Source organism: Mercurialis annua, linkage group LG2 (genome assembly GCF_937616625.2).
Source record: "Mercurialis annua linkage group LG2, ddMerAnnu1.2, whole genome shotgun sequence".
NCBI classification, from domain to species: domain Eukaryota; kingdom Viridiplantae; phylum Streptophyta; class Magnoliopsida; order Malpighiales; family Euphorbiaceae; genus Mercurialis; species Mercurialis annua.
This window is the reverse complement of record NC_065571.1, coordinates 14,513,724-14,657,902: the sequence shown is the minus strand read 5'-3', so window position 1 is coordinate 14,657,902 and position 144,179 is coordinate 14,513,724. Positions and strand designations below refer to the sequence as shown.

At 33.7% G+C, this 144,179-nt stretch overlaps 6 protein-coding genes and 1 long non-coding RNA gene across 18 annotated transcripts; 3 read left to right on the top strand and 4 right to left on the bottom strand.

Annotated features, from left to right (window-relative positions):
- Positions 1-832: 832 nt before the first annotated feature.
- LOC126666741 (PRA1 family protein H) lies at positions 833-3,758 on the top strand. Of its 2 annotated transcripts, none has more exons than XM_056104843.1 (4): positions 833-1,398; positions 2,146-2,282; positions 3,173-3,283; positions 3,372-3,758. In XM_056104843.1, the coding sequence occupies exons 1-4, from the start codon at positions 953-955 to the stop codon at positions 3,434-3,436; spliced, it is 759 nt and encodes a 252-aa protein (XP_055960818.1). In that variant the 5' UTR covers positions 833-952; the 3' UTR covers positions 3,437-3,758. The 2 variants fall into 2 exon arrangements, with proteins under 2 accessions (XP_055960818.1, XP_050215558.1); XM_050359601.2 differs by having other exon boundaries at positions 837-1,398; positions 3,212-3,283.
- Positions 3,759-5,423: 1,665 nt separating this feature from the next.
- LOC126668930 (uncharacterized) lies at positions 5,424-19,389 on the bottom strand. Of its 9 annotated transcripts, none has more exons than XM_056104604.1 (22): positions 19,191-19,387; positions 18,684-18,909; positions 17,857-17,913; positions 16,937-16,964; positions 16,725-16,847; positions 16,348-16,459; positions 16,098-16,135; positions 15,911-15,964; positions 14,335-14,403; positions 14,092-14,208; positions 13,911-13,979; positions 11,001-11,080; positions 10,074-10,199; positions 9,882-9,975; positions 9,705-9,782; positions 9,171-9,263; positions 8,894-9,061; positions 8,425-8,555; positions 8,202-8,334; positions 6,302-6,426; positions 6,007-6,207; positions 5,424-5,737 (listed from the first exon to the last, which is right to left on the bottom strand). In XM_056104604.1, the coding sequence occupies exons 2-22, from the start codon at positions 18,776-18,778 to the stop codon at positions 5,698-5,700; spliced, it is 2,031 nt and encodes a 676-aa protein (XP_055960579.1). In that variant the 5' UTR covers positions 18,779-18,909; positions 19,191-19,387; the 3' UTR covers positions 5,424-5,697. The 9 variants fall into 9 exon arrangements, with proteins under 9 accessions (XP_055960579.1, XP_050218128.1, XP_050218123.1 ...); XM_050362171.2 differs by having other exon boundaries at positions 9,882-9,978; positions 19,191-19,386; XM_050362166.2 differs by having other exon boundaries at positions 8,202-8,331; positions 9,705-9,978; positions 19,191-19,389.
- A 43,894-nt stretch (positions 19,390-63,283) lies between these two features.
- Positions 63,284-66,361, top strand: LOC126670596 (protein RICE SALT SENSITIVE 3). 3 transcript variants are annotated; one of them, XM_050364366.2, is made up of 8 exons: positions 63,287-63,378; positions 63,498-63,647; positions 63,726-63,776; positions 64,194-64,322; positions 64,567-64,672; positions 64,856-64,897; positions 64,978-65,034; positions 65,518-66,361. In XM_050364366.2, the coding sequence occupies exons 2-8, from the start codon at positions 63,517-63,519 to the stop codon at positions 66,175-66,177; spliced, it is 1,176 nt and encodes a 391-aa protein (XP_050220323.1). In that variant the 5' UTR covers positions 63,287-63,378; positions 63,498-63,516; the 3' UTR covers positions 66,178-66,361. The 3 variants fall into 3 exon arrangements, with proteins under 3 accessions (XP_050220321.1, XP_050220323.1, XP_050220324.1); XM_050364364.2 differs by having other exon boundaries at positions 63,284-63,647; XM_050364367.2 differs by lacking the exons at positions 63,287-63,378; positions 63,498-63,647; positions 63,726-63,776 and having other exon boundaries at positions 64,244-64,333.
- Positions 66,362-84,088: 17,727 nt separating this feature from the next.
- Positions 84,089-85,517, bottom strand: LOC126670103 (uncharacterized). Its single transcript, XR_007638655.2, has 3 exons — positions 85,376-85,517; positions 85,209-85,285; positions 84,089-84,279 (listed from the first exon to the last, which is right to left on the bottom strand). It is a non-coding gene; the product is annotated as an uncharacterized LOC126670103 (long non-coding RNA).
- Positions 85,518-90,091: 4,574 nt separating this feature from the next.
- Positions 90,092-94,063, bottom strand: LOC126668248 (uncharacterized mitochondrial protein AtMg00810-like). The gene is made up of 2 exons (XM_050361454.1): positions 92,953-94,063; positions 90,092-90,174 (listed from the first exon to the last, which is right to left on the bottom strand). The coding sequence occupies exons 1-2, from the start codon at positions 94,061-94,063 to the stop codon at positions 90,092-90,094; spliced, it is 1,194 nt and encodes a 397-aa protein (XP_050217411.1).
- Positions 94,064-117,567: 23,504 nt separating this feature from the next.
- On the bottom strand, positions 117,568-118,452 carry LOC126667971 (uncharacterized). The gene has a single exon (XM_050361127.1). The coding sequence runs from the start codon at positions 118,404-118,406 to the stop codon at positions 117,726-117,728; it is 681 nt and encodes a 226-aa protein (XP_050217084.1). The 5' UTR covers positions 118,407-118,452; the 3' UTR covers positions 117,568-117,725.
- Positions 118,453-126,452: 8,000 nt separating this feature from the next.
- LOC126667967 (uncharacterized) lies at positions 126,453-139,687 on the top strand. The gene is made up of 14 exons (XM_050361123.2): positions 126,453-126,598; positions 126,711-127,872; positions 127,986-128,718; positions 128,851-129,343; positions 130,097-130,248; positions 130,323-133,685; positions 133,760-133,972; positions 134,406-134,609; positions 134,717-134,920; positions 137,037-137,195; positions 137,316-137,654; positions 138,134-138,572; positions 138,701-138,785; positions 139,425-139,687. Exons 1-14 carry the CDS (start codon positions 126,553-126,555, stop codon positions 139,633-139,635), a joined length of 7,803 nt encoding a protein of 2,600 aa, XP_050217080.1. The 5' UTR covers positions 126,453-126,552; the 3' UTR covers positions 139,636-139,687.
- Positions 139,688-144,179: the final 4,492 nt, after the last annotated feature.

Genomic DNA, 144,179 nt, shown 5'->3' with positions numbered 1-144,179 from the left:
ACATATGTCCAGATCCACCGTTTAACAGGCTAAATAAGATAACCACGCTAATTAGCTCTAAATGCAGCAAATCACGTAAAAATCTTAGGACTGCCATGAAAAATTAATTAGAGGTTGTATATGCATTCAAAATGACTAATAAAATCAATCTCACATATATATCCGGTTTAGGTTTTGTGCATGCAAAAATGTACAAATTCCACCTCTGTCTGCTACATGATACAAAAATGTATAAAATCCACTTTTGTCTGCTACATGATAAAAACTCCAGGGTTAGACGCTTGTTTAGGAGTATTTGTTATATGTTCACATGTTAGTTTATGTCGAGTCATATGCGCGTCTCACATGTTTTACAGCTTTCCATTAATCAGCTTTCCAAATTTGTTTATTTTCTAACACCATTATCCTGTGAACTGTTTGTATGATTGATATGAGATATCTAGATATGCGCAGTAAATGCATAATTTAATCGATAATCCAAGTACAAGAGCTTTAATAGTGTCCATCAAACCCGATATTTTAGTTTGATGCACGATGATCTCAAAAAGTGACGAGAATCCATAAATTATCACACCACACCATCCTCCAAAATCCTTCATTTAATTTACCAATTAGGATATGGAAAAATTGAAATCCACCATTTATTATATATTGATGGATTGCCAAAATATTTTATTATTTTAAAATTATCCTTTTAAATTATCCGAATGATGAAATTTATAATCAATTTCATATTCCATTAATTTTAAATTTATTATTCCTTCCGGTCCATAAAATTTTATTAAATCTACGGATTTTAAATTTTCTCAATTCAAACGGTGTCCGGGAGAATTGAACCATTCATTATTTTCAAAGCAACAAAGGACAATCAACCTTCATTTGAAAACTTCAAAAACAAACATTTCAAAGCCAACAGAAACAAGGCTGCATTTTACCAAATCCCAATACTCTAATGGTATTCTCCACAAATCCACTCTCTTTAAGCGTCCCAGACCCCGCTTTCGAGTCATGGCTCCGAGAATCCGGCTACCTAGAACTTCTCGACCAACGCTCCTCCTCCTCCACCACCACCACCCCCGCCACAACCGCCGCCGCCACATCAAGCACCACCACAACCAACCCCACCATCACCTCCGCATTAACGGGCGGACTCTTTGTCTCTCTACTCTCCCATTTGATAACCCTTCTCTCTCTGCTGACTCTAAACCCGTTATCGAAGCTGACAACCCATGATTTCTCGGGTCAAACCCCGTCTTGGACCCGCGTGTTTATCGGGGATTTTGGGTGTTATTCTTTTCCTTCAACAGCTGACCAGGCTAGGCTCAGAGTTCATGAGAATGTTAAGCGCTATGCCAGAAATTATGCCTCTCTTTTTATTCTCTTTTTCGCCTGTGCTCTGTGAGTTCTCATGGCTTTTCTAATTCAGTTTTGTATTTTTATTTGCTGTTTAATGTGAATTACTAGGTAGTACGAACACTTCATTCAATCAATTTGTCCCGTTTTGTTGACCTTTTGGATACGAAAATTCATTTTTTTACATAGAAAACCTTAAAATAACAACGTTTTCGCCCTATCCGTGTCTATTGTTCCCGTGTCTGTGTCTGTGCTACCTAGGTGAATTGATTGCTCTTTGAGGTTATTGGTGAAAATTTGATATGTGGGTACTCTTGTTTCCCATGTTTTTTTTATATATAATTAGGAAAGGGGAGTGGTGAATGAGCTATAAATTTGAGCTATAGCTCGTTGGTTTGTTTTAAATATTAGGAAGAGTATGTTTAGCAATTCGAGTAGAGAAGGTGTTGCGAAAGATTAGAAATGGTGGATTGAATTGTATTTACTGTTAATTTTAGTGTTTGAAAATGTAATTGTGCTAGAATTTCAATGCCTGTTGCTAGACAATTTGGAAGAAATCAAATCATGTATCATCAAACATGATTTTGTAAGAGTTTCGTTCATACCAAACGGTTTCTTGGGTTTGATTAGCGGAGAAAGTAACACTTAAACGAGCATGTTTTTCTTTAAATGAGCTCAAGAAAAATTTAGAGCTCTTAATATGCTGGTGAAATGGATAATAATGAGAAATTCTGTTCATCTATTTCAATAACTCTTACTGGTATTAATAATGTACCCTGTGGATTTTTGCAGGTATCAAATGCCTCTTACTCTAATTGGATTAATATCAAGTTTGGCACTTTGGGATATTTTCAAGTTCAGTAGTGATAAATGGGGCTGGGAACGATACCCCGTAATTCAGCAAGTCTTGATCCGTACAGCCCAATGTGGTGAGTGAACATCTTCTTTATCAATTTGATCTTTTGTGGCTTCCTTTTGAACAAGCAGCATGCTCAAAATTAATTTGGATATATGTTTAAGTTATACTTATGCTTACAACAAAATTAAGCCGATAGATGGCCGGAGATTATGTTGCAAAAAAAAAATGCTGAAATGATAAACGGAGAATATAACATCTTTTACAAGAATAACATTGTAAATAATTAAAAAAAATTAATTTTGAGAACTGTTTCTAGAAAAGGAAATGAAATGTCCAAAAGTTGGATTCAACAAATTTCCATGCAACATAGGTTGTAGATATGTTGTGCAAACACAATGAAACTCGTCACTGAAAGGAAAGAAAAGGAAAGAAATAAAGAAAGAAACACGCACTTGAACAGAGTCAAAGTGAAGTTCATCTCATCTCATATTGAATTGTAAGAAGTGAATTCAAATTAATGGTGATTCTCGGCTGTGTTTACAGAATGTACTGAAACATATCATTCTAAAATAAGTCCAGCTATTTAGTTATTAGTTAGGAAAAAGTATAATTACTTATGGAACTCCTGTAAGATTACCTGGCATCCATCAAATAAGAAATGTTTTGTTCTAACTGAAAATCGAGAAGTCCAGTCCAATTTTGCATTTTATATTTTCATTGGCTGGTGGATTTTCTTGTCACAACCTGTGAAAGGATGATTTTGGTATAAAATCGTATTATTGAAGTGGTGAAATTAGGTATTAGATAGACAACGTTTTACTTCCCCGCATTCATTTTATTGAGATTGACCCTGACTTGTGTGCACGCACATGTGTATGAATTTTGTTGTTTCCTTGGTAAAATTGCCATATTTTTAGTATATTGAATGTTTTTGTTTCTTATTTGACCCTCAATGGCAAGACAATTGTTTGATGGTGGAAAATGATAACTTTGTTGCAGCAACTGCAGTCATTCTCGTATGGTTAAATGTTCAAATGGCTCTCTTCTGTGCACTTTGTGTCAGCTACACAGGTAATTATACGATTTCTCGTCTCACTTGGTCATCTAGTATATTTCCTTTTCCTCCATTTAAGTTGTTATTTTCTGTATTTCTTTGTAGTCATGATCTTGCATGCTGCATTTCGGAAGCTAACACCGGCAAAGCAACCTTCTCGGCAAAGATAATGTATATGGAAACTGTGTAGTGAGATGATTGGCTTTACTTTGGGATTCTTCACTGCAAGTGATCGGCAGGTTATGTGCACTCAGGCGTCAAAGTTTTACTTATCTAAATTACAATGCGAAAGTAAAGCGAAGTAGCGTGAAAACTGGATTAGAGTTCATAGCTCACTTGCATTGAGATTTAGCTTTTGTAGTGTTTAGCTGAGTCATTAAAAAAGGAGGTATTGTTTAGGTGATAGATGCATCAAGTACATAACAATTTGTAGATAATCACATCATTTTAAGACGGCTTATAGCAAATTCAATTTCTGATACCATGTTTTCACTTTGGAGTTGCTTTTGGTATATGATTTACAAGGCTTTCCAATTCAAGGCTTTACTTACTTTAAAACTCGCAAGTTTGGCTCAATAGTTGTGTAAGAATTGGGAAAAATTTTAAAAAATTCTGAACACTTTTCAAAAAGGCAAAGTGTTTAAATTCTTTTCATCAACTGAATTTTTAGCTTTTTTTTAGTTTTTTTTTTTCTAGTATTATCTTAGTTTATCTCAAGTTTTCTTGATCTTTTTGGTCTATTTTTAAAATTTATTTTCTATTTTTGTGTGATTCGGTTAGATATACTCTTCGACGACTTTCCGACATCTTTGTTTTCTGTTTGACATATCTGGCTTTATTATTAAAGTATTTGGGTAACCCTTGATGGTTATTGTAGCCCTATTCGATGACTGTATTTTTACAGCTCTCATCATCTTCTCTAGAATAGTTTACTGATGCGTTGAGAAACCGTTCATGTAATTTTTATTATTATTAATGAAAATTTTAGCCTTTGATAAAAAAAACATTTCTTTTTACATTCTTACCTTCCCACCTAAAAAGCAACACATGTTCCTTGCGTCAGGCGCGTCAGATCGTCAGATGTATCAGCACGCCAACTTTTCAGTGGTAGTACCTCAATACTCTTGAGATACATCTTTGACGCATTTTGTGACGTATGCTGATGTGTTGCGTTTTCATTGAAAAAGTACAAAATGTAAACTTTTATAAAATTTAGGTGTTAGTTTAATAAATAATTCTAATATGTATTTTTATACACTTAATTGGTTGGTTTTGATATTTACTCGATAAAATTTCAATATGAACCAAAATTGAGGGATCGACAGCAACAGTTCGTTAACATTAAAGGTATTATTTTGAGCGGTAGCTCATAGCTCGTCCTCTTCAAGAAAAATTATTGCACGTAACCGTTGCGCCATGTCATCCGTGCAACAACTAAATGGAAAATTTAATGATAAAAAAATTGAGTAGATTTTCTATCGCAAATGTTCATTGACTTGTTGTAAATATGACATAGCATAACCAATGGGATAAACACTCTCTTAAAGGATGCCGCTACTATGATAAATGGAAATCAATTTACTTACTTATGATGCAAATTACAATATTACTCCAACCAAATAATTTCATTTAATTCAATTTAAAATATTTCACATTGTTATACAAATTAATTTAGTTCGATTTAAAAAAACTACCAAGTTTTTATTTTATTTGTATTGGTCCGAACATCCCCCAATTGATATATGTCGGTGTAACCTTGGCCATGGATCATGAACTAGAGGTTCTGGTCTAGAACCGCCAGATCAAGATTCCAAGTTCATCGGAACTGGTCCAAAACAGGCTGGCCCCAGATTTTCAGGCCAGTTTCGACCCGGTTTTGAAATTGAGTGATTCCAAGCTGATTTTGACCGGGCCGGTTTCAGGCCTAAATCAACCCGTGGCCAGGCATTATCTCAGTGAATCCTTACAGAAGCAAGAGCTGAAAAGCTGAAACATTAGGAAGAATCTGATTGAAAAGCTTTAGCATTAATTGCAAAACTACAACATCTAGCAACAACTGTTTCCAGGTTAATTTCAGTATTTGATCAACCTACGGCTTTCTTGTTACCTAAAGTTCAATTGCAAAAAACGGCTATAAAAGAACCATTAAAGATATCATTAATCGCAAAATTGCCGTTACTCCAATATATTAATAAATACAATTAATGTCAGACTTAGTTACATTTATCAATATAACAATAATAAAACCACCTAATTATACAGGTATTCACCACTGCAAATGGAACTATGAAAGGAAAATAGTCATAGTATATAGTAAGTAAAATGTTTTTTGAATGCACATTTCTTACAATGATATGTACATCAAAATCTGAAAGAATGCATCAATTAACACACTACCAAACAAAGGTGTAATCAAGCTCCAATCTTTCTTTTAAGTTGGATTGACGTCTCGTGAAACTTGGCTTTGCCATCTGCATGATTCAAGTGTCCGGTTCACATATCAACACATTTTATGTTAAAACAAACGCATTCGTAATTGGAAGAAAGATGTATGAATGATTGAGCCAACATAGACGAAAAGTCTTATTTTTTTATATTTCAGCGACGATTCATTTTTCATCTCAGAAGCATAAGAAACTATTTATCGACGCGCTCAGCCAGAAACAAGAATTCCCAATTTAAGTAAATAAGATGACGAAAGAAAATGTATTGGTGGAGAAGAAATAATTCATTAACCAACCTTGAAAGCAAAAACCTTGCAAGCGGGTTTAAATTAGGATTTGAATTGAAGTCTTTGTTCTGTTGTTTCCTCTTGTTTTCAGCTTCTGTATTTGCATTTTGCGTTTCTTCAAGAGCTGACTTGCCCTTGTTAAACAAACGGGCTGCTAGCTCCTGTAGATCTTTCATCGACGATTCTTTGGAACTGCATAAACCACTAGAACTAAGATCGCAATTATTTTATGCAAGAGGGAGGATTGATATGTAAAATGTAGAACATATAATATTTTAAGGCTTTTAAGAGAAATGTATTAAACCTTGACAGGCGCCGAATCAAACTTCTAACGAAGACATCAGTAGATCCAGGCTTCGTTCGCTCCATATGTATAAGTGAATTTGTGAAAGAATGCACAAATGATCCTTCTGGATCATCAGCATACGCCTAAAGTGTAGAGACCAAGCAGTTAGAAATGACATATCAAACTGCAAGCTTTTGAAAGTAATGTAGAACTCCTACGGCTAACCACTTAAAAAAAGGATAAGTACTATCATCCCCGAGAATAGGTCAAAATTATCTATTTCCTTCATAAATTTTAAAAACTCATTGTTTTCCCTCAGAGTTTTAGGTATTATATAATCAAGAGGTAAATTTTGAGTTTTTAAACTTCAAGAGGAAAACAGTAATTTTGACTTAAACCTCAAGGTGGGTAGTAATTATCCGTTAAAAGATGGTGGTTTCTTAGTCTACAATTGTTGGATGTTCAAGATTTTTACATAAATTATTTTACTCGTAAGACCTTCAAGTCTTGAATGAAAGATACAAACTAGTTTTGAGCAATTTCCGCTTTAAGTTAGATCGATAGAGTTCTAGTATGTAGGAGTCTTTGATACCTGCTTAAATAATTATGCATACATAAGGAGAGAACTATACAAAGTCCACGTGAGCATAAGATCTTGAAACTGATCAGATAGTGGTGCAACGTGCATCTATTCTTTTTAGTAGAGAAATTCTTATGTAGACTCAGTCTACCACGTCATTTGTGGACTAAGCCTGTCACAAAATGACACGTCATTAAAATAATGGTAATCTTGTAATTGTTTGTTATTTATTTACACATTTGAATAGTAATATTACAAGATTGCCATCATTTTAATCACGTGTCATTTTGTGATAGGCTTAGTCCACGAATGACGTGGTGGACTGAGTCTACCTCAGAGTTTCTCCTTTTTAGTAACTAGTTAGCAATACAAGTACTATAGAACTCTTTTTAAACAAGGGAATGTATTAGAAATTTAAAATCCATGAAAGTGTATGATCATTCTTGAACACCATTCCGGCAAAAAACAATTCTTGAACACCAGATATTCTACATTTGACACTGGAGAATAAGATCCAAACGAGAAAAAATGGAGCAAAGTTCCTCCAGTTAACGAGGAAAATGGTTCCACATATGCACAGAGAGACAGACATAAAACCATTTGGACCTAATGTATTCCTTTTCTGCTGGATTCAGATAAAGGTTAGGTAAGCATTGCGGACATTGATCGGAAGAATTTAATTTACAGTTATTTTTTTAAGTTAATAACAGATTTCTCTAGTAAATTTCTGTTTTCAACAGTTTATTTCAGAAAAATGTCCACAAGATAATTAATTTTAGTCACGCCTTTCTTGTACAGAGTAACTTGAGACACATCATATAAAATCCCATGTTTCCTAATGGCTAGCAAGAAAAGAAATATTGTGTTTATATTCTCTCTAATCTATATTAGATGAAAAAGACATTTAGGTTGTTTGTATTGCTAAGCTATGTTGCACGGGAAATTCTCAAATCATATGTTTCAGCGTTTTATTCCATTTCCAAAAACACTTCTAAAACTCTGAACTCTATATTTATAGCCTATTTTGTATAAAAACAAATATAGTGTTGCCATTTTTTGTTTTGATATCCCGTTTCAGCGTTTCTGTTTCAATATTACATAGCTGCCAAATATCACTGTGTTGAGAAATTATTTACTGACCAACTTAAAGACATGCTTACTATAGGTGAAATGATCACATTGCAACAAACTTGAATTTCATGGCAACAACTATTAAAAGAGCCAAAAAACATTCTTGACATGGACATAGTTCAGAATCTAACCAAGCAGCTTTTGATGGCCTAACAAATTAAAATTTAATCAGCAAAAAGAGAGAAGTAATATCATCTGGTGGCTAACCTCTTTCAAGGATGGAATAAGCAAAAGTGATAATGGTGCTGATGATGACACTACTTTTGCATTTTCTTCGGCATCACTTTCTAGGCGTGATCTTGGAAATGCTCGTTGTGCATCAAAGTACTCGCGAGAACTTCTAGAGTAGCAGCATTATCCATTAGAAGCTTAAAAAAAAATAACTTTTTGGTTCCAGCAGAAAATCAGCTTCAAGTTGATTAATAGGTACCTGGAAGAATCCGAGCTGTTTGTCATTTGCTCTCTTCTTCTAATTTCATATGCATCATTGTTGATCTTGTGCAAAGCAGGCCTTTCTCTAGCATTTCCTTTCCGGATCCCTGATTCCATTGCAGCCTTTGCCTGCAAAAACACATCCGCCAAAGAAGCTTCTCAAGAAAAGCACATCATAAGATTTCAGATCAGTAGGAGACTCTCGTGAATCAACAGCACAAACATTATTAGTCAAAACTTTCAGGAAATTCCATGGATAAACCCCTTGAAAACGAGCACAGGTGAGCAATTAAATTTTATAGAATAAATTCCTATCACATCGTCGCAACATCTAATATTGATCAAGGAACAGAAGAATGTTCCATTGCGAAACAGCAAATAAAAAAGTTATTTTGACATAGAGGTTCAGGCAATTAAATGGAAAAACAAAAATGCAAGATAACAAAATTACATGCAATAAAAATAACCTCAGAAAGATTTAATGCACTATCTTCCAGTGAGGCACTTGAAGTTCTCTCTTGTATTCCCAGTCTAGATTTTGGAGTCTGCGGAGAATCGGATTCATCATATTGGCCACGTATGACGACAGTTCCACTGCTAGAAGCATCTTCAAAAGAAGTAAGTGTGCTGCTAGACTACACAGCACATTATAACCTTATCAAATAAATGTAAGAGAAAATAAAAAATGAAAGGACATACATATATTCTAGATAACATCTCATAACAACTGGATACAAGTCATACCAGATTTCTTTGATCTCGAAACACGTTCGACGATTGAGAAACCCTAGGAGTTCGTATGACAACAGTTCCTGACCCACTTACAGACAAATCATCCTGGAATTGAACACACAAATGATGTCAGAAGAGGTGATCACACATAGGTTAGCTGAGTTGTTTTGTATGAATATTTGGCTTAACAAATTTGAGGCTTGATTAAATTTCTTTCTAATCAGTAGCTACAGAAACAACTACTAGATAAGGCATAAGATTTTTCTTCTAGCATAAAATTATATAAAGATGTCAAGAAAGAATCTCGGCTTGAGCTATAATCATCTCAGTTTTTCAGCCAATTCAATCATTCAGAAAGAATAGCATCTCAACTTTGATTTTCTTTTCCCTTTGTTGAACTCCACTTAGCCTATAGATTCAGGATAAATTGCATCAATGCTGCAACCCATGCAAAGAAAATACAAATACATTCACTTACACACAAAGTTACACATGCATGCAAACACATAGACACGGATACAGACAGAGTGAGAGCGGCAGGCTTACATAGTCATGAGAATTATCTAGATATCCATCATATTGGGAATCCCTAGCATCTTTACTGAGCAATGGTCCGGGTGATCCCTGAAGGGCATTTCCAGATGCAGATAACAAATGGTTACCACTCTCAGAACTTCTTTGGGTAACCTTATTGTATGAAATTTCTGTTTTCTTTTCTCTAACCTGAGGTGGTCTTAGAACACTTCTCACAGTTCCACTACTCAGTGATCCACCAATACTGAAGTCCCACCCAGCATTTTTCAAGGGCTTTCCCTGACTACTGCAAAATATAATGTCCAATCAGAATAATAGCACTTTCATAAGAAGATTGCAAAAAACATTAACACGCAATAATAATAAGCAAACTCAATGCACCTGGCTTTAACAGTTCCTTCATCTCTCGTATCTCTTGAAACTTTCACCGTACCAGATGCCTCTCCCATTGGTTTTGGACTACCTCTAGGAGTTTCTGAATCCCTTACTTGATATTTTGGACGCTCTCTATCAAGATAACAAACGAATCATTAAAACTAATGTCACAAATAACAAAAATGTCTCTAGCTTAACAGTTGGAAGTCATGGAAAACACAGTTATATACATCTGGAAGCTTTCAGGACATAATACCAAGAGAAAATACTTTCATAAGTTCCCTTACGACAACTCATGTGCACAATTGTCAAAGGCACAGATGAAATAGGTGTACTGAAGCCCTAGGTTCAGCTCTTGGGTATTCTAAGGCAAGGCGCCACGGCAGGGGGTCAATGACGTTAAATTCTAAGCCCAGTAACTATTTTTGGCTGGAAGTGTCAACTTAAATGCTTTGGGAACAGGCATCTGTGCCTAATTGGAATAGGAATTCTTAATGGGATCAAACCTTAAAAGGGTGACTATGAATTACTATTTCACCTAATTGAAGCTGCTACTCTCCTTTCCAGAATAAATTGACTTTTGGATCAATATTATAACTATATTTTAGGCCTTAGAGTGAAATTTATAAATGAATGGACTGATACAATAAATCTCTTATCTCAATCTAGAGATAAGAGATTGAGATTCTTATAGTAATGAAGGCAAAGAGGAAGAAAAAGGACGAAGAGCCGGAGAAGGTTTGTTAGTGGTTATGGAGGTGTTAAATTCAACATGCCTCATTTCTAAGACCCAAAACTTTTGACAAAAATGCTCCAAATTGGATGAACAGGGGCAGTCCCTGAAATGCTCACTAAAATCAAAATAAAGATAATAAAAGACGTTTGAAAATCAATTTAAAATTAAGAATAATCGGCTACATCAAGATAGCACACCTTATTTTCTCCACAAGTCTTGGACTCTTCCTAGCATTTCTAATAAAACGGTGCTTCAAAAGTTCCTTCGCGCTTGCCCTCTGAAATTAAATAGGAACTGAAACTAAAATTCAGATAAGCGAATAGAAAAAAAAATGCATTCACATTACCATATCAGTTGATCACTATTAGAAATTCAAAACACAAAATACTTCTATAAGACTGAAAAAACAGAGAGAGACCAAAGAACAAAAATGTCATATCGTGTCTCGTATGTAATCAATAAAGTTGTTAACATAAAATCATTGCAAGAATCAAGAACAAAGTGCCAACTTCATATCATTCTTTAAAGCAACTTTTAACACCTAGGAGGGGGTTTGCATCAATCTGCAATTACCCTGACCTCGAGTGAATGCTATAAATTAGTTAAATGCATGACGCGTTTAAAGTCATAAATTATGTTCAAATGTTTGTTTTAATAGTATATTATGGAAATCAAAGTGGAATCGGAAAACATTATTGCTATACATTATGGTTTGTATCGAGACAATAGAAACTAGCCATAAAGTTCAACATTTTCTTTACAGGTCCGCAGATCATTGATAATTTAAATTACCTATTTTTTCTTTTGAAATTAAATTTAGACTAACTTTTGCACAGGCCTCTAGATAAACCATATCTTTTTGTTTCTTCCCATATAATGAAAATCATAGAATTTTTAAGCCAAGATTTCCAGAATAAACCCTAAAGATATTGCCTTCCTACAAAATATCCCACACTTGACCATTAACATATACTTTAACTATTATGTTAACGTAATAAAACTATTGTTGGAGTCTCACCCAACATTTTGATATTTTGGGTGAATTGGTTATTTGACAAGGTATCGGAGCCTGTATGATAAAAGATTCAAAGTTCGATTCTTGACAGTCCCATTTGGTTAATTAAAATATTTGAGCACAAGATGATGTGGACTTGTATGCTTGTTTTCAAGGCCAATGAGCATTTGCATGCGGGAAAAGTTAATATAATAAAACTGTTGTTGAAGCCTCACCAAACAGCTTGAACAACTTTTGTGTGAATTGGTTATTAGACATATCCCAGTGATGAATCAATTCTGTTTATAAATTTGATTGCACAGGAGAACTGGTGAACAACTATTCTACCATGGTCAAACTATTTAATGGTTCTGTCGTACTTTCCAGGCATGCAAAGACTAAAAAAGTTAACACGCATATGCACAATTAATTTGAGCCATTTCTTATAATTCACTTCCAAGTATGCTACCTCAAAAAACCTGCCAGTATAAAGTCAAATGCTTGTCAAACACAAACTCAGTTTCCTTCATATACATGGATTTTTAAGTTCTCAAATTTCACCAACCAAAAATATTCTTCTCTTTTCCCATTCCGACATTATGTCAACAATATATATCATAGTGCTTTCATTAGTCAGCCTGAATAGCAGGTTCAGCACTCTTCATTCATACAACACCAGAGTAGTACAAAATTACATTAAAAGAAACCCGCTCTCCAAAACCATTATCCTAGATTCAAAACAGATTCCCCATGAAACAGGGGTCCACCAAAAGAAGACCAGACATGTTCAAATTAAAAGTTCTAGTAATTCTTGGGAAAAATAAACTTATTGTCATTATCTTTATATCTATTTAGTAAGGTAAGACATACTTAATTAGTAGGATTACAAAAATCGCTGGGTAGATAAATAACTTCGGCTCCTTCTGTTTGTTTGTGACATTGATATGTGATTCTCACACTGGCTGAAATGCATATCCATCTCAATCTCCCTAGGTCCATGAATTCTTTGGTGGAAATTCTGGCAACATGTAGAACTCGGTTTCATGCCCATGCATGTCATTTTTTATATTATTGACCAGTGAGGTTATGAGCGCTCGTCTTGTGCACTCAAGCACAGGCGAGGAACAACTGGGAGCCAGGGATTTTGCAAGTTAATGCACGCACCTGTTTTGGTGTACGTGCAATTTTGCAAACAAAGAGCAAAGCTATGCACGTATATGTATATATGAGCGTATGTATGGAAACATATGTTAAAATTTAACCGGTTACTTTATATGAAAGGATAAAGTAGTATCGTAAAATACTAGTTAAGTCGAATTAGGTCTTTATTATTTTTTGAAAAAGCAGGGTAAAGTTTAAGGACGCTTGATGTTTCTTTTTGTCTTCTTCTCTTACTTTTTTTATTTACTTTGGTAAGAGATACGTTAGATGCATTTCTCTTTTTTAAGAATTAGGGACAGACTCTACAACCAAATAGAATCACAAGAAATTAAACAGAACTAGGAAAGTCAACTGCAAATTCGAAGGGCTTTACTTCACGAAAGATCTTGAGGGTAACTTGGTTGATTATGAGATTGAAATTGAAGGATATGATCTAATCATGATGATCTATGTGTTGAGGACTTGGAGTTAGGTTCTGATAATGAGTTTTAGTTTGAGAATATTAATTATTTTTAGCTTTAAATTTTGGATGTTTAGACATGATCTTGATTCCTAGTTACATAAAGATTTTCACTTAAAAGTTTTTAAGTTTCTATTATCATGTGAACTGATTTTTCACAAGGTTAACAGCTATTGGAATTTGGATTTGCTAAATGATTATATTTAGCACATTATATTAGACTAGTAGTAATGTTTTTTTTAATATCTTATGCCTTGATTATTTCAGGCAAGTGCTTTTTTGTGCTTTACACTTCAGGAATCGGGAAGGTCTATTGCCTTAAGTGCGCCTTTCGCTTTTTAATTTCACTGCTATTGACATAGGTATTGAGGTATATAGTGTCAACGTTACATATGTAAACCTTCACAGTCCAACCATTGCATCTCCTATATGAACACAGTACACAATTTTCTAAAGACAGTAAACAGCAACGCAGAAGCGAGAAATACTTGCCTCAGCAGGGACTTTCTTCAGACATAATGAAACAAATTCTTTCATAGGCCTAGAAAAATGATCATCCAGCTGCACAAGAAACAAAAGATATTGTTCATCCTCTAAACTTGTGAAAAAAAGTTTATCCTTCCACCCAGTAAAAATCATTCTAAAACAGTTAAAAGATGTTAGCAGCCAAAACCTGAGGGGGATTTTCTCGAGGTATGATAAAAAGAACCCTCATTGGATGAAGATCTGCCAGTGGTGGCTCCCCTTTTGCCATCTCAATAGTAGTTATCCCTAGAGACCATATATCTGCCTGTGAGGGGGGGAAAAGATGATGTGATTTTACTGATCATCAAAGCTGATCAAGGGAGACACCTTTCTAACAGCAGAAGAAGGAAGACAGATAAAAAAGGAAAAAAACTTATTTTAACCAATGTACCTTCTCATTGTATCCCTCCGAATTCTGAATCACCTCTGGGGCCATCCAGAATGGTGTTCCTACAAAAGTCTGTAATAATTAACCAAATTAGTAAATGGCTTAAAAGTTTCCGGATCATAAAATCCAATGCCGTTGAAGTGATATACTCTGAAAGATGATAATCTCATATATAGTTAATCATTTGATGCCGCCTGAGGTTGTCCTTCAAATATGCTTTGGTCCTTTACTATTTCAAAATTAGAGATTATATACTACCATCTAGAATGTTTTGATGCACTGAAGCATTTTATATTACTAGTGTCGCTTTACGTGTTTCACACGTGGCTCGTAGTGTGACTCGTCAAATAGTGATAATTATATTTATTATGAATTAGGATAATTATATTTATATTTATTTAATAATTCATTATTTCTATAATTATAAATTGTATGTAAGTATAAAATATTAGATAAAAATTAAAATAGGTATTTAGGAATAATTTATCGTATTTATATAGAATATAAATCAAAAATATTAAATAATAATTAAAATAGTAATATATTAGAAGTAGGTTATCTTAGTTAGAATTTTAAATGATTATATAATAATTAAATATTTAAAGTGGTTTATTTTAGTTAGTACTTTAAACTATTATCTTAGCATAATATTATAAGTGATTTATTTTAATTAGTACTCTAACTCTAATAATTAGCTTTATAGTTTTTAGATTGATAATTATATATTATAAAATATAAAGGGCATAACAATCATATAATCGGCATATATATAAAAATAAATTCTTTATATATGACTATTGATTTAGTATATTTATTATAATTTATATATAAAATTGTACCATACAAACCAACCAATAAATCAAAATTGATTCAAATTCTTACCTTACCATATTAAGAAATCTTAGTTGGGTTCAAACTATCACTACATGGTTCGTATAACCGTAAATCTATTCTAAGTCAACTATAATTATAATATTAGGAGTAGTTTAACTTTCATTAAAATTCTAAATAAATCAGGATTAGTTAATATTAATATTTTATTAGTATAATTAATTAATAAATTACCATAAAACCATTATTTAATTGATCAATTAGTAATAATTTATAAAGGGCTACTTAGTCACCATTATCAAATTCAATTCATAATGAAAAAAATAATCTTTTGATAGATCCATATTATTTGAATTGATAATAGTTAACGAGAATGGAAAAAGGCACATCTCTCAATAAGGAAAATTAGCAATGCGTCTATCATCCAAATAGTTATTTCACAATATCCGCAAGTAAATAGATAACAATTAATGGAGATAAGTTTGTAACAATATAATAACACCACTGTAAATTTTATAAACCCTTTATTTTATGTCACAAACAAAAAAGCAACATGCATGAAAAATTATCCACTTGCCAGCATGAACAAATGCAATCACACACAAACGAGAAGCCTGACTGTACACAAGGAAAGACCTAGTGAGAATACTAGGAAAAAAATTAACATTATTGTATTTACTAGCATTATGCCATTTATGTTTTACTTTTACTGCATCAAAATGAACTTTAGCTGAACAAGATGTAGTACCTTTCTTCTAGATATTGTTCTTGTTAATTGAGCAGAAACACCAAAATCTGCAACCTGTAACAAAGTCGCAAAAATAATTCGGACTGCTGACAGAAAAGCGCATTACTTCACTTAAATATCCATGGCCATTGCTCTTCATAAATAATGGCAAAATACCTTTAGAAACTGAATTGGAAAAAGAACATACCTTAACATCGCCATTTTCGCTCAACAAAATGTTTGCCGCTGCCAATTATTTAGCATAAAGGTTAGCACCAGGCTAAGATATTTAGGCAAATCACAAAATTAACAGAAAACGTAAACTAAAATCAAAAGAAATAAACATTTATTCAGGCTAGGACAAGTATTCCAACTTTATGTTAAACAAAATGTTCAAATTCCATTGAGAATGTTTACATGACAGCCACATCCAAGTACGATTGAAAGAAAAAGAGAACCTTTGATGTCTCTGTGTATTTTTCCCTCATTGTGCAAATATTCAATTGCATGCAACAAGTCACGCAAGATACAGCCAATTGACATTTCGTCAAGTGGCTGACCTGATTGGAGCTGCAAAACAATATCTGCATTAGCTTTTCACGGCAAGAATTGCTATTTCATAAAACTGTAAAGCACTGACTTGCAAAACTCTAAATGATAACACGTCAATTTTAAGATTAAGACATAAGATGGCGGGTGTAATAACACACAAAAATGCAAGAGGAAACAGAAAAACGGAAAGGATTTGATTTGTTAAGATTTCAAAATCCACTACTCAAATAAAAGAAAAAAAAATGATATACCACAAAGAATTGATTTAAATGAAGTAACCTACTAGATCAGCAACTGAGCCACCAGCCATGTACTCCATAATTATCCATAATTTCGTCTGGTTAAGATAAGAACCATAGTACTCTGTAATATATGGGCATCGGCATTGTGACAAAACAGATATCTCCTGGCATAAGAATTCAAGATGTGAGCAATTCGACCAGCTCATTTGGTTGTTCCACGCATAGCAAACTAGAGAGAAATGAGAAGTAGTACCTTCTGAATGTCCTCAATTTCATCCTCACTGAAAATGACAGTCAAAACTAAGCTTTAGAACATCAAATAATAAATATGATACATGAACCACATAAGTATAAATTGTTAGAAGCAATAAAGATAGGAGATAATTATGTTTTACAAAATAAAAGACTTATAACTAATGTCTTCTTTTCCATATAGACCAAAAAAAACAACTAAAACTACAAAGCTCCCCATTTCCAATATTTCCCATAAACACAGCAAGGCCCATCAGAGTGGGAGTGGCAAACTGCAAATACTAGATCATGCACCCAAATGGTTACTTTACAAAACAAAAGCAGGTGGTGATGCCACACGCAAAAAGAAAGCAACCCGTAGAATGGCAAAAGCAAATAAAGCTTTTGCACCTTTTCATGATGAACAGTTTTAAATTCCAAATTTCCTCTGAAAATAGAAGTTACTACTAGTATTGTTTCACCTTCTTGCTGCATGAGAAAATATGACAATAATTTCACGTATTCTCGTAGCTATTATTAGTAATTCTATCCAATATCACCAACCACTATATGACCTATACAACGAAGTCAGTAACATCAGCAAGAGATTCTAAAGTAGAATATCATTTGCATAGTATCACACAATATTTGCACCTTGAAGCAGCTTGTAACTTCTGCCAATTCAAAGTATTCTCTTTAACACCTATACGCCTAGAACAAACTCTAAAGTGTACTAGTTTACATTAAACTGCAGAAATTTTTGACTGGAGATAAATGAAGTAACCCATATACTGTCTGAATCAATTTTTCTCGGTTCAGGGATTATCAAATACATGAGAGGCAGAGATTATGAAAATTTATGTCATGCATAAGTAACAAATTAACATTGATCAGAGTGTGTAAAACACACAAAAAAAAAATTAAAAAACTCTACAAACTTACGATTCTTCCAAATCAATGACTTTGATTGCAACATCTTTGTTAAGCTCCTTATCGAACCTGCACAAAGGAGAATGTGTCAAGGACTTCTAGCTAATGATGCAAACAACACGTAGAATATCATAATAACAACTTACTTTAGGAACAACAACAGCCAGACAAGAAAATATGATGTAAGAAAATCGAAAAAGCGATATGAAACACAACAGATTTATGGATCTCAAAAGCAGCAATACAAGTGTCAATGGTTCGAGTTAGGAAACATGTTCAACATCTAACTCGACCATCATAACAGCAGTTAGAATAAAAATGACCGATCAGGAAAACAAAAATAATATTGCCACTGCCACAAAAAAAAAACTAAATTAAACTTCTTCAATATCCAAGGATCCTTCTGGCACTAATTCCTCACGTATCTCTTAGTTACCTACCATTGACAAGTGCTAAGCAGTTTAATCAACTCCATTTGGAAAACACGGACAATATTTGAACTAAACTAATTTCTTTCTCTCAATGGAAAACCATTCAAGGAATGTACTTACCTTAGACTTCAATATCTAACAAATAACTACGTGTATTTTCAACGTAATATTCTCTTTCTGGCTTTTTGAGCCCAGAAGTCGCCGGTAATTAGCAATTAAATATGCATTCAATAATTGAATTTCTGAATACTTATTACATTAGATTCAAAAAAAGTCACCCGCATTCTGAATTCTACATACAAAACTTGCTTTACAATGCTACTAAAGAGCAAACTATGAGACATTAAGGTTCAGCAACAAAACAAAGCATGAGAACCAACATTACACAATCAAGAAGTAGAAACTTACGCTTTATAAACGTCGCCAAACGATCCTTTCCCAATCAACTCCAACGAGGTAAATCTAGACCCGGCGGCCTCCATTAATCCCGCTGCATCACCCATTTCCACACTATCGTGCACACCAATCCAATCCCAAAAATTATCACCACACTGCCCACATTACTCTCCAGTTCCAACAAAACCCCCCGAAAACGGGTCTTATTCAGTCTATAATAAATCTTCAAAAGCCAGCTCTACAACACACCATTCAAAAAACCAACAACAACCCATCAAAGAGTAAGGAAATGTACATAGAGGGGATCTAAATAAAATGAAATTAACACATAAAAGATGGATAATTTACACTCAAAGCAAAGATAGTGATAGAGAAATATCCTAAAGCTGTGAACTTTTTTCTATCTACAACTAAAAATGACAGCCCAACAGAATTAAAATTCCAATAATTTCATAAAATCAATTGACAGCGAAACTGCAACATACATAGATGATTGAAATAAAAGAAAAATCTGTTTACCTGTTGAGATCCAACACAAAACAAAATTCGATTTTTTTGGGTTTAAATATTATAATTTGTGCGTCTTGTTCGAGGCTACGAGGGATCGAAAAGAGAATGGGAGACACTGTTGGTCGAGTCTTTAATGGTAATCAAGTAGTAATAATATTGCTAATTATTATGCTTTCCCCTTATTATTAAGCCTTTTCTTTTCTTATTTCTTAATTCTTTTTTGAAAAGATTAAACCTTTTATAAGTGTAATACTCCCTTCAAACATAAAAAAAATTGGGATTATTTTACAAATATCTATTTTGGATAGAGTATTTATACCATTTTGCGCCATCTTTTTCTCTTATCCTGCATTACCTAATAAGCTAACTTATTTATCAAAAATATCCACTATATTTATCTTATTTTTAGTTAAACATTTATATAGTCATCTTTTTTTTCTCTCTCTTCTCTCTTTTCTTCTCTCTTCTTTTCTTTTTCTTTTCTTCTTCTTTTACATTTGATTTTCAGTTTATCTCCTCCGATTATTTTTTCGTTCGTCTTTTCCGTTCGTCTTTCCAGTCCCGCTTTCGTTCGTCTACTTCCGATGGTTTTCTCGTCGTTTCCGGTCGTTTTTCTGTTCGTCTTTTCCGTTCACGCTAGTCCGTTTCGCGCTATGAATTTCTCGACTCGTTTTTAGATTTGTGTAGTTTTTTAGGTTTTTTTGTAATGATTTAAATATTTTGTAAATAAATTATTGTAGATCTATAATTTTCTATTTATAAAATTGTTCTATTATTCATATAATTATTTATTTTGTCTTCTCTTATTTATATATTTGTTTATTGCTACTGATTTTGTAAAGAAAAAATCGATTTATGGTGCATTTGTAGTAATTTTATAATAAATTTACGTTTTAGTGTATTTTTGATGTATTTATAGTGTATTTCTGTCGTTTTTGAGTATATTTATGGTGCATTTACAGTGTTTATGGTGTATTTGCAGTGTTTATGGTGTATTTGCAGTGTTTCATGGTGTAAACCACAAAAAAGACTACAAAATGCCATAAATACACTACTTATACACTACTTATACAATAATTTTACACTATATAAACACCATAAAAACACTATATATACACTACTGTTACACTATAAAAAATAAAAAAAATTCCAGAAAAAAATCTATAAAAAATAAAAATTAACACTATATATACACTAATCTTACACTATATAAAAAACATGTCGGTCGATTCGGTCGGTTTGGTTGATCGAACCGAAAAAACCGAAAACCGAAATTGAAAACAAAAAAAAAGTATTTTTGAAATTAAAAACACAAAAAGGTATTTTTCGTAAATAAAAAAGGGTAAAAAAAATCAAAACTTGGCAGATAAAAGTGTAAATAAGTTAGCAAAACATGTATTTCAGGAAATTACCACTAAAAAATATGCTTATTTCTATTTTTTTTAAGAAAGATTTGTTTATGCCTCTAATGTTTTATCCAAAGTCAGGATTTGCCCCTACGTTTAATTTTGGCTGAGTAAAATTGGACTATTGATGCCCTTACTTTTGACAGAGTTAAATATTTCAAATTTGTCTTCATCTCTTTCCTACGTGGCTGATATGGCTGGACATCTAAGTGCAGGTTTGTTTATGCCCCTAATGTTTATCCTAAGGCCCAGATTTCCCCTTAGTTTAAACATTAATTTAAATTAAGTTTTCTATAAAAATTAAAGAACTTTTATTAGAATTTTTACACTCCATAACTCCGGCGAATTCATCGAAATAAAAATTGGTACGAAATATCAAAATAATTTTAATTTAATCTCAAATTAACTTAATTAATCATAATTATTCTAATTTAATTCAAAATTATAATGTATAGATTAAATTTAGTCTCAAATTAACTTCGGCTGAACACTGTTCATCCTCAAAAAGAGGATGAACTGGTCGTTCATCGTATATATTAAATTTTTTTGAAGGAATGTGAGGGTGCGGTGGTGGCGGGATAAAATAATCTTTTTAATTAATTAGGATTTCAAAAATAGATTAAATTTAAATAATTATGATTAATTAAGTTAATTATTAGATTAAAATTAGTTATAATATTTTGTACTGATTTTTGTTCCGACATACTCGCCGGAATTACGTAGTGTAAATTTTTTTAAAAGAATTCTTCAATTTTATTTAAAAAATAATTTAAATTAATGTTTAAACTAAGGACAAATCTGGGCATTGGAGTAAATATTAGGGGCATAAACAAACCTGTGCTTAGCTGACCATCCATGTCATCAGCCACGTAGAAAATAGATGACGGAAAATTTAAAATATTTAACCCCTTAAAAGTAAGGGCATGAATAGGCCAGTTTTAAAATATCAGGGTTTATTTCAGTCAAAATCAAACGTAGGGGAAAATCCTAGCCTTTGGGTAAACATTAGGGACATCACTTCTATTTTTAGACTTTTTCATTTTTAAAAAGTAGTTAATTACATGAATATCTAAAATATTCTTAATTAAATTAGCTTTCGTTAACTAAATTAAGTTGATAATGATTTTGATAACAACAATAATAAATATATTTTGATAGTTTTAATATTAGAAGTAATTTTATATATATTTTATAAATGGATTTGAATTATTAATTAATAAAAATACATTAAAAAATTGTATTATAATTAATCAGGGTGTTATAGAGAGTTAGTATTATTTTAATTAAATAAACTAAATTTCTTAATATGTGTGTAAATGAAACAAGCCTATTTTTTATTGATGGATGGAGTATTATATACTCCATCTGTCCCGTTTTAGAAGGGACAAATGAGCTTTACGCATAGATTAAAAAACAATTAATTATTATGATAGTCTTTTCTTATTTTACCACTATGAATGATGGTTTTATAATTTATGCATAGAGTAATAGTCATTAATTATAAAAAGAGAAAAAAATGGCAACAAAAACACGATGTGGCCTTCTTAAATGGAGAAATTAAAATGAGATATGTCCCTTTTTAAACAGGACGGAGGGAGTACTATTAATTAATTATGTTATAAAAATTGGTTTAATACATTATTTGACTCTTAAACTATACTTTTTTATTCACTGAGACTATTAAACTAATTTTATATTCTATTGGACCTTTTAATTTTTTTTTTTTGGTTCGATTTAACTTCTCAATTATAACTTGTTTGCCAATATGACTTTTTTTATCCCGCGTGGCAAAAGCGCGTATTTTCAAACGATTTGAAGCGCGTGAAAGATAATTAAAATGCATAAATTGTTCTATTTAATTCTTGAACTATACTATTTTGTTCTATTAGACCCTTAAACTATTTTATTTTCCTACTAAACCTTCAAACTTTTAATATTTACCGATTTAACCTCCTCGAAAATATAATTATTTAATTTTCAACAATTTTATGTCTAGCATGAATGATTAGAAACACATAAATTAATTTATGTACGATGACGTATAATTTTTTAAAACTAATTTATTTAAAATTTTAATAATATTTTTATAAATTGTTAACAACAATAAAAATAAAAAAAACTAGAAAAATAAAAAAAATATTAAAATTTAGTCAAATAATTACATGATATAACTTCTTGTACATTTAAATATTTGTTTACATTTCAATAATGATAAAGAGAGTTTGTCTGTTTTTAGTAGACCTGCTCATGGGTTTGGGTATCCGGCCCGTCCGCCCAGGCCCGTCCTCTTAGGGCCGGGCTTGGATACAAATTTTTGGTTCCAAGCCCGGCCCGAACCCGAAAAAAGGTTCGGGCTTCTAATATTGTAAACAAACAATGTAAGCCTGCATAAGCCCGACCCGAACCCGTAAAAATAGTGCATTAGGGCCAGGTTTGGATAGTATATTTAAAGTCCGAACCGGGCTTGAGCAGGCTTGGACGGGCTTGGGCTTGCCTTTAAAAAAATCAAGTCCACCTAAACCTGGCCCGAGCCCGCCCAAGCCCGGCTTATGAACAGGTCTAATTTTTAGCAATATTATAAAGTATATAGATTTACTATAGTATGATGATATTAAATAAAAAATTTTGTTTAAAAAATTATAATTTTTAGTGTGTTTCACGAATTTTCAATTTTAAAATTTTTAATATATCAGCTTTTAATTTTTTGTAATTTTAAACTTTTCAAATCAATTTTTAATTTTTCAAATTTGTGTAAAAAATAGAATACACACTAAATTTTATGATTTTTAAAGTAATTAAGCCGTAAATGATTTTTTTAAATGATATATAAAATACATTACTTTTTATTTTAAATAAAAAAATATTTATAGGCTTAGTATATCTTTTGACCGTTAAACTTTACCCTTTTATTTATTATGACATCTAAACTATTTTAATGTTCCATTGGACCTCTTAACTATTTTTTTTCTATTTAACCCCATGTCAGCAGTTTTATCCACGTCAACGCGCGTTGTGTGCACGTTTCGAATGGGGTTAAATAGAACAAAAAAAAGGAGTTAAAAGGTCCAATAGAATACAAAAATAGATTAGATGTCCCATGTCACGACCCATTTTCATGAAACGTGACCGGCGCTAGGGTATGGGTATGGTTGTACCAAAACCCGTAGCTAGTCTTGCGGAAAACCAATTTATAACATTTAAAACAATGTACCTGCAGAAAACCACATGCTCGGGGGCAACCGAGACTTCAGCCTAATCTAGCAGTACAGAATAACAGCATATATTTAAAGTACGCTTGTCTCAAAATAATCTCCAACAGTATGGTAATATAATATAATACCATAAACAATGTAATCATGCCAAAGTTGATAAAATACTAGTTGGTCCAATCCAACAAACAATTGTCTAAAATATAAAGGTAAGACTATAACATGAATACTTTGATAATACTACTGCGGTCTAAGAGATTAAAACAGTTCGACTCTTTTATTCTGAAAATAAAATAAAAACCTCCGAGAATGAAGAAACAGAGATCGACCAAAGCTCAAATCATAAACCTGGAAAATTTGGGAAAACAACGGGGTCAGATTTACTGAGTAGAGTTTATATAACCATTTACATTTATTAAGTTAAAAACCTTTAAAAACGTTTAATAAAACATTTTCATTATGGATTATCAATGAAATCCTAATCCACAATTCTAAAATCCATTGTCGTGTCGGTGAGACGTATCTCAACAACCGATCCCCGACTATCACTTAATAAATAGTGAGTCCAGGAGACGTATCTTCCACCGGTGCCCTCACTAAGGTGAGACGTATCTCAAATCTACCTCAATACCATAATCATTACCGGTGCGCACGCAGTCCCGATGATGCCCATCGAGTAGCACGTTCCAAATCAAATCCACAATGCCGAAAACAGTTCAAAAGCTGTTTATACATATATATATGCAAAATATAACTTTTGCTTAATAAAGAGGTAAATAGAGATATAAACTCACTGCTTGCTAAATCCACGTGATTCTGACAAGCACCTAACTCTGGTTCGCCTCTGAAGTACGAACAGTCGACAGGTCTAAATAAAATATTAAAATCATAATTAAAATCAGACTCTAACTCTAAAGAGTACTAGACACCACATAGGACTAGCACAACACAATATCAAGCCACATTTAATAAACACTTATACTAAATGCATTCTAAATATAACCCCAGTTATAGAGTACAAATCATATAAACATATTTAAATAGATTCGTAAAATAATTTAAATTAACCCCCAAGTTAAAATCCATATCAGTGAGTCAGCCGAGTTATTTAAAACTACCAAACTTCTTCCCACTTGTCGGGCGATCTCAATCTAACCCAAAACAAAACTTTATTAAATTTATAAACCCGAGTTTACAAATTAAATATTTGATATAAATAATTATCTATTTTAAAATAGAATTCAATCTCTTAATTTTTCAAGTAACCCAAGTTACAAATCAAAAACTTAACTTAAGCAAGTTTAGAAAACATTTAAGAGCTAAACTGTAATTTAGCCAAATCGGCACGCCAAATTAATATTTAAAATTAAATATAATTACCCGAGTAATTATACGAATTTAAGTTATAAAATATTTATGGTTTCATATTATAATAACCAAAAACAAATTAACTCTAATTAATACGAACCTTATTTTCATATTTGAATACAATTTAGAAGTCGAAATGATGATCACAAGTCCGATTTCAAAAGAAAAGATAAGAATCAAATAACCAAATAACTTCCTAACCTTAAGCCATTTAACAATAAAATCCAACAATCAAATATAACAGTATGTGTATAAAACAAGAATAGAAACCAAGCTTAAGGATGAGATGGCGGGAAAAATAACCATGAGTGAATTTGAAACTAAAAAACTCATTCATCAGCAAATATAAGACATGTAAATTAACAATAAACCATGCCCAACTAGCTATCCACCGAACCAAGAGAAACTCAAAGGAAATATGTTACAGTGGCCACGCATGGAGACCGATAATCTTAGTCCAGAAACGATTGAGCTCGACGACGCACAATAATGACGGGGTAAACACAAATCTAACAAATGGGTTTACTACATCATTCCTAATAGGTAACAGAGAAGGGCAAAGGCAACAAGGAAATCAATAAAAACGGTAGCAGTAACATATACCATAAACGGCGAAACGGAACGGCATAAGAACAAAAAAAATTTACGTACCGTATTCGATTTTGAAGCGTAAAGATTATAGAGGATGGGATATACTGATGTAACGAAGCAACAAATCTCACAATTTCGCTATAACGAATAAGATATTTATTAGAACGATAACACGGCGTCGAATGATTAAAGAAAGCAAAGGTGTGAATTACTTACCGGATTGAAAGCAAAGAGAGGGATGGATGAATGTTGTGATATTAAGAGAAAGTTTTTCCTCTGAAACGTCGGCTAGGGTTTGTTAAATGTGAGAAATAAAATTACGGTTTAATATCGAAGTTTTAAAAGGTTATATATATTAGGGAAAAAAAAGAAACACAGTACGCAAATGTTGCCCAGAAAGTAATTCAAGAGCATGTCTAATTGAATACCAACGTGGGCCTTGCATGGCCAAAGCAAGACAATTTCATGGGTCAAAAGTTTGAATTTCACATGCTTTCTATGGCTATGCATATACATGGCTTTGTATAAATTAATTAATTAATTCATAGCCCAAACCTACTCAACATGAATCGAATCACGGCCGAATCAACGAGCGATTCAAATAAAATGGTATATTACATCGCACAAAAATTATAATTATAATTTAAAAATAAATAAATTAAAAATACGGGATATTACATCGCACAAAATAAAATGGTATAATTTAGGGGGTCAAATATTAAACTTATAGAAATTTATAAGTTGAATTTGAATTTTAATGGTAATTTTAGTTTTATAATAAAAGTTATTAGTTTTAATATTGTCATAATATTTTTAAGTTAGTATTTTTTTTTGTAAAGCTAAGAATTATATAGATAGAGGTAAGTCTTGCATGTGCATATGCAGATTACAAAACTTTAAGAAGCTAGTCTTAGCCTGCTGAGTTAATTCATGTGCCTCTCTATTTCTATCCCGACTATAAAATGCACATTGATGAATTCAAAAGACGATTTAGAACGCCAAATATCCTGACAAATGCCTAAACACTTTACTGCCGGACACACTCCTGTAGTGAAAGCCTGAGACACTTGATTGGCATCACCATTGAAACAAACTTCTTGCCAACCCCTATAAAGGCCCCATTACATAGCATCCCTAAGAGCAATGAACTCGAAAATTCTTGGATCCCATATATGACGGTAAATCGCCGAGAATTTGCAAAGCACAATTCCTTGATAATTCCTTGCCACACAAGATATTGACCCAAATTTATGATCTTTCTGAGATCTTACATCAACACAAATAGAGATAACGTCGTTATGAGTCTCCTCTCTTCTTGCATTTGGGATTGAACGACCGTGGTTTGTTTTTGGCACTACTTTTATTGGGAGTCTTGGCATCACTTTATTAGCGTTGGACACTGTTTGTTCTTCCGACCAGTTATGAGATTTAAATATCCTCGAGTTTCTGACTTTCCATATTGCCCAAATGGAAAAATAAAAAGGCTAATACTATTATCAGCTTGATCTTGAGAAGAAAGATCTGCAAGGATAGATGTCCAAGTAGCAGCCAAGTTATCACAAGGGAGCCTATGAGATAAAAGAGGCACATGGGAGATGAACCAAACTCTACAAGTAAAAGGACGATGAAAAAGAATATGCATAACTGTTTCGGTGTTCTTGCAGAAGATGCAGGCACTGCCATTCTTGACTCTGAGGTGAAGGGCAAATGTTGTTGGCAGACCATTAAAAAGGGCTCTCCAAATAAAGATCTTAATTTTGTTTGGTATATTCAAACTCCATAGAAATTTCCATCGTTTTCTATCCATAAGCATTGAATCATTCATTCCTTCAAAACCATCTTTAATTAAGGCTTGGTAGTAACCTGACTTCATTGAGTAACTTCCATGGAGGTTATGGTGCCAGATCAAAGAGTCCTAATGCTTAAATAGAGGGATAGGGATTGAGAGGATAGCTTCCCCATCTTCCTTTAAGAACAGGCAATGAATCAGAGATTCATTCCAGCTATTTAGGTCAGAGTTCATGAGTTTGTCAATAGTAGAAGGCACTAAATGCTAATGGATTCTTGACTTAAGATAGGGAATGAACTTAGAGTCTCATAGAATACAAAGATCCTTTAAGTTGTAAACATTCCTCCCAGAGCTAATTTTCCATCTACAACCAGCTTTCAACATATTAATTTCATGGTAAAGACTTTTGCCAGCCTCATGAGGGGTTGTTAGCCCTGCTAGCTTGAAACATATGTCTAAAGTTGAAGTATGCCCTCAAGGAGCTTATAGAGCAAGGAGTCTTAGTTGTCAACGATTCTCCATGTTTGTTTTATTAGAAGAGCTTGATTAAAGGTCTCAAAATCTCTGAACGCCAAACCCCCATCCTACCTGCTTCTACACATTTTTGCCCAAGCCACCCAACAAATTTTCCTTTTCTCACCTTTTCGACCCCACCAGAATTTAGACATCATATTGTTAATGCTGGAACAAAGATTTTTTGAGAGTTTGAAATACATCATTGAGTACACTGGGATTGCTGATATTGCAGCTTTCATTAGCACTTCTTTCCCTGCCATAGAGAGGAACTTCTACTTCCAATTCTGAAGCTTCTGTTGGATTTTTGCAATGACAAATTTTAAGGAGTTTTGTTTGGAACACAAGAGATAGTGAGGGTAGACCAAGGTAGGAGCTTTCGTCCCCTATGGACTGGACACCCAAATTTTGTAAGATTGTATTTCTAGAATTTTATATGAAATTACAAAAAGTTTGCCCAACAAATCGAATGTTATTCGCTATATTGTTTTATGAAAATATTAACAAACATAATCAAGATACAAAAAGAGTTCAACCTACTGTCAACGTATAAAACATATAGCTTGAACAAAAAAAACATGAAATCGAATCTCAATCAACAAATTGAAGTTGATTACGAAATTGAATTTGAAAACTGAAGCAAGAAATTCAAGCTGGATACAAGATCAATTCTCAATTTTCAAGATAAAAATCTGAGCAACAATAAGTTTGGGTTTCGATAAAGAAAACAATAAGCTTGGATTAAATTTTGCTAAGAAATCCCAATAAAATAGATTAATTTTAGCGAAAGAAGAATAAAAAAACAATAATTTTAAGGTAACTAATAATTATCACTCTTAATTAAAATAGTGATAACGATTTAACTAAAATTAATTTTGTTACAAAATGTATGAAGAGCTCATCAATATTAATTTTTATTCAAATAGTTAGTGGAACCATAAAATAGGATTTTATGATCAAATGTGTATTGGTCTAGAGAAAATATAATTTCTTAATATTGTTGCAATTACTTAAAAACAACTACAAATGAACAACAACGAGGAAAAAAATTGAAAATACGATCCCAAGTAACTAAACTTGTAATTATTGCTAATTTAATGTATATTTTGGTATATTTGCAATGTCATTACATCAGATCTATTACAATGTTTTAGTCTATTTATAATGTATTTTTAGTCTATGTAATTGTGAGCGAAGCAGGGTTCGGAGCCGCTCGCTAAGGCTTATGACAGACCTCTATTTTGGAGAGATTTGAAAAATATGGAGTCGCCACCTAGCTAAGCTAGGAAATGCCTTTTCTACCGAGCTGATAACCTCACTCGCTTGTGGGTGAGATTATCATACGCCCGACCGAAAGACTGGGTTTGTGGACATTCTACCGAAACTCGTGTCCTTGGCTTACCAATTACGTTTTATCTACGGGACATGTTCGATTATATCTCATCTCGACATTCATATGTCACGGATCCATTGGTTTAAACCTAATTTGATTCTGAATTCAAATATACCTGGAATGGCCTCTAGAAGTTGCTGGTTTCGTCGGATGTGGGCTTCGAGGCCCGGTTGGCTTGGCATATTACAATTGTAAGCTTCGAGGCCCAAAATAAATTGGGTTTGACCTATTTCAGCAGATATTATAATTCTATAACTAAATACAAATCTATGGGCTCCAACAGGGCCCAATTCCGAGTTCAAACGAATAGGGAAACATGAAAAAAAAAAAAGAATTAGATCGAAGTCTGGATAATCTGGAAAGCATTCTGGATTGAAGAACTGGAGGCCACCGTGGAGCCAATCCACACTACCGGTGGCGGCTGTGTCAGGCGGTAGAGGCGGTTCAAGAGCAAGGCGGCAGTCTGTCGTTTGGCTCGGGATTTCATAAAAAAGCACTCCGGAACATATAAAATTGAATATGAAAGCATCTACACATGCACTAGAAGCAATATACAAGTTCTAAAACATCCGAAATCAGCTAAAGGACATGTTTTTGATGATTAATTAAAGAATTTAGACAACGAGCATGTTTATGGCAAAAGAAGCTGCAATAACCCTGAAAAGTCTTTGGCAAGTTTGAGCGTACTTCGTATCTAAATTGAGCAATTTAGGTCAAGTAGGTCATAAATAAGAGTTTAATTAATAAATATGTTAGATTTAATAATAGTCAAGGTAAGGGCTATTATTAATTAAAATAAGTACGGGCCTCGAAAATAAGATTTTTTGATAAAAGTTTAAGAGTTAAGTATGAAGGTTTTGTGATTGAGTTAAATTGAATATTTAACCCAATTAGAGTGGTGATGTGGCATAAGGACAAGGGCATAAGAGTAATGTTTTCAATATTAACTCATTAGTTAAGATAGCAAAAAGAAAACATAAAGAAATAGGAAAGAAAGAAAAACAAAAACTTACCTTTTCTTCTCCTTGTTGCCGTGAAGACCATCATCACCATCACTCAAGGAATTGATCACCAAACTTCTTCTTTTTTAAAGATAAATAGTCACAAGGCAAAGATAAAGTAATTACCTCTATCAATTTTAAGTTTGCTTAAGTTTCTACGGAGTTGTGATGATAGTAAGAAGTTAGGTTTTGATTGAGTTTTGAGGTTTTGATGTGCTATGGATTGTTTGGTGTTTAGGTTGAATCTATATCTTGTTTTATGAGTTATTTTGTGATCAATTGTAGGTGGAGTTGAGCCTAAGCTCTAGGCAGCCATGTCCTTGCTTGGCGAGCAAGGAATTCTGGTCTCCATGGCAAAATTGCTGCCACGGCGATTCAGATTTCTGCTTCACCGTAGCAGAATTCTGCTACTACAGAATTACCATCGTGAGCACAGGCAGCTATGGCAGCCCTTAGGGGCTGCAAGGGCAGTCCTTAGGGGCTGCAAGGGCAGTCCTTATGGGGGAAGGGGAGAGTGGTTTTGATTGTTAAAATGATAGTTCGAGGTTGCAAAGCTTTGGTAATGTTTGAATGCGATATTCAAACGTTTTGTTACGATAATTGTGATATTTTAGAGTGATGTTTGTGATGCTTTAAATTGACGACTGTTATGGTTTGGAGTGTGGTTTAATGACATGAAAAGTGTATCAGGAGTACATCTTAATAGCAAAACGAGATTGCTATAGTGATAAGCTATATCAAATTAGTTTGATATAGAAGTTAGATGCAACTAACACGATAAGCTAAGTACGTATTCTATCGCGAGTCTATAAGCTTTTTAAGTTAGACTCTTACCTATGTTGTTTGTATCTTACTTAGATACAAAAAGACAAGCGAATAACGAACGAGGAGTTCCACGCGTTTGACGGAAAGTTGATCGATAAAAGTAGGATTAGCAAGTGGTGAGTTTATAAATATTTACATTTGACGTATTAAATGTGCATTACTTTTAACTGCAAACTATTTATGTGAATTGCATAAGCATTATTCAGTGTCAAAATGTCTTATGTAAAATGCATGTAACATTGGTTTTAAACCAATAGAGAGCCGATGAAACGAACTTTCCTATTGAGCGGCAATAGGAATTGTGTGACCACCAGTTAAGCTTAACAAGTTTGAATTACTTCATCCATGCAAGAGTTGGTGTTGTGTGTTTTTGTCTAGTATGAGATAACTCGGTTGAACTATCTCGGGACTCATAGCTAGAAGGTAACTCGGTTGGTTTATCTCGGGTTTATTTGTTTGTTTGTAGGATATGTAGGATATAAGAAATAGTACACATAACTCGGTTGAATTATCTCGGGAGTGAACCATAAGGACTATGATAAAGGTATCAAATATATACTCAAGATCAATTTGGAATTATCAGGATTTAACTTGAGGATTACAGTATCATATGAAGACTTGTATTTGAATGCATGTGTAAAACTGTTTATGCATTGTTTTGTTTTGTATACTCATTTGTAAATTATGAACTCACTCAGTGTCGACTGATTTCCCCACAGTGTTTCCTTTCAGGTAACAGTATTTTGGTATGTCGGACTTCGATCCTAGTTCAGAAGTCTGCCCTATTGGCAGTATGTATAGAAGACGATGTCGATCGTTAGCGCTGCAGTAGTGGTGTCAGGACCTAGTAGTGGTATCAGGACTCATTTGTTTGTTGAAACAGTTTTATGATGTTGCAAAACTCTAATATGTATAAGTTTTGAATACTCTTTTACAAAACCATTTGTTGTTTTATGTGTATATGGCAGGGCTAGGTGGTATGTGAGACCATGCAGTAAGACCCTAGTTTCTTTACGTCGTTTGTAGACGACGTTTGATGTTTTGTAAACGTTGAACGTTTTATGTAAATTATGTTTGCAAGCTTTAGTTTGATCATAGAAAACTTTAAAAAAAATATAGAGTTTTGTATTGTTTTCTTTTAGACTTACTACGGATTTTGGAACTACCATTCTCATTCCCTCGCGCCGGCCACGGCTCGAGATTTAGGGTCGTGACAGAAGCATAAAACACGTCTAACATGCATTCTAAGCACTGGAATTGAATGAAATTTGGATATGATGTGTAAAATATGTTAAATCAGCCTAATATATATTTCTAATCAGTTTTTCCTGACATCATGACAAGAATATTAAAATTTGACAATCATGGCAGTTTTTGGCAATTTCAGCAGTTTTTGGCAAAAATAGATAGAGCGATCTAAGCATGCATCCGAAAAACAACAAATTCAGCAATTATAGTTTAAGAAGTGATGGAATAGGCCCACAAAGCACCAAGATCAGCATAAAACTCACATCGACTACGGAAAGCAGTGGAAACAGCACGTCTATAAATAGATCAATCCCACACCAATACAAGGGGCGGACATACAGACACCTATTCACATGTATAAGCCAAATCAACATTACTAAGACTCAAAATCTATAAACTCTAACATCACTGCATCTACCATTTGGCGCCGTCTGTGGGAACCTGTTCTCAAAAACAAATTTAGTGATAGAAGCGAGGAGCGGTAAGAGCAACACAAACCCACTCACCATGCATAGTCAATCTGAGATGGATGCGTTTAAAAGAAACCTACCAACAAAGAGAGAAAGGGCAGAGGGGGATGAAGGCCAGGAGCAGATCTACAAGCGAAGGAGGGCGATACTACTGGAAGTTAAATGTCGCACTAGTCTGACCACCATGGAAGACGAATAAGATAGGCTGGTCGTGATAACGGTGAAGGTCGGAGGGCGAGAGGTCCGGGAAGCGTCGATGGACCCCAGGGCGAATGTCAATATCATCTACAAGAAGACCTATTGGGCGACCGGAGGAAGTCGGATCCGGTTGAAAGCAATACCTAGAAACGTTCGAGGCACGGGTGGCGGAAGACTTTGCACGATAGGAGCAGCGGATATCCGAGTAAGTCTGGGCGGTCCGGAAGTATGGGAAAGGACAGTAACCTCCCCTTTCCAAATCATAGATAGAAACCTCCCATATGACCTCATATTAGGGCGACCGTTCCTCTATAAGTCAGGAATGGTGATTGACACGAAGAACGAGAGGGTGATGATCCCTAGTGAAGAAGGAACGGTGGCGATTGAAGGGAATCAAGAGGAGGCAGAAGTAAGCAACCGCGCAGCCAAAACCGAGCTACTCCACATAGACGAGATACTGGAGCTACCATGTGAAGACAATGGCCGAACCAGTAGGGGAAACAAAACCCTGAAAGTTCATACCAGGAAGAGCGTGAAAATAGGTCTCGACATGAAAGAGTCAGCAAAAACGGAAATCCAAAAAGTACTTATACAGTTCGAAGGGACATTCGCCACAAAAGCTGCAGACATCTAAGGAGTAGACCCGACGATAGCTTGTAACGAGCTAAATGTCGACACAACCATGAAACCAATCCAAGAAAAGAAACGACGACATTTGGAAGAACGACATAGAATAATATTGGAAGAGGTAGAAAAATTACTTGGTGCAAGATTCATCAGAGAAGTAAAATATCCAGACTGGTTGAGCAACGTGGTCTTGGTGAAGAAGGCTAATGGAAGAACCTCATGTGCGTCGACTTCACAAACCTGAACAAAGCATTCCCAAAGGATTGCCCCACTACCTAACATAGATCAGTTAGTCGACTACACTACGGGATATGTGATGTACAGTTTGGCAGATATGGCACAAGGATACAACCAGATTCCGATGAAAGAGGAAGACCGAACAAAAACAAGATTTGTTACAGACGAAGGAACTAACTCCTACACAATAATGCCATTCGGAATAAAAAAATGCAGGGGCAACATACCAGCGACTAATGAAGCACATGTTCAAGAAGCAAATCGGCAAAACAATGGAAGTATATGTCGACGATGTGATTGTAAAAAGCAAAAGCGAAGAAGAGCACCCTAAAGACCTACACAAGATGATGGAGTTACTCGACGAGTTTAATATGAAGATGAACCCGGAGAAGTGCACATTCAGGGTAGTGATAGGAGTATTTTACTCCTATAATTAGGGTCGATTATACTCGGTTTTTATCACGTTTAGTAGTAATTACATATATTATTTGGCGTCTTATATGTTTGATAGTGTTTATTAGTGTTTCAGTGGAAATTAAGTGATTATCGAGTATTTAGAGCTAAATCGACAAAGGATTAAGAATTGGAGTTCGAGCGTAGCTTGCGGACAAAGAAATTGACCTCGTGAAGAAAGGTTCGAACGTTATCACCAAGGTTCGAAAGTATCTTGTGCAGAAGAGCTATGGTTTCGTTCGAAATAAGCAATTTCGAACGAGACCCATGAAGAAAAGCATGATTCTCGAACGAGAAAAGGATTCTCGAACGAGACTCAAGAGAAAACTGGAAAGGTTCGTTAGAACTAAGGAAGAAAGAAAAGAGAAAAGCTTTCGGAAACTTGAAGATACGAACGAGAAGGAGAAGGACGAACGAACCTGGTGAAAAAATCCTGGGTCTCGAACGAAACCTTAGGGTTCGAAAGAGACATAGGAGGATTTTGCCTAATCAGACTTGGACTTGTACTTAATTTCCTCTTCCGACTTCAACCGAAACTCCTATTACAAATTCGATTTGTAAAACGATTTAGAAGATTCCAGAGCTTCCTCCACTATATAAAGACTTTGTAATAGAATAGATTAGACATTCGATTACTTTAGTTATAATTTAGTTCTCGTTAAAATAGCGTTTTAGCTTCTTTTTCCAACAGTTTATAAGTAGATTATAATTAGTTTCTGCAAAGAACGATTGTGAAGATTTCAAGTTTAATCAAGACGATTCTTCCGAAATTGACAACTCTGGTATTTATTGTTTTAATTATGTTTAATTCTTCATCTTCTTCTTTGTTTAATTTAAGCTTAAGCATGAGTAACTAAATCTCTTGTTCGGGGATTGATATGAACACTTAGATTAGTTTTCGAATTAGATTAGGATTTATTAAGTGGGTAAATTGTGTTTTAATTACTACAACTAATGCTTGAATTAATTTGATCGCTTAGTTCATGATTTTGTGTTTAATTAACTAATTGAGAGATTGTTAATTAAATAGACATAGGTAATTAAAAACTTAGAGGAAAATATCGTGAGAGCGGGTTAGAATTTAGGTAGTCATTGAGTTTGCTTCATAATTATAATTTAATTATTTAATTCAGTTTTAATATAGTGAGAGCAAGTTAATAATTGATTAGTTAATTAGGTTGTGATTTTATTTGAATCTTTGAGGCTTGAGAGAGCGGGATTCGGTGCATTAGAATAGCTCGATTCACAATAAAATCATTAAATAAGTTTTAATCCATTCTTTTACTAGTTTATTTGGAATTATCATTCCTTGAGCTCTTTATCATTATTGTTTAAACCTTAATCTATTTACTTGTTTTAGTTTATACTAGTTTACATATTTGAGTTAATTACTTTAGATTTAATTTGAGTTACAAAAATCCAATTGATTCTTCTAGCTAGCCAATTAAAGAGTAATCTAAATTAGTTGTTTAATCCATTGCTTCTGTGGGATCGATACTTGGTCTTCCAAGTTATATTACTTGCGCAATATCGTACACTTGTGATTAATTGCCAACAGGTAGAAGGAGGAAAGTTCTTGGGATACATGGTATCGAAGAGAGGAGTGGAAGCAAACACAGAAAAAATAAAGGCCATCGTGGAAATGACCCCGCCAAAAAATCAAAGAGAAGTACAGATTCTCAACGGAAGAGTAACGGCCCTGGACCGGTTCATCTCGTCGTCAGCAAAAAGATGCCCTGGGCCGGTTCATCTCGGCCGTTGATTTGTCTTTTCATCCTCAAGGCACCACAAAAGGTGCAGATTGAATATGGAGTCCAACTAAACTTTACAGCAACAAACAACGTGACAGAGTATGAGGCATTGTTAGCAGGGCTAGCCTTAGCTGTCGAAGTAATAACTGAGAGCTTGCAAATCCACTGCAATTCACAATTAGTGGTAGGACAAATTGAGGGAACATTCGCCATAAAAGAAGAAGACTTGTTAAAGTACAATAAAAGAGCAAAGGAACTTCTGCGAGAAATTGAAAAGCGAGGAGGACAATGACATAAAAAAGATAGGAAAGGAAGAAAATGCAGAAGCAAACGCAATAATAAAAGTAACATCAGAAAAAAGCGACAAATTTCAAAAAATGGAATCCACAGAAGAAATAACATCACCAACAATCGACATGTCGACAAGTTGCTCAATACAAGAGTTAGATGAATGGAGGGAACCTATTTAGAAATACCTGGAAGAAGGAAAGATCCCTGAAGACCAAGGCGAAGCGGAAAAGCTAAGGAGAAGCGCCAGCCGATACTCAGTATACCAAGGAACACTATACCGAACCGCCGCAAGCCACCCATGGCAAAGATGCGTATCCCGAAGAGAAGGCCAATTCGTGCTTAGCGAGCTGCACGACGGAATTCGCGGGGACACGAAGGGCCAACCGCCATAGTCAGCAAGGCATCTCTACAAGGATACTACTGGCCAAATATGGAAGAGGACGCTGAAGACCTAGTGAAGAGATGCGACAAATGCCATTGGCACGGGGACAGATCGCACATCCCGGCACAAGAAACGAAACCGGCACAAAGCCCCCGGTCGCTCCCAAAATGGGGAATAGACATCCTGGGACCGTTACCAAAGGTAAAAAATCAGAAAACGTTCATCTTCGTAGCAATTGACCACTCCAGAAAATGGGTTGAAGTAGAAGCGGTTTCCACGATAACAACAGTCAAGGCATAACAGTTTTTCTAGAGGGAAGTGGTGTGCAGATTCGGGATACCAAGAACGCTGGTAACTGACAACGGAAAGCAATTTGATAGTGCAATCTTCAGGGGTTTTTGTGAAAATCTTGGCATAAATCTACAGTTCACATCGGTGGCGCACCCTAGACAAATGAAATGACAAAGGTCACCAACAGGACAATCTGCAAAGGATTAAAAAAGAGGCTGCATGAAGCAAAAGGAAACTGGGTGGAGGAGCTAAACAGTGTAGTCTGGGCATATAGAACAACCCCAAGAAAGGGAACTGGAGAAACGCCGTTCCGCCTGACGTACGGAGTAGAAGCAGTCATCCCAGTGGAAATCAGAATGCAGACAATAAGAACAAAACACTACAGCAAAGAGACAAACGAAGAAGAACTACGAAGGTCCATGGACCATCTAGAAAGGAGGAGATATGCAGCAAACATCCGAGCAGAAGGATACTACAAAAAAAAAGTGCAACCAAGAAGCTTCGAAATGGGCGATCTGCTCCTAAGGGACGCTGCAATAAGAAAAGGCAACGCTGAAATAGAAAAACTGGAAAGCAATTGGGAAGGACCATATCGAGTCACCAAGGCTACCGGATGGAGGGAATACCGCTTGGAGACAATGGAGGGACAGGAAGTACTTAGATTCTGGAATGTAGAACACCTGAAATTGTATCTTGAATAGAATGAAAGAAAATGTTGATTGGAAGCTACGAAAGTACAAAAGAAAAAAAACAACAACAACAAAAAGAAGAAAAGAAAGAAACAAAATGAAACAACAACAAAAGGGAAACAATTCCCTTAAGGCAACGACCAACACACTGAGTAACATTTCTCATGGAAAATAAAAATAAAAGAACAACAAAATAAATAATATGGGAGACATCTCTTATAATAAATGCGAGGAAAATTCCTCAGAGGCAAAAGTACGACAGCAACAGTAAAAAAAACGCACAAGAGAAGCGGACACCAACGAAGTCATTCCACTAACATAAATCAACTGGTAAAAACAAAAAATATTAACAAAACTTTAACTTGAGTTAGATACAAGAAGAAAATAGTTGTCCAACATTTTCATAAACTATTCCTTACCAAAAGAAAAGCTACGAGACTATTACAAGAAAAATCAACCACCGTTGGGCGTATTCAAAAACCCGAAACTTTTAGAAAGGAAAGGCATTAGGATCCGGCAAAGCTAAAGACTGCGATCAGCAAAGGAGCGACCTGCCTGCTCCGCCGCCAACTCACACTCCTTCGTAATAAAACGTTGCTAAGAGATACAGACACCATCAATAGCGGTCAGCAGCGTTTCACAAACAGAATAAAAAAGACCTTCACCCTCCAACCGTTGATAAAAGTCTAGAGGGTCCATCATGCCAATAAAATCATTAATCTGGCGAAAGACGCCCAGAGCATGGCGATTACAACCAAAAGTAAGAATTAGATGAGAACCCTCATGAGGAACGGAAGGGGGAGCAGCGGCTTCCTCTTCTCCTTCATTCTCGTCACCTCCTTGAAAGGCCGAAGACGCAGCGGACGGATCCATTGGAGACGAGCGCAACTCAGCCGAAACTGGAGGAACGGGGGGCGAAAGAGTAGAAACAACGTCGGGCCCAGAAGAGGAGGAGTGCAGAACCATTGACCGACTACCAGGGGTAGGAGGAACCCTTGGCGGCAACGGAGGAAGGGACGAAGCGACAGACACAAAAAGATGACTATCCAGTTTCTTCTTGGGTGGAAGATCATTTTCACTGCTCCGCAGACGCTTCTGAGAATCGACGACATGATTGGCAGCCACCGACGAACTCCCAGCACGACCTATCAGCATGGAAGTGAGAAACAGCATAAAATGGCACACAGGAAAATTGCGACGAAAGGAAAAAAGGAAACTCACCAACAGTGTGAGAAGCGACCGACAAAGAAGCAGCAGTAGCGGGCACAACAGGAAGACGAGCATGGGGCGCAGCACGACGCCACAAATACTCATTAATGAAATTAGTAAACTTTCGGGACCCCTCAGCATAGAAAGTGCTAATTCGCTGCATGACAGAGTTCTCATCGTCCAGGACCTCATAAGGATCACGTGGCACAACATGAGAACGCCAGAGAGAAGGGCCCAGAGCCACAGTTGGATGGGAGACGATGAAGAACTTAGTCTTCCATTGCTTCTTAATTGAGTCAGGTAAATCACCAAACAACTTCAAACTGGAACGAAATCCCAAAGAGATGAAGGGCAAGTCCTTCTTCCGATAAGGAGAGTTCATCCAGTAATGCACACGATTGAGAGTCAACCGCTCATTGTTGAGATGATGAAGCAAATTCAAACAGATAAAGTGGCGAATAGCATTTGGGTGCAACTGAGATAACGCGATGTTCCAAGACTCTAGGAACCAGAGTAGCAATAGATCCAAAGGAAATCGAACGCTGGCCTGAAGTTGCTCTTCAAAAATAAAAGTAAGGAGGCAAACGAGAATTTGCATATTGACCATCCTCCGGAAGAGCCACGTGCTAGTCATCCGGAATACCGTAAGTTTTCCGAAGCGAAACCAACGATTCCTGAGTTAAAACACATCGCCACTTCTTCAAGGAAGAAACCACTTTAGAATAGCCTTCAGCCATGGTCAAAGAAAAAATAGAAGGAAAGACGGATAATAGAATAAGAAGGGAAAAGAGGAAATGAAAGCAACAAAGAGAATAAAAGGGAATGAAAAGACAAATCCGACAAATTTTGAAAATAAAAGAGAAACGGAACGACGGCGGGAAACCAAAGGGTGCAAGACGCATTAAATGATACATAACAGGCTATTAAAAAGGCGCAAAACAAGAGAAGAGGATAAACCAGAAAGGGCGACCCAGCTCAAAAAGCCCGCTTCACATTGCAGACATAAATATCTATGTGAAACTGGAACAAAGGGATTAATGATGGAATAGACCCACAAAGCACCAGGATCAGCACAAAACCCACATCGACTAAGGAAAGCAGTGGAACCAGTGCGTCTATAAATAGATTAACCCCACACCAGTACAACGGGGCGGACATACAGATACCTATCACATGTATAAGCGAAATAAACATTATTAAGACTCAAACTCTGTAAACTCTAACATTACCGCATCTATCAAGAAGCATAAAAATGAGAGAGTTTATGGGTCCTCGAAAATACCGTTCTTAGTTCTTGTCTCGTTTTCTGGTGATCCGGATTTGGAAAATTCATATCCAAAACCGAACCAAACCGAATTAACCAAACTTTTAAAAAATAAAAACTAAAACCGAACCGAACTAAAATTTCGGTTTGATTCGGTCGGTTAATTTGGTTTTGACCGAATACTGCACAGCCCTATATTGCTCCCTGATTTTAGCGTTTGATTGTGCTTTTGGGGTGATTGATTACCGACCTTTTGGTAGGCTGATTAGTAGTCCTACTTATAGAGGTTTGGGTGACTTAGGGTCAGTTATGTCAAGTCTTTGCAAATGAGTGAAGTGATGAGATTAGGAGTGTGAAGTGATAATATGAGTAAGTTTAGATCTCTTGAATTGATAATTACCATGTTAAATTCGTATTAAGTCATTAATTAGGTGATAACTATGGCTAAATTGCTTATTTGGTGCTTAGAAGTATTAAAAAAGGCTTTTAGGACCTATGGGTTTGGGTATGGTCAATTTTAGTCCGTCAAACTTGCAAATTGGCCCATAAACTTCTAAGATATTGCAGTTAGTCCAATTTATTAAACTTAGACTACAATCTCTTTGGATGTTTATACGCTATTTATGGCTAATTACGTTTTAACCCCCTCAAGTTTGCAGATGTGCACTGATCACGCCCGCTTGAATTCAAACAAACGAATCGATAGCTCCTCATGCAGATAAATTTCTTTGTTAATTGGACGCTTCAGTCCCTTATCACTTTTACCTGTCCGAAAAACAGGTGTCTAAAGTAATGTTCTTTTGGTATTGTTATGTAGTAATGGGATTGTATTTTTATTGTATTTTAGGTAAAAGACAAACTATCCACCAATTTTGATTGATGATAATTTGACATTTTCATTTTATTTTGAATTGCAAAATAAAGAAATAAATCAAACAAACTTTCCAATATGCATTTGAAATTTAAAACTTGTCAATGCAAAACTTCTTCGATTCATCATGTCAAAGATTAGTGTAAAACAGCTTTTAGCAAAAGTATTTTAAGATAATTCAGTCTCAGAATGAGGCATAAATTCAAATAACAACGACATCTTTATTATAACCTCAGAACATTTACAATATGCAACCAACTTGTGATTACAAACGGAAGATGATCTTACACAAATAAGGAAAGAGATTCAAGAAAATATTATAATCAATGACATAAGATATATACAAATAGAGGAGTATCAAAAATTACAGAGTAAAAATATCTTCAAAAAGTGCTTGCAATTTATGCTATCAAGGAGCATTTCCAATTCAAAGTATATAAGTAACGCAAATACGAATTTGTGGCGAAGTGTTTGACTAATAGTGCATGTGTAAATATTGACATCAAGATCAAACTGAAGTTTTCGTAATAAGGAAATTCATCAAAATCACAACTGCAACTTCGAGTCTAGATTTTGCAACAGTCGACAAGCATCAGAAATCATAATAAATTTAATCAAGCACAGGTTTATGAATATCAAATTAAACTATAAACCTGTATATATAATGGATGACATAAAGAATGATTTTGATATAAGTGTAAAATACTAGAAAGCATGAAGATCAAAGGAAACGACATTAAAAATTATAATTGGTTGACCAATATATCCCTACAAATTATTACTTAGCTTCTTGTACATGATTAATAAGAAAAATTCAGGATTTTTGGTTGAGCTGGAAAAACAGAAAGTAGGTTTCTTTACACTTTTATGGCTTTGCATGCATCTATTAAGGCTGGAAATATTGCAGACCACTAATAGTAGTAGATGGAACTTTCCTAATATCATCATATTGTCACGACCCGATTTCTCGGACCAAGACTGGCGCTAAGAAATGTGAGTGATAGCTTTAAAACCCGTAACTAGCCGTAAACATTCACTTTACTTTCCATTTATCACGTACAATCACGTGACCTCTCCAGTCATGGGAGATTTAAACTTCATTTATCACTTTTCCACTTTGCATTTTATACAACCTTTCTTTTAGCATTCATTTCAATTTAAATATCAGAGTACAGATACGCATACATCTTATTTACAATAATATTATACTAGACTACTGCAAAATATTAGAGTTTAAAATCTTTTTACACGCTTTCACCAAAAATTGAACTTGTTTGAGGAAATAAAATGTTCGGAATCGTTCTTTCAAATCATCTCTTCTTTCCTGCAACATAAGGAACTATAGGGGGTCAGTTTGAAACTGGCGAGTTTGTATTATTACTGATAAACATTAAGGAATTTTGAAAACCAATGTAAAGCATTTTATATACTTTACCCAATTAGGAACCTGATTGAAATCCTATCCATAGACATTAGAGTTATATTGAATACTAATCATTTGATCTTTGTCCTTTAAGTTATGATCCCAAGATCTTAGACATCTAGGCGTTAACCAACGAGTAATGGTTGTGTTTCCGAGAGCTTACGCAACACCGAATTAACCATCAACCACCTCTTAATTCTCGTGAGTCCTGAGACTTAGGCATAACCACGTTGAATTATTAGATATGTTCCAGATAGATTCAACTCATATCTGTCTTCCTCATTGTTACTACCTTATGACACACTTATATTGACAAGGTAGCTCGTTCCATCAAATTCATATTGGCGTAAATCATTTCAGAATCAATATATATATATATATATATATATATATATATATATATATACACATTTATATATAGAGAAAATAAACATAAGTTTTACTCTTTGTTACTTCAATCCCGAGATTCCCAAGCTTATTGAATCTAATCATTAAAATCCATTAATACTTTCGCATATTGGATTTAGGGATTAACTCGAGAATTGACTCTAGACTCAGACTGACCACGTAATTATTGGTTCTAGCTTTATATTTTGAGAACTCTTTACTTTAAGGCCTAATGATGAATTAAATCTAAATCTTTGCGGCTTGCTGCAATTTTATTCAAACCTTTTAATTTTTATAATAACAGCCAAATTTCAACATTTTGTTGTAATTTTAGTTATTTTTTCAATCAATTTAATTTTCTCAAAATTTCACCTCAATACAATACTTATTGGCTTCGTTTGACTTTTTCGGTTTAGCTTTAAATCCAATTTTTTATTCCAATTATCGAAAAATTTAGAGAACTTATAATTAGATTTTAACGTCGTTTTTATTTTTTTTAATACTAGAATGTAACTTTTGAAATTCTAAAAAAGGGGTTATGCTTATTACAAAGTTAATTTATAAATTAAAGTGAAAATAGGAACAATTAAATTGATTGGAATGTTTTTGGCTAAAATCGCAGCAAAATGCTATATCTAGGCTATAATTATTTTGGATAAAAATGCAACAAGCCGCGTATGTTTGGATTTAATTTATCATATACCTTACTTTAAAATCAATTATTTTCGAAACTCTTTTCATTTGGTCAGCCAAATCCATAAACTCAAGTTTCTACGTTTTGCACTTGCCTTCTTATTTTGTTGGCCGAATTTAATAGCTATAGGCCCGACTTACACATTTAACCTATCAAATACCATAACCATTCTTTAACACTTTTAAAACATTTTTATCAAATACATCATTTTAATAATACAGAGTTTAATTGGTAATCCTAGATTAATGCCTTTCTAAAGTCAATTTTCATACGTTTCAAATGGCAAATAAAACTCTTAAAATAAAATGTAAAGAGTAGTTAAAAATTTAATAATACACTTATAATGCAAAAATAACAAAATAGAGGAAAGAGAGTTAGGTATTTTAGTTTGATATGAATCATAAAAAATAAAGCTATAACAAATATTACCATACAACATTTTAAAAATTACAAATTATTATATATATAAAAAATTATCTATCTAAAACATATAAATACAATCTTCCTAGTCATAATTTTATTTAAAATATTTATAAAAATAAAAGAACAAAGGATCAATTCGCCCTTCAACTTGACACAAAACACCAAATAGTCTCAACTTCGTCAACGGGGTAAACAAACTAATAGTTTCCAAAAATCAGTCAAAAACACTAATTTGACATAAAGGAGAGTGGGATGAATAATTTGATTCAATTAGCCCTAATTAATCATACTTAAACCTAATTAAATCTCTAATTATAACCTTAATGAAATTTTTAGTTTTTAGTTTTGGTTAACTTATTAATCTAATTTAACCTAAATATTTAATCAAATTAATCTAACCTAACCTAATTAACCTAACCTAATTAAAACTAATTACAACTAACTTTATCACCCCTACCCAGCCTTCACCCATCTTATTTGCCGGTAATACCGCAACAACCATCAACACTGCCCTTCACCAGCGCATCAACCATCACCACCAATCTCATCTGCCGAAAACAATAGAAGCGACTATCATCATAAAACGAACAAAAGAAATCCAGAAGACGAACACAACTAAAATCTAAACCTGCCGGAAAAGAAGCAGCGCTAAGCAACAAGAACGACTATCAACAAAAACAAAATTCAACAATCTATCTCCGTAATCAACAAATTCACAGATTAAACATTTTTTGATGAAAAAATAACATTTCACCTCAGCTTGCATTAATTGACGTTGCTACTCGTTGCTGGCGTAAAATGCCGCCTCTTTTCTTCAAATATATGTCGCTGCTGCTTTGAAACGACGGCTGTAAACACGATTGCCGCGACAGTGGCTACAGGTTTGAAACAACTACGTCGATTGAAACATAGCTTCTGGCATGTCGATGAGGCAACATCAAAACCTAGTTTGTGGCGATGATGGAAGGAGAAGAAGATGGCATACGGTGATGATGGTAAGCGGTGATGAAAGAAAGAAGGATCGGGATTCCCTCAAGTTCATTTTGAATTTGAAGAAATCATGTTCTCGATCTATACCGTTCATTATAAAATGAACAGTGTAGATCAAAAAAGTACAATTTCAATCAAATTAATCTACACTGTTCATTTTACAATGAATAGTGTAGATCGTAAACATGAACCCCTCAAGTTCATGTGAATTTGAGGGAATTTCAATCCAAGAAAGAACCAGAGAAAAAAAAAGTCAGGAAAAATAAAACCAGAATAAAAAAAAGTTAGGGAAATTAGATTTTGGGTTAAATTAGGTTAATTGGAGAAAAAGAAGTTAGGTCCCTTAATTTTATTTAAGAATTAATATAATTTTTAAATTTTTAGAATAATAGAACTATAATTAAAATTTAAAAATTATTAAGTCTCAATTTGAAAAACAAATTGAATACTATTTTTCCATTTGCTAATAGTGCGTGTGTTTCAAACGTGACAATGAAAGTGGAGATAGGGCGTGTGTGATCTTATTTGGTACAGTTTTGGATTTGTTTGATCCGATTTCATGAACTTAAACCATTTTGATATTTCGTGTCAACTTGAGAGGGTTAATTGATCCTTTGCTATAATTAGAATCGGGAAATGCTTATGTGAAAAAAAAATCACGATCTAGCATATTGCTGCCAAACGCTTATATCATAAAAGTATAGTTCATTGGTTATTTCCCTTAATATTAACTCTTTAAAACCGTAGTATTAAATTAAGGTTTTTCATACTGTTTGCACTTGACAAACACAATTTCTTGATTTTGTCAAAACAATAATATTTGATCAATATAATGTTATTTAATTGATTATAAATATTTGATAAAATAGCTTTTAATTATATATAAAAATAATAGTAATAACACATAAGAACTAAAATTTGAGATAGATTAAAGATCAAAATATTTTTTTAATTAAAACTTCGCATCTTTTATTTAATTATAATCAATCCTACTAATGTTTTCAATTTTGTTCAATTTAATTTTTTCTTTTGCAATTATGTTCAAAATTTTGAATGTTATTTTTTAAATTAAGTTTTTCGCGTTTTTTTTATCAATTGTGACAAAACTTTCATATTAACTCTTTTTAAAAATTAGACACCATATTTTAAAGTTGATTTATTCCAAAAGTTGATTTAAATTTAAAAAATGAATTTTAAAAATTTGAACACAATTACAAAAACTTTTCAAATTAGAAAAATTATAAAATTTGGTCGCAATTAATATAAAACACAAAGTTTTAAATTTTAAAATTATCTAGATTAGATAATGTCAGAACTATGAAAAAAATTTCTCTAATGAAATTATATTTATTTTTACTATAAATTTCTCAAGACATCTTAACTAAGTTTCTTATATTTCAATTTATCTATTAATTAATTTATTATTTTCTTTGGTTTTATTTATAAATTTTATATTATATATGTCTACAATTTATAACTAAATTCGGATTAAAATTTAATTTTTGCGACTGATCAGCTTTTGCTTTTGTTTAAATTAGCAATTGAATGAATAACAATAATAATCATTTCATGCAGATTAAAAAAGAAGAACTGGGATGCTTCGCTCTCTCTTTCTTATGTTTGATAAATACTAATATCTCTCTCTTTTAGCTCCTCTTTATAATTTTATCATGGAATATATTTGAAACATATAGCAAATACATTATAAAAGAATATAATAAATTATTATATCAAAAATAAATAAAATTAAAATTAAAATATTTAATTCTTTTATGAATAATATGTATATTAAAAGTCACAGCATTCAAATCAAAGGAGCAATACTAGAGGTCACGACTTAGCGAATTGGGCAAAAACTAGGTTCTGCAAACAATACACAAACCCGAGTAAGGGAATCCCTATTAGTAATCTTATAATTCTAATATTCGATAATGATATAGTCTTTTCTTGTTCTTCAAAACAAATATTCCAAAACTAGGATAGTTATGGTGCAGAATCACATGGATTTTTGTTGTTCATGAGAGTTGCAGATACGTTCAAGAAATGTCCAACGTTGGAACTAAACATAGGGTCCGAAAGATCGTGCTTGCATAGACATGAGAAATCTACTCGCGAAATAACATTCTGACAGTACTTTCTAGATTTGCCCAAACTATGGTTAGTAATACACCTATCAAAATCTATTTTTCTTGTATTACACATAACACGGAACCGATTTGCCACATTTTACGGATACGTCTATGAAGCGTTGGACGTCGAAATCAGCCACCGATGACCAATACTGGTACTCGCACAGACATCTGAGATCTTTTTACGAAACAATATCACAACATTGCTTCGTCGGACTTCCATTATTATGTGCCGAATTACATAAATCAGAATCTTATTTACTTATATTACAAATAGTTGCAGTTGCTTCACTTATTACTATCAATGTTGTTGCTGCAATCCAAATTGCCAACCTTATATTGCCATCCATTGTTTAAATATTGATTTGCTATTTAGAATTTTTTTCTATTGAAATTTTAATTTATAGTGTAATTTTTAGATAGTTTATTTTTATCAATGGTGGAAGTTATCGTTTTAAAATGGGATTATTATAAGTTTGGTGTCTGAACTAAAATATGAGAACCAGTATAAAAATAAACTATCTAAAAATTGTTGATAAAAATAAACTATCTAAAAATAACATATTTTCTTGAGTTTTATATAGTTTATTTTTATTGATAATTTAAAGTGTAATTTTAGATAGTTTATTTTTATCAATGGTGGAAATTACCGTTTTAAAATGGGATTATTACAAATATTAGCTCAGACACTAAAAAAAGATGAATTTGGTTCCTAGAGTTTTCAATAATACTAGAATTTGAGTTAAATACGTGTGTTTCATCTTATTGTAACACTATGTATTTGATAATTTTATAAGTTGATATTTATCAAAAACTCTTAATGATAGATATATTTGATTAATTATTTTTAAAAGATAATACTTTAAAGATAACATCTCTAATTTCAAAATTGATTTAATTAATAGTTATTTATATTTAAAAATAATATCTATGGGTCATATTATAGTTGTCATCATGTTTATGTTATGATTTGTTGGTTTTACACGCCAGATGTCATCTATCTACTGACAGCATGCTGGTTGAAATATATTCCCGTTTTTATGTGATAACGTTATAATTAAAGCAGGTTTTTTTTCACAGAGATAGAACTACACTATTACAAACAAACTATAGATATACTGCTATTTACAAATTTAAAAGTCATTCACGCCATCCACATCGTTTACGTTGAATACATCGCTATTCCGAACTCGCCAAACATGGTGGACGATGCCGCCACCGCTTGCTTCTGATGCTTCGAGTCTTCTTCCAAATATTCTTCAATATCTTCATCTTCTTTTGTCCATGAGGGAATTCGAACCCACACACCTCATCCCAAAATACTTAAATTATTGTTTTTTCCTCAATTTGATGACCAAATTTTAGTTTTTATTAATTTTATTATATAATTTTAATTTCTTTTTAATTTAGTTATCAAACTTTAATTTTATTTTAATGAAAAAAGAAAGATTTTACTGGTACTTTTATGGTTTTCTCTTAATTTTATGCTCCATGAAACGGATTAAGCAAAGCCCATCATCAGCATTTGCCTCTTATCACTTCTGGGGTTTGGAAATAATCTCCATATTCAGGCCTAATCAAACTCAAGCATTTTAGAGTGATGGATTACGTTCTGTATGTCTTTTAGATTTTTTTATACAAAATATTATTTTTTGTACGATATTTATTTTTATACTATTTTTTTTAATTTTTTATATTTCATACCAACTATGTATTTATACTATTTATTTTTAAATTTTACATTCTATTCTAACTCCCATTTTTTAATATTTTCTTTAATTATGTTTAATTTTTGTCAACATTATATTTCTTCACTTCATATTTATCATATATCTAATTTTTATTTTTTAATTTTTTTTAAATTTTAACTTTTTTAATTGTTGACTTTTTTGTTTGTTCTAACATCAACACAATATCAACAACATTTAATATACTGAGTAATATTAATTTGAAATTTTTTTTATATAAATTTTTATTTTTATCTTTATTTTTTATTCATAATTAATCAGCATTTATTATTTTTCATATATTTAATTTTTTTTCATATATCAACATAAAACCAACACAAAATCAACAAAATATCAACAACATATAAACTAACTAATTTATATTTTTAACTCTTTTTAATCTATTTTTTTTCAACATTATTTAAATTTAATTTTAATTATTTTTATTTTATTTCACGTATAATATGGCCTTCTTCGCTAATACTAAAATCAACCAAATATCAACATAAAATCAATTGATTATCAACACAACATCAACATAAAATCAACAACACTGTAATATTATAATAATCCAGCAATCAACCATCATCAATAAATCGTGCTGCAAAATAAAAAAACGCAGTGTTAAAAAAATTTAAGGCTTAATCACCAAAAAAAACCCCACCTTTTAGCCCCTTTTCAAATGCACCTTGACGTTGTAATTTTGTCAGTTGCACCCTAATTCGCACCTTTGGTTTTCAATTCCACCCTCAAGTACTAAATTGATCTCTTTTTCATTTGAAAAAGGTTAAAATAAGTCATCCATTTTTAACTTTTTATGTGCAAAAGAGTTCAAACGAGTATTTTATAAGAGTTTTTATGAATTTTTCTCGAGTGAAAAAAGTCCAATTTGTTTTTGAGAGTGAAATTGAAACCCAAAGATGCAAATTAGGGTGCAACTGACAAAATTGCAACGTCAGGGTGCAACTGACAAAATTGCAACGTCAGGGTGCAACTAAAAAGGGGCTAAAAGGTGAGGGTTTTTTTTGGTGATTAAGCCAAAATTCAAAATAATGTTAAATTATTGTAATATTACAATGTTGATATTGTGTTGACATTTTGTTGATATGTGTTAATGTTCTGTTGATATTTAGATGATTTTAATATTAGTAAAAATAACATTATCGTATGAGAAATAAAATAAAGAAATAAAAATTAAATCAAATAATGGTGGAAAAATAAAAACTAGTGTTAAAAAATTTAAAATTTAAAATAGTTAATATATTATATGTTGATTTTTGATTAATTTTGTGTTGATTTTTTTTGGTTATATGTTGGTTTTTGGTCGAATTTTTGAATGATACTGACATAAGTGCTCCACTTTAATAGGAAACTTATTTTTTTTTTCATTTCATTGCTCATACGTATGACAAATTCTTCATCTACAAACTTATACGTATCTATCTTCCAATTTTTTTTCATTTCATTTTATAGTATGAAACTTATTTTTTTTCATTTCATTGCTTATTTTTTGAATTTGATGATTTGTAAAATTTGTTTTAAAGCTTATCATAGCAATAAGTTGTGTGCTGCTGCTGCTTGTGGTCACCTTTTTTGTAGTTCATGCTGGCAAGGTTTCTGCCATATTAAGATTGTAGGAATTCTTTTGTTTAGGGATTACACCATTTTATTAACATATTAAATATGTAAATATAGACCATCAAAAGTTATAATTAGATATATTTACTTTTAAATAATATTGCAAACAGTTATAGAATTCTACCAAAATTATAAAATAAATTATGAATTTTAATGAGTTTTATAATTTTAAAATAATTGTTTTATTTTCAAAAGATTATATATAAATTATTGATTTTTATAATCTGAAACGCCGAGATTTTTTTAATAGAAAATCTTGCAACAATGACATGACAATTAAAAATTCGACGTCCATATTATTAATTTTATAATAAAAAATTATTCAGTATTGCAAACTATAAATATATTGATAGTTTGTGTTTTAAAATTGTTAAAACTTAAAAATTTATATTAAAATTACAATATTCTAAAGATTATAATTTATTTATACAGTCATAATTTATTATTATTATTAGTAGTACTATTAAAGTATCATAGGATTTTCCATCATAGAAACTAATGTTTTCATTTAGATAGAACAATAATTAAAATCAAATTTGTAATTTCCGAAACTTTAAAAAGTATTTTCAAAGGGTAATTGTGAATTTTCCACTGAGTTAACTATGGGGAAACTAAACTAGGAGGGCAGTACTGTTAATAACTGGCCACACAAAACATAAAATAACAAAAAGGCAAAAAGGTCGCAAGTAGGTCCTTTTTTAAAATAAAATACCAATTAGGTCCATTTTTAATATTCAAATCCGTACAATTTTATTTTTTTATGATTAAGCATTTAAGTTAGTCCTTACAATACTGACATTATTACAACAACATTATCATCTTAAAATATTAATCCAAATCTAATTTTCAGAATCCTTCATATCACTTTTGACCACCCAAGATTCTTTTCAATGCCACCAACTCTAAAAACTTGTTGTTTAATTATTTTATTTTTGCAGAACAACAATACTTGTCGGCAATATTATCAATATTATTGCAAATTATAAATCAAACCGCAAAATTTCATCCAATAATTGATTGATTATCTGCTTCCAACGATAGGTAAATGCATTATCAACTCAGTCAAAAGATCCACAACCAAACTCATTCTTATTGCACCCATAAAACTTCATGCTTGGATTTTCTATTGTCCAAATTGGTGCTTTCACATACTTTCACAATGATAGTAACGACCCGTTTCTGATAATTAAAATTTGGTTTGTTGATACATCCACGTTTGTTGCGACGGTTTTTGGATGTCCGACTTAAAGATGCTTGAGAGTTAGAACCACTTGACATGTTATGTATTTTGAAATTTAAAAATTTAGAAAGGAAGAAAATTAGTGTTCATAAAATTAGGTGAAATTTAGAAGAGAAAAAAATTAGGGTTCATAAGAATGGGGTAATGGAATGAGGATGCACAATTTAAATAATGTATTAATTGCAAATTAATATACGAATTTTATCCTAATTTGCAATTATAAAACGAACTTTGAAATTTGACAATTTAATACACCAACTTTCATTTTTTTTGCAAATTAGTACACCGACCAATCATACAACAATACATGGCTGTATATAACAATATCCACGTTAGTGTTTTTCCAGTTCGGTGTATCAATTCGCCAAATAATAAAAATCGGTGTACCAATTTGCTAAGTTTTAAAGTTTATGTTGTAATTCCAAATTGGGGTAAAGTTTGTGTATTAATTTGCAATTAACCCTTAAATAATTGAAGTTAATGAATAAGAGGGTCTATTTGCTATACCATTTACAAATCAAAGAAAACCACGCACGTGTTATTTAAGCGCGCTATGAGATTGGGCAGGAGAAAATTGATACGTCTTGGCGAAGTAAAGGGGAAAAGTGATATGATATTGTGAATTTGGATTTTTTTGATATTTCGTGCTGAATTGAGGGGGTGAAATGATCATTTGTTCATTAAATATTTGTCCCAGTTAAATGTAAAAAGATTAAATAATTATGGCTAATGATCTGAATTTTTTTACACCTTTTAGTCCCTTTTCGTTAGCACCCTGACGTTTTAAAATCGGGAATTTTACCTAAATTTGTACTTTTCATTTTCAATTACATCCTCAAATATTAAATTAACCTCTTTTCACTTGAAAAAAAGTTCAAACTAATACTTTATATTTTAACATATATTCTAAATAGTGTTTATTGTTATATTTAATAAAAAAATTCGTTTTCTCAAAAAAATTAAAATCCAATAATATTTTTTATTTAATACAATATAAATATTATAATATTATAAATATAATTTTTTTGTTTAATTATAATATTAAGAACTATTTATAATATATGTTAAAATATAAAGTATTGAAAAAGAGGTCAATTTGGTGTTTGAGAGTATACTTGAAATCAAAAAGTGTGAATTTTGATATTTGAGGATGCAGTTGAAATCGAAAGATGTGAATTTGGGTGAAATTAACGATATTTACAATGTAAAGTTGCAAACGACAAGGAGATAAAAGATTTTTTCTCACTGTTAGCCGATAATTATTAAAGTGATAATTACAGCGATTAAATAGATAATAAATTAAATGAGTGAATGAATATAAGTTTAAGCTCATGGAAAATTCTTTCTGGGTAAAAGAAATTTTGTTGCAACAAAATTTGTTTGACATGTGAAAAAGGGCACATCTAAATATTTTTAAGTCAGACTGCAAACAAAAGGGGAGTTGTTGAAATAGAGTTCCAATTCCTTGACCTCTTCATCTCCCAAACAAAAATTAAAAGGTCTCAACAAAAGAAAACCACATGGGCAACAGATAATTTTTTTTATTGAATGAATATAAATATTAAAAATATATTGATTAATGTATATATTTCCTGTAGGTAAGAATTAAAACATTGATACATGAATATTTATCCCACACAACATATGTGCCATGTTATTTTCACAATAAACCAATAATTATTTGCGATAGGAAATTTTTATTTATTTTTTATTTTTTTATTATTAAATATTTGGACATGGCTAACGTCTCATTGACTTGTTGCACGCTGTATAATTTATTCTTGATACATACAGCGGGCAAAACCAGGTCAAATACATAAAAGTAAAACAAGCAAGTAAACTGCAAAAATCAACCTAACCCATCACACAACACATGCACCTGAACTGAAAATCTCAACAATCAACAAGGTCAAAATAGCAATTTTGCCTATTAGCAAAGACCAAACATTTTTTTTTGTTACTTTTTCACTTATTTTGAGCTCGAGCTTGATTGTATTCTACAAGCTTGAGTTTGAATGAATTTTTATTTCCAAATGTAAATTCGAAATCAGACAGCATCTAAATTGCTCGACTTCAATTTAAATAAGTAAAAATTTAATGAGCAAAAGAAGTAATACTAAAATCTCAACAATCAACAAGGTCGAAATAGCAGTTTCATCTAGAGGAAATTACACCATTTACCAAAAAAAATGAAATTAATTACAAAACTACATATTGACTTTTTTCATTTACAAAAATATTAATAATATTTACAAAAGTACAAAAAAATAAAAAATAATATCAAACATACGGTGTATACTGTGGGTATAATGTCAGTATACTAATAAACTAACATTATATCAACATTATACCAAAATTATACCGACATTATACATACTGAGATTTTATTAATATTAAATGGAAATTTACCAAAATTACATCAAATCGTATGCTAAAAATTAAATTAATAATATACCAAAATTATATCAACAGTATACCAAAAGTGTACACATCAAAATATACTGAAATTTTATTATTACATCAACATTACACCACATCGCATACTAAATATTAATCTAACAATATACTAAAATTATACCAACAATATACAAATTCTCTAGTTCATTACCAACTATAGTGAAAAGTACATATAAAAAAAATATACATGTTATCAACTAGAAAAAATATATAAAAATTTATAATCGATATACCGAAAATATACTGAAATTATACCAATAATAAACCAAATATTATTTTTAAATTATCTGATTTATAGTTTTAGTATTCTAAAATTATACCGACATTATACAAATCGTACTTTTGTTATTAATTTTCATTTTTTGGTACTTTTGTAATTAATTTTAAATCAGTCGTATTTTTGTAAATAAAAAAAGTTTACTGGTACATTTGTAAATATTTTTAAAATTTTAGATACTTTTGTCATCGCCCCTTTCATCTATTAGCAAAGATCAAATTTATTTTGTATTACTTTTTTGTTGTCTGAAATTAGGGTGAAACTACTCGACTCGACTTTAATAGAGTTATTCTGAGTTCGAGCTCGATTGTATTTTACAAACTTGAATTTAAATGATTTTATATTGTTAAGTTTAAATATGAGATCGAATTCATGAAAAAAATATGAGATCAAACAACATTCAAACTATTTGACTTTAGTTTAAATAAGTTTGAATTTAATAAACAAACAAAAAAATATTGAAAAAGTATCATATGTTATGCATTTAAAATTTTGTTTTATGATAAAATCTTAAATTCAACAAATTGAAATGATATATGCCATTTAAAAGTAAAAAGGGATAATAGTATTAAAAAAAATTGTTATTATTTTTTAAGTGTAAAAGACTCATTTAGACTCGCAAATATAACGGATTTCTTTATCTGATATTCGAACTCGATTCAAATTTAAATTCAAATAGTTCCGGTATGAGATTGATGCGAAAGCTTTGATCTTATAATAGTGTGTATAGCCAAGATTCCACTAGTTCACTAAATTTCTATGCATGTCCAAATTTTTTGTTATGTCAGCCCGAATGTACATTTTTGAATCGATTTGGAGTAACTCATGAATTGACAAAATAAATTTACATTTTAATTTAGAGCAGAATGAAATAAAAAAAAAAACGAAAGGAAAGATGTTATCAAAAAAATTTACCATCAAATTTATAGTAATTGAATTATGACTATATCTATTGTTTTTGAAATTGATTTCAAATTGTGTAAGCCAAATTCACATTTCTTACATCCGGTTGGTGGTTACCATTTTATTTCTTCTTTATTTAATTTTTAAAATAATTTTTTTTTGTATATTTTATGAATTCCATATTAGATGTTTATTTTTTTTGTGGGTGTTTATTTTTCCTTTGTAGGTGTTTATATCTTGAGAGTTTTTTTAATCACATTTACTTATGTAAGAGGGGTTTCTCAAATGACCCATCTAACTTCCGTACTCAGTCGTCAGTTGATGGAACTCCGCTATTATCAGGTAAGATTAAATTAGTTTATTATATTATTATTTTTTAATTTAAATGACCAGCTACTCTATGGTAGCGAGTCATATTCTGAATTATTTCAACATTTCAGTTTTGCGTTTTACAAAATTAAGGTAATATTTATATCATATTAGTCGATATCAACAGTAAGTAATTTCAATTTTTAATTTTATCGTTCTATATTGCTACCGTTTTTTTAACAAATTATTCACACTTATAATTTGTAAATATGAATGTGTAATTAGATGGCTCAAACACCAGTCGCTAAATCCACTTTTTAGTTTCTTCGTTTAAGAACGGTTCATCATTTTTAGGAGATGACTCTTTTCTTATATATTTATATATTATTATTTTTGGCAAAAAAAAAAATATCTATTGTTTTTAGCCTAATCACTCAAAAGCCCTCCACCTTTAAACTTTTTTTCAATTGCACCCTGACGTTGAAAAACTCTCTCAAAACCCTCCCAGCTTTAAATTTCATTTCAATTGCACCCTGACGTAGGAAAATTCTCTCAAAATCCCTCCACGTTTAGATATTTTTTCAATTGTACCCTAAATTGAAATTTTTTATAGTTTTGATTTTAAAAAGTTATTGGATATAATTTTAGGAAGAATGATTTTTAATATTATTAATAATATTAGTGTTTAAATAGAATATAGATTAAAAATAAAAAAAATTTTTAAATTTTTTTTTCATATGAAAAGATGTCAATTTAGTATTTTGGGTACAATTGAAAAGGAATCTAAAAGTGGAGGGGTTCTGAGAGGATTTTTCAACATCAGGGTGCAATTGAACAAAAATTTAAAAGTAGGGGGTTTTTGAGTGATTAAGCCTTGTTTTTATGTAAATTTTTTTTTTGGTACAAGAGGGAGAGGCAAAAGCCTAAAGCAACTTAAGAAACAATATTCCTAACATAAGAGACACCATACATATCGTGCTTGATCCAGGGAACCAAACTCGAGGGAGGACTATCATGAAACTCTATCCCAATAACATAGTCGTCACTAAGCGATGCAAGATGATCCGCAGCAAAATTGGCTTCTCTATAAATGTGACGAATATCAAATATCCAATCTCGGTTTATCAACTCGCGAATAGCAGCAACAATATTGGAAAAAGCAGCAGCATCCGACCTGCTATGAATTTTGTCCACCACCATCTTACTATCAACCTCAAGAATAACTTTGGCCAACCCTAACCTCCACGCTAATTGAAGACCATGCAATACACCTCTATACTCCGCTTCCAGGACTGATCCTTCCCCAATATTCGCTGAATAACTAGCAATCCACCGGCCCAAACTATCTCTGATGATGTCGCCTGCCTTTGCCACATTAGCAGCCGGATTAAAAGCTCCATCCGTATTCAGTTTAAACCACTGGTCAGGGGGACAACTCCAGCTAATATCTGTTTCAGTCCTCGTAAGCTCCGGATTAAGCTTAACCCTGCTATCTTTCACTGCAGTGCTAATATACTCCACTTTCCGAAGGATTTCAGCCACAATCTGACTAACAGAGGTCTGATTATTACCAAGAACAGTAGAATTACGCCAGTTCCAAATGCTCCACAAGGCAACTCCAAAATGCAGTTCCAGTCCTCACGGTGACTAGAGGTAGCTGAATGAGACAAATTGGATAGAATCCAAGATTTGAAATCCATACTAAAGAATCTCTGATGCATAGACTCGTCAATGAGTCTAAGCCAGATTTGCTTAGCATAGATACACTGCCGAAACACATGATCACCATCCTCCTTAGGCGCATAACATCTCGAGCAAGACATGTCTTGCGTAAGGTGTCTTCTCCATCTTTCTTCATTACACATAAGCTTGCCATGGGTAGCTAACCAAATCAAGTGCCTAATACGCTCTGGACCTCTCCAATTCCAGATAATTTTCCAGCAAACATCTTCGTCATCCCATTTAGGAGCTTCCAAAAAATTGTAAGCAGATTTAGTCGAGAATTCTCCTGAAGCTGAATGGCCCCAGAAAATAAAATCATCACCATACCCAGCCTTAGGAGGAATATAACTTGTAATTTTCAGAATCCAGGATTGTGGCAACAAATGAGCAAATTTGCCCCACCACCAGTTGCCATTATCATCAACATAATCACTGACCTTATGTTCACCCCAATCAGCCGGTAATGGCCTCAACGTTATTTGCTCCAGAGTGGTGCTAACACCGAGCCACGGGTCAGTCCAGAAGCGAGCAGTTCTACCATCACAAATAGCCCATCTAATCCCATCACAAGCCTGAGACCAAATCTTATTGAGAGCTTTCCAAAGGTGCGAACTCCTTGACACCCTACCAGCGTCCTTAATAAAGTTCATATCAACTTTATACTTCGCTCTTATCACCTGAGCCCACAAACTATCCCCATCTGTAATCACATGCCAGGCAAGTTTCATTAATAAGGCACTATTCATTGCAGACATATTTTTAAACCTAAGACCACCGTTTTTTTTAGGCTGGCAAACCGAGCTCCACTTTACCAAACTAATCTTTCTGCACTCATTGGATGATCCCCACAAAAACTGGCGGCACCGTTTCTCAATCTCGTCACAATTTCCTTTAGGTAAATCTAGGGTTTGCATGGCATAGATAGGCACTGCAGCTACAACAGACTTAGCCAAAGTAGCGCGACCAGCTAGCGAGAGAGAGTTAGCTTTCCATTTGGACAGTCTCGCCTTGATTCGATTCATAATACTTCCAGTATGCCTTTTTGTAAGCCTACCATGAAGGAGAGGGATCCCAAGGTAGGTACCAAGATCAAGGGTTACAGAGAAGCCAAGTTTAGACGCCACCATAGCCCCAAGATTATTCGAAACATTTCTGGAAAAGAGAACTCTAGTCTTCTCTCTGTTGATTTTCTGACCCGAGCTATCACAGAACTTGGCCAAAACATTGTTAATGACTTCTGCCTGCTCAATGGAAGCTTCACTGAAAAGGAGGAGGTCATCCGCAAAAAATAAATACGACAGAGGGGGGCAGCCACGTTTCATAACGAAAGGCTTCCACTTCTTATCAGTACACTCTTGATTAATAAGATGAGCTAATCTCTCAACACACAACACAAAAAGATAAGGGGATAGAGGGTCCCCTTGTCTCACTCCACAAGTAGGAGTAAACGAATCAAGAGCACAACCATTCCAAAGAATGCTAAAGGAAGGGGTGGAGACGCACTTCATAATCACATCCGAAAGGTAGCTCGGAATACCAACGTCGTCCAACGAATCCTTGATAAAATTCCAAGAAATCTTATCATACGCTTTCTCAAGGTCAATCTTAATAGCCATAATGCCCTTCTTGCCTTTCTTTAAGCGCATGGAGTGCATAGCCTCTTGAGCTAAAATAATATTATCCGTGATGTGTCGACCCGCAATAAAGCTAGTTTGAGCCGGGTTGATAATAATGGGCATAATATTCTTAAGCCTATTGGCGATAATTTTTGTGACAATTTTGTAGGACACATTGCAGAGACTGATAGGCCGGAAAGATTTTAGATCGACCGGATTAGCACATTTGGGAATTAAGGTAATCAAGGTTTGATTAACCTCTGCCGGGATCGGGTCTCCGTTAAAAATACCAATAATAAACTTGCACAAACTCTCCCCCACGAGATGCCATTGGCTTTGGAAGAAGAAAGCATGTAACCCATCGATGCCAGGCGCTTTGAAAGGCTTCATATCCCACAAGGCTTGCTTAATCTCATCCCTCAGGACCGGAGCAGCAAGACTAGCAATGTTGGAGACATTTAGAGCTGGAAAACTACCTCTAACTGGATAAGAGGCCTCCTCGTTCAAACCTTTAGAGAACAGATTCGCATAAAAAGTTGTAGCCATCTTCTTTAAGGTATCTTGATCATCAACAAGCTCTCCATCCGAATTTTTCAGCACAAGAATTCTATTGACACGTCTCCTTTCCGCAACTTTCATGTGAAAGAATTTAGTGTTTCTATCCCCATCAATAACCCACTCCTTTCTTGATTTCTGGAACCAGAATAGCTCTTCTTGGTAGAGAACATCGTCCAACTCTTGAGTTAGCTGAATTTCCAAGTCAATAAGCTTCTGATTATTATAATGCTCCCGCGCTTTTTGAATACCATTGAGGCGAGATAACAGCTTGTCTTTCCTCTTAAAAATATTACCAAACCCATCTTTATTCCACTTCCTAGCCAGAGTAGTGAAATTATTGATAGAAGTGATAAAAGAATTCGAAGCATCCCAACTTTGGCGAACAATCAGCTCAAAGTTGCAATCACCAGTCCAAGCTGCCAGAAACCTGAATGGTTTGACCCCCATACTTCCCATACGTTGAGTGTTAAACTGAAGATAGATTGGGTTATGATCCGAGTGAATCCTCGGAAGATGAAGGATATAATGATAATCGAATTTTCTGGCCCAAGTATCATTACAAAGGTACCTGTCAAGCCTCTTCAAAAGGTTTCCCCGTCTCCACGTAAAAGGTGAACCGCAGTACCCTAAATCAATCAGATCATGTCTATCAACCCAGTCTTTAAAAACATTACAACTTCCAGGTCTTCCCGGAACACCACCCTTCTTCTCAGTATCAAGGAGGGCGGCATTGAAATCTCCCCCTAAAATCCAAGGACCCGAAATGGAATTAGCCAAGCTAGCTAAATCTGTCCAGAGGTGCATTCTAAGGTTGGCTACAGGACTAGCATAAACCATAGTGAAGAGAAAAGAATTATTGCCCTCCAAAACCTCCATATGGATGAAGTACTTATTATTCTCCAGAATAGAAATAGACAGGCCATGTTTCCATAACACCCAAATACCACCCGAAAAACCTATTGCTTCAACTCTATGGGAGTAATCGAAGCCACTCTTTTCAATAAAAGAATCAGCTTTAGCACCACTGATACGAGGCTCAAGAATACCGACAATGTCAAACTTATACTTTCGACAAAAACTCTTAAAAGTCCTACAGAACTCCTTCGACCCAGCTCCTTGCACATTCCACACCATTATTCTTTTATTGTCTAACATCATAAAAATAATAAAAGAAAGGAAGGAACTTAGGACTGAATCGCAGCTGATCCATTCATGTCAATATCTTCATCAACATCAACAATGGTGGAGTCAACAGTATCGTCCATCATGTCTAAATCCGCCATAGTATTTTTATCTTGTAAGCCTGTGCTTTCTTTGGCCAACAGAGCATTAGGTCTATGTCCATCAGACTCCAGTGGTCCAGGGTCCTCCACCATATGATTATCCACATCTTTGGAATTATGCGAAGGAGAAGCATTAGGGGAGATGCTATTTTCCTTAGCGTTATTGTACTGGACCATGACAACTGAATGATTCTGCGCGTTTAGAGAGGAACTAACCTTATTAACAACAAATCTGTTTTTAATTGGGTTGGATGGGCCCTGGGCCTTATTAGTCTGTGTAGGGACATTAGTAACATCACGTAAAGCTGTAGGGGCAGTATTGTCTTTCTTTGCATGAGTCCTACGATCAACAACCTTCTGGAAAGTTTGCTGAAAGGTAGGAGTCAGATTAATATCAATATCTCCCGCCGTATCTTCCCCCGTATTATGCTCCTTATCTAAGGAAGGTAACTCTCCCACATTGTCGCTTTCCAGAATATTAAATCTAGATCCCCTCAGATTTGTTGCTTTGACAGAATTACCAGAATGGTAATTATTATTTTTACCTTATACGTTTGTTGACCTACCCCTTTTAGCAACCATCATCCAAGGCCCAAAATTAGGGTTAGCCTCACCAGCAACTACGTCCGCCGGACCTTCCTTATTCGCCTGAATACCTACTCCTCCATTCGCCTGAATACCTTCACCTCCATTGGTTTGAACAGCTTTATCTCTGATAATGATTTCCGGGCAAAATTCCTTAACATGACCGAATTTCCCACAATGAAAACAAATTCTGGGGAGACATTCATACTCCACCATTTGAACTTTCCCATCGAGATAGAATTGAGCCACAAGAGGTAAGCTTAAGTTCAGTTCAACAGCAATACGGGCAAACTTCCCTCTTTCCGCGGATTCCGTACAGTAATCAATTTTAATTACTTTCCCCACAATCTGGCCAATATACCTGAGAACCTTCTTGTTGTAATAATGGATCGGCATTCCTGGTAGTCTAATCCAGGCTTGAATGTTCTGGATTCTATCTGCCCTACAATCAAACGCCGGACTCCAAGATTGAACCAATAAATAGTGCCCCAACATCACCCAAGGACCTCCTGTAAGCATTGCTTCAACATCACCCCCACTCTTCAGTCTCACAAGAAAGTAATCGTTTTCAAGGTCGATAACGTCGAACCCTTGAGTGAAGTTCCACATTGTCTCTAGGCGGTTGCAAAGACTTCTATAGCCAATTGATCTTCCCAGCAATTTAACGATCACAGTTGCTTTCCATTGCTTCGATAATTCTTCCTGGATCCGGCTAGAGAAAGTGATAGCTGGCATACTTCCTTTCTTACCGATTTCAACATCAGAATCCAAAACCACAAAATCCTCAAACTCACCGGCTAAAGAATCTTCTCTAGCCTTATCTGATTGTAAGACCTTATCCCTGAAAGACATGATCGAGGGAGTACTGGTCAGATTCTCCTCCTCTCTGAATCTCGCTTTCTTCGTCGACCTATCTTCTGTTGAGGGTTCCCTTACGTCTTTTTCCAGAGCCATTAGTGTTTTTCACTACTCTTTCTTTATCTTTTTTGTTTTTATGTAAAATTTGATAATACATAAATCTAGTTTTTTACTCTTAAAAAAACATGGAGATTTTTATATGACAAAAAATTAACTCTTTTAATTTACGAACTTCAAGATTTATATAAAACTTGAAAGTTATAAAATAAAAGGCCTAATCACTTAAAAACCCCTCACCTTAAATTTTTTTTTCAATTCCACCCTGACGTTGAAAATTTGTCAATTTTACCCACTTTTGAATTTTCCATTTTCAATTGTACCCCAATATTTTAATTTTTGTTAATTTTTTTACTTAAATGATGAAATCATTCAATTAATTAAGTCTAAACATGAAATTAAATTCTTTTTATTCAAAAAAGTACAAATAAGTCCTTTATTTTTAAAAACTAACTAAAAACCATAATCAAATTAACACTAATTTAAATTCTTAATTAATTTAACTAAATTTAAATAAATTTTAAAAATATACAATCAATATATGTGAGACATGGAGAATGTTTTAAACAAATTTTCAAACGCAAAAGACGTTAATTTAATTTTTCAGGGTACAATTGAAACACAAAAATGCAAAATAGGGTAAAATTGACAAATTTTCAACGTCAGGGTATGATTGAAAAGGGACTAAAAGGTCAGGGTTTTTTTAAGACATTAGGCCAAAATAAAATTGTCCCCACTCCCTTTTCTTACAAGGTTAAAACACAAACACTAATCAATCCCCAGCCCCTCCTCTTCTCTTTGATCAATCACCAAAACAAATACTAGAGAGAGAAAGTTGAAGAATTGTAAGCTTTTTTAGTAGCCCATCATATAACATAAAAATACAAGTAAAGTATTTATGAAATAACTGGGTTTAAGAAGAAGAAGCGGTGACAGTGATAATAATATTTGGTGTAATTTATAGATAAAAAGACAGTACAAAAATGGTGGGCTCGGGAGGAGCAGACAGGAGCAAAGAAGCAGTGGGGATGATGGCCCTTCATGAGGCCCTTCGAACTGTCTGTCTCAGCTCGGACTGGACTTACTCTGTCTTCTGGACTATTCGTCCTCGACCGTACTTTTTCCTGTCTTAATCTCTGGTTTTATCATCTTTAATTTGTGATTTCGGATTTTCACTTTCTTTTTCTTGCAGACGAGTTAGGGGCGGTAATGGCTGCAAGGTTGGTGATGATAATGGAAGCTTGTGAGTTGGTTTTTGTTTTTATCTTCTTTACTTTTGTCTTTTGTACCCTGTTTGGTTACAGAGAAAAAAACAAAAAGAAACTGCAAATTTTAACTTCAGATTCTCATTAAGTTACTGTAAATATCATTTCTAGACTTAACTCGTTTTAGAACTCTGCTGTTTCTGTACTTTCTCTCTTCTTTTCTCAGTTTCCAAACAGAGGCTGTACATTTATAGACTGTAAATATAGAGAATCAAAAATATAAACAGTAATAAGAAATGGGGTTTTGTACCGATGAGCTATAGTTTAAATGGTATAAACGCTAAACAGCATTATGCTATGCTAGATCGTCCGTTCAATTTCTCTCACGAGTGCTGCTCACCACTCGGTATATGTTGTTTTTCAAAAATTTAATGAGCTTATGGAATTTTGTGAAGGATGTTGATGTGGGAAGATGGGTTTTGCCGGGGAAGAATCGGGGATTGTCTGGAAGAGATTGACGGAGAAGATCCTGTCAGAAAATCATTCAGCAAAATGTCTATCCAGTTATATAATTATGGAGAAGGGTGGGTACTGGGTAGGTCTTATTTTTTTAATTATTACTATCATAAATCAAATTCGGTATGTTGCACGGAAATTTCTCCAGTTTTATGTTTCCGCCTTTTATTTATGTTTTCGGAAATATTTTTTAAAATTTCACACGATTATTCATATTAATAGTATAGTTTCCCGGGTTTATCGTTTCGGTGTTTAGAAAGTTTATTATAGGAAAAATGAATTTGCTGATTTTTGATCTTTGATGTTGAGCAGGTTAATGGGAAAAGTTGCTTCAGATAAGTGTCATAAATGGGTTTTCAAAGAACCTTCTGAATGTGAACCAAATATCTCTAATTACTGGCAGAGTTCATTTGATGCTGTAAGCTAACTATCAAATTTGTATTTGTATAATTTAATTTTGGACTTACATATTTCATTTACTATAAAGTTTTGGATATTATTTGAGAATTTAATGTGCCTTCATTATTAGGTATACTTACTGGGATGAAAACCATATTTATGATTGATAGTAACTTTCCAAATTTGATTATATTTATTGCAGCTTCCATCAGAGTGGACTGATCAATTTGAGTCTGGTATTCAGGTAAGTTCTATTGTTGATTTTTTTTTAATTATTTAATTTTTTATTCATTTAATTACATTTACATTACATATGTTGGCCAGACCATTGCTGTCATTCAAGCTGGCCATGGACTTCTACAATTGGGTTCTTGCAAGATTGTGAGTTATTTTATTTTCCTTTTATTCTGGAATCTGTTGGTTCAACATTAATTTCTTATTGTATTCTTCTGCAAAAAAGTCTTTGAAGTGTGCTAATTTGCATAGTGTTTGATATGCTCGGTGTAATCGAGAGTTACTCGAAATAGACGAGTTTGAGTTCGAGCTATTCGAGTCAATTGCGGAGTTGAATTTGAACATTCAGATACCCTGTCAAAGTCTCGCAAACCTTACCAAATTGTAACTAAATTTAATTTTTTTATGCTTTATAATTGTAAATATTTATAGCAATACTCTCTTTATTTAATACTAAAACTTATTGACTAGATACTTATACAAATAATCTGAGTCCAACTGTTCTGCCGAATTTGAATTTGGACTCGTAAAATAAAATCCGATCGAGTTTGAGTCGAACTTTAATTCGAAACTGTTTCGACTTTGACATGCATTACTTGATCTGACCAAGGCATTGTCTCTATTTTTCAGATACCTGAAGACCTTCATTTTGTGCTAAGAATGAGGCATACCTTTGAGTCACTTGGCTACCAATCTGGTTTTTACCTGTCCCAGCTTTTTTCCTCAACAAGAAACAATTCATCTTCCTCTTCAATTCCATCTAAGCAGTCTGCGATTCCGAGTCGCCCGCCGCCTCCTCTCTTCAACTGGAATCAAAGGCCACTCCCATCTCCATCTTCCATGCTTTCTTCACCGAGTTTCCCAACATCAGCTCGCCTCGGATATCCCCAGGCAAAAGATGAACCGCATATGTTCATCCTACCTCACGCAGCCGAGACCCGAATGGAAGAAATGATTGGAGAGCACGAGAACGACATAAAATGGCCCAACGGACTGTCTTTCTTCAATGCTTTAACCGGAAGAAGCGATGAGGCTAAGCTTTTGTTTCACCCTGAAAACATAGGGAACAAAAATGATCAAAATGACCAGAATCCTATTCCTAACGAGTTCTTGAGCTTGGACAGCGCGAGGAAAATGGAAAATAAGTTCAAAAGAAGCTTTACTTTGCCTGCAAGAATGACAACTTCGTCGTCTTCGACCTCTGTCGATCATCATCAGCAACAATCTGTGGAGTACAGAAATTCCGAAGGAGGTATGTATTCGGATGTCATGGAGACGTTCTTAGAATAAAAATATGTATGTAGGATCAAGCTTTTGTGGAGTAGTTTTTGCTACTGATTCTCTAGACCTTGTTTTTCTATTATGTGTTCTTTTTTTAATCAGTGTACTGAACTTTCTGATCGTTAATTTGTTGTAGTAGATTCTAACATAAGTTTCCACTAAAAGTTCTCTTTATAATAGAGGAATTTCCCAATTTATAGGTTTTGCATTTTCAAGTACTCGAACAAAATTCCAGGGTTTCTATTCATTGTTTTCTTGATTAGTCTGATATTGTTCTTATGCCAATTTGTGAGGGTTTATCCTATAAATAGAAATTATTTATCACATTGTGTATTGTATCCAAGGGCTAAAATAGATATTTTTTGTGCATTCTATAAAGATAGAAAGAATCATATTTTTATATGAATTAAGAAACTAACTCATTTTAGTTTTATATAAAAAAAAAACTCACCAATGGGGGTTGGTCCAAGTGGTAAGCAGTTTGGTATCGCTTAAGTAAGGTTTTGGGTTCGAGTCCTTGTGAATGCAGAAAATTCCTACTGGTAGACTCACCCACCATGCCTGGTGCGCGACACGGGTTGGATCCGGATTAGTCAGGGCGAAGCCTTGGAAACCGGATGAGCTTACAAAAAAAAAAAAACTCGATTGCTTTAAAAATTGCGAACTTTAGCGCTATTTATAAATTTAACACGAACTTTTACTTGTTTGTCATTTTGAGTGTGAGAAACTAACTTTCGGCTTCCAACATTAGCTGAAAACAGAATCTAATTTCCAGAAACCACTACTTCTACGTAAGACAAATATGATCATGGTTGTTTAGGTGCCATGTGAAGATTAAGATTTTTTCATGTTCAATATATATATATATATATATATATATATATATATATATATATATATATATATATTTTAAAATTGACTGATTATATTTAATAAATTTATATATTTTCATTTTATGAAAATATAAATGTCATTTAATGAAATATCATTTTAATTTTTTAATATGTCCTTTCATTTTATAAAGAGTGATGAATTTTATGAACTTGACTTACAATGTTATATAAAAATTTGAAGTCTTCTAATCCACTTATCTCACTATATTTTAAAAACTAGAATATTTTAATGTAATTGCCTTTTTTACGCAATCCTAGAGCATCTATGACCATGATTTTGCCTGTATCAATAGAGGATGCATGATACTAATAACATATTCTGCTAAACGCAAATCTCCAAATGTTAAAGTATACAATGGCCTGAAATTTGCTGCTCCCAAAGTATAAAAGTATTAAATTATAGGACATACAAAATATAAAGATGATTATTTTAAATTATGGATTTTATTTTGTTGATTAATTTATAGGTACCATTAGGCCATGGACAGGAATAGTCAGAGCTTAAAACGTGCACAAGAAGCAAAAAAGTTAGAACCTAATTAAACTAAATATACAAAAAGGTAGAATCAATTACCACAAGCCTGGTTCTGTCTCTTTATTTTTAATATTATATTTAGAGTTTTTGAAAATTCAAAAAAGTTAATTAATAAGCATTTTTAGTTTTTTTTAATTCATCAAATCTCATTAAATCGAATATGAAATAGTTATATTTGTAAGAAATTCGGGATAATTCGAAAACGAAACCCGATGACCTGACATGGAACAGACAACATGCTCTCTGATTCGCAGATCTTACTTACGAAAACAAAAAATAAATTATTAATTGTTTCGCTAATTAAGTGCAGTAGTCTTCAATCAATCTTCGATCAAATTTCACCCATCACCCGCAAACTCACATCATCCAATTCAACCACCACTTGATAACTCCTTCATAAAAAAGAGACAACAAACCTTTCACAGAGGAAGGACAACAAACCTTTCACAAAAAATGACAAAATAGAACATTCAGAAAAAAACAAACAATGAAAAATAAATAAATTTAATATAGTTCATAAACGATTTCATTTTGTTGTTGATGATCTTCAATTTATCTTCGCTTCTTGGTAATTGAATGTCACTTCGTTGATAAATCTTAATCCATCAAGAGAAAATGGAAAAGAATTGGCTATTTATTATATCTATGAAATTAAAGTAATATATGTAAAGGGATGGCTACCGTAAAATCAAACTATTGACGGCTGTCGGAGAAGAAACAACAAAAAAACTCTAGACGGCTACGATTTGCTTTGAGAGAAAAGAGAGATAAGCATTTTTAGTTAATTAATACCGTAAATAAAATTTAATTGATCATATTAAGTTAAAGTTTGATTTTTCAAACTTTGTGGTCAAAATCAATCAAACTTTTAAAAAATGAAGATTTAAGTTTTATTTTAACTAATATTTTGTTTCTACCAAAGAAAAGTTATTAATACATTAATATGTTTCAAAAAATCACATAACTATATATCATATATCAAAAACACATTATAATCATTATTTAGTTAAACGAAAAAAGTACTCTTATTATTAAGAGTTGTTTGTTCGAGCTCATTCCAGGATTATAATTTTATAACTGAAGTTTTATAAAATAAAATTCTGATAATGATCAAAGAAGTATTATTAATGATATTTGTTAGGATCTTTCCAAACATTGGAAAACTTTTTAAAAATAATTCTAAAAATGATGACAAAAATATTCAGAAAAGAATTTATAGAATACCGCATTTTAAAAATTCACTAAAAGTTATTGTCGATGTCAAGATGCAAAGTCCGAAGGGGAATTTTGGTAAAATTGATAGTTTAGTATTGAAATTAGATTACAATTTAAATTTAAGGTAAAACTGATGGATCCCGATGGTGGATCTGACGTTGATTTTGGTTAAATTTTGATTATATTATTGTGGTCATTTGACATGGATTGGAGGTGAATTTGACCTAGATTTAAGGTGGATCTATAGAGTATACTCTCGGTGGACCTAGATAAATTTTTATATTGTTATATTCATGTCAGAATAATAATTTCAAGTCATTTTTAGTGGATCTTACGGTAATGTGAGAGGAATTGATATTGAGATTGAACGTAAGAGACAATAGTCAATAATCAACTGGTTGATAATCAACAATAAACATTCCTCATTGACCACCGTTAGCTGACAAAAAACCAAATATATTTTGCCAACCGATCACTGATAGGAGTAGTATTACTCCTACTTTCCGTTGTTGTTTCAGTGTATTTATCCTGCACTTGTTGTTTTTGAGTTTCATTTTACTCACTTTTTATTTAAGCATTTCATGTACAATGCATGTGTGTTTTGCGTGTTTTATAGCTCAATAGACACCATTTGAATCAAATTTGTAGTCTATCCAAAACGGCCTTAGAGAATTAAAGATTTAGACAATTAGACAACTAATGCTCGCGCATGCAGCTCGTACAAGGGCTCGAGCAGTCACTCCAAATGAGCTATAAGGCCTGCTCTTGAGCTCGTGTGCTCGAGCACACCAGCAATATTGTGTTTGTTTGTTTTCGGCTGTTTTCACTCGGTTTTGGCTCGGTTTAACCCAAGAGTTCTATAACATCTTAGAGGCATTGCAATACATGAGAAGTAGTGGAGGAATCATCATATCAACCCTAGATGGCTATAAAAGAATAATAATCCTAACTTAGAGTTAGGGTTGGTAGTTTTCACAATAGAAGACATGGCATATTTACAAAATTTTGAGTAGTTTTACACAAGCAACAAGATCGATCGGAGGATTCTTAGGAAGACGATGCCATCTTACTCGAGAGGTTTTACTATGAATTCCCAAAATTATATTGTTGTTTTTTTATTTAATTATGCAATTACAAATCTAATTAGGGATTAACTCTTGAAGTATAAATGTTTGATTTTAATAGATTTTGAATTTCTACATATTATTATGTGTTGATTTGTATACTTAATCCTTGATTTATTTTGTCAATTTAAACAATTTTCTTGTACTTTATATGTGAGTTGAGAAAGTTTATTTAGGATAAAATTAATCAACAACCTATAATTTGATTAGACAAAATAAATTAAGGAATAGGTGTGCATTAGATTTGCTTAACAATTAGTTGAGTTTATAATTAAGCGAGTGAGTCATGTGTATTAGGATTGTACTAGCTAACGATTTGAGAGAGCGCAATTAGTATCTTAAAATAGCTTGAAACCGCAACTAGTCAGAATGAATCATAATCCATCAATCGAATGACATTATGAATAGTGTTAATCCCCGATTCCATCTTTTGTATGTCAAAATAGGGATAATTTTAATATTTGCTTTTACAATTATAATTAGTTAATTTAATTCAAATCACAATTCTTAATTTCTAAACAAACTTGAAATAGATTAATTTAAGGATATGTTCTCTTACCATAAGATCGATATCATAATTGCACAGTTTGTATTACATGTGTAGAAATCTGTATATTTGCAAATTTTACCCAATAATTTTTTTGCACTGTTACCGGGAAAAGCTTAAAAACCTTAACACCATAGTTTAAGTTATTTGAACTTGATTTAATTTTTTGTATTATTGTCTTGTTGTATGTGTATTTGTTCATTTGTTCTAGGTATATTTATTCTAGTTTATTTACAATACACATCGTTCAAGAAGACATTTAGAATTATATCATGAATAAGTCACAAGTTTTGAAAGAAGTGTCCATAATTTAGTTCAATGAGAACAAAATATATCGGACAAAAGAAATCTATTAGGAAACATGGGATAGACGTGAATAACAATGGATAGAAAAATCCGCCTCCAATTTAAGGGTCCTTAGTTGATTGTTTCATACCGAATTTGGATAATAAGAACTATGGTTATTTGGCGCCCCCTGCTAACACGAACAACTTCAAGATCAAGACTTGGACATCAATCTTCTTTAAGATCATTTCCAGTTTCATGGGATACAAAATAAGGATCCTACTAGCTAGGTATCGAGATTCAATAAAATCTGTAACACCTTCAAGATTAATGGTGCGTCATAATATTAGATGAAACTGCAGTTGTTTCCTTTCACTTTGAGGGACAAAGAAAAAACATGGATTCACTAGCGTCCTAGTGCAATAATTACCACAAGGAGACAGCTCGCTAAAGCATTCCTTGCTGAATATTTTCTGTTGGCCAAGACCGTAAGGATGATCTAGGGATATAATGAACTTTCAGTAGTTTGGTAAATTGTCATTATATGAGGCCTGGGAGCGTTTTAAAAAGACCTACAAAGAACTGCCCCGCCACAATATATCGAGAAAGAATCTCATACATACAATCTAAAAATACTGCCTCAATACCAACCATGGTATCGTAGATGCAGTAGCAGCGGTTTCCTTAATGAGGAAGACGCTTGACAATGAATATGATATGTTGGAGGAGTTGGCTTTGAACAACTGTTCTTGGCTAATAAAGTGAGCTTGAAAGCCTATTCATGGAGAGGTGATGACAATGGAACAAAATTCTGCCATGGATGCCATGCAAGTGCACATTGACTACCTCACAAAGAAAATGGTAGTTGTCAAGGTTAGTTTTGTGGCTGCACTTCAAAGTAATTATATGAAATATGTGGTAATCTCAACCATACAGGAAAGGATTGCCCTATACTTAGTTAAGTTGTGAATGAGAGAGTAAAATATGTATGAGGTCAAAGGCATATTAATGATTCGTATTCGAACACATACAATTCGAGCTCGCGTACCCACCTTAATTTTTCATGAAAGGACAACAGGGGACATGCCAATGAAAATGCAGTTCCAACTTTAATTCTGGGAATTAACCACAGCTGAACCAAAAGAACTTCCACAATAACAACTATGGCAATACGCCATAGCAGCCTGTCACGACCCAAAACCGAGGACCGCGACCGGCGCTGGGGAATGGGAATGGTAGCTCCAAAACCCGTAGCAAGCCTAAAATCACAATAAATTTTTCGCAAACATTAATCACATAACGACCTTACAAACAGAAGCATTTATACAAACGTACTTTATATACACTAGTAAATTATTACACTTGCTCGAGCCTATCATTTCCGTACCTTATACGTACTAACCCGACATATACTACTAGTGTCAAAATAACTTAACAGGTATCTACCTCTGTGGAACAAAATCATCATAGCCAAATAAAGCGTATATGCTGTGACAGCAACTATAGACATCATAAAAATATGTTACTGTACTAGGCCACAACACTGGTTAGACATCACACTACTGCAGCAACTATGGAAGTCGGGACTGTATATAGCCAAAGGGACTTTCGGTCAAAGACGGACTTCTAGCCATGTCCAGAATCTAGGTACCTAAAAAATACACTATTGGGGGAGTCATCTATTAAGCTGAGTGAGTTATACTTTACTTACCATATTATCAAAATAAGCATCGCATTTAAAAAAAAATATTAAACTATATATAATCACATTTTAAAAACATCTCAAACACGCACAATCGAATTTTAGAACATTTAACATATATACAATCACAGCATATGAGGAAAGTATTTGATCTGATCGAAACCTTAATCTTAAACTTCTAACCTTAAACTTATAATTATTCTTATTTATAACATATCATAATAAGTCGTATCGTCCTTAGTGGTATGGTCCCGAGATCTTAGATCCACCAAGTTACTCGTCTCCAATTTATACACCTTTGTACTGTACAACAAGGATTATTTGATAAGAAGATCAATGGCATGTGTGCCCTTAGAGAGTTGCCTTTTGCGAAAGCTAAATTAAAAGAGCTTAGATCTTTGTTTGACAGTTTCTCTTACCGGAGACAAATTGGTCGTGATGCTGTGGAGCGTTAGACGTTCGCTGAGAAAATTATTGTTTTGCTTCTTATTGTTTATGTTATTGAGGTAAACCGTCCTTGATATGCTCTTAATTTTAGTTTTTTTATGGAAAAATATTAATCACCATTTTAATACGTTCTTGAAGATGTCTTTTTAGAGATAATGCAGTCTCTTGCATTCATCGATTGGCATGATCTTCATATCAATTTGAGGAGCAAATTATTTGGACTCTTTTAACATGTGCATGTTTGATTAATTTCTCCCCTAAAATGTGCATCTTGTTAAGACTAAGTGAGTTTATGTTAATTGAAATGGAAGTAGACTTAATATAGTAGACTTTAAGTAAACCGACAGTAAACTCATTTTCCGTAGTGGAGAGACCGCTTATGTATTGATTATAGGCTGACGATAAATTTGGTAATACAGATCGGCATAAAGCCAGAAATGATTTTGTCTTTTATTGTTCTAAAAAAGAGAGGGGAAAAGAATTCTGAGTAGAACATCTGATTATTTAACCTAGTGTTTCTATGATTAATGAAGATGATAATCCCGAGTCATTAAAAAAGAGGTTCAATTACTTTAAACAACATGGTATTTTCTTAGTTTCTTTATCTCTTAGGTTAGAAGCTATTTTTTTAAGAATATTTACTTAATCAACATTCAATAATTTTGTTATTAGATTATTTTATGTGGGGTTGATGATAATATTTCATATGTGGACATTTCAATTGATGCAAATTGTTAATTGTATGCAAGTTGAAATTTGGATTAGAAAATTGTTTCTGTTTATTGTAATTGTATAGCTTCAAATCGTTTTTAGGTAGTGTGTGGTTAGATTTCAAGTTGTTGATCATATATTGTTCATGCAGAAACTTGTTATAATTGTGTTAGATATTTTATGTACTCCATTATTATAAATGTCTAGTGAATGTTAAGTGAATTGGGTATATACATACATTAATGAGTTTAAAAGTCTATGATTATGATCTTTAGTGTATGACTTTTGAGAGAATTATGTGAGTTTCTCTTTTACGGCTAGTATTCTTTTAAAAAAAATTGTTCATTTTGCTAAGAAAATTACATGTTGATGATTTGACACTCTTAATTAGTTTTACCTAATGTTTGTTAATGATTGTCTATTATTTTATTTGTACTTTATAATTTTTATATTTTATTAGTGGTTTGCTATACGTTTTCTAATGGTGTTTTCTCTGCTTACCAGATTTAATGGTTTGCTATAGGTTTGCTAATGGTATTTTTTAGTTTACCAGATTCTATACTTTTTTTCCTCATATGTCTGTCATTTTAATTGTAATTTGTGCTCGTTTTTCTTCAAAATCTTACTTACAGGTGAAACTTAATTTTTTGAATCATTTCAAATGCAGACATGGAAAAACATCTCTTTATTTTAATCATATCTATTATTTTTTACTAAATAGTTTCTAACAGTTCACTAAAGGGTTACTAATTTTTTTTCTTCTTCAAATTTCAGCAACTTTTGAAGATAGCTTCTGATTATAAAGTTCCTGATGCCAAGCCAATATCATTTGTCAAGGCCAAAAAAAATTGAATCTTATGAAGGGATTGAATCCACTAGATGAAAAAGTTTGGTGAAAGTATTATTTCTGCTGATCAACAGCGGAAGCGTATTGCATTTCTTTTGTATCAATATGGAAACATGAAGATGGTTGAAAATATTGAGAGTGACGAAGAGGTTGAAGTTAAGAAGACGAATGTGGAAGCGAGAAAGGCAAAAATAAAGAAAAAGATTTAAAATTTGTGATTATCTAGTATATGGATTTTCAGTTTTAGTTGTTTGTTTGGATTATTTTGTTGTATATGATTGTTTCTAAACCTATGAATATTGGCTGTTATTTTTATTTAGTTTTATAAATTCAGTACCTATTTAGTACATTGTTAGTTAACTAGTAGTAAACTATATTTTAGTACATGTTTTACTTTATTACAAATTATAGGTATATATTTGGTAATCTAATAGTAAATTTTTGATATATAATTTGATAAACTTTCATATAGTATACTAGTAATTGTAGTAATTAGCTAAGGATTATTATTATTTTTGTGTTATCTGTTGGTAACCATTTAATAACTATTTAGTAAGCCTTTAGTTACCATTTATGAATTCATTTTATTTTTTAAAGTTTCTTGATTTTAGTAAACTATTAGAATATTTGAATTTTGGATAAAATAAGTTTTATTAGTCAAATTTGGATATAAAATGTGTTTTTATTGTTGGGGGATTATTTATTTGGTTACCAATGGGTAACCATTTAGTAAATTATAGTAAATCTATTATCAAATTTATTGTGAGAGTATAAATAACCTATTGGTATACCATTAGTAACTCTTTAGTATGTCATTGGTAAGCTTACATTGAGAATATGTATTACCTAATGTTAATGTATTATTAATTTATTGTGAAATTATAGGAAACAGATTAGTATAATATTGGTAACGTTTTAGTAATATACTAACAAACTTACAATGAGAGTATGGGTTACCTGTTGATTTGCCGTTGGTAACAGTTTAATAACATATTAACAAACTTTACAGTGTTAATATTTGTAACCTATTAACAAACAGTTACCAAAAGTACAACATTGGTAATTTTTTAGTAACCTATTAACAAACACCATTTTGGTAACGATTTATTAAATCTAGATTAAAATATTTTTTTATCAAATATAAAACAAAGAAATAATTTTATCCTTGTTTTTGAATAATATGCCAATGAAATTTGTTACAAGTCTAAAAACAATGAATTTTTAAATTGTTCATGAAAAATAACATTTTATTTATATTCATTTTGGTTGATTTCAGCATGTTTTTCTATTATATTCTCTTTGCCCACATGTACACTTATTTTGATAAATATTTAGTCATTTTTCAAATCCAATTCAATTTTAGAGATTGCTAATTCTTTTCTTTCTTAAGAGTGTCTTTAATGATGCCTGCAATTTCAAAAATTTCATACATATTATCTTTGAAGCCGTTATCACCTATAGGCTATAAGCAATTTGATTCAACCAAAATTCTAAATAAACCACAATCAGCAGCATTCCTTAATCCAAAGAAGATTAATAGTCGACATTCCATCAAATTTGTAGTTTTGGTAGTCTTGCTTTTAACATAGACCGAGCTGGCAAAGCAGGAGGCAAGTCTTTAAACTTCTCCATAACCTCATCATTTTCTCCAGGAGCTCCTTCAATTATAAGATCCTAAAAATTACATAAATTTCCATTAACAATGAATACGCCAACAAATTGACAAACCAAAAAGGCAAAGATCACAACTTAACCACCCAATGTCATATACTGCAATCAACGAATTCATAAAAATCATACCTAAATTCGATTCAAACTTTAATCAAAACCCCACAACTTAAACCATAAGAGTTTCTTCAACCCCATCATAAAAAGACCCAAACTTTCAAACCTCCCAAAACTTCAACAACAAAAATCAGTTAGTTATTTGAAATAGAAATTCTTCTACGCAAATTCTTATGCAGATTTCACATCACCATCCAAACCCAGAATTTTATTTGTAGACCTTACCACATCGTCATATTCATTCCTGATTATAAAACCCAAGCTCCAATTAATTAAAATTGAAAGAAATTGCTGTTAAAATCGGTTGAATGAATCTCTGATATTGGCTTTGTGATTTTGGAAGAGATCTGTTACCTTTTGGAGAAATCGTATTTCTCAAAACATAAAAGTTTATTTTTGCAACAAATATTAGTCAAGCTGTAAAATTTAATTAATTTTAGTCAACAGGTGTTCTTGAGAATATTTAAGTATTTTGTAGGTATTTGTCTAAAAATCTCAAAAAATTATCATGTCATAATTTAGTCTTTAATGGTGTGTTATTATTAGCTAATTTATAGGAGCCCACATTATTTATTTTTGAGAAAAATTGATAACTACCCACTATTAGCATAAATAATCCCAAAGATACGGGCCTAAGTTTTCAAATTGATAATTACGTTTCTCTTTTTATTTGTTGCAAAAATATACTTTCTAAATTGTAAGAATATTAACCAAATATTCCTAATATTTCTCTCAATTATTAAAATTCAAAATCAAAATCAGAAATAAAAAACAGAATTGCATGAGACAACAAAGAGAAAACCGAATTGATCCGAAGATTCAGTGCGGACGTGGAGATCGCGATGGTGGAGACCGCGGTGGTGAGTCTGGGTTCCGTGATGAAGGTCGTCCTTCTTTATAGCAATATCCTCTTCTCCATCTCATCTTTGTATCATCTACGCCAGCAGCGATGTCATTTTACCAGCTCGCCGTCGCTCCTCATAAGTGAAAACGCCGCCGTTCTTCCCACCATCAGCAATGGCACCACCAATGGATGCGGCAGTTGTTCTGCTTAATGTTCCTCTTGTTTTCTTATTTAATTTCTGGGTGATTTTAAGAAGTTGTCTAATTTGATGGTTGTGAATGATGGTGGTTGTCGGTGGTGGTCTGATTTTGATGATGCACTTTAGGTGGTTGAATATATGCTTATGAGTATCTCTGTTGTTTCGGGCGTTGGTTAACCAATGGTTAATCTTTGGTAAACAATTGGTTAATTTGTAATAAATTTTATTTTGAATATAGAGATTATTGATAAATTTGAATTGTGTATTTTAAACAAATTGTACCTTTTAAAAAATTACTAAACGCTGATAAATTTAGTACTCTATTAGTGAACTGTGAGTAAAACGCTGATAAATTTATAGTATATTAATTAGTTGTCCAATGGTCAACCAAACGATGACCAACTATATACTGAATTAAACCAGTTCATTAGGTTTTAAAAGTTAACCAAAAGCTGACCAAATATTATACATACCGATAAACGATTTATTTGTTGGTTTACCAATATAACATTTGAGTTATATTAAACAATAACCAAATGTGTGCTAAAAATATTGTGAATTAATTAACACACAATTTAACTAACTGAAAGTTCTCATTCTATGCTGAAGACATATAGCTAACAAAATCAAAATATATCGCAATCTTAAGTCACACACTATATTGCAATTTATGGTATAATGATTAACTAACAAAAAAAATCAGCAACGACTTACTAACGATTTTATTAATGATATATTCAAAATAAAATTTATTACAAGTTAACCAAAGGTTTACCTAATATTAACCATTAGTTAATCAATACCCAATATATTACAAACATCAATAGATATTCTCATAAGCATTTCTTCAAACACCAAAATTACAGGCTGTGCAACAACAAAAAATCAAACCAACACCATATCACCACTGTCGTTCACAAAAAAAAACAGAAAATGACTGCAGCACCAAAAAATTTATTACAAGTTAACCAACAGTTTACCCAATGATAACCATTGGTTAACCAACACCTGAAACATTACACACATAAACGTTCTATTCTCATAAGCATTTATTCATCTTGATTCTGTAATGACTTTGCTGGTAATACATAAAGCACCTGCCCAAAAAATAATTATCTACATTCAAGGTGGCTGCTTCAATGGTTGCTGCTTGGCTGCTTCAGTGATGGCGGAGGGCTTGCATCGGAAGCGGGCTTACAACGATTTCTACTGTCAGCGATGTATAGCGGCACAACATCTATCCAAAATTAAAGCTCTGCCAACATCCATCTATCCAAAATTAAAGCTCTAACAATTTAAAACAAACTGATTTAGAAGCAAAATTTACGATTAATTATACTTGAAATAAAAAAACATCAAATAAAACATACAAGAAAATAAAATTCAAAATGTGAAATGGGTTTAGTAAATTTACCTGAGAAAGAAGAAGGCAGAGAGAGCAGAGGAAGCCAATTCCACCTTGAGCAAACTTTAACCGATGTCGTTTGTCAATTCAAATCCAATTCCATCCATCACTCCAATTCTCCCATTCGAACCCCTTTCAGTTTTAATCATTAAGATTCCAACCACAGCCCTAACAAGAAACTGATTTACCCAATGGATGATGATGATGATAATAGTTTTGACGAGCCGCATATTGTTTTGACGAGCGGCGGCTAGAAAAATATGAAGATGACTCGCAGCGAAGAAAAACGACTCGGCGGAAGCAAACAATCGAAGTTGAAGAGGAAAGACTCAGAGATTAGGATCGTATTTTTCTCATTTTGAAAGTGTAAAAAATGAAATTAGAAAGGTTAAGAATTGAAGAATATGAGATAGAATGACAAATATCAATTTTTAAAATTAACACCGTAATTATCTAATTATTTTGGGTTAAGCCCGTGTTTTCTCTAATTAACACTTTATTTTTTCATATAATTTATTATTATAAAATATTTAAAAGAGTCCATATTAATAGTATTATTAGCGTATAAATTCAATTTAAAAACTTTTGTATAAAAAGTTAGTACATATTAAATTTTTTTATAATATTTTTATTCTCTTAACACATGTCCACAATTTTATACGAAATATAATATAAGTAAAATCAACAAATAATAAAAGAATTATTTTATAAAATTTGAAGAAAATTGTATGATGCATGCATACAATTTGATAGTTGGATTACATTATCTTTTTTTAATTTAAATTATTAATTTATATTCACTTTAAAAATATTTATGAAAATAATACTATTTATGAGAGAATTTTGTACTATTAATCTGTCAAAATTTATATAGTTTAAATTTTTCAATCTTTAAATTAATAACTTTTTTTGCATGAAGTTAAAATTTAAAGAGGACGTATTTGATTCAACAATAAATATAAGAAATATTTTTGTAGTAGCAAAATTGTCCTTATCTACTGAGGGTATGTAAAAAACCGATAAAACCAATTATTTGAATCGAATATCGAAAATTAAAACCGGAAAATATGGTTAATCAACGGATCGAGCTGAGACCAAATTATACTAAACTCAAGCTCAAACTCAAATGTGCTATACAAATTTTAAGTCGAGCTCGAATGAGTTTAAATTTTCAAGTTCAAGCTTAAACTCAACTTGATTTGAATAAAAAAAATAAAAACTATTATTAGTAATTTACATGTATTTTTTTATTATAAAACATAAATTATATAATTACGATGATTATATACCTAAATTTAGAGATATTAAAAATTGAGAATCACGAGCTTTTCGAGTTGATCTCGAACAACTCATATAACGTTTGAGCTCGACATAAAACTTGTATAATATAATGTAACTCAAGACTTTGAATTGAGTTTTTGTCTAATTCGAACTCAACTTGACTTATTTATACTCCTAATTTGAATAGCCATTTGGCTTGATCGTTGATTTTGTGTTTTACTTTTTTTTTTCTTTTTTAAATTCATCATCGACGAAATATCCGACCAATTTTTGTTGACTGGGACACCAAAATCTTATGTGGCATGACATGTGGGACGAAATATCCCACCAATTTGAACTCGAATGTATGATACAAGTTTGAACTTGTTCGCAGGAAAATATTTCCATACTCGAATCTTTGAATTTATAGATGGGTACTTTAAAGCTCGATACTTTAACCGGTTCGGTCCGAAAAATTGAACAGGGTTTGATTAAATTAAATTAAAACATTAATCTAGAGGTTAAGAAACCCAAGCAAGATTATTGTTTAAACCTCTCCTATTCCTATATTAACCAACCGCGGGGGTTGGGGATAGAAAAGCGCAGGGCTTTGAAGTTGTATTTGTTATTGATTTGAGTTGTAGCTAATACAACCTAAAGCTAGCTATTTATAGGGGACAAACCCTAAAATAGAAAACCTAGTCTAGTGAGATACAATCTCTTATTTAGATAAATATTAAGCTAAATAACTAAGATAATGACTAAAAATAAGATAATGACACAAAAAGATAACTACTAAGTTAAGATAAGAATAAAAGCATAGTTGATGACTTTTGGGCTCAAAAACCCGAATTAGCCCATATGGTACGTCTTTTTAGTTGAATGTCAAGATAGGTGAAGAGAGTATTTTAATCGCATATCTTGAATATATTTAAAGCGAGGCTATGTTCGATTAGTGCTTCAATCGGCAATTTAATCGGTCATGGATCGAAAAATTATTAAGCGACACAGTTTAGCCGAGGTAATATTTTACTCGGCTGACTTCCTCTCTCATCTCTCTAAATTCTCTCTTTCTTTTCAGAAACCCTATCCGCAACAAGAGGGAGGTGATTTTGGCCATTGTTTGGTTCAAAATCACCTCCTTACCTTCTCGTTTTCTCTTTAAATCTTGTATTTAGTTTATTTTACGTCAATAATCACAGATCTGAGATCTGTTGGTTTTTTCTTTCTTCCTTTATGGATGTTTTGTCTTCCTTAGTGGAGTTCTGCCTCTTACCCTTTATGGGTTTTGCTATTTCCTTGATGGGATTATCTACGGAACGTAGATCTGAAGTGCTATCAGTAGAAATTTTATTTCTAATATCCTCTCAATCGGACTCATTCAAAGACCAAAGAGTCGATTTGTGGTTTAAAATAACCTTCGAGTGGAGCGGACGGATCGCCGAGTTGCACATTCAAAGAGCTCCGTCAATGCGATTGAAGAAATTAGATATAATTTTTTGTTATTTTACTGATATTCTATTATTGTACCTCTTGAATGTATTGATATATTCAATATTTGATCAAGTTGTATTTTTATTTCCCTATTAATAAAATTTTCATTATTCTAAAAAAAAAAAATATTTTACTCGGCTGTAAAATCTCTCTCTTGAATTTTAAAATGTATCGATCTCTTTTTCCTTTTAAATCGATTAGCAGACCGATAGAATTTTTCATAAATTTGACCAGCCACATATTCCAAAATCCAACAGTGATGGGCAATCCTTATTAAAGTTAGCGATATATATGAATATATATGTAGTCTTGGTCATCTTGATTCGGTTGACATTGTTTCCTTTAAATTGATTGCATATTAAATCGCACTTTTAACCATCAATTTTTTACATGCATAAACATTAACCCTTAACTTTGCCGATATCAACATCATCATCATGATGTAAATCTTAAAACCATGTGATCCGCTGTAGGACTGAAATACTTGATACAACCACAAGTACCAACCATTAATTTTGATCATGTATACTGAAATAGTGTTTGATCGGTCTAATTTAATATTTTGCGACCGATTCAAAACTTTAGCGAAAATAGCATGTTGTATAGCTTCGTATCCTTAATCGCCAGAACATAACTTACTCGGCCGATATCCTCCGAATTCCGAATTTATTCGGTGTCAGGAGAAATTCGGCTTCTTTATTGGCAGTCTTGGCGATACATTTCCCTAACAAGACTTTCGCCAATAATTTCGCAACACTCGTTAAGCTACTAAGATCCGCATTTTTTTCCCTTTGAATTATTTTGATGGCCCCATCCATCTGATTCATCACCTCATCAAATACCCGCCGATTTTTCTGGGCTATTTCATTACGCATAGTTATGAAATCGGCACGTGATAGTGATGGGCGAGTGGGAGGTAGGTTGCAAACAGCCATTTATCTCCTCCTCTTGTACTTGTTTCGGATCATTGACGTCGAGGTCGACGGTCGTCGTCCCAACTGGGGGTGCGTCGATCCCCTTTTGCAGTTGAAACTCGACGGTCAATATCGCAGCGGAAGGTGCGTCGGTCCTCTTTTGCGGCTGTAATCATGACTTGTTGCCCTTGTCATGATCTTCTTCAAGTCTGAGTCTGAATCGCCTGACAGTGTGCAATCTACTTCGGATTGGACTCGGTGTCACGACCCAAATTTATGAGTCGCGACCGGCGCTAGGGAATGGGAGTGGTAGCTCCGAAACCCGTAGCAAGCCTAAAAACCTGTGTAAATTTTTCGCAAATCAAATCATATTTTATATATCAAAATACATGTGACCCCATTTTACAAAAACATCAGAGTTAAAATGCGCTGTACAAATATACATACAAAAACATCTAGACTACTGCGGACCGCTAGAATGAAACCCTTCGTTTTCGTCTTGTACAAATCACTTCCGAGAATTAGAATTTCGGAAGATTGACTCTCCAAATCATATTATGCTATCCCTGAAAATGGGAGGAGCAACGGGGTCAGTATAAAACCGAGTGAGTTCACCAAATTACACGTAATATCACATAAAGGGTTAAAATCCATTAAAACCCATTCTATATATCAAAAATAATCTTTTGACATCATATTGCATATCTTCTTTACTTTCCTTCATAACTCTTTGTTTATTTCATAAACTTATAGTTTATAAGTATTTGTCGTCCTTGATTTCTTATTATGATATTGATATTTTTCTGTCTCGTTTTGTTGCATTAGATTTCGACCGAATCTTATATCTTAGGTTATATCATCATGATTCTAAATCAAATTAAATCATTGGCAAGTCCCTTGTGACTTGATCCTTATGGTTGGATCCCGAGATAGTTCAACCGAGTTACCTTCAACCATATGGTACAGTCCCGAGATAATTCAACCGAGTTACTTGTACCATCTCTCAATCCCAAACAATCGATAGGAGTCCCGAGATAATTCAACCGAGTTACTCCTTAGACACGGGTCCCGAGATAGTTCAACCGAGTTACCTTCGTGTCTGCATTCGGACTCTGCACCCTGCAGGTCTTTTGAACTTAACTATCGATTCATATAATTTCTATTGACATTTAATAGGGAAGTTTGTTCCGTATTGCTTCACGATCTTGTTTCGTACAATTTATCGATGTATACTTACTTTTTATTTCGTATAAGTCCCGAGGACTATTATCGAGAATAAATGAGATACGGGTCCCGGGATAGTTCTACCGAGTCCAACCTCGTATCTTAGTTCTTATTGTTGGGTGTACCATAGTACAATTCTCATTTTACGTTTCCAGTTGATTTTGTATTTTTCGTTCTGTTGTATTGATCCTTTATGGACCATGACATGCACAAAACACTCTACAGCATACATTAATAACACACGCACATATGGATATTTATTATGATTAATAGTACGTATAGGAACGTACTAAGTTTCTTTATAAATATTTGCATAATAGTACATATAGGAATATACTATATTCTTTTTATTTATATTTGGTTCGGTTCATATTATATTACTTTACCCATCCCCGATGTTTAAACATATATATATATTCTTTTCATTTATTTATGTTATTGTCAAAATAGCACAATACGATAAAATATCATTTTCGAAACATACATACATATACATTTTAAAAACAAACATTTCAAATATATAAATATTCATATAGCTTTTCGTATTAATATACGTAGCTTTATGAATATTAGCGAGTAATTTAAAGTGTACTCACCACTTGCTATCCAAAATCTTCAAATAAGAATGACGACATCTCGATCCATTTGCCTCAAATCTTGTCGATAATCGCTCGTCCGATCTACGCAAATATAATAATAGCAAGAATTAATAAAATTCTAGCTATTATTAACTTAATCAAAATTATGTTTCTAGCCAACTTCGGCTATCGAAACCGCTTATTTAAAATAGTCCGACCTCCAAACAAAGTTGACATTCTTAAAATTTGGAATGTCGCCTACAACTTTTGTTTAGGTCTCGGACTAAAACTAGCACCCGAGGGTGTTGGAATCTAGCCCATAAGGTTTTTACATAGGGCTGTCCTAAAACTGCAGACCTGCTCTGAACAATAAAATGTTCTGCTCAATTTGATCATCTTAGAGGCAGAATTAGAAAAAACTTAAAGCTAGACAATTGTAGTTAACATCTCAAAGTTTCCGTACCAACAAACGGAACTTGATTTGAATTTATACAACTCTGAATGTAGTCCTCACAACATGGCTGTTTTGCATAAAAACTTTCTGCAAAACGTAAACTAGTTTGCGTTGATTCGTATCACAACTTATTATGCATCGAGGCTAGCCTATCGATATCACATTCCAACATTAACAAAATCCAGACCCTATTACTCTATCACAAACATATGCATTCCATATATATTCATCATTCAAAACACTTAGACATGAACTTCACAACTTGGCCGAACTTATACCTTATGTTCATGTCAAAATTTCATTCAACTTAAACAATCAAAACCTACTATTAATTCAGCTATGCCATCCTTAATTCATGCTTATTATCATTAGTTATCAATAATATCATCACCCCATCTAAATGGCTGAAACCTAAGCTCCACATTCATTCCATCATTACACTTCACAACAAAACAATTCCATAGCTATAAGGCATCAATCATCAAACACTATTCAAAACATGCAATTGCCGAATCCCTAATCCAAATCACCATTGAATTCATCAATCAATATCTAACAAATTTCAGAAAATCCTCACCTTGGTTGAAGTCTAAAAACCGAAGGTTTATGTTCATGATTCACCATTAAAATTGCTCCATCCAAGCTCTTAAACATCTATGAACACCAAACATTCAAAGCCCCCAAATTAAACTTCAAAACAGAAATTCAAACTCAGAAACCCTAACTTCAAGTTGGTTTTCTTACCTCAAATTGAAACCATAGATCCGTAGAGGATTCTTTCCTCGTTCCGTGGCCGCAAGAATCACACAATTCCGATGAGAAACGAAAAAGTTATGGGCATTTGAAATTTTCTTTCATGAAGAAGATGATCATCACGTTTTTGATTGCTGAAAATGAGGGGTTTCTCATCTTAAATCATATGCCTTTGATATTTATATGTTGACAAAGTATCTCTTTTAGTCCTTTTAGTTGCCACCTTCTTTCGCTTCAATTTCTAACTTTTCTTTCGTCCGATTTAGTCCACTAATCGCTTAATCTTTTGATTCTCGATAAATTCCGTATTATTTATTTTCCAAATAAATAATACTAGTATCATATATTATAATATCACTTTTCAACAATTTATGTTGGCAATTTTGGCCAAAAACGCTCAAATTTCCATTTTGAGCTAATTTGCACTTTTTCTCACTTTTTCGTCCAATTTTCATATCAATGACTATCGATAACCACTTTATCGATATTATTTTCTTATCTTGAGAAAATAGAGTAAAACACAACTTCCTCCGGAATTTTGTGGTTAAAAGTCCACTTTAGCCCTTAAAGTGGCTAATTTGCACTTTAACCCTTATTCTTAACTAGTCGTCAAACTTTCTTCTAAAACGATTTCGTATACTTACGAAACTTTGACGATCATTTATTAATAATATTTCATGGACCTTGACGTGAATATTATTAGCTCTGGCTTTCCAACTTATTTTATTTTATTCCCTTTTTGTCTCAATTAAATCCAATTTATCGCATAATAATTTTCCATTTAGATAATTATCCTACGATAATTCCAATAGACCCTCTTCGGTCTAAGTCCTTATTATCCAATCCTAATCTGATTTTCTCGTTCTTAATCTTTACGATTATGCCTCGTGGCTCTACACGTAATACCTCAAAAATTTAGGTTATTACACTCGGCTACTTGAACGAGTGCACCTGTAACTTTTCTTCGTAGTTTCGGTTTTTGTGCTCACCATAAACGCGTCCCCAGTGGAGTCGCCAAAAGATGTTCGCAGGAAAATATTTCCATACTCGAATTTTTGAATTTATAGATGGGTACTTTACAGCTCGATGCTTTAACCGGTTCGGTCCGAAACGTTGAACAGGGTTTGATTAAACTAAATTAAAACATTAATCTGGAGGTTAAGAAACCCAAGCAAGATTATTGTTTAAACTACTCCTACTCCTAAATTAACCAACCGCGGGGGTTGGGGATAGAAAAGCGCAGGGCTTTGAAGTTGTATTTGTTGATTGATTTGAGTTGTAGCTAATACAACCTAAAGCTAGCTATTTATAAGGGACAAACCCTAAAATAGAAAACCTAGTTTAGTGAGATACAATCTCTTATTTAGATAAATATTAAGCTAAATAACTAAGATAATGACTAAAAATAAGATAATGACACAAAAAGATAACTACTAAGTTAAGATACGAATAAAAGGATAGTTGATGACTTTTGGGCTCAAAAACCTAAATTAGCCCATATGAGCTCTTTTTGGGCCAGTGTAAACAAAACTCAAACTAGAACGAGTTTAAATTTTCAAGCTCAAACTCGTGTTCATAAAACATCCCGAGAGGTAGAACTTGAATACAAAATCTCGATCAAGCTCAACTTGATTTCAATAAAAAAATAAAAAATCTCGATCAAATCACAATATCTATAGAAATAAAATAAAATTGCTCAAATAATTTATTTTACCTAATATCATACTTTTAATTATAAATTTTGATATACTCAAACAAATATAAATGCATGTATAAATATAAAACTTATCCTAAACTCTAAACCCTAATACCCTAAACCCTAAACCCCAAAACTTAAACCTAAACCCTAAATTACAAAACCCTAAACCCTAAAATTCTAAATTTAAATAAATATAAAAGCATGTATAATTTAATTTTTTATGAATTTAATTTTTTAATTTTTCTTACCTTTTTAAATTATTTTTTCTTTTATTCAATGTTTCCATACTAAAATTAATATAATCAATTGAAAGATTTACTATTTATGTAAAATATTTAATATTTGGTAACAAAAATTTAGGTAAAAATGGAAAATTTGCAATTAAATCAAATCATTTGTTTCCATATCAACTATATTCATATTTAAAATTGACTAATATGATTTTGGAAATATATTTATACTTTAATTTTATTAGCTAAATTAAAAATTAATTTATTTTATTTTATTTCATATTTAATAATAAATTTTGATAAATAGTTTTAATTATTAATTGAATTTCATAATATTAATTCACCGCTCCTACATTTCCATATTTATCAATGATAGTTGTTGAAATAAAATCTCATCATATATCTTACCAAATATGTATAATGAATTATTAAATACTATATAATATAATTTTTTATATATTAGTTTTAAATTTATATTTTTTTATTGTTTAATTATTAATACAAAGCTGCAAAAATAGAATTAATATAATATCATTTTTTGTATATTAATTTTTAATTTAATATCATTTAAAACTGAAAAATAAAAAATGAATTATTAAATATAATATCATTTTTATATATTATTCTTAAATATATATATATATATATATATATATATATATATATATATATATATATATATATATAATTATTAATATAAAACTGAAAAAATGCAGAATAATCAATATAAATGTCATACAAAAGTCAATATAAATGTCATATAAAAAAATAATATAAATTATTATTGATATAAAAAATGATATGAATTTATATATAAATTGTTAAAATGTGTATTCTTTTTAAATACTAATTATTATATTTTAATTTTATAAAACTCACTAATCTAATGAATTATAATGACCAAGTAATATATTAATGAAGCCATTAATTTCTCTTTCTATAACAAATAAAAGAGTAATTTATGACAAAATCTTTAACTATTTATGTCAAATTTCTTATTTCCAAAGAAGAGTAATTATCAAACCATAAATGAAAAGAGTTTATTTGTAAGTAAAATCAATTTGAGATCTTATTTGAAAAAAAAAATTATTTCGGGCTATTTTATGTCCAAAACTTTTCGGGCCGTTTAAGATTGTTTATGTATATATCATCTAAATATGGTGAAGAAATGTCAAGTTTGAAAAAACATAAAGACATCTCAAATTAAAAAAAAATACTATTCATAGATAACAAACAAACTAAGTTGACTTAATATTTTTATTTTTAAAATAATTAGTTATACAATTATTCTGTAATAAGTAAACAACAATAACAACTTAACTAATGAATATTCAATATTGTTTATGATTTTGGATAGGGATGAGCATGGACCGGTTAACCGGTCTATAGAGGTAATTTATAAACCAATCAATAGTAGTACGACTTTTAAAATTTAAAATATAAACCTAAAATCTTAAACGGTTAATCATTAAATCGGTTAACCATTTAAAACGGTTCGGTTTTTGGGTTTTACGGTTTTTAGTCATATAACTATTATTTATAAATCGGTTAACCGCGGTTTTCTTAAAACTCCAAAACCTAAACTTCAACTATTAATCATAAAAATCAAAAAATAAAATCTAAACCTAAACTCTTGAACCGGTTAACCACATTTTCAGTTCGGTTTTTTGATTTTGGTTCGGTTAATCGGTTTGACCGAATTTTTTGCCACCCCTAATTTTGGATTTGCTCTTTAGTTGAAAATTTGTCAACAAACTCAGTTTATCCTAATACATAATGGTTCATATCAATAATTAACTAAAATACATCAATTATTTAATCCTAACTTGCCTACATGCCATAAATGTAGCAAATAGCCAACAGAAACCATAACAAATAGTTTGATCTCTCTCAAACTATTTAAGAAAGAAACATGTACAACTCCTTAAGTCAAAATAATTCTTAAATATTTTCTTATTCAGTTCAAAATACAAAACGTAAAAAGAACAACACCCAACATACATCATATAGCTCTCAACACGTACTTTAATAATAAATAGAAGCAGCAATCGCAAGTAAAATTGTAATCACCCTATTTGTGATGTTTCTATGTATAGAAGTTGGAGAGTCTTGGAAATGGCAATGGAAATTCAGTCGTATAGATATCGATAATGCTTGTTACAAAGATTGTAATTCGCAATGTATGCGTCGCATCAGGTCTAATGATCCTGTAGTTTGCGAGAAACAATGCAAGTTGGTTTGTCAATCTGGAAAATATGGTGGATTTGACTATAACAAATCTAAATTACCGAAAGAAAAACAACTGCCAAAAGCTATAAGGTATCCACGAAAATCAATTTCTGACGATACAAATGATAGAAAAAAAAGGGAAATAAAGCAAATGCACATAGAGCATCATTAGGATGAGAGTAAAAGTTAAAAAGGTGGTAATATTTAAAAAAAGGAATGAATTTGTTCAGGTTTAATATTTAATAGAGATAAAATACCTTAAAAATGTATAAGCCTTTTAACTTAAAATTTATACAAGAAACGCGGTTGAACGATTCCTGATTAATGATTATAAAATTATAAAATAGTATAAGTCAGTTAGTTATGTGAAAAGTTAACGCCAAATTTCTCAAAAAAATTACTTAAAGAATTTTATGGACATGGAAGAGAGTTCATGTTTAATGTACTGGAAAATGGAGAGCCTAAGAAATCTGAATGCATCCACAACTTGTGTGGAAAGAAATGTGTTTACTGGATAAGAAGATGAAAGTAGAGAATCAAAATGAAAGTTCACCGCTTGTTTAAAATTTGAAAGAAGTTTCTACCACGTAAAGGAGGTCCAAGTTTCAGATTCAAGGAGCCCTGTGGTGGACCTTCATTGTAGAGTAAAACTATGTTATTATCGCAATTTGAAAATGTGCAAGCCGATGTCTATCTAAATAAATATGCTTAAAGTGCATCGAGACCGAAACATAAATGAATTACTAACTATATTTTCTTTGTAACAATCATTGTTCAATGCAATTTGTTTAAGAATATTCAAATGCGCCAAGTTTATAATTGAATCAGAACAAAATTACATATTTCATTGGTTCATACCGAGTTAAAAAATTGAAAATTATAAGATAAAACCATCAAAATTTGTAATTTCATAAGAAGCTATGGTTGCTAGTAGTACAAATGATGAGGATGTTTTGAGTTAATTTCTTTTTTTTTCTTTAATCTTCATTGTTAATTTGTAATACCCCTATAGTTTTAAAAGAATTAAATGGTTTCACGTGTCCTAATTTGGGAAAATAAAATCGGGGAAACCCAAATTAAATTAAAATAATAAAGATATAGACCAAAGTGGCCCTATTTCATTTATCGCGGATTAATAATTTAAATTAGAAATTATTATTCGTTAGAGCGGGTATTGGTATTTAATATAATCTTTTTTTTTCTTGGCATATTTGTCTGCGGGACCATTTTGGATGTAAACCGACGTCGTTTTGGATGTAAAGCGACGCCGTTTTGCATCCAAACCAGCACAATTTTTCAAACGAAACGCAATCTTGGACAAATATGTCAAAAACTGAAAGTTAATGTTAAATATGCCAAGAAAAAAAGATTATGTTAAATACCAAAAACATGCGAGAGTTGATGATTTTTGGTGCAATTAAGTCTTTTTTTAATCACAGCAAAAAAAAACATCAGATCTAATAGTTTTTTTAAAAAGTTGAATTGAATGTTAAATTTTTTTTTAAAAATTAATAAAAGGTTAGTTCCAATAATATACCAAAAGTTTGCGGGTTTTGTCAGTTATAACTAAATGTTTCAAAATCGGCGAGTTTAGCCCATTTTTGGGTAATTAAAACCTTTTCTGGCCATTCTTGGATCAAACCAAAAAAGTTGTCATTTATGAGTGAGCTAAATTAACCGATTTTGAATGATATGAGATATTTGAAATATTTGAAATATTTTCTAACGAAATCAATCAAAATCAGAAGAGAACTGTAAGATTCAAATGATAAGCGTTCGTATACTAGTAAGAAAAGTATACGATCTGTAAAGTTGTGTGATGCAAAAGTTTATATACAGAAAGTAGTTAGTGTTCAACTATTGACAGATAATAGATATAGTATTTATGCTATGGAAAGCATATAACTTGGTACGGAAGATTATCGTTTGGCTATGTAAGTAAGAGAACAAGAATATGTAAATTCGAGGACAAATTTATAAAATGGGGAGAAAATGTAACATTCCGTAATTTTAAGGGATTAAAAAATGCCATATGTCTAATAGTTTATAGACGGGAGTACGTAAAATAAATTTAAAAGTAAATTTAATTTACAAGTGTCCCTAAAAATATATTGTCGCTATAGAATTTCAAATTTAAATTTTGAGAATTTAAATTTGAATATTTATATAATTATCGGGACTAAAAAAAGCTTATAAATTAGAAATAAAATAATTTATAAGTCCCGAGCAAATATTTCCGGTTTCAATATTCGCAATATAAATAACAAGGTTATCGTTAATTTTTGATAAAGTTTGGATGTAGAAATTTTATCAAGTAAGGTTGATATAGACCTAATAAATCTTAGATGATTTATTCAATATAAAATATAAGTCCGATGTGAATAAAAAATTATATTTTTATTCGTTTTATATTTTATTGAAATTTTGGGTAAAGTATCATGAAATTTGAAAGTCGTTTCCGTGTGAGTTACGGACGACTAATTAAGAAGTTTAATTAAAATGCATGATTGATCTAGTATTAAACGCACTTTAGTCAAACACATATATATGTTAAGTTATGAATTCAAAAAGGTTACAAAAACCATTTCTTCATTTTTAAAACCTAAATAGAGCTACTTAGCTCTCTGTGAATATGAAACCTAGGGTTTCGAACGGAAACCATTTTTTTCTCGATTGTAACTTCGTTTTTTCTCCTAATACTCGATTAATCAAGTTATTAATTTCGTATTCTACGTTTATTTTGATATATTTTGAATATATATTTATTTATAAACGGTTATCGATCCGATTGATCGAATTATACGTCTGAATTGTGATTTGATTGTTTATACGTGTACTAGGACGTTAAATTAGTGCTTTTGCGGCATTTTGGGCCATATAAGCACGTCGGAACGGCCCAAGAATCAGTTTTCCCGGGGTTGAGGTGTTGTGCGCACGTATAAGGCTAGCTGTCCGAGCGCATAACTGTCAATTTAGAGATTGTTGAGCAAAAAGTATCCTCTGATGGAGGAGAATTCTCTTTATTTAAATCAATAATACAAGCTGATATTCAGCCCTGAAATCATGTACAAAATATATTCAACAACCACTATAACCTATTTAGGAAAGAATAAAAGATTTACATATGTGAAAGACAACTATACATGGCATAAAATATGCTGGTTTAAATGGCAAAATAATTCTTTAAGGCATGAAATATGTAGGCAGTAAATGACCAGCTATAATTTAGCTAATTCCTTTGACATCCCCCCTCAAATTGATGCTGGTAAATCTACAAGCATCAATTTGCTAACCAGAAAATTGTGGCGCTGACGTGTCATTGATTTTGTGAAGATATCTGCGATTTGTAGTGTGGTAGAGATATGTGGGAGGGTGATAACTTGGTGGTCATAGGCTCCAAATGTAGTGACAGTCAACCTCTATGTGTTTCGTGCGCTCGTGGTAGACTGGGTTGGCAGCAATTTGTATTGCACTGGTGTTGTCTCCATGTAAAGGAGTAGGTTGAACTTGTGGGATACCAAGCTTTGTAAGGAGACCTCGTAGCCAAATGACCTCAGAGCATGCAGCAGACATGGCCCGATATTCTGCCTCAGTAGAGGATTTGGAAATTGAGTCTTGTTTCTTACATTTCCAAGAGATAAGAGCATCTCCTAGAAACATACACCATCCAGTAGTAGATTTCCTAGTGTCCGGGCAGCCTGCCCAATCAGCATCGGTGTAAGCTTGTAGTTGTAGTGAAGAACCACGAGGAAACAGTAGTCCACGACTAGGTGTGCCAAGGACATACCTAATGATGCGTCGGACCGCAGATAGATGGAGATGTTGTGGGGCTTGCATGAATTTGCTAACAGTATGGACAACATAAGAGATGTATGGTCTAGTGATGGTAAGATAGATAAGACTACCAACCAACTTCCGATATAAAGTAGGATCCTCGAGGATCTCTCCCTCGTCACGTCTATATTTCACATTAATTTCCATTGGAGTTTCAACAGATGTAGCGTCTTTTAGGCGAGCCAAATTAACTAAATCTTGAATATACTTGTGTTGATTCAAGAAGATTCCTTGAGGCCGATGATGCACCTCTAATCCTAAAAAATAGGTCAGTTGACCGAGGTCCTTCATGTGAAAAGCAGAATGCAACAAATTCTGAATTCTGGAGATTGCCTCCATATCGAGACCAGTGAGAAGGATGTCGTCAACGTAAACAAGGAGGATAGTGATACCCTTGGATGTTCTTTGGAGAAACAGCGAGGAGTCATACTGACTTTGTGTAAAAGAAAATCCAAGGAGAGTAGATCGGAACTTTTCAAACCAGACACGTGGTGCCTGCTTCAAGACATATAAAGAGCGATTTAATTTGCAAATAATATTATGTGAGGGAGTAGACATACCAAAAGGAAGTTTTATGTAAACTTGCTCCTTCAGATCACCGTGTAAGAATGCATTCGTAACATCCATTTGATGTAAAGGCCATGACTGAGATGCAGCCAGAGCTAGTATGGTTCGCACGGTGGTCATCTTGGCGACTGGTGCGAAGGTCTCATCGTAGTCTAGGCCGTACTATTGCTTATTGCCAAGAACCACCAACTGGGCCTTATAATGGTCTATAGATCCATCAGAACAAAGCTTAATGGAAAACACCAATTTACTTCCAAGAGGTTTCACCGACGGGGGACATGAAACAACATCCCAAGTCTGATTTTGCGCAAGTGCTAAAAATTCTGCATCAATAGCTTTACGCCAACATTCATGTTCCATGGCCTGTTTATAAGATGTAGGAATAGGAACAGAAGACAAGGTGGCTGTTAATGATAAAGGAGGGGTGAAACCATACCTATCTGGTGGTTTACTAACGCGTGCACTGCGCTTGAGAGGAGCAGGTGCTGCTGGAACATGTTCAGCAGTCAAGGAATGAGCTTGTGAGGGCTCCAGAGGTGCATTATTCTGATCTAATGTTCTGGATGTGCGTCATTGATAAACCAAGAGCGGCTTAGAAGGCAAAAAATCTGCAGCAGGGTTAGTAAATGATGGCAGAACAGAATATGAAGGAATAGTATTATCAAGGTGAGTTGAAAAGAAATATTGGTTTTAAAAAAATCACATATCTAGAAACCCGAATACGACGTAGATTAGAATCATAGCAAATAAAACCTTTATGATGTGCAGAATATCCAAGAAAAGCACATTTAACTGACTGAGCAGTGAATTTTGTGCGTTCATGTGCAGGGAGATGGACAAAGCATATACAACCAAAGGTACGAAGGTTAGAATATGTTGGAGAATGACCAAATAATCTAGTAAAAGGAGATGCATAATTTAATGAGGGAGAGGACAATCTATTTATAAGGTGGACAGCAATTGAAAGTGCTTCACACCAAAAACGAGAGGGCACAAAGGACTCTAATAAAAGAGTGCGAACCATGTTAAGCAGATGCCGGTTCTTCCTTTCAGCCAACCCATTTTGTTGTGGGGTTGAAGGGCAAGACCGTTGAGATATTATACCATTAGTTTGCAAATATTCTTGAAATAAATGAGACATATACTCACCCCCGTTGTCAGAACGAATCATTTTAATATTGGTAGAAAATTGAGTTTGAATATACGCATGAAAAAGTTTAAAAACAGAAAAAACTTCATCTTTAGAATGCAAAAAATAGATCCATGTAAAACGACTATAATCGTCAATAAAAGTGATAAAATACTTGTAATTAGCATGAGAAATAACAGGTGCCATACCCCATACATCACTATGGATCATATCAAAAGGCTGAATTACGTTTGGAGTATGTGTGGGGAATGGCAAAGTTTTACTTTTGCCGAGTTTGCAAGAACTGCAATCAAATTGAATAGCATTAAGGGATGGTGACTCTTTATTCCCAAGTAAACCAGAATTTAACAAATCATGTAGTACATTAGAGTTTGGATGTCCTAGGCGTTTATGCCACGCTCGGTAGTCAACTTGAGCAGAATTACAGGTGATAAATGGTAAAGAAAAACATAATGACAGAGGAATTTGAAGAGGGAATAAACGCCCTACTTTAGGCCCCCTTGTAATTATCTTCCCTGACTGTTGATCCTGCACAACACAACCGGATTTAGAAAACTCAACTTTACAATCATTATCAACCACTTGACCAATAGAAACAAGATTGGTGGTAAGATCTGGAGAAACAAAGACGTTAGTTAAAGAAGGTGAAACATCACCAGTGGCAGTAATAGGTAAAGGGTTACCATCAGCTGTATAAATCTTGAGATTTCCAGAATATTTATTTACATTTGTAAGAAAATTAGCATTATTCGTCATATGATGGGAAGCCCTAGAATCAAAGTACCAAGGAGGTGATGTAGAGAAGGGTTTACCTGAGAGTCCTAAAGCAGAAAAAGCAGAGATTATCATTTGTTGAATCATTTCAGGGGTTACGGGTTGAACATGAGCAGGAGCAGGTGCACTTTGTGAAGTATCCACATGATCACCCATATTAGAACCGACTGAAACAGTATATGCTGTTTCAGACTTCTTTGGGGGTCGGATAGGACATTCCTTTATGATGTGACCGTCCTTTTTGCAATAGTTGCAAAAAAATTTCGAACAGTTCGATGCATAATGGCCAAATCCTTTGCAACAAAAACATTGAATAACACTCATGTCCCTAGATTTTACCTTTCCTTGGGCTGCATAAGCCACATGAACCGAAGTTGGTCTTTGTTGTTCCATGGTTGTGTGTGTGAGAAGCCGTTGTTCCTCACGAAGCAAATCATTGAGGCAAGTATCCAAGGATGGAACAGGTTCTCTGTTCATAAGATTAGATCTGGTGCCTTCAAATTCAGATCTAAGTTTCATGAGAAATTGATCTCTTTTAGTAGTTTCATGCACTGATTGAACAGAACTAAGACCTTCAAGAGGTAAGGTAGCATAGACTATATCAGTATATTCAGCCTAAAGACTCATGAAGCTAGAATAAAAATCAAAAATAGAAAGACTTCCCTGTTGTTGAATGGATAATTCATGTTCAAGTTGAAACCTACGAGCAGTATTGTGTTGGCTGTAGATTTTCTTCAAATAATTCCACATCTGAGCTGCTATCTTGAAGGGCCGAAAATTCAAAATGAGATTGGATTCAACAGATCCAAGAATCCATGCCATGATTTGAGCATCCTTGACTTCCCACTTGGAGTGCTCCTCCTTCTCCGTTTCTTTGTCAGGAGCAGGTTTGCTTCCATCAACATGACCCTATAAATCCTTGCCTTTGACTAGTATCTCGAAGTGGAATGCCCAAGCTGAATAGTTTTTTCCATTGAATCGAATCAAGAAAGAATCACTCTTTTCAGAAGACATGATGCTGAGTGAACTTGATGAAGAGTGATCAATTAGAAAAATGAACTAAGACTGAACTAGGACTAAGATTTGAGAACAAGGAATCTGAGATTTCAGAATTATGGCTCTGATACCATGTCAATTTAGAGATTGTTGAGCAAAAAGTATCTTCTGATGGAGGAGAATTCTCTTTATTTATATCAATAATACAAGCTGATATTCAGCCCTGAAATCATGTACAAAATATATTCAACAACCACTATAACCTATTAAGGAAAGAATAAAAGATTTACATATGTGAAAGACAGCTATACGTGGCATAAAATCTGCTGGTTTAAATGGCAAAATAATTCTTTAAGGCATGAAATATGTAGGCAGTAAATGACCAGCTATTATTTAGCTAATTCCTTTGACAATAACTAGTCATTTTTGCGCCCGCACAGCCATTCCTGTGCATATGCATAGTGACTCGAAGGGGGGCTTATAGGGGACTTTAAGGAGCTTGTTCGGAGGACTTCCAAGGGGCGATTCTGAGGGGCTTTTGCCTAGTAGCTCGAGGTGTTTTCCGTTCAAACCTAAAACGTTTTGAGTGAACATTTTAAACCTAAAGTTAGATGTTTAAAAGAGGTTTTAAAAGTAAAACCAAATGTTTTAAAAGGACCTTGAAAGATGTAAAGTGAACGTTTAAATGGTTTAAAAGATTTAGCAATCGGTTTTGCTAAACGATTCGCATATGACTATGAATTGTTTTGACAATAAAGTCTATATTATAAAGTGATTTCATTTAGGTATTGCTATACCTAAAATGACTTCTAAAGAGAAGTTTGAACGTTTTCTCAAAGTGAGAATTGTTCATACAAGAAAGAGACCATAAGTGTTATATGTTTATCTGATTGTATGCTTTGTCTGGAACTAGGTTCCCGAACCTAGACGTTTATACATAAAACATGTGTTGATGTTTTATCTTATTTGTTTTGTGTGTTTGATCTGACCAGCTGTCAAGCAGTCAGACCAGGACTATAGGTAGTCTGTCACAGAAACTACAGGAATAAGTATCAGACATAGCAGTGTTGTGAGTTTACATGTTTACTTTTAAATGTTAGTATTCAATTATTTTAAATCCAGAAATCGCACTAAGTATGAAACTTAGCGATGAGAGATCCATTGGAACGAGCTATCTATTAAGCAAAGTTGAACTGTGTGATCACCGGTGTTAATGGAGTAGATTGAATTGCAAGTAACATATGCATGTTGAATTAGGTCAGATGGCAGTGCAAAGTTGACTGCCTAGACCTATCACGTAGTCTTAAGGCGGCAATAATTCAGTTTACGGCCCAAGAACCCTATACAAAGTTAAGATCACTGTGACAAAGTTGAGTTCACATTTCATCCTATATTAAATAAGAAGGCATATATCGTAGTTCATACAATAGTATAAACGTTAGACAGTGACATGACTAGAGTTTCATCTGGATCGAAAAATTTGTAATATTTTTTCTATACTAATGATTTCTGTATATGCGATTTTGGTATTTAACTGTAAACTTGTTTCCTTACTCAGACGTATTTATATTTTTGTCCTCGTTGTTGTTTCCCATTTTCAAGTGATTAGCTTTGTGGTTAGAAGAGCTTCCACACTTCTGTCTTAGGGAAGCTCTTCTTTTTGATATGTATATATAGTTTTGTACTGTTAGCTACTGCAGTATTTTAGGAATAGTATGCCAGCAGTTGTGTCAATGGTCTTTTGTTTATATACTATGATAGGATCCACTGCTTTTGTATATACCATTTTGGTGGCTTTATAGTTGGCATCATGTATCTAGTTACCGATCTTTTACATATAGGTCGGGTTTTATGTTTTTGGGTTACAACAAAATTATGTTTTATATAGTCAGTTATAAGTATTCGGTCTGCTATGCATATTTTAATATATTTAATGTAATTTTTTGAAATGCAAAGGTATTTGCGTTATTTTGTTAAACATATTTTTATAGTAAAGATTGAAGTGTGGTTTGAAACAGGGATGCTTATGAGATAAGGCAAACGAGTTGAATCCCTAGTTTCCAGTGTTACCACAACGGTTTTCAGAAATAAGTGTAGGTTCAAATAACAAAGTTATTTAACCAGTGTTGTTGAAAACATATTTCGCTTATATGAATATTCAGAACTGTGTTTATGTTAAATGAAAGAAATATTTTAACGGTATTTTTTGAAAACGGATCGTACATGAGGTATGATCTAGTATTTTATTAGCAAAAAAATTACAGAGGTTATAGGCTTGCGACAGATTTCGGAGCTAGCACTCTCATTCCCAATCGCCGATCTCAACTTGAGTTTCGGCTGGAAATCGGATCGTGACAAAAATGAACCAAAATATCAAGTTGAAGGTGTTTTTTTAAAGTCATGTACTTAATCTCAATTGATCTTTTGTGCCAAGTTCAAATAAACTTTTGTTAGTTTTAAATGAACTGAAATGAACGTCAAAGAAAAAGTTGCGTAAGATACAAAGTGGAAAAGTGACGAGTAAAGTTTAAATCTTTCATGAATGGTGAGATATCACATGATGTCACATGATAAATTGAAAGTAAAGTGAATGGCTAAGGTTTCTTACAGATTTCGAAGCTATCATTTTCATTCTCTAACGCTGATATCGTTTAAAAAAATCAAAGTGTAACATTATTTTTTAATGCAAAAGATATAAAAAAAACTTTCGAAATTTCTCCAAAAATACAGATCAGCCCTTTTATTTTATTTTTGGCACAATTAAACTCTCATGTTTTTTAAATTGAACAAAAAACCCTTTAAATTTTTTTATTGAACAAATAAACCCTTTCGTTACGTATGACTATTAACGGCGTCAAATATACTTAAAAAAAATTCAAAAATATCCTTAATATTTACAATGCATCTTAGCTTAATCTATCAAAAAATTGATAAACAAAATAAATTAGGGCCCAACCCACATTTTTCCTATTTAATCAAAAAATAAGATAAAAAACGACCTCCGGCGAGCGGAGGTTGTCAAAGTTCTCACTGAAAATAGATCAATAGATGTATTCTCATATGAGAAAATAGGAGTCTGTCCTCATCTGAAAACAGACGAGAATAGACGAGTCTGCTCTCAAAGCCCAACACATATTTTTCTTTTTTAATCAAAAAATAAAATAAAAAATGACCTCCTGCGAGCGGAGGTTGTCAGAGTTCTCACTGAGAACAGATCAATATATCTATTCTCAGATGAGAACAAACGAGTCTGTTCTCATCTGAGAACAAATGTGAACATACGAGAACAGACGAGTCTATTCTCTCCTGAGAACAGACAACGACCTCCGGCCAGCGGAAGTTGTTTTTATTTTTTTAATTAAAATGTCAATATCGTGTGTCGGCGATCATTTTTTTCCGGAAGATCGGATGACGGTGGTTTAATTTTTAAATTAAAATTTAATTAGGTTTTAATTAGATTTAATTAGATTTTAATTGAGTTTTGATAGATGTAATTAAGTTTTGATTAAATTAATTAGATTTTGATTAGTTAAATTTAATTGATTGATTGGTTTAATTATGTTTTAATTGATTTTAATAGAAAAATTAATTAATTAGAGTTAATTAGGAAGAAAAGGGTGAAATAATGCTAAATTTTATATAAATATAAAATTGATAAATATTTTAAACATACAAGTTATTTTTAAACCTTTTTATAATGTCGCCTCAGCAAGTTAACATCAATTTTTAAAATATGGACGTAATAACTGTTTTGTTCAATAAAAAAATTAAGAGGATTTAATTGTGTCTGAAAAAAATAACTCACCTATACTTTTAAAGAAATTTCGGAAGCTTTTTATATTTCATGTCTTTTTTCAATAAACAATTGGTTAATTTTTTTGTAAGAATATCGAGATTATATTAAGCTCAACAAACAAACTACACAGGCCCAAAAACCACCAAGTTTTTTAATCCCTAAGGATAACCAACAGCAAACAAAATAAAGGGATATTAAACTCTCTGGGTCACTGAACTATGACCATGTTATAGAAAGGTCACTGAACGGACTTTTACTACAAACGTGTCACTGGATTGAGTTAAATGTTTCAACGAGATGTCACTTCAGCAAAACGCACCGTTTTGGCTCTGAAACGAGGCCGTTTCATGCTAAGTTGGCACGCCGGATTTTGACTACAAATCTCTCCCTTCCATGTCAGCAACTTAATGGCCACATCAGCCACACGTGGAACGGTAAAAAAAACCCTTAAGAAATTGAAAACATCGATTTCTGTTTTCTCCATTTCAGATTATAAACCCTAAATTGACTGTTCACTGTTGGTAAAAATACGCAAGCGTACGTATGCCAACTTGTAATACAGACTATGAAGTCCGGATATCGTACCCACAGAGAAAGCTCTAAAGACAACCAGTTAAGGAACTCGATTCGAATAGCCGAAAAGATAGTTTTGTTTGTTGTGTAATTAAAAGACAGAAATTAGCAATTGTAATTGAAAGTGAACTAAAGCTGTAATTTAAATAGTGTTTTGACAATAAGGGAAAAGCATGGATTATTAATCTTCGTTATGCTGTTTACTTGATTTGGGTTATGGATTGTATTGTTCTGATGAGGTTCGAACTAATCTAAAGCACCTAAAATTCTCTCTCGAGCAATTACAGGCAAAAGCATTAAACTCACCAATACTAGATTAATTATTCACTCTCGCACAATGATTAACCTATGTATAAATCAATTCAATGGTTGTTAAGCAAATTCAAAGAACCCGCACTCGTTAATTCACTCTCGCACAATTAACTCCTGCGTTCTTAATTATATTGTTCTATTCCAATTTTACTCTCTCGAGCTAAAACTAAAACAAATGGCATAGACTAAGTGATCAATTTAGGCTAAGCGTTAAGCACAATAATTAAAACCCATCAAGAACAAAAACCCATAAATCCAATTCAATTAGACAGACATAATTACGATTAATAATCCCCAACTAAGGGTTTAGCTAGACATAACAATGAAATAACTAAAAACAATAATTAACGAATTCATTCTGCGATTAAATAAATACTGAATTATGAAATTAATATCAATCGTACCTTGGTTGAAGTATACTAATAATGAACAATGAAAATCCAGCGATAATAATGAAGAATGAAACTAAGATTGTAATAAACTATGATCTAATCGCAAAAATAAAGTCGCGAACCCTAATACAATGATTAAGAATGGTATTTATACTATGTCTTCTTGTAATCTTCGAGCTATGTGAAATTCCCAAAATACCCAGGTCTTTAATAGTCAAATACGGGCTAAAACGTCAATTTCGCCAGCTGCTATCGAAGGGGGCACGACGTGCAGGAGCCAAGGGCACGTCGTGCCCTTCATAATTCCACACCGCACGACGTGCACAGCAAGACCGCACGTCGTGCGATTTCTTTTTTTCCAAAGGCACGTCGTGCCTTTCACCGTGCTGCTGACGTGCAAAACTCCTGGAACTTCAGTGGTGCCGTGCACTCAACGTGCACAAGGGTGCACGACGTGCACTTAATTTTTATCCAGAAATTCATCGTTTCTTGCTCCAAACGCTTCCCGGCTCTCTCATAAGTCCACAATCGCTCTAATAAGCTCCGAAATCATCCGTTTTCATGCATATACCTGAAATGCTTGGACATAACAATAAGAACCACAAATGACATGAATTCGACATTAAATACGCATTAAAAAGACCTGAAAGAACCTAGAAAATAGGAGTATTTCTACTCCTATCAAACATCCTCACACTTACCTTTTGCTTGTCCTCAAGCAAATAAAGAATAATGCCACAGTACCAATCACCAAACTTTGCCAAAAAATCCCGAAATTAAAGCACTTTCACAACCCCCTAAATAATGAACTGATCAACACTAAACCTTTAAGCCAAACAACACTGCAAAAATAACATCAAATAACAATGCCTAGTGCCAAATCATGAATTAATAACACCGAGACTACACAGATACACTCAGTAAAACATGACTTCAAAATTACATTGATCACAAATGGCAATCCAATCAATTCAAAAACACAAACGAAATTCGAGCAAATGAGCAAAAATACAAGTCTGCATAATGAAATCACCAAGTAACTCCTCACAAGGTAGTCTCTCGCACACACACGTGTAATAGGTACAAACAATTAAGCTCTCACATCAATACATGTAATCTTGCCATAAGCTTGCCTATAGTCCGCAATTCCACTACTGAGTTAAGTCAAACAAAAAGAATCAAAATGGACTTTAAAAGGGTTGTAATGGGGTCTGGGTTAGGGTACGGAAAAAAGTAAATAACATGATGAAAAATGACTTGACAAACCGACAAACATCACTGGAACTACACAACTAATCACATTCAGCTCTTCAACTAATTTAATCTCTTTTTCTTCTTTTTTTATTGCCTTTTTATTGCCTTGAGTTCAAATTTTCAGCATTTTATCTTTTAAGCTCAACTTTTCGAGTTTTCTTCTTTTGTTCTTTTTTTTTCTTTTCTTTGCTTTCTTTTTCAAGCTCTCTTTTATTTTCCGCTCTTTTTTCTGAACTTCAAGAGGCAACACTAATCATATCAAGCAAGAGATAATCAATCTAATATCATGAGCTGAGGATGTTATACATCCTCACACTAGTTTCCTGCATATCCATCAATCTGTCAAGTCAAAATAAGGTAGAAAAGAGGGAGATAAGAAAAGGTAAAGTGTGTAAAATGTGTGTAAAACAACAAAAATATGGCTAAGGCTCAAATTGGTTAAACTAAAAACAATGGGTAGGCTATTTAAAGTGGTCTAAAGAATGGGTTATCCTAATTGCCATTTATCACTTTCAAATTATTCAACCTACAATGCAATTTTACTGTGGACGCAAGGCAAGTTCTAGAAAATTAACATGTATCGACTCACACCACAATAAATGAGACATAAAAAGTATGCTCGATAAGGCTCAAAAATCTCACAAAACTGGGTAAACACAAGGTGATTTAAAATACAAACATGTTTAATTGCTCAAAATTTCAAAATTTACACAAGTACTCCTGTCAAGATCGTCATGCCAAAATTCACAATATTCAGAAGAAAGAACATGTTCCATGAAGTGCAAATTTTCACCTCCGTCCTATTAATTCATGCTGGCTAACTAGGTAAATGTTATTTAACTGTCATTCTTACAAAGTTGTGCGAACATAAAAGCAAAAATTAACCAACTCATTAAATAGGGGGAACGAAAACACTAAAATCTCAGAAATTCTGACATCACCAAAAATCATGGCATATGGGCGACAAAATGACACAACAAAGCGGTAAGTACAAGTAGCAAAATATCCAACATGACATAGCATAAATACACCCCACGGGTTCACCACATAAGATCAACCACTCCTAAAACATCCTATAGACAAACACAAGGATAAAAATAAAAACATAAATAAGAAAGGGAAAAATATAGTTTTCTCCCTACCCTCACACTAAACGATGCATTGTCCCCAATGCAATCACACTAAACAAAACACACATAAAACATAAAAGTACGATAAGAAAGAACAAGACATAAAAAATAACATAAAAGGGAAAAGAAAACAAAACACTCTAGTAATCCTCCGGCTCTGGTGATGGTGAGTAGACAGGAGAAGGGTAGTCGCCACTCGGGTGAGTGGCCCGCATGTGGGCCCGTTGCATGCGATGATGGTCTCGCTGCTCTCGAAGCATCCGCCTCTGTCTGTCCTCCATGCGCCTCTGCCTGGTCTCCATCTGCTGTCTCCAAGCAGTCTCAGAAGATGGCTGTAACGGCTCCTCAAAACCTGGAGGACCCTCAGTAGCCTCAGTACCCTGTGCACTCTCCTGAACATGATCTGTCTGCTGCCCCTCTGCATCCTCATCCTGATCATCTTCAGCTTCTGGTTGCTCTACTGCCCCATATTTCTTCACCCATCCTGTCCTCTTATAAAAGGGAATAATCTCATTGTTATTATCCACCACGTTGCACTTCTTCAAGTAGTCCATATCTATGTATTTCAGCTTGGGCTGCTGTAGTGCTTCCCACTCTTCCTCTGTAGAATAGACCTGGAAACACTCAGCAAGAGCACTCACAAGCAACCCCATACCCAGTGGACTCGCAGCTTTCTGCTGCTGCATCTTCAGAACCATCTCCAAAATGCGGTAAGCCATGTTGATCTTCAAAGTATCATCATCAGGATGCAACAATGCATAAATCACAATCAAATCATTATGGCCAACCTTGTTAGCCTCTTCAATTCCGCAAATATTGTACTTGTACCACTTGAAAGCTAGCAGTACAGATACATCCTTGATCAAGTTTGCCTTGGAATCCTTAACAAAAACAGGCTCGCCAGACAATTCTCGCCACATCTGATCCCTCTGATACTCTGGAGGAATAATACGCATACCACCACTGCGCATCTCACAATTAATCCGCAACCAACTCATATCAAAAGAGTGTCGTACCCCTCGCATACGGAAGCTATACTCAGATTCCACATTCTCCTTTCGCTTCAACGTGGTGAAAAACTCTCTGGTCAGCTCTGTGTAAGTGTGATGGGACGTCGCACTAAACCACTGTAAACCCCACCGCCTCAAATGACTGTCAAAAGCCTCCTGCAAATTCAACTTAGCAAGAGTAGGACCATCTACAAATTTACAGCCTATAATCCGCCGCTTACTGATCACTGCATACCTGTCACCTTCCTCCAGAGAGTAGATAGGAAAGGGACATTCATACCTTGCAGCCAAGTTTGGCCGCTGTCTGCTACTCGAAGGTGTTGTAACCGGCGGAGGAATCCTTTCGGCAGCCGCTGTCCGTGAACGTCCCCTACGGAGTGATGCCACTGGTGGTTCAGGAGAACTCTGAGTCCGCACTATGCTTGAATCCTCCGGATCAGTGTCTTCTTCCCCAAAATTAGGATTTTTCGACCTAAATGTCATTATGTTGAAATTGAGAATGAAATCCTTCGAGAATTGGAGATATGAACTGATTTAGGGGTGGGAGGAACAAAGGAAATGTTGAATTAATGAAGAATTTGAAGTAGAAAAGAGTGGATTTGGTGAGGGTTTTGGGTTAGGGATTTTCGGAATGGGTTAGGAAGAAAAGGGTTTTGGTTAGATTTTTAGATTGTGTGAAGAAAAATGTGGCAGCAGCGTGATTTAAAGCTCTGAATTCGTTCGGCGCACGACGTGCGCTGGCCATCCGCACGTCGTGCGGCCGCACGTCGTGCTGTTGTAATCTGCACATCGTGCGGCAGGCGAAATCTTCACCCTGCATCGCTGCTCTGTTCCTGGACCTGCACATTACCACCACACAATACCGGGATCAAACCGAACTAACAAACACAGTAAAATGAACAAACAAAATAACACAATACAAAAAAAAATACGAAATTAACTCTAACTAATATAAAAAGAATTAAAACCATATTGCAATAAATTATTTGGATTATTCATCCAAATACCACTTGTTTTAGGTCACTAGCGTTGACCGTAAAGTACCTGACTCACTTCGGAGCATCGAGAGTGTAACACTCTCTTCCTTCGTCCGTCAACGGACCTAAGTATGGCTTGCACCGCTGTCCATTGACTTTGAAAGTTTCTCCACTTGCATTTTCGAGCTCAATTGCGCCATGCTCAGCTACATGTTGCACCTTGAAAGGTCCGCTCCATCTCGACTTAAGCTTGCCCGGGAATAAACGCAAGCGAGAGTTGTACAGTAGCACATGACTGCCTTCTGTAAACTGCTTAGGCACAATATGAGCATCGTGCCATTTCTTGGTCTTTTCCTTGTACAACTTGGCATTCTCATATGCTGACAAGCGAAACTCATCAAGTTCATTCAGTTGCAAGAGGCACTTCTGCTTCGAGAGTCGAGGGTCAAAATTTAACTCTTTGCTGGCCCAATATGCGCGTTGCTCCAACTCCAAAGGTAAGTGACAAGCTTTCCCATAGACCAGTCTGTAAGGTGACATACCAGTTGGCGTTTTAAATGCTGTCCGATATGCCCACAACGCATCATCCAGTTTCTGAGACCAGTCTTTGCGCGAGCTATTCACTGTCTTCTCAAGAATGCGCTTCAACTCTCTATTGGACACTTCAACCTGTCCACTAGTCTGAGGGTGATATGGAGTCGCCACTCTGTGATACACATGGTATTTCCTCATCAGGGCGGAAAATTGCTGATTACAAAAGTGTGACCCTCCATCACTGATGATCGCCCGTGGCACACCAAATCTATTGATCAACTTCTTCAGGAACTTCAGGACTACTTTTCCATCATTAGTGGGCAAAGCAGCTGCTTCCACCCATTTCGACACATAGTCGACGCACACCAAGATGTATAAATTCCCACATGACACAGGGAATATTCCCATGAAGTCTATACCCCAGACATCAAAAATCTCAACCTCCTGAATAGAAGAAAGAGGCATCTCATCACGCCTTGATATATTTCCAGTTCGCTGGCATCTGTCACAGTGCTGCACAAAATCTCTCACATCCCTGTGCAGTGTAGGCCAGTAGAAACCACTCTCTAGGACTCGTGCTGCTGTCCTACCCGAAGCATAGTGACCCCCATAATCTGAAGAATGGCACTGAGTCATAATGGCTAACATTTCTTCCTCTGCAACACATCTCCGAATCATCTCATCTGCACACACTCGAAATAGATATGGCTCATCCCACAGATAGCGCTTAACATCAGAGAGGAACTTCTTGCGCTGGTGACTGCTCATGTCAGGAGGCATAATGTCAGCTGATAGATAGTTGGCTAAGTCTGCATACCATGGATTCATCGTCTCTTTAATGAGCATGAGAGCCTCATCAGGAAACCTTTCGTTGATGACTTCGCCTTCTATCACTGGCTCGGGAACCTCTAACCGCGACAAGTGGTCTGCTACCACATTCTCCGTGCCCTTTTTGTCTCTGATCTCCAAATCAAACTCTTGCAGGAGCAAGACCCACCGAATCAACCTAGGCTTTGCATCTTGCTTAGCAAAAAGGTATCGCAAGGCAGCGTGATCTGTGTAAATGATAACCTTTGAGCCAAGCAGATACTGCCTAAATTTATCCAGAGAGAACACTACCGCTAGCATTTCCTTCTCCGTGGTAGTGTAGTTCAGCTGAGCTCCTGTTAAAGTGCGACTCGCATAATAGATGACATGAAGCTTCTTGTCCTTCCTCTGCCCCAGAATGCTTCCCAACGCCTGATCGCTTGCATCGCACATGATCTCAAAGGGCAGATCCCAATCCGGACTAGAGATGACTGGGGCAATGACCAATGCTTCCTTTAACCTGAGAAAAGAAGCTAAACAGGCATCAGTAAACAAAAAGGGCGCGTCCTTGATAAGTAAGGTAGTCAAAGGACGCGCTATGGAAGAAAAATCCTTGATGAACCTGCGATAAAAACCTGCGTGCCCGAGGAAGGCACGGACTCCCTTCACTGTGATTAGAGGTGGAAGCTTCTCTATCACCTCTGTCTTTGCCCTGTCAACCTCGATACCCTCTCTGGATATCTTGTGCCCCAAAACAATGCCCTCCTCAACCATGAAGTGGCATTTTTCCCAGTTCAGCACCAGATTCGTCTCCTCGCATCTCTGCAGGACCCGGTCTAAATTTCAAAGACAACACTCGAAGGAGTCCCCGAAGACTGAAAAGTCGTCCATGAACACTTCCATGATGTCTTCGATCATATCATTAAAGATCGAAGTCATGCACCATTGAAACGTAGCCGGCGCATTACAAAGACCGAACGGCATGCGGCGGTAGGCGAAAGTGCCATATGGACAAGTAAAGGTAGTCTTCTCTTGGTCCTCTGGGAAGATAATGATCTGATTGTACCCAGAGTAACCATCCAGAAAACAGTAAAACGCATGTCCTGCCACCCGCTCTAGCATCTGATCAATAAAAGGAAGCGGGAAGTGATCCTTCCTGGTTTCGGCATTCAGCTTCCTGTAGTCAATGCACACTCGCCACCCAGTAACCGTGCGAGTAGAAATCTGTTCCCCTTTCTCATTCTCTACAACTGTCATCCCGCCTTTCTTCGGCACACACTGAATTGGGCTCACCCATGAACTATCAGAAATGGGATAGATGATGCCCGCATCAAGTAGCTTCACAATCTCCTTGTGAACCACCTCTTTCATGTTAGGGTTCAGCCGTCTCTGTCTCTGCGCAGATGCCTTAGACTCATCCTCTAAATGAATCCGATGCATCACTACTGAAGGGCTGATCCCTCTGATATCTGAAATCTGCCACCAAATAGCCAAGATACGTCCCTTGACTACATCAATGACTCTCTGCTCTTGCTTCTTGGTAAGCTTGTTGCTGATGATAATTGGCAGAGTGCCCTCAGCTCCCAAGAAAGCATATCGTAAATGTGCAGGCAAGGTCTTGAGCTCTACTTTTGGTGGCTTTTCTGAAGAGGGAGGAGTGATGTGCTTGTTCTTTAACAGTGGTTCGAGGACTGGTTCCTCTAAGTACTCCTCCCTTTCAGCATCTTCTTCTGTACTCGGCATAGACTGTATGATGGCTTTGTTTTCTGCTAGTTGTTCTTCTACTAACTCATCCACCATGTCTACCCGCATACATTCACCTCTAGAATTTGGATGACGTGTGATCTTTCTCATATCGAACTCAACGCTCTCATCCCCAATCCTCAGAGTCAGCTTGCCATTATGAACGTCGATAAGAGCTCTGCCAGTGTTCATGAATGGTCGCCCCAATATCATCGGGCACTCCTTGTCCGCTGCGTAGTCGAGGACAACAAAATCCACAGGGAATATGAATTTGTTGACCTTTACTAGGACGTCCTCCACAATCCCATGTGGCTTTTTCAGCGAGTGATCCGCTAGCTGCAACATCATCGGCGTAGCCTGTACCTGTTGATCACCAAACATACTACGAAAAAGGGATAAGGGCATCAAATTAATACTAGCACCTAAATCGCAAAGACAGTTAACAGTTTGCATGTTACCGATAGTACAAGAGATAGTGAAACTCCCTGGATCCTTAAGCTTGGTCGGTAGACTGCTCAATATGATTGAGCTGCAGTTTTCTATCATAGGTACCGGTCCCTCTGCATCCCAACTCCGCTTGTTGGTGATGATCTCCTTGAGAAACTTTGCATAGTGCGGCATCTCTCTCAATGCGTCTGCCAGACTGATGTTAATCTGTAGCTTCTTGAAAGTTTCAAGAAATTTGTGAAACTTCCAAGTGTCCTGCGGCTTCTTCACTCTGTGTGGGAACGGCACCTTTGGCACAAAAGGAGGTGGTGGAGGTGGTTTAGCAACTACCTTTTCAGGCTCGCCACCCTCACACTGTTCCTTTTCCGCCTCAACTGTAGCACGTCCTGCATATGGATCATCCAGTGCTTTCCCACTTCTCAACTCAATAGCCTTGAGATGCTCTCTGGGGTTTTCCTCAGTAGTGGATGGTAAACCCCCCTGACTTTTGCTTTGCAGTGCTTTAGCCATCTGCTGATTCTGCACCTCAAGGTTATGAATTGTGGCAGCATGATTTTTAAATGTTTGCTGCGTCTCGGCATCCTTCTTCATCATCATCTCCATCAATTTATCAAACTTGCTGTGGAGAGACTCGCCTTGCTCTCTTTGTTAGAATCTAGGTGGATGCGGCGGTCTGTTGTTTTGATGTTGGAAATTCCCCTGATTCTGAAAGTTCCCTTGATTCTGATAGTTGCCCTGATTGTGTTGTGGCCTATGTCCGTCCTGAAAGCTAGGACCTGCCTGATTGTTGGCATTACCCCCATTGTCCTTCCATGAGAAATTCGGGTGATTCCTCCATCCTGGGTTGTAAGTGGAAGCATAAGGATCATTGCCCTGTCTTTGCCCTCCCACGAAATTGACTTGCTCATTGTTAGGCTGACCCCATACAGAACATTCATTCGACATATGACCATGCTCCCCACATACCTCGCAGTTACTCTGAATGGCAGCTAAACTGTTAATATTAACTCCTGCAGCCTGCCGTGTAAGAAAATCTACTTGATTTTGCAGTGCTGTAGTCTTCGATTTTAAAGCCTCCATTGCAGACTCAGCAGTGACTGTCATAACTCCTCTCTGCGCAGGTGCCTTCGCCCTTTCAGATGGCCAAAAACAGCCATTTACTGCCATCTCATCTAACAGATCGAATGCTTCATCCGCCGTTTTTCTCATCAGAGACCCTCCTGCGCCCGCGTCAATCGTGCTTCTCCCCAGTTCAGTTGCTCCATTATAAAAGGTTTGGATCAGATTCTCCCGAGTGATGTTATGATGCGGAACTTGCCTCTGCATCTCCTTATAGCGCTCCCACGCTTCATGAACTGATTCCCCATCAAGTTGCTGATAGAGCATAATATCCCTGGTCAGCTTTGCAGTCTTTGCCATGGAGAAATACTTGTACAAGAACGCTTTCGCCAAATCAGACCAAGTATTAATGCCTGCGCTAGGTAGAGCATGAAGCCATTATTTCGCCTTATCCCTCAGAGAAAATGGGAACAGGCGAAGCCATACCTCGTCGTCAGTCATGTTGTTCATCTTGAATATGCTACATACTTCCAAGAAGTTTGCAAGATGTGCGTTAGGATCTTCCCTAGGCAACCCATAGAACTGGCAGTTATCCTTCAACAGCTGAATGACACTCGTTTTGATCTCATAATGGGTAGTCGGCACAGGATGTGCAAAATAGCCATGGGTGTTGTTTCCCACATTCGGCTGAAATATCTCCATCAGTGTTTTCACTCGAGGCCCTTCATTGTTCTGTCCTTGAGCATTCTGCGGATTCTGCTGATTTTGATTCTGCGGGATCACTCGATTATCACCCGCATTGTTGAATCCAGGAGGAGCATCATTTTCGTTCTCCATGTTGAGATTCCTTTGATTTGAGTGTGTTGCTTTTCGGACACTGCGCTCAAAGGTGGTGAGGTCTTGTTGAAACGGTTCTAACGGTAGTCCTTTGCGTCGTGTATTATGCATACACTAAGAGAAGGGTACCTGAAACAACAAAATCAACAAACCACACGCGTAAAACAAGAAAAATAAAGACTAAAACAAGCCAAGCAATCTCAACTTAGTTGTTAAAGAAAAACTTTCCCCGGCAACGGCGCCAAAAACTTGTTGGTAAAAATACGCAAGCGTACGTATGCCAACTTGTAATACAGACTATGAAGTCCGGATATCGTACCCACAGAGAAAGCTCTAAAGACAACCAGTTAAGGAACTCGATTCGAATAGCCGAAAAGATAGTTTTGTTTGTTGTGTAATTAAAAGACAGAAATTAGCAATTGTAATTGAAAGTGAACTAAAGCTGTAATTTAAATAGTGTTTTGACAATAATGGGAAAAGCAGGGATTATTAATCTTCGTTATGCTGTTTACTTGATTTGGGTTATGGATTGTATTGTTCTGATGAGGTTCGAACTAATCTAAAGCACCTAAAATTCTCTCTCGAGCAATTACAGGCAAAAGCATTAAACTCACCAATACTAGATTAATTATTCACTCTCGCACAATGATTAACCTATATATAAAAAATTCAATGGTTGTTAAGCAAATTCAAAAAACCCGCACTTGTTAATTCACTCTCGCACAATTAACTCCTGCGTTCTTAATTATATTGTTCTATTCCAATTTTACTCTCTCGAGCTAAAACTAAAACAAATGGCATAGACTAAGTGATCAATTTAGGCTAAGCGTTAAGCACAATAATTAAAACCCATCAAGAACAAAAACCCATAAATCCAATTCAATTAGACAGACATAATTACGATTAATAATCCCCAACTAAGGGTTTAGCTAGACATAACAATGAAATAACTAAAAACAATAATTAACGAATTCATTCTGCGATTAAATAAATACTGAATTATGAAATTAATATCAATCGTATCTTGGTTGAAGTATACTAATAATGAACAATGAAAATCCAGCGATAATAATGAAGAATGAAACTAAGATTGTAATAAACTATGATCTAATCTCAAAAACAAAGTCGCGAACCCTAATACAATGATTAAGAATGGTATTTATACTATGTCTTCTTGTAATCTTCGAGCTATGTGAAATTCCCAAAATACCCAGGTCTTTAATAGTCAAATACGGGCTAAAACGTCAATTTCGCCAGCTGCTATCGAAGGGGGCACGACGTGCAGGAGCCAAGGGCACGTCGTGCCCTTCTTAATTCCACACCGCACGACGTGCACAGCAAGACCGCACGTCGTGCGGTTTCTTTTTTTCCAAAGGCACGTCGTGCCTTTCACCGTGCTGCTGACGTGCAAAACTCCTGGAACTTCAGTGGTGCCGTGCACTCAACGTGCACAAGGGTGCACGACGTGCACCTTTAGTTTTTATCCAGAAATTCATCGTTTCTCGCTCCAAACGCTTCCCGGCTCTCTCATAAGTCCACAATCGCTCTAATAAGCTCTGAAATCATCCGTTTTCATGCATATACCTGAAATGCTTGGACATAACAATAAGAACCACAAATGACATGAATTCGACATTAAATACGCATTAAAAAGACCTGAAAGTACCTAGAAAATAGGAGTATTTCTACTCCTATCATTCACTCTCCATTTTTCCTCGCTTACTCCCTTCATAGGTTAGAAACCCTAACTAAATTCATCAGTTCCTCGTAAATTGGTTGGTTTTCCCTTTATTCTAATGTTGAAACCCTAAAATCAATTTTTTGCCTTGCCAACAGTTGAAGCCCTAAAATCGAAAATGAAGAGAAGATGAACCGCGATTGGAGGCCTCGTTGGGCTGGAGATCCTGCTCCAACTTACTGTAAGATGTTACTCATTCTCATACTCTATGTAATTTCTTGAATGTTTGTAATATTGATACATATTTTTAGTAATATCTTCACTATCTGAGACACATTGTTTATTTGCTGTTAAGTTTTCATCATGAACACTATGTAAGTCATATAATTAAGTTAGTTATTTATTTTCATTTTGTGGCAGCTTCTGAGTCTACAAACTTTAGTATTCGGATGCACAAAATTGTAGTGGGACCTGTAATTGGGTATGATCATAAGATATTGGGGTATATTGATTATTGTAATGCTCTGAACGTAACAATGCCCGAGTTGGTTTGTATGGCTGTGAGTTTAGGTTTAGGTGCGGATGCAGACAGGTATAAATTGTTTCATGTTTCTGATGAACAATTTGTTAAATTAATCCCACTCCGGAATGAAAGAGATGTTCTCAAGATAGCACTGAGTGTAGATTCAGAAAAAATGATAGATGTTCATGCATGTTAGCAAGTTGGTGTGAATTTATATGAGGGTAGTGATGTAGGGGAGAATCAAATGATGGTCATGATGCTTTCATTTATCCTGCTCCCGGTGGCAATGCTGGTGTGGGAGAGGATCCTGATGGCAATGCTGATGTGGGTGAGAGTGAAGCTGCAGATGCTCCTGGTCAGGGTGAAGATGCTGCTGAAGGCAATGAGGACAATCAGTTGGAGGAAAGTGATCTAGAAGATTCAGACTACAGTGATGACCACAGTCTGGATCAAGATGGGGATATGCAGGCTGCTGACACAGAAACCAATGCAAATACTGAGGGTGGGGCCAATGCTCCTATTGGAGATGAAGAAGACTCATATCTTGCAGAGTCAAATGAGCTTTATTCATGTTCAGAGGGTGATTCTGATGCAGAGGTAGATAAACCTAGGTTTTGTGAGTTCAATGAGGAAAACATGGATGATCCTGAGTTTAGTATAGGTATGAAATTCAGAATAACTTCCTGTCTGATTACTCTTCTAATTCTGATACAGCTAGAATTACTCTTCTTAGAAAACATCTTCAGAATAACTTCCTGTATGATTACTGCGATGATAATTGCTTCTGTTATGTCTTCTTTCTCATAGATAATTATGTTCCTAGCTCTCCAAATATTCTAAATCACACACGCAAATGCAATTCTTCTGATTTTAGCAAGAATACTCTTCCCCATAGCTTTCCTGCTAAACCACGACCACTCCCTTCTCTAGTTTGTAACCTCCATGTTAATCAAACAAGCCTGCAACTATTCAACTATCTTTTTTTTGGTACAAGTCCATGAGGTTTCCTGAACGGGTCTCAACTATGAGACGGCAAATTTAAGCCTTCCACATTCAGACTAATCCCCACTCGAGTCGTGTAGGTCCCTTGCGGGAGGCAAACTCTGGCCCCAAGTTTTAAACGGCTGCATACATGAGTACAGTTCGAACCCGCGACCTCACTTAAGCTAGAAAAGCGCCTTACCAACTCATCTACGCTAATTGCATTTAGTTTCATTTTCATTGTGTGGTCTGTCATAAACATATTTCTATTTTACATATCAAATACAGTGGTTATTATTGGTGTTGTATTTGTTGGGTTTTATAGGTTCATAACGCAGTGGAATTTCAAAAATTTATCTAAAACCCAAACCAAGATCCATGTAATTCGAATTAACAAAATAATTACTTACTTGTATGTCGAATTCAACAGCAATGTAGGAAGGAAGGAGGTGGTTCACTTTGGTGATACCTGGCCTCGGATCAGAAACGCCTCCAAAAGAACGCGTCCTCTACGAGTATCCACACGAACAGACCTTAGCCAAAACTAGTGCTTGTGTGCTAGCACTATTGCTTCACAAGCAATTTTGAATTTTAGTGATTTAGTGAATAATGAATTTCGTGATTCTCAAACCAATTGCTTAATGAGTATTTATAGTGATAAATAACACTAGGGTTTGAGACAAATTCGAATTTCAATCTCATTGCAATTCTACAAGTTTATGTTTATCAAAAACTCCTTTTTGATAATTATTCATATATATATATTAATTACTATATTTATTATCTTTCAAAAATAATAAATTAAGGAAAACACTTATCCTTAAATTTCGAATTAATATATATATTTATTAATATATATATATATTACAAATTATATATATATATATATATATATATATATATAATTAATCACTTAATCACATTGGGATTGTACAACCCATAACTGTTTTGGGCCTGTTCTTAGTGTGCGACCCTGTAGGTTCATATAACGTTGGCAGTAGGCTCGAAATCCCTATTTCAGCCCACAAGTCATAAGTGGCCTCTAGCAAGACATTATGACTACCCAAGTTATATGAATATCGATAATCCGATTTAACCATTTACAATAATATTTTAATCCCTTTGTCTCTCGATATCCAGATTGAATATAAGGCATAGTTATGTCATCCTTATAACATTCAATCATTAGTTTCTTGACTCTAAGTAGACTGAAAATGATAACTTCTTATCAATTAGCATGACTATGCATTTTCTTCAGTCTATCTTCTTCAAGGGGCCCATAGATATCTTACTCAAATAAATGAGGGACAAATTTCTTCTCAGTCACTCACATTTCTCACATAGTTACTTTCATATCCAATGACAATCTATTCCATTATCCTGTTAAAGATAATGTAAGACTGTATCAAAATATAAAATAGCTATGTAGAAATCCATGATGATTTTAAGGTCAATGGATTATACTAATAGAACTGTAATGAGAATTACTTATGACAGTGATCTATGTAGTATTCTCACAGTGGGTCATCCAGTGCCTTATTTCTCAAATAGCACATATGATTTGACTTAATATCTCATATACATGATTAGTAAAACATAATCATCAGTCAACATCATACTAGTCTTAATGTTCTATTAAGATTAGGGATAGATGGTATATAATTCTTTTATTAAACCTAAGGGTTCTACTATCAAGTCACATACTCGATAACCTTAGAAAGAATTAACCATTCAAGTATTTTAATCATTAATATAAAATGATAAAAACTGCCAATCAATAAATAATAAAATGATAAAGTCAAAACATGGTCAAATATGATTGACCTAGTGCATATCACTAACAGTATTTAGCTTAATTATATTTGTATATGGAAAAATACTACACACATACAATTTGTAGACACGAATTGTCTACCTATCATCCTTCTTTCTGTTTTTTTCTACAAAATGTGAGCGGTAACACTAATATAGTTAGGATATGGTCAAAAAAAGAACATGTTCAAATGCTCTTATAGTCAACCTACAATCGATCATTTTTATACAGCAAATCATTCTAAAATAATTCAACACAAGTTTGATACGTTTCCTAATTTTTATATAACACATGCAATATTTTTATATGATAATATTTGTTTGTCAAATGATATATATAAAGTTCCATAGGTTTTTGAATTCGAATTTTATCAACGGAAAAATATGTAATGAAAATACTTTAGCTTCACATAATTCATCTAATGTGATTTCAATTTTTTAAATCTCCTAAATATAGGGACTCCGTTATTTTTATTCATAGAAAAGATCCCCTAAATACCCTAAATATCAAATAATTTGTATAAAAATGTCCTTATTGGGTTTTGGTAAATAATGATATTGAATGTGCCTATTTTAAGAGCCAAATCTAGGCTTGCAGACAAGAACTTACCCAAAATTAAACAACATCATATAGGTAATCCATTAAAAAAAATAAGTCTTAAAGTGAAACTTAATGGTTGATTATCTATTTTCACTCAGAATTTATCATTTTGTTCAATACTATTTTAATATTCATTTGTAAAAAAGTAGTAGTATTCTATTATTTTTTAATTTAATCATATTTAAAATTTCTTTTATTTCTAAATGGTTGTACTTATTAACTTATTTAATAAACATAATTAACTTTTATAAATTTAAACAATATAATTACTAACTAAATTTACAAGTAAAAAAAATACAACTATACCCAGTTATAATTGAATCTTACAAAATTTTACGAAATTCATTTAAACCAAACGCAATAAGTATCCAAAATTATCAAAATTTTGATAGTTTCTTACAAGATTTCATCATTTATTGGTGGTTCCATTGAATGACATTCTCTACATGCCACCAAAATTGACTTAAGAAATCTCAAGCAAAACCCCGATGACTTTTCTTTTTTCTTCATTTCTTGATCATCACCTTCTAATTCTTTCTTGCTACCAAACCCTTGTTTCATCACATAATTATTATTAATTTTCCGCTTCGAATCCTCACGTTTCAAGACCGGTGTGATGTGCTGCCATCTTTGCGAAGATCCGTAAAGTTGTGCCATCACAACTTTACTAGCCATAGAAGTCGCGGAAGACGACGAAGATGATGATGATGACGACGACAATGATCTACAGCTTCCGGTTTTTCGTGTATGATAAAATAATTTCCTGTCCGAATTTTCGCTTGACGAGCTTGTTCTTGCGCTGCTGCAACTTCTATTGCTATTAACACTGTTACTTCTTGATGACATGAGGGAATCTTTGGTGAGATGAGAGAGCCTTTGGTGTTGAAGTGGGAATGGATGAGGTAAGAGACGGCCATTGTAGAAAAGATGATCAGCTGGAGAGTTTTTGTACGGAGAGTTAGAGTCCGGCGTCGTTAAACATCCGAACTCGAAATCGGAATCTTGATCTTGTGTACTTGGTGTACTTGGAAAGGAGAAAATGTCTCTTGAACTTGTCTTTTGATGTTGAAATTCCATGGAAGATTGCTCTTTATTTCTTTGTTGGTGTTTTGGTTGGAAGGGCTTTTAGGGTTGTTTTTATATTAATGGGATTTTGCATCACAAACTATTTTAATGATCGAATTTTAATTTATTTTATTTTAGTTTTAATTTTATTTTAATAAAATTAAAATAATCTGCAACAGTTGATTTGATCTAACTGACACTAATAGATTAAAAAACTATTTAATACAAAATTATTATTCATTAGATCATTTGAAAATGAAATATTCCGATGATAATATTTTAAAAGAAAACTAAAACAATATAGCCTTTTATTTATCTCAAAAATTCAATTTGCTCCAATGTAAAAGAAAATAAAATAATTTGCTAAGCTTAGTGGTATAAATGATGAGGTCAATATGTGGCAACTTTATAAATTAATTTAGTGTATGTATAGTAGTGTTCTAATTATTTTGCTTAGTATGAAATGTTCCACATAACCTGTGTCATAAATGATGTTCCTCTTTACATAAAATATAAAAATACATTTTCAAAAATCAATTATATATTGGCTGTCTTTAATATTAGATTCATTTTATTTAGACAAAAATAAATGTGAGCTAAGATTTTGAAATTGTTTATTATAAAATAAATCTACACGTCATACTGAACTTCAGATTTATATGTAACAGACGATTGACCAACCAAATTAAATTGGTTACTCTAAAAATTTGGAAGTCATAATTAAACTGCGGGAACGGTCTATTAAGTTCAGATTAGCTGATAAGGACATGTACATATTATAGTTACTAAATTTCCTTATCTCTATTAGAACATACCAAACCTTGAAGAATAGTATTTGAATTAATCCCCCAGCTAATTTAAAAGAAATTAATAGTAAAGCCATCGGTAGGAATAATTATGTTTTAATATCAAATTGTTAAATTCATCACAGTAGTGCTAACTTTAAAAAATTAAAAAAAAAAGTCATGAGCGTGATTTTATAAAAATTTAAAGATAATAATTTTTAGTTATTATTACCGATAAACTTAATCTTAATACAGACGTATATAATTTATTTATTTGTTAGTCACATGTTCTGCATGTGAGTATATATTATTTATTTGATTCGATATTAATTATTTGTTTTATTTATAACATAAACTTAATTTTATTTTACAAATATAAATTGCCGTTATAATGTATTATTATAAGTTATTATTATTTATTCCAATCATTATTATTTAATAAATTAATAGGTATTTAAAGTTGGAATTAAAAACTTTAATTCTTTAATTAAATCGACCCTATAACAATATTTACTTCCAGAATCTACCCTATAATTTATTTATAGTTTATAACAACACTTAATATTTATGCATCATATTAATTTTAGTATTGGTTTAGTATTTCAATTCCATTAATAATAAATATTTTTTAAAAGTATTTATAACTTCAATTGATACCTTATTATAATAAGAATTCTACTAATTTTAATTTTAGTATAGCATTTCAATAATCTCCTTAAATTGAGATTAAATTGCTATATCAATTTGAATGAAAGTTATTAAAATTTTACTAGCCGATTCCCTCTTTAAATAACATTTAATTATCATTGAAAATCATGGAAGACCACCCTAAATGCTATTTAATTCATATACAATAGAGTTTCTTTTAGGTCTTGTTTCCAGGGGTGTTCAAAATCGAACCGAAACCAAAAAACCGAACTGAACCAATAAATTTAGTTCGGTTCGATTGAAATTGTACGTAAATTTCGGTTGATCGGTTTGGTTTGGTTTTGAGCGTAAAAATATTTCTGACTGTTTTACATGTAAATCAAACCGAAATAATCAAACCAAACCAAAATAATCGACCAAACCGACCGGTTCAGTTCGATTTGAAATATTTCTTTCTCTAAAATTTCGGTTCGGTTCGGTTTTTAAAAAACCCAAAAATTTAATTTGGTTCGGTTTGGTTCAAACCGAATGCACACCTACTTGTTCCACTTGCATTTAGTTTCAATTTAATCCTTAAAGAACACAGCTCCCCAAATATACTCAATATAAAGCAAAAGAAACCTTTAGTTATAAGTTTATAGGGAGAGATTGAAGATGGTCAAGCAACATTACAATCAACAAATGCAATATTACTCAATGTAGGCGCTTGCTATGATGGGATCAACACAAATCTTTTTCTTTATGCTTTGTGCTTGTGAGAGAGCTTCTTGAAATGAATACATGATTATACTTTTTTTTTATTTTTTTATTCAAATTATATAAATAACTTTGATCAATTAGTACTTTTAGATCACCACTCCCCTAAAAATGAGGACAAAGTAGCTCTAATAAAATTTCTTTTGTCTCCCATTTGGGTTTCTAAAGAAAACATTTTGGGTCCATCTCAACTTACTATGTCATAGGGACCACACATGAGCCAGATTTAGTGTTTTTCTCAAAATTTTAACGCAAGACACTATCTCAAAAAATATTAGTTTTTTAATAAATTTTTGTTAAAAATACAACCGTTGCGCCATATCATTTGTACAATAAATCAATTGTACGTTAGCCATGTGAAATTTTTCAATGATTAAAAAAATAAATAATAATTAAAAAAATGTCTATTGCTAATACTCATTTTCTTGTTGTAAATCTGGCATGACACAACAACCAATGCATGGTATAAACACTCATTATGATGGGACTCCTCACATAATTCACGTTTTTTATTATGTGTGAAAATTAAACGATATGATTTTTCACTTTTATCTCCATCAATAGTTTAGTCTTCTGTCCAACTTTAGTGTTAGTTAACTTAGTCACGATTCAATTTCACGGCCCATGACCGGCGCTAGAGAATGAGAATGATAGCTCTGAAACTCATAGCAAGTAGGAGTGTGCATCGATCTGTTTATTCACTGAACTAAAATCAAAACCGAAATAACCGAACCCGAAATGCTATAAATTTCCATAACCGAAACCAAACTATATTGAATTCGAACCAAAATTATATTTCGGCTTCGTCGGTTATTTCGGTTAATCTAAATAACTGAATTTCGTTAAAATTAATAATTTAAATATAAAAATAAATAAAATAAAATAATTTTTAATACTCATTTATAATTAATATATAATTTTAGGGGCAATAAGTATCTAAATTCTAAAAATTTACAAAAATACCTTAATATTTTTTAAAAATTAAAAAAATTATAAATATATTTAAAAAACAGAGGCGGTGAAGTGGAGAGAAAGAAAACTGAAGAGGATTGTTTCAATCCCTAAACTTTTGTTCTAATTAGTTTCAATTTTTAACTAATTAAATGTTATTAGCTAGTCCAAATTAAAATAAATTAATTTATAAGTCCTAAGCGAATAATTTTGGTATCAATATTTGCGAAATAGTTTTAAGAAGCTACCGTCAAATGTTTATGAAATTTGGACGTAGTGATTTTAGTCAAGTGAGACTAATTTGGACCTAATAAATCTTCAGAGATTTATTAAAAATAAAATATAAGTCAGATGCGAATAAAAATTATATTTTTATTCGTTTTATGTTTTATTAGATTTTTGGATAAAGTTTCGCGAGATTTGAAATTAGTCTCAATTTGGGCTACGGACGACTAATTAAAATTAGACTTTAAAGCGCGTGATTGAGTTATTACTAAGCTATACTTTAACTATTAAGTATATATATGATTTCCTATGCATACAAATGAGTACAGAATCTCATTTGAATGATTTCAAAGGAAATCATTAAGTTGTTTCCTCTCCAGAGCTTAAAAAATTAGGGTTTCGAATTCTTTAGATCCGTCTTGCGATTCCGACCCCGATTTTTTCGATAATCCGCACGTATTTGAGATGCGACGAGTGTCGATCTGTCAAGTCAGAACACCAGGGTATCAGGAGCATACGCTTTTGGGGGACATCGGTTTTATGAGTTTACTTTGTGATTTTTACTTTTTGAATATTTATATACAAACTGTTTTAAATAACAAATCGCACTAGTATAACTGAACTTAGAAAGATCCATTGAAACAAACTTCTTATAGGTTGTCAATAGGACTGTGTGATCACTAGTACTGCGATTAGACTAACCTTCTGATTGGTCTAGAAGTAAGAAGTGATTATGTAAAGTCCATTGGCGACGGTGGCAAAGTTTCCGACCTAGACTTAACAGGTAGTCGTGAGGAGACGGTGGCAGAGTTCCCGTTGTAGATACCTAATACAAAATCATGGCGACGGTAATATTATTACGGCCTATTCAATATGAAATTATGGAGTATGTATTGTGGTTGTAAGTCATAGGAAATTGAGGATTATGGTTTCTTCTGAATCGACTAATTGGTAATATTTTTATATAGAAATGATTTCTTATATAGGCGATTTGAATATTCAATTATAAAACTGTAGATTCATTCATAAATATTTTTATTCTACCCCCCCCCCCCCCCCCCAATATTCACCTTTCAGGTTATCAAGTATGAGGTCGGACTTCCATAATAATTTTGAGAGCCAATGTCAACCATATCTCTAAATCTGCAAGTAGCTGGATATCAAGAAGTCTGTTTACAGCAGTTAAACTTATTTTGATAAACTCTGATTTGAACTACTATATAAGACATATGTTGTAAGGCCAAATGTTATAAAAAGGCCAAATCGTTCACAAAAGTTTCATAAAAGTCCTGACCTTTCAATTTCGTCGATTTTGGCCAGAAATCGATTATTTGGTTTCAATTGTGTCCAACACTCAATTGACATTCAATTTTGCTAATATTGCGCCTACGTGGCGTGCCACACAATCTGCCACTGTGGCAAGTATCAGGTTAAAGTACAAATAAATTCTTATATGTTTTGAAAAAACTATTTACACCCTATAATTTTAAATTATTTCAACTTAACTTTTATAGTATTTACCAATTTTATGTTTATAAATTTATTAATATATATTCACACTCTTCTTCATTTATTTTATTTTTAAAAAATAAAATTATATATTAAAACTAATTAAATAACCATTTCGTCTAAAAAAATTCCCGACTTTTTTTTCCGATCCATCACAGTCGCCGAAATTTATTTTTCAACCAAACTAATTTTAATTTTTTTTAAAAATTAATTTTTTTAAAACGGAGGAGCCGCTGCTCCTCGCTGCTCCTCCGATTTTCGAAAAAAAAATTATTTTTTTAAATTTTTTTTAAATGGGCACATAAATTTTAGAATTTTAAATTAGTTTGGTTGAAAAAAAAATCCGGCGACTGTGATGGATCAGTCGGAAAAAAATGGGACGGGAGAGGCGGCCGAAAACGGTGTCGGTGGTATTTAATTGGGTAAAATATCTAAAAAAAATTTATAAGTATGAAATTGTTTTATTTTAAACATTAAGAACTTAATGCACTTTTAACCTGATAATTGCCACGGTGGCAGATTGTGTGGCACGCCATGTAGGCGCCATATCAGCAAAATTGAACGTCAATTGAGTGTTGGACACAATTGAAACCAAATAATCGATTTCTGGCCAAAATCGACGAAATTGAAAGGTCGATACTTTTGTGAAAGGTTTGGCCTTTTTACAGCATTTGGCCATGTTTTAAAACATGCGTGTTATCTAAAATGCTTTGACCAGTTGTTTGAGAGATATACTGGTTTTATGTTGTTAGCATTTTAGGATTGTATTGGAAACAGAGCATGTACATCATATGATGATTTTGCGCTATGGTATCTTGAAGTACAATCAGAGTTTTATAACCCAGTTCTCATATACTGTTGGCATTGTATGTAGACAAGGTAATATTTTATATGTAATAACAATTGCGCCCTGATGTCTAGAGATACAATCACCATTTATGAACGCGTTTTCAGTTAAGGTTTTAAAGTGATTCTGCAACGAGGTTGTAAACTTTTTTATGTTTCAAACGCAAAAAAATTGTAAAGGATTTTAGGAATGCTACGGGTTTCGGAGCAACCACTCTCATTTTCTAGCGCTAGTCTCAGTTCGAGTTTCGGGTGGAAATCGGGTCGTGACAATGTTGATAATGTGCTTAAACATAATGTTAGTATAAGTACACAAGCACTTTATATAATGACACATTTGTAAGGTACGAATTTAATGGTGGAATTACTTGTGCTAAATATGTGGCACTGAGCATAAGAGGTGTCCTAACGGTGTTAGAGTTTTCTATTCACTCTGGCCTATATAAAGGACTTGGAAATTCTCTTTCATAACACACAATACTGCTCACCTTTTGTATATCCTTGCATATACAGTTAGAAGAGTTCTAATTTGAGTTGTGTAGGGAACATAAAGTTTGTTTGAAGGTGTTCAAACAAAGTTTATCAATCTAACATATTCTTGGAAAGTTTTCATCCATCTGAGCAAGAAGGTGATCGTAACGAGAGTTAAGCTTTGGATCTCTCAATAAGAGGAACTCGAGCAGATCACTTCGGGCTAGGATTCAATCAGGCACATACTCGTGTGGACGAGTTAGATGTTGTCGTACTCTTAGAACTCGAAGAATCTTTGGAGAATCGATAGAGGCATTCTTCTTTGATTCCTAGATGCATGTTTTTATTACTACATGATACGATGATGCATAGTGTTGATGTTGATCAACATCCAGATTGTTGAATTTCAATTTTGAATTGATATATATAATTCGAAACCATGCCTCCCGCTGTGCTAACAGTTAGGTCCATCCTGGAAATTGAAGATTTTTGAAAATCTGCATTGGGAAGTGGATAAAGGTAAAGATTTTTGAAAATCTAGATTGGAAAGTGGATAAATATGAAGATTTTTGAAAATATGGATTGAGAAGTGGATAAAGGTGAAGATTTTTAAAAATATGGATTGGAAACCGGATAAGATTAGAAACCGAATAAAGGTGAAGATATTTGAAATTTTGGATTGGAAAGTGGATAAAAGTGAAATTTTTTAGAATTCAAGATTTGTTTTGGAAAAGATGATTTTAGAAATTTTCACACACTGAATTTTGAAAATGGATTTTGAATCCTTATATTGTTAAGCCTCAAACATAACTATTATATTGGATATCTCTTTAGAGAGAAGTGACTAGGCTGGAATGCATGTGGGTCGAGCTGAAGGGTATTGGTAATAACTCCCCATAACAAATATACCTTTGATAAGTCTCCTCAGTCACGAGTATAAGCGACCGAGGTACGAGGCTATGAGTGATGCTACTCCATAAAACACCTTGGGCATTGGAGTTCAATACTAGGATGTGAGATCGGCAATGAGCGTCGAGGCTGATAAAAAAGGACTCTTAGAGAGTAAGATGAGAACAGAAATTCTAATGCAATACAACATTTGTTGGATATGTCTAGTAAATTAATAGGATCAATAAGTCGCAATTCATGTGATCATGTCCAAGATAAACATGTTTTAGTTATGCATGTTTAAAAACAGTTTTAGAAAGTCCCCCAAGTGCAGTCGCCATTATGAGCGGAGCGGGGGTCGGGCTCGCTTAGGTTTATGACAACCTCTGTCTGTTTTAGTTTGAAAAATGGAGTTACCACCTAACTTAGCTAGAAAATACATCTTTTTACCGAATAGACAATCTCACGCGCCTATGGATAAGATGTCGTGCATCAGACCAAAAGATTCGGGTTCGTGGATATAACCAACTCTTGTTAATTCGCTTTTACGGGACGTGCTGGATATTCTCGTACATCTGAAATTTAGTACAACGTTTGACCATTTAATGCAATCTCGTTCCATCACTTTATGGCTATTTGTGGCTAATTATGCTTAAATCCCTCAAGTTTGTCGCTGCGAACATATTTATCCCGCTTGAATTTAAACATGTAGATCGCTAGCTTGTCACTCAGACGAGTTTCTCTATAAACCATCATCAAATATTTCAGTCTCTTTACACTTTTTACTGGTCTGAAAAATATGTGTCTACAATACGGCTATAATTTAACACACTCATTAATACCCAAAGGTAAGAAAATAAACTGTATAGAGAAACTAGTAAAAGTGCAAAGCTTCAGGGACCAAAGTGGATTTTAACCCAACAATGCGGAATATCAGCCCAGGGAGCGCGTCCCTTAACCCGTATTCGTATATGGGTTAAGTGGGTCTTTTCTCCCCCTCTCTTTCAAAATTTAATGTCTAAAACCCTACACTGCAATTAAACCCTAATTAACAACATTAAATTATTTATTCATAAAAAATGGTGAATACGGAGGACCCAATTTCTGCTTCTGATGATGACCAAGGTAAATTCAATTTTCAACAATTCAATTTTGTTACATTTTTGAACAATTAAATTTTGTTACATTTTTTAACAATTAAATTTCTATTTTTTTATTTTAATGGTTAAAATTTCAGCTGTAATGGAAGGTAATGAAGAATTGGGTAGTAATAAAGAGACGAACTTTATGGTTAAAGCAAGTCATGATGCTAAACTCAAAGAATTGTTACATAAAATTAATTCATTTGAGATTAAGTTATGTTCAGATGCTACTAAAGAGTTTATAAAGTTGCTTAAAGGTAGCAACTCTGGTGGTGAGTTGCTTCACTCTTATGTTAATTCGACTTCGAATTTCTCGGAACTTTTCTCCGCATTAAAACTTCGCGAAGGAAAACCGGGATCACATTACTTATTGAAGTTGATTTCTGTGATTCTTGGTCATCCTGATGGGAAATTTGTGCCTAATGATAAGGGTAGGATTGGTGTTAGTGCTGTTCTCGATAAGTTTGCGAAGTCTTTTGTTGAAGAAAAGTTGGATTTTATTCATAAGGAGTTAGTTAGTAAAGATAAAAAGCGACAAAATGCTGCTCTTTTGGTTATGTCTTCGGTTGTTAGACGTGGTTCGGGATTGGCATCTGAAGTTGCTAAAAAGTTTGATTTTAAGCTCAAGGGGTTCTCCAAACTTTCTGAGTATGAACTGAGGAAGAATGATAATAAAAGGAAGAAATCTACAAATGATGGGATAAGGAAGTACATCACTAGGAAGTCTTTTGTTGGATTTGCAATGTCATTTTTGGAGGTGGGGAAGCCAGGATTGTTGAGGTGGGTCTTACAGCAGCGGGAAGTGTATTCTGGTGTTCTTCGTGTGCTTGGGAATGATGATGATGAGACTGTTATGTATGTTTTGTCCATATTGCGAGATAGGGTTCTCACTGAAGACTCATTGGTTCTTCCGTCTCTAAGAAGTGTCCTTTTCGGAAGTGTTGTTTTGGAACAGTTGGCCGACATTGCAATAAAGAGGTATGGTGGGGACACAGCCGAGTTGGCACATAATGTGCTACATATGGTCTGTACTGATCCTTGTAATGGATTGATGCCAGATTTGAGGAGACACCCAAATCCATTGAAAGGAAACCCCAAGAGACTTTTGCAGCTTATGAAGAGCCTGAAGGCAACAGAATTAGATGGTAGACATCACCAAGAGTTGCTTTTAGCTATTGCTAAAGGGAGTCCATCCTTAGCCGCAGCATACTTAGAGGAGTTCCCCTACAATCTTGATGATTATGCGTCTCCTAGCTGGTCAGATTACTCTACATTTCTGCATATGCAGACTACTGTTTTATTTTATATATGTTGTTGTTATCCACTTTCATTGTGTCAAAATATATGCATGCCTACTGAAGCACTTGCAGGCTTTCCACTGTTTCTCTTGCAGCAAACTTGGTTTCTTTGGTGATTGTGGACGCTCCTTTTGGCTTCCTGGATTCTCAATCTGATGATCCACCTTCTTTTGATAGTGTGGGTTTGCAGAATATCAAGAAGATCATATCTTCCCGTTCCTTGAGCCGATCAGTAATAAATAAGGGTTTACTTCACTCAGATTTTCTTGTGAAGAATGGAACTTTACGACTTCTTTTGGAGACCTTGAGGCTATTTGATTCATTTTTTAGGGCCATAAACTTATCCCGTGATAAGGAACAAATGATGCCAAAATGGGCAGCATTTAAGCAGGAACTAAGGAATGAAATTCAAACCTTTCTTCCTGATCCGCAGATTTTTCTGAGTCTTCTTTCATCCTTAAGTAGCCCTGCTAAGGCTAGTGATTCATGTTTGAAAAGAAAAGCAGATAAAGAAACTTGTCTTGTTCCCTGCAAGAAAAGAAAAACATTGAAAAAAACTATCATGAATGAGGATGCTGATATTATAATAGGTGGAATAACTTCAGCTCTGGACAGTGCTTGTGCGATGGATGGTGAAAATGTTGTCGATTCACAGATGCCACATGCATTAGATAGTGAGATGGATTTTATAACTGGTTTGTCAGAATTGTGGAATTTTGACCAATGCTTCGGGTCTGTGTCCACACGAAAGGATGCAGAGATATTCTTCCACTCTAAAGTTCTTGATGCTGTCAAAGTCTATATTGTAAGTTTAAGTCCTGTTTTTTCGTGTTAGTTATCATTAAATATCAATTTATGACACTGTAAATGTTGATTTAACAGAAACTTGTACTTTATCATGAACTCTTACAATAGTTTTAAATTTAATCATGTGCAGCTGATCATGCCTACTGCTTTGGAGGGGTCATTTGAATTTTTTATGAATCTTCTCGGCAATCCTTCAGAATTGCCTTCTAATTTGTTGTTCTCGCTGTTGTCTCTTCTAGTTGAGTACATCAGAAGCCATCCAGGGAGTGGAATTTCTATCAAAACTCCGCAAATGATGTACAAGCATCTTCAGCCATTTCTTAATTTGCTGCTTTTTTCGCCTGTGGTTGACATAAATGATCAAGCTTTTACTTTGGCTAGAGCAGCTATGTATAGTACTGGTGCATTTGACAGAAATTTAAATGAAATTGTTGCCTGGTTCTTATTCTTACCTGGATACGGTACAGTTAAATCATCTTTTGAGATCCATAGAGAAGTGATGCAGAGCTTGTCAGCAGTAGTCATCTCATTTTTATGTGATGCCATATCAACTATTGGAAATAATTTATTTAAATACTGGCATGCCTTTAGGAACCATATTCACCGTTTAAAAGAATTTACGGGTATGTCTACTTATAATTTTATTTCTTCTTAATTTTTTAGTTTATGTCTTCTTTTGTTCTTCACTTAGGTAAAACTATGATACACATACAATATTTTTCAATCCTTTTTGGTCCATCTACACTTCTCAACTCAGCCGCAGTGTCAGTCCTGCATACTCTAGTCCTTTTTTTTTTTACCATTTCACTCTTCTGGATCTACCTGTGTTTGGAAAGAACACACAGATCTGGGATTTACACTTTTCCAGGTTTGCATCTTTGCATGTTAGGTTAAAATTATCGATAGGTTGGTAGAGATAGGCACAGGTCTCTGTTCTCTTCGTGATGTGCATATATGCTGTATATTTTTTTTCTTTTGGATAGAGCTGACCAACATAAATCCTCGTGTTTTTATGAAAAATGGAGAATTAAATAGGGAAGGCCCAAGTGTAGGATTCATCCAATTATTTATCAATGTGCAATGTCTGCAAAGGCTGCGCTAGGCCTGGATGATCTAATTTTCCATCTAGTAATGTTATGCACCATAGACAAACTTCATTAGGCTACTGCCTGGACTTCTATCTTTTCTTGCAAAGCTACATTTTGTTTAGTTTTTTCAATTTTTCACCGGACTGGTAACTGTAGAAGCTTTGTAGAATTTAGCAGCACTTGGTTTTTCTTCGAAATTTTTACATGGGGTGACTTTCTTGTTCTCTTATTGAAAGCTTTTCATGAATAATGCTTTTTCTGTTAATTACTCTCCTGTTTTCCTTGCAGATATTTCACCTGATTTCAGCCCTTTTATCATATGTGTCTTGCAGAAGTGTATAAGGTTACTCTCTTCAGACTCTGGAACTTTTTCTATACCAGAGAAGACGATGATATCTACATATGTGTGTAACACATTAAAGTATCTGCTGCAAACTCAGGTACAACATGTTCTATTGGGTTGTATTGCTAATTTTTTTTACATGATGTAATGAAGAGCTATTTTTTATCATAGGTAGATGCACGATTGTTAGCTGCTTTGATTAAATCACTTTTGTCTGAGGGACTTCAGGACCGCCATTCTTTGGATTCACTCTGTGAATGGCTTCCATTGAAAAGTTTAATGCTCTTGGCTGAGAATATATTGCATCAAAATGCTTGCTGCTCTTTTCCTATTATCCACAAAGATTTTCCTGTTGATATTTGTTTTCTGAAAGCACTAGGTGAAATAAGAAAAATTATAGAAAGTGAGGATGGTTGTAGTGAAACATCTGGAATTGTGAGAGCCTTTTACTCTTCAATTGTATGTACCACACCAGATGCAGTGCTAAAGGATCTTCCGACAGTTATGACCATTTCACAGCATATTCGGGCTCCACTTTCCTTCTTATCCTCAATAATATTTCTTGACCAAAGTTTTCTTGCTGGTGTTATGAAGTTGTGGCCTAAAATCTTTTTGTCTGGTCTAGAAAAGGCCGTCTCTACGTTTGATCCCCAAGACAAAGAAAATGATGCCTATACTCGAGAAATATTGCTTAACGTGGATTTTGATGCTACTGAAGCAGCAGCTGCTGTTGCTTTTGGTCTCTTTTTAAGGCAAGCACCTTTTCACGTGATATTTCAGATAATTATAAGCAATTATGGTCCTTGTATATCAGAGTCATCGATGATAAAGGACTTGCTTATGGATAAAATTTCTGAATGTACAAGTGATGTTGTAGTTTCCTATTTGCGGCTTCTTCTATTCTGGTTTTATCAGATACAGCTGTCTTATAGAATAAAACCATCGGCTAAACTGAAAGAATCCACTGAAATCTGTTTTAATCTTCTAAAGCATTTGCTCAGCCGGCTGTTGGTTTTGAAACCTGATTCAAGAGATCCTCTTTCAGCTGAACTTTTTCATGAAGTGGTTAAAACCATCTTTTCCCATCCTGGTGTAGAAACATCCTTGTCATATCCTTTGGGTTGTGAAGATAATTCTAATGAGGACTTCATGGAGGGAAACTTTAAGGGCAACTTAGAGGCTTTCTTTGTGTTCTCTCAGCGACAAGTTCATCCAATTGATCATCACGTCTTGGATATTTTGACTACAACTTTTGATTACTTTTTGAATCCATCATGCGGGCAACATTATGTACTCAAGTTTGAAGATGGTAGAGGTAAGCAACTTGTGAAAGCAATTAAAACCCTGATGCAGAATTTGCATCTGGAACTGAAGGATAAGCTTGATCTGTGCATTAGGACCAACGATTTGTCACCTATTCTCCAACCATTTTATGCTTTGCATGCTTTGACGCATTTTACATCCCCGTTTGAGCTTTTTGAATTAGCACATTGGATTTTTGATAGGGTTCAAGTGAATGGTTTGCCTGTCCTACAATCCTGCAGTACATCTGCTCTCGCTATAGGATTTTGTATAGCTAGTGATGCTTTCAAAATTTTATCTAGTTATTTGCAGCAGCCTATAAGAAGCAAAGCACTGTTTTACACATTTTGGGCGATGGGAGAGAAAAACTTGGACCTCATTGAGGACATCTATGTAAAGCTATGTAAATATGCCATTGATTCCAGACTGGATTTTGCATATTCTTGTTTGCTGGAAGCCGTCACTGCTGTCTACAAGCTGAAATGCATCAAATCCGATTTACTTGATCCATTAAGCTTGGTAATGTCAAGTGCTATAAGAAGTACTCCCATAGAAATGGTTTCTCATTGCATTTATGGAACAAGCAAGACAAAAGCTAAATTGTTGTTTCTTCTTGTTGAGATAAACCCCCCTCATCTGTCAGTTTTAGGGTACTTGTTTTCAGGAATTGTAAGTAAAAATGATCAAATTAACAGAAAGATGGTGGAAGAGACCTCTAATATGTCTCTGTCTGATGAGGACTGCACTTTGCTGCTACCTGCAGTACTCTCATACTTGAATTCTGTTTTTACGAAATTAGAAAAGCAGCGTCACAAACAGTTTACCGAAATGCCTTCTTTTTATGCAAAAATTTTATTAAGGGGTTTTCAGAACTGGAAGAGCTTTGTATCCGGATTGGTATTTCAGGAACATTATGATGAATGTTTGCCTTCATCTATCAAGGAACTTGTCAATCTGGTTAATAATAGTCTACTTGGGAAGGCAATGCATATGTTACAGTACCACTTCTCCTTAAATGGAGAAATGGAAATGGAGGAGCGGTTGAAGATGTTCAGTTGTGTTGTTACCAGCTCTGATGGATATGATCATCTGCTAGACTGTGATATTGATGAAATTGAAATTTTTTCATGTAGCCAGTTACTAAACCTTATCAACAGAGTTGCTGCTAAAATAAAATTCTGCCGAATGTTGTTGTTTCCAGATGATGATCAAATTTGGCCTCTAGTGCAAGAAGCAGATAAACCAAAAGCAACAGAGATGGTTTCTAGTAAGGAGGATCGATCAAGAATGAGATTGATACAGACTTTGGTTAGAACTTGGCAATGTATAGTCAAAAAGTATCCTGTAGTCTCAGAATGTTCCATCAAAGAAAAAAGCTCTGGTTGTTTGCAGTTGTACAGATACTTGGAATTGTTTATTTTAAAAATTATTCATGAATTAACTTGTGAGATGCGTGATGGTCTTATCCAATTGCAAGCCATTCCTTTCCTTGAACAATTGATGAGGGCATCTCTTCTTTATAGGTTTGAAGATCCAACAACTTTGAATGTTCTTCGTAGCATCCTAACATTACTGTCAGAGGGGAAATTTTCATCTGTTCTATACCTTCAACTGTTGCTTGCTCACTCTCAATTTGCATCTACCATTCAGTCTCTTACTGTTTTACAGACTTCTCATGATGCTGCTTTTATTAGACCTATGTCTAGCATTCTGAGATCACTAGTTTTCCCTCATCTAATCAGCAAGAATCATCTGAAATCAACTAAACCTTATTTGAAGCAGTTGGAGATTGTTAAATTACTTAGACTGTTCATTCAAATGAAGCCTGATCAGATTGGTTGTTATTCTGGACAAGATATCGGCATAAATCTTAAAGATCTTTATTTATTGCTTTTGTCTTCTTATGGTGCAACGCTTTGTGAAATGGATTTGGAGATATTTGGTCTAATGCGTGCAATTGAATCTATTGATGACTCAGTTTCTAAAGATCTCGCGGAAAGGGATTACCTGTGGGGAAATGCTTCTTTGAGAATAAGGAAAGAACGGAATTTGGACTGGGATACATCTAGTATTTCGATTGATACAGAAGTATTGGAAGAACGTAGAAGAAATCAATTTAGGGAAATCCTTCCTATAGATCCCAAGATGTGCATGAACACAATTGTCAGTTTCCCCTATGACAGAATTCTAAGCATAGGACCTGAGGATCCAAAGAATATGCAAGTGGAAATGGTACGAAGTTTATTATTTTTATTTTCTTGTTGATAGCAATGAAATTATTTTACACCCCCTTAATCTCTGTGCAGGTGCATTTTCCTGGTGCTGAGCAATCACAACAATATGATCCTATTTTCATCTTAAACTTCTCCAATCATAATTTGTCAATGGGTCATATTGAACCTTTGGAGTTCGCTTGTTTGGGCTTGCTTGCAGTTGCATTTATTAGCATGTCTTCATTTGATATTGAGATAAGAAAACTGGGTGATGCATGTCTTGCAAAGTTTAAAGATGCGCTAGAGGTAAATATGTCTCTTTGCTCTTTCTTTTTCATGGCCAGTCTGTGCATGTTTTAGCATGTGGTGAGTTTGTGTCTTCGTTGAAAAGTTTATGTGGCGCGTGTGGTCTGTCCTCATGTGTATTCTTATGCACTTATAAATACCGTTTGACTTTTTAGAAGTGAAGTTAAATTTGCGAGCAAGATATGTTTAGCATTATAGTAGATAGCTTCCTTGTGAAGTAAGAATCTCTATGATTTTTCCCTAGTTATTACTTAATTCTATAGGTTAATTTCCTAGACTGTGTTGCGTGTTGCAAAGCAGAATTTTGCATTTATCAGCTATGAAGTTATGGTATGAGAACAAATAATACATTTTTTAATATCCTATTTCTTATTGGGCTGTGTGATCTTCGCTCAGTTTGTTCTTTAATTGTTATCCGCATTCTTTCTTCCAGATATGCCAAAAGAAAAAGGATTCAATGCGGCTTCACCTTCTCTTGACATACATGCAAAACGGAATCAAAGAACAATTTCAGAGAATTCCCTCTGTTATAGCACTTTTTGCAGCAGAATCATCTTTCATATTGTTGAATCCTTCAAATGATCTCTTTACAACTTTAAGTAATCATTTGATGCATTCTCGTATGGTAGATATGAAGGTACTTTCTCATAAACAGAGCATTTTTCTGCAACTCTAACGCTTTTCCTGTTCGTTTGCACCCTGCATTGCTGATAGATTATTAACTTCCTTCATTTGATTTTGCAGCACATACCATTGTTTCATTCTTTGGTCAAGAGTAACTCTGTTAATTTCAGAGCAGAGAGACTGTGGATGCTTCGCCTAGCTTGTGCTGGACTTAATTTAGATGATGATGCTCAAATATTTATCAGCAATTCTATTCCCAAGACCCTATTGAGTTTCTATGCTACCCCCTTTGCAGATGATGAGTCGAAGGAACTAATTCTTCAGGTAATTCTGGTAGTAAAAACTCTGCCACTTTCATTATGATGTATGATTGTGTAATCTAGTGATTGATCTGCTGGCTAATGACATACCCAGGAAGCAAAATTTTGGAGATTCTGGTAAGATAATATGAAAAGAATCTATGTGTGCGCACCTGAGAGTAATATAGTTCAGATATTTAATGGATTCCTCAGTTAGAAAATCCTTTTTGAAAGGTGCTGGGCTATTGAATCTTAGATTTTTCTCGTTGACATTATCATGTAAACTGAAAATAAATTCAATCTGGAAGGGAGAAAGACGACTATTTATTCTGCAAACTTATTTGTAAGACTATTCTTTCTGAAACTATTTTGTCAAATTGCTCTCTATCTCCCAACTTCTTTACCCAAAACAAAGCTTCAATGCAACTGCATGGGGCTGCAGGTCTATCCGTTTTAGTGTTTTAACCCCCGTCAAAAATACCATGTTCTTATTTTGTTTTTACTCGACTATTTATCAGTTCAAGATAAATCTTACTTTCTCATCTTTATTGTTATATCCACTTTTATTGTTTGTATACCGTCCCCCTTACATTAGGAATTGGGTATTATTTGTTTCAAATAATATTTTGTTTACTTATATGGGAAGATCTGCATATATTTAGTTATGTGTTCTAGCATATCAATTACATAAGACAGGATGGAAATATATGTATTGCTTGAATTTATGTCTTGCATTAGGTCCTAATTATTTGTAGGATGTGAAATTCAATAGTTAATTAGCCAAGTAATGCATTTTATTGGAGAAATTGACAAGATGAGATGTGCGTTTGATCCAAATATATATATGATATAAGGAAAGCTTGCAAATTTACTTATATGATTATGAATAAAGCTTGTGGGCTGTAATGTTGAGTAGTCGCGGCTAAAAGCACCGGAGAAAATACATGTGGACCGTAACTTGAATAGTAGCAGATTACCAGTAAACAGAAACAAAAGATCTTAGGTTGGTAATCTAAAAGTTCAATCGTCATCACAAAGTAGGTTCTCTAGGCTTCACACACTAGGAGTGAATTGCAACGACTTAAGATACAATGACTCTGAGACATTATTTATGATAGAAGTTGTAGCGAATGTATCAGGGAGTAGACCAGGGTTAGCCCTAACCTATGGAGGATAAGCTAAGTGAAGATAAATTAAGATTGGTTAGGCATCTAATTTGTAGATTTAGAGATACTCTAGTTTATTAGAAGTTGACTACAATAGAGTAGATGTAGGAAAGAACGAGAGAGGTAGACCTAAGTTAACTTGAACTTTTCAAGATGATTTAAGAAATTAAGGGTCCTTTTTTTGAAATATGTCCAAAATCATGTTGATTGGAAGAAAAAATCTATGTAAAGATACTAATTAACTTGGGATTGGAAGAAAGGAATCTGTATAATAAATACTCCCTCCGTTGCATAAAGAAAGAAAGTTTTGTTACTTTTGGTGTCCCATAAAGAAAGAAAAAGTTACTACTAGTTAAAGATCAAAATATCGGAATACCCTTCTAGTCTTATAATATTAAATATAATGACTTTTGTTTTTCAAATCATTAATCTATAATGATTCACTGGAAAAAGTTAAAAGGACGTTTTAGAAACATTATAATAAGTTAATTATAATTAACTTATTTTTTAATCCTTGTGAAAATGTAATTTTTTCTATATTTATGGGACGGAGGTAGTACCAATTAACTTGTGATTGAGGTTTACTCCATCATTTCCTAAGCTAATAGGACTTGAGATCACTCTAAAATCTGATAATAGAAGTTTCCGTAATTTGAAAAGGTTAAATTTTCACAGATAATGATTAACAAAAGCTACCAAGGCATATTTTGGATCCCGAATAGGTCCTATTCGTGTCAAGATATGTTAAATTTGTTGATTATGTCCTAATGTGCTTATTGTCAGAGTAGCTACCAGTAAATTGTTGTAGCTACATTTAATATTTTCGGAAAAAAGTTAAAGGATTAACATTCAAGTCCCTAATTTCTCATGTTACCAGAACTACTTTTAAATTTTAATACCTATTTTTTGCTTGAATTTCATTCATCTCGTGGGCAAGCTTATGATAAACTATAAAGCTTTTCTTTTGCTTTTCAGTTTGTCAAGAAGTCAACCAAATTGGACAGAATGACTCGGCATCTTGTTGAAAGCTGTGGACTATTTCCATGGTTATCTTCTGTAATCTCAGTCTCCAGTGCAATTTTGGATGAAAGTGACAAAAGTTTTGCATCACTGCAGTTTGTTTTGGCTGTAGAGGTAGGCCCTTTTTGCACATCCTCTCCCTTAGTATTTGTCTTATGACTAACATCATATTTGCTATATGATGTATCCGCAAATTATGATTTTGTATTAATGCTTTGCTTTTAATGGATTTAGGTTGCATTTGCTATTATTACATCCCGGGACATCGTGGAGTCTGTATGGTTTGAAAAGTATGCGTTTGAGCAGTGTATGGAACTTACATCTCATCTGCATAAAGTCCTAGTTGGTGGCTCAGAGTTGATCAAGAAAAATGTTGATCTAAGCGAGCCTATTCTACAGATAATTATATCAACATTGGGGATATCACAAAAAAGGGAGATATGCCAACCACATTTCACTTTATCATTTGAGGGGTTGTTTGGAATTTATCAGACTTGTAGTGCTATTTGCACATCAAGATGGGGTCTGGAAGCTATACTTAATAGTACACCTCCAGTTGGCATTTTCCACACGGTATGGCTGTTTATTTCTTCCGAAATGTGCATAAGTTATCTTAATTGAACTCACTTTTCTGATAAAAGTTAACTAAGTATAAAATAAGCAAATATGTTTTGTTATGATTTAGTTACTATCCTCCAAATAGAAATAGAAACAATAGAACAAAAATGATGCAGGTTAAGCCATTATTTCCACAAGCATTGTAATCTTCCAATAGGGATTGCCTACAACTGAACTTAAATTTACTTTCAACTTGCATGTTCTAACACTCCGTGCTTGGTTGGATTAATTGTAAATAGGGAAAATTACCATCACTCCCTTGAATTGAGGTTAAAAATACTGTTTTTTCTTCTAAAAAGAATAAATTTGACCTAACCTCAGCATGGTGATTGTAGTTTTCCCTTGTAAAAATAACCAGACATTTGTTCTTTAAATATGTGGCTTTTACCATCTTCATCTGTTTAAGAAAGTGCTGTGTCTAACGTTTTGTGCAGAATCAGGAAAAGCTTTCAGGTTTCCTTATGTGGGCAGTGGCTACAGCTTTGAAGTCTGATTCTGAAAAAATTGGAGATATCAAGGAGTCTCAATTTAATCTAATGATCTTTTCAGAGAAAGCATCATATGAAGAATCTCTGATCTCAAAACTTTTACGTTGGCTGGTTGCTTCTGTCATTGTTGGGAAGCTTTCATGGAAGCTTAATGACGTGGATGCCAAAATTTCAGAAAAATCAAGCCCGGAAACTTTGCATTCCTTCTTGGACTATGTAGAAGAAAGATGCGAAGGAAGCAAAAACTATGAGTTCGATTGCGAAGAGATACTAGCTGCCACTATCTTTTACCTTCAACAGATGGTTGGTTTGACTTGCACGGTACCATCTTCCATTGTATCTGCGCTGTGTATTCTTCTACACTGTGGTCCCTCCAAATGTTCAGGTACACTAGTATGACAAGCTTTTGATTTGTATGTTTGAATCCTACTTTCATCATCTGTAAGTTAGCTGAAGTTCAATTTTTTTTTTGTCGTCAATAACATTTGTTGATAAATATTGATTTTCAATCAGATTTCGAGCATGACTGTGGAATTGACATTGTCTCCTTGTGGTTGAAAATTCGTTGCCCTATTGAAGCCAATCCTGAATGGAGATGGTAATATAACCCTGCCCTTCCCCTGCTTGTTTCTCCCTTTTAGGAATAATTTGTACCGGTAGTCCAACTTTTTTTTCTCTACCATCATAGTCCCTTTTCTTTGATGTGTGATAGTAAAATTCCTCAACTTTGATTTTACTGCACCAAAATTAATCCCGTTAGTTTAGCTCATTATCCGTCCTGTTAGTTTAGCGCAATCTCCATCAATTTTGAATGACGTGGCACGCACTTCATGCCTACTTATATAGATACAGTTTTTTTCAACCATAATGCCATGTCAAATATTAAAACCGTGTGGTGCCGGCGTGCCGCATCAATTGTGACATCAGTGCCGCATCGACTGATGTGGTGCCACATAGTCTTAATAAGTGAGGGCGTTGTATGGATTAGAAAAATAGCTTTATTATCCATGTAGTAGGCATCGAGTTCATCGCCATATAATCTAAAATTGACAGAAATAGAGCCAAAACAAATGACAATAATCTTTGGTAATCAAAGTTGAGGAATTTTATTGTTGCAAATCAAAAGAATAGGTTTATGATGGGAGAGAAAAGAAAGTCGAGGGTTAGTCGATGAAGAAAAGAAATTTGATATTCGGTGCTTTATGCAACTAAACCGGCTCTCTAAACTTTTATGCAGGTTCTTCGACAAACCTTGGGGCGATCTTAATCTTAGAATGAGCAATTTGCAGCAGATGGATGAGCATCAAGCTTGTCAAACTCTCATGGTGATTATCTCAAACATTCTCGGAAAGAAACCAGTCGACTCTCAGGTTCTGTCATTTCAAAAGCTAGTAAATTTTGATTGGGAAAGAACAATTATAGAAACCAATGATAATGGAGGCACATAACATTATGTTTTTTTAGTTCTTAAATGAAAGTAAGTCCAATTTTGTGCATTAATTATTTGTGATCAGCATTAGCTATACTTAGTTTGTTTTTATAGCTTTTGAAAGTTGATAACATCTAAGTAATTCTTTTGACACTTTACTATTGAAGTCTGTCTGAGATTGCAAGTATCAAGAATGGAAAATTGCTTTGTAGAGACAAGGAAGCAGAAATATTGGAAATAAATTATTTATATTACCAACGATCAAATGGTATAAGCGCTGGACAACAAACTGTTGAGTTCGTGGGTTCAAATCCTCACACAAGCGCTCCCCCTGCCCAGTTATCAAAAAAAATATATTATTTATTTGAAAAATTAACTCTTTATATTAAATCTATTTAATAATCTGTAAGATTTTAATTTATTAAAAATCTATACAAGGAGAACCAAGACACTGTACAATGAACAGTATTTTTGGCTGGCTTTAGCAAATTAGTTTTTCTGTACAAAACAGTAAGAAGATGAACCCAATTATATTCAATTCTTTAAAATTCCAAAGTTTTTAATAACAATTGAGCGAACCAGAGATGGAATTTACTTAATTGCAACCGAAAAGAAAGGTATCATAATCTGACACTTTCAAACTTTACATACATGTTTTGGACATGGACGGTTTGTGGCTGCGTATACTCCCTTGAACGACCTTGAAATTACACATATAATTACTGGTCTAACTTGGTAAATTTATCATTGGCCTGTGAACGTCGTTTTTGCATTGAATTTTGTTTTCGTCGACTTTTTTTAAACGATTTGCAGACATGTCCCAGCATTGCATATGTGCAGCAGATCATTCACTGTTTCAGGTGTCACCATCCTATAGCACTTGAAGGTTAACATATGAATATTATCAAGCCTGTTCGTATTTCAGCTCCAACTTTTAGACCGATCTGCTCCATTTAAATCTTCAATGGCCAGTTTGAATGAAATTAAAAAGATTACGCTTCAAATTATACATCATACTTTTTTATGAATAGATTAAGTGTCATACTAATATTAAAGAATGTTGTTAATTGAATACGATAGAGTATATATCAAAAATGCAATTAAAGTGTGTATTTTCTATACCGAAATAATATCATTATGCTTTTATGAATTCAATTATTATAATATTAATCTTTACTCGTTTCATCCTGTAAAAATAAAAAAAATGGACAGTTTTTTATCTCATAAAAATAAAAAAATTCTCCATGTTTAGTATTAATTAAAGATGAAATTATAAGGATCTTGATACAATTCTTTGAGTATCGCCATTGCACATGGGCAAGAAATTTCATTAATTTGGAACTTCCTGCATGCGTATGTTCTTTCTTTGAAATCTATAATAAACTTTGTTGTATGCTCAAAGACTGATTTTACATTGTCATCAGAGTTTGAAACCTGCATTTGCCGTCACACTTAACCATAAATGAACCATATACGAACTGTATATGAACTTTACTTATTGAATATTTTGTAATAAAATCTTACCACTAATTTCAAAGAGAGAATGTAATTTTCATGTAATAAGTCTTCTGCTTCTTTTGATAAGGTTTTGAATGTCTATCTTACCAAATTTATGTTTGTAAAGCTTCAATCTTGTACCATTGTTCGTACGTACTTAAGTATAGGGAGATCCATAGCTTCTTTTATTCTAGAATTCATTGATGCTGCTATGTTTGTTGTCATTATTTTGTGACGGTTATTCTCGCAATGTGATCTTGTCATCTTTTGCATCCAACATTATTCTAGATATAGCTTTAAACCTCTAACCATACTATTAATCAGATTCAGAATTTTTGTGTGATGGGGTCTATATATATAAACTGTTTTTACTAAAACCGGTTGCAATTAACCAATAAAGAAACATTTCATCGTCAGCGGTCACAATAGACTCCACCGCAAAAAAATTTAGAACCGAAAAAATATAAATTTTAAACTAAAAATATATAACATTTAAATTAAATATTATTTAAATAATGATACTTTTTTTATAATTGTTCTCAATAAATTTTCATATTCTAAATTAAATGGTTGCTCATATATCAAATACATTCTCTTTAAATTTATGCTACTAAATAAATATGCAACAACATAGAACTAACTAACTATATATATATATTTATATCAAGGGAATTAATTAAAAATTTATAAATTATAGGATTCAATTATAAATAATTGTTTTTATAGTATATCAACATGATTTATTACAAAATAATTATATATAGATTAAATTTGAATAATTATATGAAGAAATTTTTTAAATTTAATAATTATTAAGAAAAAAATGCCTACCTCAATAAATTTTTTAATTAGTTTTATTTAAAATTAATTAGATTGGTTAGAATTTTGATTTATAAGTTTTATCTTTAAAATTAAATATTGATCAATAATTTCACACCACTATGGTAGGCTGTCCATAAACTATTCACATTATCACATTTGAATTTTAAGTTATAAGGTGACATCATGTTAGGGTTAGACTAAAAAGTGTTTTTCACTTAATTATTTCTATATATCTAGATAATTTTTTTCCCAAAAGGATGGGGTCCATGGACCCCATCTTATTACACATGGATTCGCCCCTGCTGTCAATTTGTTTCATATAGATGTCAAATGTCTCAATTGTATAAGCTTTTTCTGCTACATAAAATGCTTCCCGAAGTTTTTTTTTAGTTATTTTGAAGTTCTCTTTGATATTGTGGAACAAATGAAATGTACATATGGCATGAGCTAATTCTGGAAAAACAAAATTGACTGTTTTTTTGATATTTTCATGTCTATCAGATATTATACACATGTTGTTTCTCACTTCAAAGGCATCTCTAATTCTCTTCATAAACCATTCCCATGATTCATCGTTTTCAGAGTTAACTACGCAAAATGCTAAAGAAAATATTTTACCGTTTCCGTCTTATGTATATGCCGTTAAAAGTTTATATGCGGTTAAAAGTGTTCCTCCATAGGCTGAACTAAGGAAAGTACCGTTAACTGCGAATACTGGAATGCAAAGCTGCCATCCTTTTATCGACGCATGTAAAACCATAAAAACATAAAGTAAGTTGTTGTCATCTTTCACTTCTAATTTGACCGAACTACCCGTATTGCTACTCACTAGCATGTATAGGTAGCTTGGTATTAATGTAAAAGAGTCATTAGGTTTCCCTCTTACCATATTCTGAGCTATTCGTTTTGATATATAGGCCTTGAAGTATGTCATTTTTATTCCATAATCATCCTTCATATCTCTTTGAATATAAGCTGGTTTGTAAACAGTTTTGATGTTGATGCCTGCCTCTGATCATTTGTTCTCACAATTATTGGGCAAGTGTGGTTGATATTAAGTTTCTGAATGATGAAAATCTCTGTTTTTCCTTTTCTTGATGCATTAAGTTTCATGTGCAATTTGAATCCAAACATCTCAAAGAATACTGCCTATCACATGATCTTTGTACCTTAAACTGAAAATGGTTGTTGATTGCATAAAAGCTCAAAACTGATTTGAGAAGTTCTTTGTCTTTGTAGGACTCTCCCTCTTCTTATGTCTTGGGTCTGTTATGACATGTTCATGTCTAAAGCTACTCTCGGCTTCATCTTTATCATCATTAAAATTGCTTGACATGAACTTTGCATATTGTATCACATCAAATATATCTCCCCTCCGTTTTTCAGTTGTTGATTCAACCTCATGTGCTGATTTTGTTGCACTTGCTAACTGTTGTGCAGAGTGGATATCCGCGTTTGACATATTGAAAGTTGTTTGAAAGAATGCTAATTACTTTTCAGACGACTCGAATGAAATGCATAAGGGGTACATCATGTATTCCGCTGTATTTATTAAGTTTTAAGTAGAATGATAAGCTCACATTGTTAGTTATCTTCACTGGTGGGTAATTTGATTTCACTTGATATTTCATGATTTCCAAGCAGGTTGAGATATGGTTCACATTCAGTTGTTGTGACAGTATCTGCAGAAATTCTTTATAATCTCTCTCCTTTCTCACCAACATTCCCATTGCTTCAAAGTTAATGTACTCCATATTTTGGTTGCATTCTCTACGGTAATGAACAAAAATCATAATATTCTCCATATATGCATTTATATAAAATAGAAATTAAATAAATGTGGTTTTTTGCAGCACTATTTGGTTATTAAGTGTTAATGTTTGTATAACAACTAGAGTTCAATGTCATTCAAATCATTTTAATTCGTGTCATTATTATAGTCTAATAACTTGTTTGAATTTGAATCAAATAAAGAAAAAATGCAGATCTGAAGCCAATCTCACTTTCGTTACCACTTTGTGTTATTTTAGAATTGTTTATGATTGAAATTTAATTGAAAAATAATAGAGTAGCTACTGATTAATCATAAATGTTAAAATCCGAATCAATTACCTGATTGTTTGTTCTCTTGATTTATCTTCTATTTCATTGATTGAAATCAGTTTTTATGTATTTGATCTTCGCTTTAGCTCGATCTTTAGCAGCTGATTTGTGATGTTGAATCTTCTTATTTGTTTTGCTTAG

What these genes read in the sequence shown, in the direction of transcription:
- LOC126670596 (XM_050364364.2), top strand. Translation starts at nt 63,517, where the DNA reads ATGGTGGGCTCGGGAGGAGCAGACAGGAGCAAAGAAGCAGTGGGGATG. An exon ending in TTATATAATTATGGAGAAGG is followed by an intron (nt 64,323 to 64,566) that starts GTGGGTACTGGG and finishes GATGTTGAGCAG; the next exon opens with GTTAATGGGAAAAGTTGCTT. An exon ending in AATTTGAGTCTGGTATTCAG is followed by an intron (nt 64,898 to 64,977) that starts GTAAGTTCTATT and finishes TATGTTGGCCAG; the next exon opens with ACCATTGCTGTCATTCAAGC.
- LOC126668930 (XM_050362163.2), bottom strand. Translation starts at nt 18,778, where the DNA reads ATGGGTGATGCAGCGGGATTAATGGAGGCCGCCGGGTCTAGATTTACC. An exon ending in GTGGCTCAGTTGCTGATCTA is followed by an intron (nt 16,460 to 16,724) that starts GTAGGTTACTTC and finishes ATTGTTTTGCAG; the next exon opens with CTCCAATCAGGTCAGCCACT. An exon ending in CTCGAGAAAATCCCCCTCAG is followed by an intron (nt 13,980 to 14,091) that starts GTTTTGGCTGCT and finishes TTTCTTGTGCAG; the next exon opens with CTGGATGATCATTTTTCTAG.
- LOC126667971 (XM_050361127.1), bottom strand. Translation starts at nt 118,406, where the DNA reads ATGGAATTTCAACATCAAAAGACAAGTTCAAGAGACATTTTCTCCTTT.
- LOC126666741 (XM_056104843.1), top strand. Translation starts at nt 953, where the DNA reads ATGGTATTCTCCACAAATCCACTCTCTTTAAGCGTCCCAGACCCCGCT. An exon ending in CTCTTTTTCGCCTGTGCTCT is followed by an intron (nt 1,399 to 2,145) that starts GTGAGTTCTCAT and finishes GGATTTTTGCAG; the next exon opens with GTATCAAATGCCTCTTACTC. An exon ending in GATCCGTACAGCCCAATGTG is followed by an intron (nt 2,283 to 3,172) that starts GTGAGTGAACAT and finishes CTCAATGGCAAG; the next exon opens with ACAATTGTTTGATGGTGGAA.
- LOC126668248 (XM_050361454.1), bottom strand. Translation starts at nt 94,063, where the DNA reads ATGACCACCGTGCGAACCATACTAGCTCTGGCTGCATCTCAGTCATGG. An exon ending in GAAACACATAGAGGTTGACT is followed by an intron (nt 90,175 to 92,952) that starts GTCACTACATTT and finishes TCTACAATGAAG; the next exon opens with GTCCACCACAGGGCTCCTTG.
- LOC126667967 (XM_050361123.2), top strand. Translation starts at nt 126,553, where the DNA reads ATGGTGAATACGGAGGACCCAATTTCTGCTTCTGATGATGACCAAG. An exon ending in GATTATGCGTCTCCTAGCTG is followed by an intron (nt 127,873 to 127,985) that starts GTCAGATTACTC and finishes AAGCACTTGCAG; the next exon opens with GCTTTCCACTGTTTCTCTTG. An exon ending in ATGCTGTCAAAGTCTATATT is followed by an intron (nt 128,719 to 128,850) that starts GTAAGTTTAAGT and finishes AATCATGTGCAG; the next exon opens with CTGATCATGCCTACTGCTTT.